The 122,625-nt window shown below is 31.9% G+C and overlaps 4 protein-coding genes across 5 annotated transcripts; 3 read left to right on the top strand and 1 right to left on the bottom strand.

The window, feature by feature from the left end:
* Positions 1 to 16,169: 16,169 nt before the first annotated feature.
* LOC134718795 (calpain-5-like) lies at positions 16,170 to 33,174 on the top strand. Its single transcript, XM_063581524.1, has 12 exons — positions 16,170 to 16,236; positions 17,184 to 17,471; positions 18,328 to 18,539; positions 20,915 to 21,098; positions 22,083 to 22,252; positions 23,689 to 23,763; positions 25,807 to 25,957; positions 26,894 to 27,016; positions 28,944 to 29,140; positions 29,890 to 30,011; positions 30,695 to 30,855; positions 31,609 to 33,174. The coding sequence occupies exons 2-12, from the start codon at positions 17,196 to 17,198 to the stop codon at positions 31,789 to 31,791; spliced, it is 1,854 nt and encodes a 617-aa protein (XP_063437594.1). The 5' UTR covers positions 16,170 to 16,236; positions 17,184 to 17,195; the 3' UTR covers positions 31,792 to 33,174.
* Positions 33,175 to 40,307: 7,133 nt separating this feature from the next.
* LOC134717892 (calpain-5-like) lies at positions 40,308 to 52,604 on the top strand. The gene is made up of 6 exons (XM_063580390.1): positions 40,308 to 40,400; positions 41,814 to 42,116; positions 45,408 to 45,619; positions 47,091 to 47,280; positions 49,063 to 49,247; positions 52,526 to 52,604. The coding sequence occupies exons 2-6, from the start codon at positions 41,829 to 41,831 to the stop codon at positions 52,602 to 52,604; spliced, it is 954 nt and encodes a 317-aa protein (XP_063436460.1). The 5' UTR covers positions 40,308 to 40,400; positions 41,814 to 41,828.
* A 2,446-nt stretch (positions 52,605 to 55,050) lies between these two features.
* Positions 55,051 to 63,959, top strand: LOC134719609 (calpain-5-like). Its single transcript, XM_063582600.1, has 6 exons — positions 55,051 to 55,190; positions 56,672 to 56,794; positions 58,951 to 59,147; positions 59,839 to 59,960; positions 61,652 to 61,812; positions 63,082 to 63,959. The coding sequence occupies exons 2-6, from the start codon at positions 56,789 to 56,791 to the stop codon at positions 63,262 to 63,264; spliced, it is 669 nt and encodes a 222-aa protein (XP_063438670.1). The 5' UTR covers positions 55,051 to 55,190; positions 56,672 to 56,788; the 3' UTR covers positions 63,265 to 63,959.
* Positions 63,960 to 66,599: 2,640 nt separating this feature from the next.
* Positions 66,600 to 94,341, bottom strand: LOC134718796 (calpain-5-like). Of its 2 annotated transcripts, none has more exons than XM_063581527.1 (12): positions 94,091 to 94,341; positions 82,915 to 83,214; positions 80,706 to 80,917; positions 79,520 to 79,709; positions 78,651 to 78,841; positions 78,118 to 78,195; positions 77,525 to 77,705; positions 76,865 to 76,987; positions 76,031 to 76,227; positions 74,462 to 74,583; positions 70,435 to 70,595; positions 66,600 to 69,195 (listed from the first exon to the last, which is right to left on the bottom strand). In XM_063581527.1, exons 2-12 carry the CDS (start codon positions 83,197 to 83,199, stop codon positions 69,013 to 69,015), a joined length of 1,923 nt encoding a protein of 640 aa, XP_063437597.1. In that variant the 5' UTR covers positions 83,200 to 83,214; positions 94,091 to 94,341; the 3' UTR covers positions 66,600 to 69,012. The 2 variants fall into 2 exon arrangements, with proteins under 2 accessions (XP_063437597.1, XP_063437596.1); XM_063581526.1 differs by lacking the exon at positions 94,091 to 94,341 and adding an exon at positions 87,315 to 87,492.
* Between the last annotated feature and the right edge of the window lie 28,284 nt (positions 94,342 to 122,625).

Genomic DNA, 122,625 nt, shown 5'->3' on the forward strand with positions numbered 1-122,625 from the left:
TAAGGTTTATGTTTTGATGAAGACAATATGAAGACCACCAGTTGTTAATATTTACGGCCTTTAGTCTCTTGTTTGTGCATTGTAGTTGTCTTGTAAAAAAGTTCAGCTGTACAGTGTTATTGTTTCTCTTAAATTACTGGAGAATACAGGCTTTTCCCCTGGAGAAAAATTCCAATTTGAAAAAAAATGGCTTAAAATTATTCAAAAGAAGATGCAGTCTCAGTAGTAATTGTGCATGAATATATATACCAACTGCAATACAATCATTTAAACATTTTTCATGCCTAAAATGACTATATGTGCAGATTTGAGGATCCATTTATGTATCATCACTGACATCAGTAAGGGGTCTTATTTCAAATAAGGGTTTACCTCTTGCAAATTGAAGTTCCAGTCAAATTCATGGTTTATTATATATTTCCCAATTTGATAAAAATGATGCATATTTTTCCAATAAAAAAGGGTAGAGGTAGTTTTGAAAAAAGCCAACAATATCACTGCTGGAAATAGGTCAACCTTTTGTACTTTTATTATAGGTCAAACATACATAAACATTTACCCAGTTTCAATTGCAAATATTGACCATTAAGATTACCCAAACAAAATAAATAACAGGAAACGAAAACTATAGACTTTTTTAATCCAGGGCTTGTTTATTATCACAAAACTTTCCAAAACTAATTACCATATCCAAACAAAATAAACTAAGTGGACACAGAATGTGTCACAACCTTTCACCTCTATTTGAAGAAATTCTAAAGTGTTTTAAATTGTTGTTGTTATATCGGAAATAAGACATTTATTTGGATTTTAAATTAAATTTACTACCTTTCCCAGTCATCTTGACTCCTAGTTGAATTAATTGGTGACGGATATTATCATTAAATGTTATTTTTTTCTGAGTCATTTTTTTTGTGGGTACGGTTAGGTACGATCATAAAAACAGAATGTTGGGTACAAGCTACATGTACTTAAGAGAAAAGGCGTCACCGAATTTTACAAGATTTATGATAGTAAAAATGTCATCCGTGTAGTAAGTTTCATATATTCCTTTAGGTTTTTGGGAAGAAAAGGAAAGTGTATTACTAAAAATTTGCAACCGTGCACATGTTTTGTCCGAAGGCAAATCGATCATATACAGTAGATGCATAAATAAATAGTTTGCATATACCATTTTTATTTTTTATATTTTATCTGTTTCAAACTCTGCTCGACATGTTCATGCTGATATACAAAAAGTAAAATCACAAAAATTCTGAACTTAGAGGAAAATCTATTCGGAAAGTCCATAATCATATGGCAAAAACAAATAACAAAAGGCATCAAAAACGAATGGACAAGAACTGTCATATTCCTGACTTGGTACAGGAATTTTCAAATGTACAAAATGATGGATTAAACCTAGTTCTATAGCACTAACCCTCTCACTTTAATAACAGTCTCGTCAAATCCGTTATATTTACATTGATGCGTTAAATAAACAGACACAATAAATATGTCAAATAAGGAGAAGTTATATGATTGTCAAAGAGACAACTAGATATATATCCACACAAGTTTAAACGAGGTGGATTTAAGCAATAATAGGCCACACTACGACCTTCCACAATGAGAAAAAACAAAACCATATAGTAGGTTATAAAAGGCACCGAGATGCACATACTTATGCACATCTCAATTATTCTGTATTGTTATCTATGTATAGGGGCATTGTCAATAAATCAGTCCAATATAAATAAGATATAGATAATATGAAAATTATGCAATGTTATAACAAATATATTTGAATACATTTAAAGTCTCTTTTCTTAAATTCAAAAGCCATCTTGTGCGAAGACTCTTTTTGTTATTGTATACAGAACAGCTCGCAGGTTTAATCGAATCTGTATTATCAGCAAAATTATATTACTCTAAGAGGTTGAATATATTTTAAGAGGTTGAATAAATTGCAAATACCGTGAGAAATAGATATACTACGCAAGTTCTGAATTAGAGTAATGAGGGGAAGACACTAGAAGTTTCTCCTGAGGAAGAATGACGCTTTTAGACAAATCAAAGACAGACAGAAGATTGCTGAACTTCACTCAGTAGAATTTTATTTTTTGAAATATACGAATAGTACCCCGACAGTGACAGTTACAATCACTGAACTATTGTAAAATTAAGATGTTCTTCATTGACACTGAGCCAACTCTTCACAAGAGACCAAAAAACGCAAAAGTTGTTTCACTGAAACATTTTAAAATCATGAACCTTGTCCAGTTCTCTGAAAGTGAACTTCTGCTGTCTTTATTCATAATACATTTCTGCTTTTTAAGTTGGTACCTAACACTACAGGGAGATAACTCTTTAAAATCACCTAAACGTTTTAATGACGTTGTGTTTTAAGGAAATATTAAGCTTCTCAATGATCAAAATTAGTGTGTGTCAAACTGCTATATAACCAAATTTAATGTAATTTTTCTGATAAAATGCTTGGTTCAAATTTTTATATTTTTGTCAAAGGGTCAAAGTAAATACTTTGCCAAAATTTTATGAAAATTAAACGAGCCAAATGCTTTTTAAAAGAACTCACCTTTCGGAATCTATTGTCATCCATTATGACGTCATACAACGTAAAATTACGAACGTATCCATTTACTAAGCCAACAAAAATGAAGCACAGTATTAACTTCATCCTGAACATTCTAGTTCCCAAAGCCTTCAAGAATATAATGTATGAATTAAGTTGTTTTTTTCTGTCACAGTGGTTGCATTAAAGATCCATCCAACCAATGCGATTTAATTGAAGTGTGATAAATGGTTCATATAGATTCTTCACTGATGTACTAAGAACTTATTAGTTGAAGTTTAATGCAGTTTTTTTATAATTTATAACTCGCTTCAATGAATCCTTTAAAAAGTTTCATCAAATCCAATTTTTTTATCATAAATATTATGATTAAACGCTAAAAGTTATCATTACGGAAGCTGTCGATAAAAACTAAATCCTTGTTGAAATCACGATTCCATACTTTTTACTTTATGCACATAATAAATATCCCAAATTAAGATTGCTTTAATTCTGCAGAAACTTCTATATTCCAGCTTGTAGAAGGATCTGAAACTCTATATAGTATGTCTTTTTGGAACGATACTTTTGCATTAAAACTCACTCGGGATTGTCCATGTTGTTGACCGTTATATCAATAATGGACACAGGGACATACCGGCTACTTATTAAAATATATCTCCTGTATTGAAATAGTAATTTCCTTTTAAAGAATACACAAAACGAATGCATTCGTCATTTGCTTGACGCATACCGTTTTCCCTTCCTATAAATGAACACTCAAATATCACATGTAGTTATAAAGTAACTGGTATCATAAAATTCTAATGATCCTTATGTTTGAATTATATGGTAGCTCTCAGCATGTAAAACCGCAAAAGTTCAAGGAAAACAAACAGCAAAACAAACTATACTACATGTATTTTGAAAGGTATAATGTCAGAATACCCTTGAAACTTGTTAAATATAACAAAACCTACCCGAATGAGTAATTCTAGCGAAAGTAATTAGATGAAAATGATCCAATGTCAATGTTTACATATTTAGCTTAGTGGAAACTTCTATGGCTTTAAAATGTAATTCGAACTCTGAATGTACATCCCTGAGGCACCCAAGGGGATAGTTTGTAAATAAAAGGTAACGTAATTATTTAATTATGTAATTATCTAGGATCTAATTGCAGATGAATGTACGTAACTAACCGGTACATGTTTGTTTAAATTTTATATCTGATTGTACTTTTGCGATATCTGGTAATGTATTTTCCGTTTACTTGACAATTGCCTCTTAAGATCTCTTTTTCATTGAATTTGTCGACTTTATTTAAAAATTGAATTATAAGTCTTCTCGTTCACGTTTCAGTAAATTTTGTTTTCATCAAAATCATCGTCGTAATAAATTTAACACCGTATAAGTATATTTTAAAGAGGTTTCTTAGGGATTTAGTATTTAAATGATATACAAGTATTTGATTCGTGGGTTCTTAAATACAATATTAAAGTGTAGAATTATGCTAAAAGGTGTAAAGATTAAATAAAACTACACTTTGGTACAGATTTGTTTATCTTCAAGTTTTGAGTGTTGTTCCTTTTTTAAATGGAGTAGGGATATTGTCTTTTAGGCACACACTTCTTGATACTGGTTAAAAATATCCCAGCATTATTCGAAAACACGCAAAATGTGCAATATTGGTACATATATGTTCAGCACCAGTATCTAATGTTGAGTACCATATTTAAGTTGTTGACATGATTGAAAGTATGGAAAAGTAGCAATAAAGAGGGGGAGGACAGGGGTACCATTCTCCCTTCTCCCACCCCTCTTCTCCTTTCTCCTACCCCTCTTCTCCTTTTTTTTTTTTATTTACCGGAAAAAAGAGTGATTTTTTATTTTTTCATATTTTTTTTTTCTCGAACTTTTTCTCCTTTCTCCTACCCCTTTCTCCCTGTCTCCCTTATCCCTGTCCTCCCCTCAAAAAAGTGTTACGTAATATGGAATAGAAGGGATAGGATCTCTACTCTGGAGAATTACAAAGTACATGATCATTCAGACTCCTAGGACTTTCTGATTTTGATAACGAGCATAAGAACAAATTAATGACAATTTTTTTATCATTTTTTCTATACTGAACTTTCAATGGTACTTTAAACGTGGTGTATGCACAATAGGCCACCTGAAATGGAAACTTTATTGAATTAAAAATATAAATCGCATTTACCCAGGGAAAATGAAACTGTTGTTATGGGTATTGTCAGGCATTCATCTAGAAATTTGTTAATTTTTGAAATAAAAAAAAATAAGTTCAGTGGGAAATATATAAGTTGTATTGATGTCAAAGACATTTCGTTATTATTCAAAGTCCACAAGGATGCGGCAAAAGAGTTTGATATGACTAAATAAAGGATTTGGACTACTGTGTTTTAGTATGAAGCGAACCGAGGACTTTGTTAAGCCTTGTAAGATATTTCCATGCACTGAATTATCAAAATTGTAAGTGTTAGATTTATGAAACTTTTGTAGTTCAGAGCATTGTATTCAGATCTCCAATTCGAAACAAAAGAAGCCACAGACATTGATTTGTAAGAAAAAAAAGTTCCTTAAATTTATATATACTTTCAAATAAAAAACATTCAATAAACAGTTTTTAAAGTCATGCACCACCTGACTTTCTGAATTCATTTTATCACAAAAAAATAACTTTTATAAAAATTGCATTTTCTTGACTCAGTAACACTAAATTTGGAATGCCTATTAATCGTTTTAAAGTACACAACACTAATAAAATGTTTCAAACCATTTGTATATGCTATTATGTAAATGTAAGAACGGTTATATTTTAAAAGTCAACACTGCACCCAACATGTACTTGCAAACACCGTGTTGACTGGTTTTATCTTTTAAATTCCCAATATAATTTAAAAATTTGTAAACAGTTTCCCCCTATTGTACCTCTTTCAATAACATCTAAAGACATATTTAGATTTAAGAAAACGAGAACATAATTTGCCTATCATTTTAACCTTCGGCATTGTTAAAGTCTATTTAAATATCTTCTTTATCATTTAATTGCCTAATTTTACTTTAATATTTGGTTTACTGTGAAAATATTATTATAGTACAAAAACCTGGGTTTTTTTTTGCATTACGTAATGCAAAGTATGTTTGATTGAAAGTAATAAAAGCGAGTAATTTTTAACAAAGAACATCTCAAGATTCATTTTCTGTGAGTGTAATACGTGTTCATTTGATGTGAAAGGCTTTGTGTTAAAAAAAATGAAAGCAACGCTTTTAAAATGTTTGGTACCGATTCCATATATCCGGGAAGCGTGTTTCTAAGTGATATGTATTTTACCATCCATGCTATGCTGTTTACACCGATACTTAAACATGTATAGCTTTCAAAGAGTTATCTTCAAATCAAATATTTAAGTGGCAATTTCTCAACACCAGATATATGATTAAAAGAGAGACGAAAAAGTTACCCAATTATGAAGTTGGAAACAAACTGACAATACCAAAAATGAAAAAAATGATCAACAGACAAGCACAAGCATGTATATATACAATGCTCGAAATAGAAAACTAAAACAAGAGCAACACGAACCCCTTTAAAAAGTGATTGTGACAATACGTGCTTCTAAAGCGTATCTGTTCACGTGTAACACACTCACGTAACGTTCTGTTGTAACTTTCATGGCTACGTATTTATCAATCTCACAAAATGAGCTTCCAAGAATGTTAATCTAAAATTCTTATTTTGGAAAGAAAATCTAGATACATGTCGATATATTAGTATCAATCAGTGTACGGGCGAATATATGGCCTCGCCTAAATATAAAAAGGAAATGTCTACGGAAAGATTAAATACAACAAACGAACTTAAGTTTTAAAAATTTGAAAGTCCACATGGGGTTCGTTGTTTCTTACTTCCTTAATTTTTCAGGTAATTTTCCACAATTCTTTATTTATTTTGACCATTATTATCTATTCTTTATCTTAGCCCTATTTCTCTTTTCCTTCTTTTTTTGATTCCTGTCGTCAGTACTTTTTTCTGCCCACCTAGACCCTCACAATAGTAACAGAGTACGTGCGACAATATACAAAGATACCACCAGCATTTGTTGTATAAAAATTGAGGACGGAAATGGAGAATTTGTTAAGGGGTCTCACGGGTCTCAATCATTTTTTTTAATTTAATATAAGATTTCGCTATATTTTTCTATAAATGAACTTTATCTTATACTTAATAGAAACATGAAATAAAAAATTGGGGTCACCGTTCATTTACGCTCACAATCTGCCTTCGAAAGAAGCATACATTTTTGTAAATGTCCTTTTTTCTGTTGAACTAATACATGTAGGAGAAAAAGCGGTAATATAGAAAGAAAAAAAACTAAATTACAGAAATCGCTTATTTTTTACAATTATTTGATTAATGTACAGCTCATTCGAAAACAACAATAAAAAATAAAGGTCACCGATGAGTTAAAAAAATATTTCAATTTTAATGCCTAAAAATGGCATTTTTGCACCAAAAGGAGATAATTTGGAGCTTTTTATACATTTTGAAAGTCACCTGGGGTTAACACGAATTGATTTTTTGGAATGAGTTTTGTACCATATGATAAAGTCACAACTACTTAAGGTAATTAATAAAATTTGTAATGAAAAATAAATGTTTAATTTTTTTCTGAAAATCTTATACCCGAGAGCCTCTTAAAAAAGAGACAACGATCCGAGCAAAAAGCAAAAAACAACAAATGAAACTTCAAAATGGCATTACTTTTCCTCGAAAAAATATGACGATTCCGCAAAAAAAAGTCTACGTTTCCGGAAATAAATACCTTACTTTTCCGCGAAAATAGTAACGATTCCGGAAAAAATAAATTATTACTTTTTCGAGAAAATAATTAAAGGGTACTTTGAACTTGGTTCTAAATGAAACCTGCAACAACCGTTGATTGTAGTAGCATGAATTTTTTTGTAACAGCAGTATGCATTGCACATTGATAGTCAATATGATCTACCTCGGGTTGGAGATTTAGTTTTCGGGTTGTGCACACATCAATAAGCAGATCCCACATTTTGATATAATTTAAAAGTGGAATTCTCGCTTGAGCCAGTACGGTGAATGTGAGAACAGCAATCGAGTTGAGATGACCAATTCTAATCTGTTTATCGCTATTTTAGCTATAACACAAACAAAAGAGGAATCAAATTGCCATTTTACACCCATATACAAAAGTAGATGTGGTATGATTGCCAATGAGACAACTATCCACAAAAGACCAAAATGACACAGACAATAAACAACTATAGGTCACCGTACGGCCTTCAACAATGAGCAAAGCTAATACCGCATAGTCAGCTATAAAAGGCCTCGATAAGACAATGTAAAACAATTCAAACGAGAAAACTAACGGCCTTATTTACGTAAGAAAAAATGAACGAAAAACAAATATGTAACACATAAACAAACGACAACCACTGAATTACAGGCTCCTGACTTGGGACAGGCACATACATAAATAATGTGGCGGGGTTAAACATGTTAGTGGGAATAATTAACTGTGCCATCTATGAAAATATCAGTTATATCAGACGATCATAGACATTTCAAGTTGGCGAAAAATAAAAATATAACGATTCTGACATCATCATCTTTCACTAAAGTGAAACTTTCTTATTTTTTTTATTACTAGTACATGTATACTGTAGATATAAGATCAGAACCTTTTTTGTATAAAAATAGGAAATAAATAAACGATTGGTCAATGATAAACTAGCCATAAGGATCAAATAACAAAGATGTTAATTGTTACAGTAATATGTCGCAATCAACAATGAGTAAAATATAAACCGTATGCTAGTAGTAAACTATAAAAGGTCCTGTTTTGACACAATATGAACACATATAAAAAGTAGTATCGTTTGTCTTTCTCTTTTTCATAATTTTATCATTCACATTTTTATAACCTCATTCAGATACATTTTAGATATTTATTGCAAATATTTTAATAATCTAAAGGAAAAGAAAAAGAAAATATTGAAACTTTATAAACAGTGTAAACATTATTTAAATATCTGTCTCTGATATTTATTATATCCTACGAAAGACAACCAGTCCTGACGTTCAAAATTTACCGTAAATAAAGGACAGTGGAAACAAATTAAGTATCTATATCCAAAAATTATTCACATCTTACGCAAATAGATTATCAAGACGCAACTAACATTATTCACCGTAAAAGAAAGTGTATTGATTTCAATATAAAGAAACAATTATATTAGCAGTTCAATTATAAGTTGCGAGCATTTGGCATATTTACATTTAAAAGTTACGCAAACGAATATAAACGGATGTCCAATGAGAAGCAAACCCAATTGGTGCGTGGCATCTGTGTACACTATTTTAAAATGTTTCGTTTCGAGAAATGTCGCATTTAAAGTCAAGGTCGCTGAAAGGGGCTAACAGTGAAAATAAATTGAAGGTGAATTTGGTGTGTAATAAAAGCGGGGCGAAAGATACCAGAGGGAAAGTCCATCTCATAGCTAGAAAATAAATTGACATAACTTAAGATCGGCAGAAAGGACCTCTAACGCATGTAGAAGAGGCAAAAACTCATTTTTCGCTCTTAACGGTGTACATGTATGTCTAAAGTCAGCAAATCCATGCGTTTTACTTAAACTGTATAAATCTATTGTGTTACCTACTGTACTGTATGGTTGTGAAATGTGGAATAATTTAAAGTCAAACGATATAGCAGCGTTGAATTGTTTTCAGCACTTTATAGTCAAGCGTATTTTAGACTTGAGAACTTCAACTAGGTCGGATATGTGTCAAAGTATACTTGGATTGCATCCCTTTACTTCAACTATAGAGATAAAGATGTTATATGGCGTATAAAATTATAATCCTGGTACTTTTGATCACTATTTACACCACTGGGTCGATGCCACTGCTGGTGGACGTTTCGTCCCTGAGGGTATCACCAACCCAGTAGTCAGCACTTCGGTGTTGACATGAATATCAATTATATGGTCATTTTTATAAATTTTCTGTTTACAAAACTTTCAATTTTTCGAAAAAACTAAGGATTTTCTTACCCCAGGAGTAGATTACCTTAGCCGTATTTGGCACAACTTTTTGGTATTTTGGGTCCTCAATGCTCCTCAACTTTGTATTTGTTTTGGGTTTTTAACTATTTTGATCTGAGCGTCACTGATGAGTCTTATGTAGACGAAACGCGCGTCTGGCGTATAAAATTATAATCCTGGTACTTTTGATAACTAATTATATTTCTTACAAAAACTTTGTAGCCTTAATGGTAAATTCCTGACGAAAAAACTATTTCTTGTGCGCTTGTACTCTTATTTTATTGACACCGAACGTAAACATTATGGGTTCATTCAAGAAATTATGGATATCTTATATAAATTTTATCTTCATGAATATATGATCATCTTTATGCGAGATGGAGTTTTCCCTTCAAAACAATCTTGGAAAATTATAGTAAATAACACGGTAGACAAAGTACAAACTGATGAATGGACTCGTCGAATACAGAGTGACAATAACTTTTCTCGTTTTAGAAATATTCACCTCTCGGTCAAAGTCCATGATTTCTGGAAATGCCTAGATCATCAAGAGAAATCATAAACGCATACTTCATAACAAAATTACTAACTGACATCCCTAATAACACGGGAAGCACTTGCGAGCTATGCGACAGACCATTTCTAGATGTGTACGTACATGCGTGTTGTAGTTGTTGTGGTACGCAATCAATCAGAGATGCTTGGTGGGATTTCATTATTGAAAGGTTTCCATTGCAATTATTTGTCGAACTGCATTCATACGATAATGAACAGTTATACTGCATTCTTTTGGGCAAGCACATAACAACAGTAAATATCGACACTGACAGTTTCTTTGTGCCACGTACACGTTGCACTCTGTGTTGCTGAATATAGCAGAGTAACGAGAAGGATAATACAGTAGCGTTTTAAGTATATGAGCTGTCGTTAGTGATAGCAATTTTCTAAAAAAAAAAATTTGGTAATATGCTATAGTTATTGTTAATATTGTTAATATTGTAATATTGTATTGTTTTGCCTGTTTTGTAAACTTTTGTAATTTAGTTTGTTAACATATATGTTGTTCATTGAATCTCTTGATAGAGAAAATAAAGAAATGAATGAATGAATGACAACGTCATGGCTAAAAAGGGGGAAAACAGACATACAAAAATAAGTGTGAACAATGCAACATAGAAAACTAAAGAATAAGCAGCAGGAACCCCACTAAAACTGAGGGTGATCTCAGGTGCTCCAGAAGGTTAACAGATCCTGCTCCACATGTTTATTTATAAGATCCAACATCGGAATCACATGTTTGAAATAATGAAATGTTTATGGCCGATTTCAATAGAGTGTAGACAAGTTCATTGATTTAAGCAAACTGATTTGACTTGATAAGTTACATTGTATACGACATGATCAGTTAGGTTCATTAGGTTTATTTGACTGGAATTCAAATGATTATTTTTATTCACAATGAAATATATATATATATTTATATATAATACATTGTATTATTAAATGCACATGTAAGCGTTGTAATTTAAACTAGGACAAAACCTTAAATTGTCTCATCAAAATTACAACAGTGCATGTAGGTGACTTGAAGGTATATAACCTCGTCAAAGATACCAGGTTTATATATAGATTCTTACATTGATGCGAGTGGATTATCGGATTAATCCACTCGAGATAGTTAAATTATCAATTTTAAAGTCCGAGCCTTGGCGAGGACTTTAAAATTGATAATTTAACTATCGTGATTGGATAAATCCGACATTCCACGAGTAACTATGTAAGATTCTGTTTCTCTAATAATTAAAAAACAAACTTTGAAATTCTTTTTTTGTTAAACGAAAATCCCCTTTCACATTCCAGATCACCGGCAACCACACGTGGATTATTTTTTTTTGTACAACGGGTTCGGAAAGGGATACATTTCCATAGAATTAGAGAAACTAAATTACACAAGCGCCGCACGTTTGATTTAAAAAAAAACTTGCTATTATGAATTTTTGCGATGATGGTTACTTAGATATTGTTTGTATAATAATACAATATGCCTTTGAAAAACGATGCTGTTGCCAAAAATAGAGTACAACCTTTTCCAAAATGAAAAAACACAAAGAAATATATACTAAAGTTTAGAGTAACAATTGGATTTATTTTATATTGCGTTTCTTACATTCTTATTATATATGTTTTAAACCTGGAAACATACGTCAAAGGAACAAATGCAATATGATTATTTGCTACAACAGTATTATTTATTTTGCTTTCATATTCAAAAGTTGTAATACAAAATTTACCGCGTTTTACCAATTATAACTAAAAGAGAGACAGTCAAACTCATAGAAGCCATGGCTAAAAATAAAAATACAAACAGACAAATAATAGTACAGGAGACACAACATAGAAAACTAAAGACTAAGTAACACGAACCCCACATAAAACTGGGCGTGACCTTAGGTGCTCTGGAGGGATGGCATTAAATATTTCATGATACTGTTCACACTATATGAACTCGGATTAGACTTCCTTGTATTTTTCTACAGTTGAGTTATTTAAAACTGTGAACTTGCAATATTTGTATCTGCTTACCCTTCCGGAGCACCTGAGATCACGCACAGTTTTTGGTGGGGTTCATGCTGCCTATTCTTTAGTTTTCTATGTTGTGTAATTTGTACTATTATTATATTTTGTCTGTTTTTCTTTTTGAGCCATGGCTTTGTCAGTTTTATTTCGATTTATGAGTTTGACTGTTCCTCTGGTATCTTTCGCCCTTCTTTTACAAATGCAATTGCATCTATTGATATCGCCATCAATCTGTCTTATTTATATCATAGTAACAACAACTGATATACACACATGGGAAGTAATCTTGTATTTTGTTGTTCTTCAGATTTTGTTCCTGTAATTATGCCAATACTTTATATGAGTCGTATTGTACTTTGGAAGGATGAACGTGTTATTTTCTGTTTATAGGATCTCAAGACAAGCAACTAACAAATACCGATTTATTAATTTCAGAGTAATTTTTCGACTCTCCCTTGAACCATATGCGGTTATGGTCATGAGTAACGATGATAGTCCGTTGGAAGGGGACGATAAATAGCTGACCTGTGATAAGAAATGGAAAACAGCACGTTTTATAATTTATTGCGTCCGAAGCGCTTTTCTGGATTTACCTTCATCAGGAACGCTCAAAGCCAAATATTTGAAATCCGAAGATGTACAAGTACCGAAAATCGTTGAAGAGCTATATGTCAAAAATACCTAAAATAAATAGCCAAATTCGTCTAAAGCCAACTTTGCCTGAGGGCGCCTCATCTCTTGCAAGTAAAGGACTCCCTTATAGATTTCGAGAAAGGGCAGACTAATGCCACTACAAGGCAGCACTCGCACCCGCAAAGTGAAAACTTATTAATATAAATTGCAGTAACTTATTTCCTAATCCACCATCAATAAATATGTTTAAGGTAGATCATAGGTATATATTTCTTAAGATAAAATTTTCTTATACTTTGCCAATATAAAGATATTATTAATATGCTTTTTTTTTTAAATATAATAAAAGTATGGGTTGCCGTGGTATTTTTTAATCTATGAATCTATTAAAATCGCCTTAATTTTGCTAGATTGTTAAAAAATATATTTGTGTGCATACAAAACAAATATGAGATAGGGTTTTAAAATACATAGTGAGAAAATAGGTTTATAAAATGTTTTAAGAAAATAAGAATGAAAAATGGTTATTATCGAACTTGTTTATTTTGTAAAAATTATAAATTTCCCTATCAGACCAGTTTATATTTTTCACTAAAATAGTTATCTCCCCTTTCGCGGCCTATTTAAACAAAAAATATTCTAAAAACACAAAATTTGACATTTGTTTAAATATTTTCAGTTAAACAATAAATCGCAAAGTTTTGTTTATATCAATATACAGTTAACCAATAAATTGCAAATCTTTTTCCAATTTAGCAGACTTGGGCAAATTACTAGACCGAGTTTTAAAGGGATTGTACAATCCAAAATGACGGTATACCATGTATCTATCTACCTTAAGGTGGTATGGGAGTCTAAAATAAAAATGATAGATTTTTTTCATACTTTGCCAAAACGTAGTATTTATTGATATATATTCAAAAATATAAATCATATAAATGATAGGTGACCGCGCATTTTCTCAAGTTAAAGGTCGTGACAAAATGACATATTGAGCCAGCATGATGTACGTCGCACGGTTTTTAAAAATCACATTTTAAGGTTTCATTACAATAATAATAATAATCTGTAATTTAATGTGGATTTTTGTAATTTGTCTACTAGTAATTAGGTAAATAATTATTTCTTCAAAGATAGCAAAATCTTAAAAAAAATGTAGTTGAACATATTCAATGTGAAATTTATTGTTTGATTTATTTCCAATGAAATGTCAAGTCTGTGCGATTCTGATATCTCGTGTGTAGTGTTGACGATGTAAATTTTAAAGGCAAAGAAGTAGTGTCGGATGATCGTTACTTGAATGGGAGATAGCATTTTCATAAGTGTTAAAGGTTCTCACGATTTAGAATCCGTAACAGTTAAAGTTTTTATGAAATAAATTGGAGACATATGCTTGTTAATTGCTGAAAGTTGAATAACGTTCAATCCCAAATTCGAAGAGAAAATTAATTAATGAATCTTACCACCATAGCTTTTGAGACATGGATGCATACACAAATTAAGCTTAAACAAAACGGACAATGAAAATTGCCAAAAAAAAATAAAAAAAGAAAACAGTGATTTGTCGTTATAAAACAAATTCAAAATGATCTGCAAAAAATATATAAAAAGAGACAAATGGCAACAATGTGAAAGAATGCAGAATATTAAAAAATCATCAAGAAACTTTAGCTGTCTTTAAAATTAACGCACAGAAGTAGTATTTGACAAAACGTTTAGGAATTTTGGTCCTCAATGCTCTTCAATTTTTTTTTATTTTTTTTAATTTTTTTTTAACTTTTTGGGATTCGAGCGTCACGGATAAGTCTTTTGTAGACGAAACGCCTGTCTGGCGTGATTTCAAAATTAAATCCGGGTAACTATGATGAATTTATTTACAACCACTGGGTCGATGCTACTGCTGGTGGAGTTTTAAATAGCCAAGGGTATCACCAGCCCAGTAGTCAGCACTTCTGTGCTATCATGAATTATCATTGATATAGTCCTATTCATAAATTAACTGTTTACAAAACTTTTAACTTTTTGAAATACTATAAACTTTGGTCCTCAATGCTCCTTAACTTCGAACTTTATTTGGCCTCTTTAACTTTTTTTTATTCGAGCGTCACTGATGAATCTGGCGTGATTACAAAACTTAATTCTGGTATCTATGATGAGTTTAATCTACTATTCTCGTCCAAGTATTCTATTTTTTATAATCCCAGAAGCGATTACTGACAGAGACTATATTCTAAATGTTACACCAAAAGCTTAAACAAATTGATCTGTCAAAAGTACGTAAATAGTAAGTAGTACTAGGCTCATAATTTGATACGCAAGACGCGCGTTTCGTCTACATAAGACTCATCAGCCACGCTCAGATCACAATAAATAGAAAGCCAAATGGACATAAAAGTGAAAAGCATTGAGGATCCAAATTTCTAAAAAGTTGTGCCAAATACGGCTAAGGTAACATATGCCTGGGATAAGAAAATCCTTAGTTTTTTTAAAAAATTCATACTTTTGCAAACCGTGAATTTATATAAATGACCATATAATTAATGATACTTATGGCAACATCGAAATGCTGTCTTCCTGGCTAGGTATATCATTGGCGACGAAACGTTCACAAGCAGTGACATCGACCCAGTGTTAAAAAAGTTATTTAAGATACAAGCCTTAAAATTTGATATGAAGAGATAAATAAAATACTGGACACGATCACTGACAGAACCATTATTCTACATGGTATACCAAAAACGTAAACAAAATGATTGATTCTTGGTTTTTGTTAATATCCTACTTTCAAATCAACCGCATGTAGTCTATCCAGCTAATTTCAATATTACACATTTTGAAACGAATATATTTATATAAGTATAGTGAGAGGTCATTTCTGTAGTAGAATTGTGAAAGCAATGCTAAAATATTTTAGGAAAATGCTTAAATTCAAAATAACATAATTTGAAACTGCTTAATAAAGGAAATGGTAATGTATTTAATTGACATAATAGCTATAATAGGATTCGATATGTATTTGCCCAGATATCAAGCCGCGTTTTTTTTAATTATTATTATGTCAAAGTCAATACACTTTTATTCCCCATGAAGAAGTTTCGAAGTTTTTATGGTATTTTAAAATTTTAAAATAATTTCGTAATCAACGGATGTATTTAACATTTAAATAGGTAATACTAAGTCGTAATTAATGAATCCTTTGTTCTCATTAACATGATTAACAAGAACAACTGGTGATCGTAACATCGTAAATACACTGGTCATATCCGACTATTTAAAGGATTACCTTTTTTTTGCGGATTCAAATCGACTACCACCTCTGGTTCTTATACATACATAGATTTATTTGATGTTTTGGAGATATATGGCCCTTACTTCAGGTAAATTTAATTTGCTGGTGGCTAATTTGATTTCATTATTCTTAAAAGGGAATGATTAGTGATTTCATTGGTTTAGAAGGCAACTTTCTGTAATTTGATTGGTCTAAAAAAGAAGAGTTTTGAGAATGGACATGGAAGGGGTTATGTACTATTCTTAAATATTGTATTACAATTTTTAAACTGTAAAAAAACCAAATATTGATATATTAATACCTCTGCTGGTGTACTATCAGTCACAATAACAATTGGATAGTCAATATTCCGGTACTGGCATAGTTTAAATTGTTACAAATCTTTCTAAGATGTGTTGGCTATAAGATTAGAATTGATAATGAAAGTAATGTTTCAACTCCCAAAACAAAATTTAAATTAATTATGTCTAAAAAACTTATCATAGATACCATGATTACATTTTGACTACTAGGCTGATGATCACTTTCGGGAATTAAAATTCCTCTAGCAGTGGCATCGACCCAATGATTGTAAGTAAACTCATCAAAGATAGGGGCTCCTTTAGAAAAGTTGTGACAGTTTAAGAGAAGTTAGTCATAATCCCAACTACATTCCAAAAAAACAAATATCACCAGTAGCAGTTTCCCGATACTAATAAGGTTTTGTTCTAAATCGTGTGAATCGGGATGAAGAGTTCTTTATTAAATATGTTAATCTTATTTTTTAGACTACTAATATAGCCACTTATTTGTTTGCTTATTTTGGCCTAAATTAGCCTGCTTTGTTTTTTCTTTAAAATTTTACAACCCTTAACCTGTACTCATCTTTTTTTTATATATTGTTGGTCACTTTTATTTATTCAAGTGATTTTTATTTCTATATTTTATAAACATGATAAACTCGTTAAATATTGAATTCATTCATTGTTATAAACCAAAAAATCATATCGAGATAGCTATTTCTGCAAGTTAATTAAGGGTGTTAATATTTTACAGGTATTTAATGTAATGATGGCCAAGAAACAAGATTATGAGTCCATTAAAAAATCTTGTTTAAAGAAAGGAGAAAATTTTAACGATCCTGAATTCCCAGCAAATAATAAATCAATATTTCATAGCAAAGTCGACGATGATATTGAATGGAAGAGGCCAGGCGAAATATGCAGATCTCCACATCTAATAGAGGACTTTAGCCCTTATGATTTACATGAAGGAGAACTAGGAAACATGTGGTTTGTGACAGCTATTGGTACACTGATATCGCACATGGAAAGAATGGAACAGGTGTGATGAAGAATACTTTTAACCAACTTACTTTTTCAAGCTTTTTTTTCCGCGAATTTCGTGATTCGTGATTCGAAAAATATCGCGATTGTAAACCGCCGCAAATATGTTAAACTTTGATCTTCATTTTGTTAACTTCATCAATCAAAGTTGAAAATCATGAAATGTATTCACCGCGAATTTGGCTAGTTTGAGCGAAACGTAAAAATATGTAAAAGCAGAATTACGTTGGTTTACAGTAATCAATAGAAGAAAACAACACAATCTTTATTGACCTCTATCACTTCACTGTTTCTTTAATTACACATACACATTCAAGGATAACCTTAACTGCACTGGTACGTCACAACCACACGTAGCACATTTGTTTTGTTGAAATAAGAGAATACTCCATCTAAAAATCAACAGAAAAAGGTCTTTTACTTTTACCATTTACTTTTCTACATTGACTAGAGGTATAGGGGGAGGGTTGAGATCTCATAAACATGTTTAACCCTGCCGCATTGTTGCGCCTGTCCCAAGTCAGGAGCCTCTGGCCTTTATTAGTCGCTTTTTTTTAATTTTGATTTCTTGTGTACAATTTGGAAATTAGTATGGCGTTCATTATCACTGAACTAGTAAATATTTGTTTAGGGGCCAGTTAAAGGACGCCTCCGGTCGCGGAAATTTCTCGCTTCATTGAAGACCTGCTATTGACCTTCTGATGTTGTTTTTTTCTATGGTCGGGTTATTGTCTCTTTGACACATTCCCCATTTCCATTCTGAATTTTACTTTAATAAAAGTATAAGTATTTATTATACCATGTTGTACATTCATGGTTCTGTATTTTTAATCATTTATATTGATATATCTAAGGTTATTCCAAATATCAAGAAACAAGAATGGAAAGGAGTCATGGAGAAACAAGAGTATGCAGGAGTGTTCCAGTTCCGGTTTTGGAGGTTTGGAGAAATTGTTACTATTATAGTCGACGACAAACTTCCTACGAAAGATGACAAGTCACTGTACTGTCATTCAAGGACTCGTGAAGTATTCTGGTGTGGATTGTTAGAAAAAGCTTATGCTAAGTACGTAACAAGAAAACATTTTAATGGTTAAAATCATATGTTGAAGGATTTTACCATACACACACAAACAAAGTCCGAAAAAACGGACACAATCAATTGCTCTCAATTAACCGAGTTAGTGAATAAAAACCGAATGCCATATCCCTGACTTGGTTCAGGAAGGTGCCAACGAAAACTGCATTAAGCCTGATTTGATAGCTTGCTGTACCATAGTGCAGGATCAGCAATATTGGCGTAATGTGAAATTATGCGTTTGCAATTGGGGACGGTATCAATATGTTTTGCTAATGTGCATGCATATTTATGTCATTTACATTGTGAATGCATATATAATAAGGAAGTATGGTGCGTATGCAAGTAACAGATACAGTTTGGCATGACAGATTTTTATTGGTGCTGCAAACATAACACATAAGTCCGAAGATTTGACTCGTATACACTCTTCATTGCGTGATTAGTGTATCGAATAACAGTAATGTTTCTTTAAGAACAGTGTTCTTTTTTCATATAAATCTTTTGATCAATGCAAAATTAAACAACTCATACTTGAATACATTACTTAAGTTTGTTAAATTATCGCTAAGGAGACCACAGAGTTTCCGATCGATAATATAACTAATTCCCGAGACTAAGAAATAGGTAACAAAGCAACATTCCTTGACAAACACCTTTGAATAATAATGCAATAACCTTAACCCGCCGAAAAGGTACCGTCAGGCAAAATTTGTATGCATGCAGGACTGTAAGTTACATGCATAAATATCCTGTTACAAAAACTTTGAATTTATCGAAAAAACGGAGGATTTGTTTGTCCCAGAAAAAGATTACCTTAGCCGTATTTGGCACAACTTTTTGGTAATTTTGGGTCCTCAATGGTCTTCAACTTTACTTGGCTTTAAACTATTTCATCTGAGCGTCTCTGATGAGTCTTATGCAGACGAATCCCGCATCTGCCGTACTAAATTATATTCCTGGTACCTTTGATAACTATAAAAGTACACGAATGGATTGTCTCTGATATAATTAGATATATAATATTTCTAAATAAAAACAACTTTATTGCACTGTGGTGAGCAATAACAAATGGTTAAATCGTTTATGCATTCAAATCCGGACTTCTTTATAAATGTATTGTCTTTAATTTTTAAAATTGCTCCTGTTGTTTGACGTTGTAATAATTTCTATTCCAAAGAATATTTATTTATAGAATTGGTTATGATAGTGGTCTTTTATCTTTTAAAATTAGTACAGTGTGTTAATTGGTGATTAAATGGGGTATTTAATATATGTGACCTTCACCTAGTACGAGATAATACTGTAGAGGGTTCAAGGCCAATTATACAACGATCCTCACATTATTTAAAACGTGGAATTATGTTTCCACGGCGTAGATTAATTCCGAACGAGTCATCAAGTTTTGCGTTTTATAACCAAAGAGTTATCGATGGATAACTTCTGACCGAGTTGGCATACCTATATATTTTGTTAATTATTAATAGGAAATTTGCTTTAAACATTTAAATCACGACATAACTGTTTTCATTGATAAATAATTGATCATGAACTACTTTCACACTAGTTCAACTTTATCAATTAATACATTGGCTTTTGGTAGAATCCTTCGAGTGCCACTATATCACTAGCCTGTCAACACTGGTGTAGTAAAAACGAATTACGCACGTGGCACTCGCAGTTTTCTCTAATCTTAATCTTCTAGAATTGTCAGCTTTCCTGCTGCCGAAAGTGGCGTTATACACCAATCAATCAATGCATGTATGTATGTGATATATATTATTAATAATGATAGATGAGTGTTTCGGTCAATTTTTATTTTTTTAAAGTATGGCCCGATAGGACGACTCCGAGCCGCCAAATGTATGCTCTCGTCATTTATTGCAATCAATTACATTAAATTAACAAAAGTCGATTTCATTTTAAAGTTTCCAATCCCATCCCTGGTCGTAATTAACATGACAATGTTTAATGTAGACAACCGAGGTGGTAACATTTACAATACTTAAACAGCAGGTAAAAGGAACTACAAATAAAAAACCAACAACTATTGGTTCAACTTGTGACAATATTTTATCAACACTGCAAGCAAAACAATAATCTTGTTTATGCTTTTGGAGACAATACATAAACGTAGCAATAAGCTGAATAAACATTTTGATGATTGATAACACGTATCAACAAATATATTACATTAGCCGATGTTTAGTTTAAAAATAATTTAAGATAAGCAATATGAAAGCATACATCAAAATCGCTGTCGGGTGAGGTTTCTTCTTCGAGGAGTCCAAGTAGTCGTTTCTTGTGTGTTGACATGAAATATTGCTATTATTACAAAATGTATTATCTTAATATATCAACAGACTCTATGGTGACTATGAGTCGTTAACAAACGGAGAGGCAATAGACACACTGGTTGACCTTACAGGTGGGGTAGCTGAGAGAATTAATCTGATCAATAATAAAGACGAAAAGGGACGAAATACATTGTTTGGAAAACTGAAGGAAGACTGCGAGAATGAAGCACTTATAATTTGCTATATTCAGGTAATCATTATGTATATGCATAATTAAAAAGGAAACAGTAGTTTGTCGATTGTTCAATAACTAGTAAAATAATTTTAGACTGCATCGGTCTTAAAGATATAATCATCATCAGTTCAAAATTATTGTTTTAGTTTGAAAACTCATAAATCTAGTAACAAGGTGAAACTCAAGGTAAAAGATTGTGGTCGGTAAGTCGGCCTGGTACATTGTTATCATCTTTGTCAGTTTCTTTTTGTGTCCATATTATTTTTAAACAGCAATTTATATTACAAGAAACTTTCATTATTTACGTTCTATGAATATGGGAGAAATGAAAGATCAGATGAGATTTAAAGATATTTGTACCCAAACTTCGAATAAAGTAAAGGGTTAAAGGTAACTACAAGGAAGTATATCATATTCTAAGATATATAACCTATTCATACGATGCAGTAAAACAAATGTGAACGACTTGTGTGGAGTAGTGACCCACATATTACGTTTTCGAAGAGAATGTCTCAAATAGACACAGTCATTAAATAACTGTTATGTTATTTCCATAAGTATAGCCAATAAGAGGTCTGAGACATCTTTTTAAAATACAATTAATAATTTTTTTATAGACACAGATATGAATCCTGATATGACAATTTCTTTGCCGTTTGCTTCCTTTGATGTTTGTCTCAATTGACAACAATTGTAATCATTTATTGGATCATGTGTCAAAGAAAGATTAAATTTCAAAATTCAATGATATTCGAATTTTATTAGCTCTTTTGCCTTGAGCGTCGCTAATGAGTATTTTGTAAACATCATGCGAGTCTATTGCAGATAATTGTATTCCTGGTTACTATAATGAGCTTACAAATGTAATTGTTTTGTATCATAACCGATGAGTATAAAAAAATCAAAAATGCTTTAAACCCTTAAAAACAGCGACACAATTCCAAGTGAAGAAGTGATTCTTTTTCGGTTTAAAATATAATTTTATTTCTACTTTTTCAGGTCAAACCTGGCGACAAGCGTGGAAAAGAATTACCACAAGGCTTCATTCTCGGGCATGGTTACAGCGTTACTGCAGTGAAAGAACTATTGCAGGGCAATACTAAACTATTGATGATAAGACTGGCTAATCCGTGGGGCAAGATGGAATGGAATGGTCCATGGTCTGAAACGTATGATTTTATATTGTTCATTCTTTCAGTTTTCGGCTGTTGTATGCTCTTTGCTCGGATTGTTGTCTCTTTGACATATTTCCCATTTCGATTCTCAATTATACTATCAATACAACATATACTCATCCCGAGTGAAAATTTTAATTTTTAATGTTCGTTAGGCAAAAACCCTACTTTTATCTCTTAAGTCCTAATCCTTATAATGTTATAGTGATAAATCATAGCTGCTGTGCAATATTGACCACTTTAAATACAAAGAAGTTATTGAATACTTCCTGGTTAGAACTTATACTTATTTACTGCCGAAGTCAGAAATCTGAACGGATGTTCAGCGGTTATCGTTCGTTTATGTGCTTCTTAAATGTTTCTCGTTTCTCGTTTTTTTATATTATAGATAAGACGGTCGGTTTTCATGTTTGAATGTTTTTTCACTAGTGATTTTCAAAGCACTTTATAGCTTATTGAGCCATACTCTTACCTATAATAGTTTACTTTTGCAAAGTATGCCATGAATGGAGAATTGTCTCATGGCCACTCATACCACATCTTATTATCTATCTAAGAATGTAGCAGACCCTGCATGTTTCAGTATTGTCTATTGGATTGTATACTGTAGATATTCAGTATTTGCATATAGTATCGAAAAAAAACTACTGAAAAAGAAAAAAAACATGTAATAACAAAACATAACACAAAATATTGCAATAAGAATACTAGTAGTAAATAACAAAACAATGAAAACACAACTTTTAAGTTCTCTTTTTTATTGTTTGTTGTTCATATAAAGGAAACATGTTCTAGTTACCTAGTTACCATATAAAAACAAAATCTATCAAAGAAAACATTCCGACGAAAAAATCAACTATTGTTTAGTATTTATATAGTATTTGTTTTGTTCCTTTTTAATAACAAATATCACACTATTGTGTTTTTCAATTAATCTGTGTATCTTGTATTTTTTATTAGTAGGAACTTCCTGCTATTGCGTTGCACAAATTATAAAGGGTTGAGCATTCTTGTGTTATAATATGTCATACAATAAAATAAACCTGGCATTATACAATAATGTAATTGTTTGACCTTGTCAATTTCCATTTAAATTCATCTTCCGACTTGCGTATTTACCATGAATTTAAAACAGCAAGTCCAAACCTTCCCTTCTAGTTTCTCCGGATTTTTTTAAATATTTTTTTGTTTCGTTTAGATTTTGCAAAAGTTCTTGTATTTGCCATTTTCTTCACTGTTAATAATGCTGTTGTAAAACAAAATATACAACTGTTCGTGAGTTTGATAATTGGTAAATTTGTAATGGGTCTTTAAACATAGTTAATACAGTAGAACATCTGCAGCATATTGTTATGTTTGGAAAAATAACTACTTTTAGACGACTATATTAAAAGATAAACATATTAGTCTTATTGATTTATTTTTGTTAGATCGAGTGAATGGCAAAAAATGGGTCCATTACAAGAAGCTGAACTGCCCATCTCAAAAGACAAAGGAGAATTTTGGTAAGAATAAAAATAATTGTTATATAAACATCATACTATCTAATTTTCTAAACGAAAATAGCTGAACAAAAACTGAAACAAAATATGATACAAAAACTATATGCTTAAAATGTGATGAAAATATTTGTCAATGATTGGCTTTGTTGACAGTTTGCTTTTACATTTCACTCTAAAATGCCTAAACAGAGGTTATCGACGACCGAAAGCGACACTACATTGGTTTTACTGTCACGAAACTGGTTAATCGACACATGCTATATTAGAAAATGCCTGTACCAAGTCAGGAATATGACAGTTGTTATCCATTCGTTTGATGCGTTTGGACTTTTGATTTTGCCTTTTGATTTTCCTTTTTGAATTTTCCTCGGAGTTCAGTATTTTTGTGTTTTTACTTTTTTTTTTGGTAGCAACATGTATGTCTCCTTTTAAATCTTTGAATACTAGCAAAATTGTAAAACCTGTATGTTTCCATGTTCGTCCTATTCCAGGTTATGACATTTTGATTCAAATGACGGATAATGCAACCATTTCGATGCAACTGGCATTGCTATTTTTGAAATTCCTACAATTTCTACAGTTTATGTAGAAGTCTTTGTTTGTTTCTTAAATCTATCTGCGAGATCTAGACATCGGTTAACGCCTGCAAATAATTAATGTTTGCATTACCCTTATTTAGGACAACGTTTCCTGTATACTCGTAGACATGTATTTTGACTCTTAGTTTTTGACATGTCTTTTGAAACGATCATTTACTGGGATTGAATGTGTAGTAGTGACTGATCGTCCATTGAAAGGGTTGATCATCGGTGCTTAACCTTAACAAAAAGAGATTTAAGGTTCACGTCAATGTAAACGTAAATGTAATCACAAAATTATATGAACGACATCGAGACTGCATCTGTTTGTACAGAAAGATAATTTTGCATAATTGGTGTCAACAACTGTATCGATCAAATGTGAGGTGAAAGATACAAAGGGATACATATACTCATAAGTCGGAAATAAACTGACAATAAGATTACAAACAACAAAAAAAAACACGAAAAGAAATTATTAAGTACTCAAAACACACTATAAACAACTAAGGACTTAACAAACTCGAACTACAAAAAAACTTGAGGTTATATATGATGGTGCATATGGTGTAATAACTAAACAGATATGCTCAGCAAATGGCATCCATAATCTTTCTTATCATATGACTGTTATTTCATTCGTTGTGTCGGTGTGTCGACTCACTGGTGACATCTGTTTACAGTCTTCGATCTTCAGATATCAATATAGCTGTTTGCTTTGTATTAATACCGACCGATTGTGTACTGTCCTCGGTTGTAAAGTTTTGACCGAGTGCGCTTATGCTCCTTTTGAAGTTTATGCAATAATCTCACTCCCAGTCTGTAGTTAGATTTTTCTCTTTCTAATCGATGCACATGAAAAATGAACATCGGCAAACTGCTGTCGTCTCGATAAGTTGAGTTACATTAAGATGTCAATTGTCAGTCATTTGATCTTTTTTGTTGTTATTTGCAGTTATGATTGTTTGTTAAAGTATTTTGTTTTGTGTAAAGCTCAGGGAGAACGGACTGTATGTGTATAAAATATCTGTATTGGAATTACAGTAGCTTGCAACACAATTCCGTGGTTTGTTGATTTATACTGATAAATGGCACACACTTAACAGTGTGAACGTACTAAACATATTTTAATTGATTTCAAGCGAACGGATTTGTTCGAAGTGGATAATTTTAAACATTGATTAAAAGATTGAAATTGACAAAATGATTTAATGTTAAGAATTTTGAATTTTCTATCATCGATGGTACAGTTTGATTGAGTGTTAATTTGTTTGAAGGGTGATGCATAGATAGCAGGAAATCGGTTCACTAGTGTTGGATGAAAAACGACGTTATGGGCCACTATCTTTTAAAACAATGTTATTTATTTTAGTTATAAATTAAATTAATTTCGAGGTATGCTATTTTTATATTCATTTCGAGGTATGCTATTTTTAAATTCATTTAAAATATAGTTATTTGTTAACAGGATGACATTTGATGATTTTTTAAACCATTTAACAAATGTTGACATATGCCATATTGTGAAGCCATCGAACGAATTTATACTGCATTCTGAGTGGACAGGTCGTTCTGGTGGTTGTGACTATAAAACGCAGTCATTCTTGACCAATCGGCAGGTACGTGTACATGTAGCTGAATATAATGTTTTTCATTATCTCATTTGATGAAAAAGACGAGAATGAGCTATTGCTACTATCCCTCGTTTCTGTTGATTCTCTGCTAGAACAAATAGCCTAGAATTGTAAATCACATCCGGGGTGGTCAAGATAAAGTCTTAGAACATTCAAAATCGTTAGAATTATTGATTATGGAACTAACAAAGAGGCTAATATTTTTCACAAAACAAAAGCAAAAGGTTTTTCCGACTACAAGAGAAAACATGATTTAACGTTTATTTCTGTATCTTAATTTTTATCGAAATAAAAAGACGTGTGTAGATTTGATAATCAGAAAAATTTCCATCGAAATCACTCAACATGATGGTAATGACTATATCCTGTTCTACAGTCAATACTAATACTGTATACATACATATAAAAGTCCCGCCATGAAAAAATGTAAACGATTCGAATGTGAAAAAACCGGGTCTGATTAACGATTAATCAATAAACAACATAACAAAAAATCAACAAAACAACAAAACCAATTGCCAATTGACAATTTACATTATAATTCGAATGGAAACATATTCTTCTGCAGTGAATGAAAACCTTATGTTTTTGAAGGAAACAATTGCAATTTTACGGATAACTTTACACACCATATATGGCCGACAATAAGATGACTAGAAAATATTAAAACCATTAAAATAAAATTGATTTCAAATTTATGTCACATGTATACCTAGTCTCTGTTTTTAAAATTCGATATATTTATTTTGAATAACAAAATAGTATCCCTTTGAAAGGCAAGCTTATATTTTTCACACTTTTCAATTGAACGTCTGTATTGTTAAAAGTGTGCTAGATTATCTGCGTGACTTTCTTAAACCATTATTATTTCATGCATGTCTTTTTATTTCAATTTTTCGTCATAACATTCATACTTTGTAGTTTATTATTGAAATACAACAAGACGAAGATGAACTCGTTGTGTCATTGGAGCAGCATGATATAAAACCGAGCAAATCACATACGGGAAGAACTTTAAATACAATTGGATATTCGATTATGAAGGTATATAATATTTGAGTTTATTTTTGTTTGCATTCTTGCTCCTTTCCGAAAATAATTTTAAACTACTACACTTGGGTTTAATTTAGAAAATATCTAGCACAGACAAACTTGTTAGATAATCAGAGAAAATTGAGTTCTCCCCATATTATCTAGTACATACGAATCGTTCTGTTTGATGTGAGAACTTATTTTATTTTTGGTAAACATGGGTAAAATAGGGGTGAATGATACCAGAGGGCCAGTCAAATCCATAGAGAGAAAGGAGCTGTAAACGCCATACCTAAAAAGACAAAGATAAACAGACAACTAATACACAGGACGCAACATGTAAAACTAAAGACTCTGCAAAAACTTGGGGTGATCTCATGTGCTCTGGAAAGGTTAGTATATCATGCTCCACATATGGCACCCGCCGTGATGCTCATATTATTTCAATATCGGTAAATAGTCTAATGCGGTAGGTCATATTCGTAGGAAACGTTTATTAGAACATGGGATGTCCATAGGTCATACATAACATATTTTAGTCATAGAATCAAAGATTGGTCGAAAAATGTATCTTAACTAACTAGAGATATATCTTACTGCTATATATCTTAATTTCTGTTACTCTAAGTGTTTTGCTGTTTGTGTTTAGCACCGCGACGAGTATTATGTAGACGAAACGCGCGTTTGCGGCGTTCGGCGTAATAAATCGTAACATCTTTAATATGTGTTTATAAAAAAAAAATAATGTGCTTTCTGGATTTACCGTCATAAGACACGCTTAAACTTAAATATTTGAAAGTTGAAAGTAAAAAATATGTAGAAGCTATTTGATTTAAAAAGAAGAGTAAAACTAACCAAAGTTGGACAAGAGTTCTGTCTTTAATTTGATCAAATTTTCTAAATACAACCACAGAAAGTTATAAAAAAAAATCAATTATCTATATTCATAAAGAAAATAAGTAAATTGAATTTGAAAAAAGTAAGACTCTATTTACAATTAGTTTTCTATTTTTTTTTCATTTATATATATCACATGAAAAGAAAAATAACAAGAATTCCAAACTCCCAAAAAATTATTTTGGAAATTAAAAACCAAGAACATAAAAACAGTGAACTCCGAGGAAAATTCAAAACGTAACGTCCATAATCAAATGGCAAAATTAAAACAATAAACACATCAAACGAATGAAAAAGCAGCTGTTCCTGAATTGGTACAGACATGTCTTTATGCACATAATTAGGGATTAAACTAGAAGATTTTGAGGATGGATAAAAAAAAAATCAACGTTACAAATTGGGAAACTTTTAGATTTTAAATCACTAGGCAAAAATCACTGTTCCACCTTAATGGTAAGTGAAAGATTTAAAATCAAATTGTTTACTAGGGAAGTAAACAAAATATTGTACAATTACATGTACAGCTAGTTAAATAGCGGCCATTAAATTACGCGGTAATTTATAAAACTATAAAACATAGTAAACTTACTTAAAATTTTGAAATGGTTATTTAATTAGTTTTTAGAAGTTTAACATTTATAAACAAGGATTATGCAATCGTCAATAAGTCTTCTAATTAGTTGAGGATATTATCTGATAAAGAATAGTTATTAAAGGTACCATAATTAGAATTGTATACGCCATACGCGTGTTTCGTCTACATAAGACCCATCAGTGACGCTCAGATCAAAAAAGTTATAAAGCCAAACAAGTACATAGTTGAAGTGCATTGAGGACCAAAAATTCCAAAAAATTGTGCCAAATACGGCAAAGGTAATATATGTCTGGGATAAGAAAATCCTTAGTCCTGGAAAAATTGAAAATATACTTACCGCGAAATTCGTGACAATTACACCAAAACAAATGACATATAAAATATCTAAAATATATATTTTCTATTGATGAAGACATTGAAATTACAAAACCCGTTTTTGTTATCAAGGTTGAAGAGAACAGATTGTACAGATTGCATATACCGGGTAAACTTATTGAACCACCAAACATGATCAAAACGCGGAGCATATTTGGAAAAAGAGTTTTATCTAGTGGCAGATATGTGATCATACCATGTACAAAAGATCAGAAAGAACATGGTCCATATTTGTTGCGATTATATACCAACGGTACAGCTTTTGTAAGGTATTTATCAATATAGTCAATAATTTTGCATTGGATTGTACATTTCTGAGAAAAAAAAATCATCAAGTAATATAAGAGTTTGCAATTTTTATCAGATACCGTGTACATTGTTTAGCACCATAGATACCCGCAAAGCAACATTACAATGATGCTAAAAAGTAACTATTATAACCCCGTTTAGTAAACAACTATTCATTGCTATTCGCCGTACACTGTATCTGTTTTATTGACATGATTTCGCTGTGTAAACAGTAGTTGTGTCCGAAGTACAAAGTTGTTTAAGCTTTAATATAATATATCTTTTTTATTCGAATAGTTAAAAGATCAATGTGTTTTGACAAGTATAAAATCGTCAAATGCTTCGTACAACATGAACATAATAATCTACTGAAGCACCTCTTTTAGAAGTGTCAATGACCGCTTTGAAAGCTAAATTTTAGTCGCAAGCCAATGTGTATTTATTTACCTGTACTTTATCAAGTTTCCGTCCAATCTTCAAAGTCAACTTCCTAATGCAGAATCTACCTATTGTATGAATTGCTATTTTGTTTTCGTCCAGCATGGAAATATCTGACACTGGGCTTCAACCGAACAACAATCAATCACTAAAACAATAAATGTTTTATTTTATACCCAATACAATTGTTGAACACAAATCATGGAAAATGCTCGGCAGAACCTCGCATTTATAAAACTCTATTATAGGTATTATTTGTATAAACTTAGTAATTTTTTTTTTTAAATCAAAGAGAATTAATTGAAGAAGGGCCTTCAACTGTATGGCCTTGTTTAAGTTTGCCATCAATGGTTACGACACTTGCCGTGTTGAGTGTAGAAAAGATTGTAAAACCAGAAGGGTCTACGGACAAAGGTATGAAACATAATTATTAAAGGTTACATGCAATTAGTATACGTTATATTTGGGACCGTTATAAATTACCAATGATTTCAATCGTAATGTTATTTTCCAGTGATACATGGGAAGATTGTGGTTGACACAATAAAATAAACCAGTTGTTGTCATCCAGATATATTTTATAGTGGAGAAAACAAGTTTTTTCTTATTGATTTATAAAAACAAATCTGCTAACTACATTGAATTACTGCTGTTGAAATTACCTATACTAAACTGGACCAATAGACAGACACATACATGCATTATTGATCATTATTCATTTTAATGTCAATAAAGTGAAACATACGTTGCTCGCAATTTTGGATTTGAACGGGCAGAGTATATTAATTGGATGGACCTTATTTAAGATGAAGATGATTTTTTTTGATAAATATACATGCATTTACTAGTCTATGATAATCATAAAACTGTATGCGGCTATACAACTTTACCAATACTTCGGAAGCTTTTAAATATAGGGGAAAAACAATATGAATGATTTATCTTACCAGTTACTCATTTTCATATTACAAACTTTTGAAAACAAAAAATGACAGGTTACCTTTTTTGGTAATCGATTTCACTCTATAAAATAATAAAACGAATTTAATCAAGACATTTACTCTTTCAATAAGATTTGTACCTAAATTTTATTGCAGATTTTACTCCAAAAATTGTGATACAGTGTGAAGGTGAAAAGGTTGTATTAGGAATACCATTAGAGTTGAACAACAAAAATGAATGGGAAACAAAATCAGACTTTGAACATATCAAAGTAACATTTTATCGAAAAAAGCCGAATCAACCTATAATTATAGAGGTATGTTCATTGTAATTGATATATTTGAAATTGAAAATATATTTTCACCAGCGTACATATTACTGTCACTTTGGTATCTTTGGTCCCTTTTTTAAGTCTAATCCGGAAACACGAGTCAAGTTAGTAGTATTAACAATCGGTATACGCCAATATTTTTAACAACATTTCAATGATTGTGTGTAATCTACGTGTATCAAATGTGAGGTGTTAATTTTAAGATGTTATCAAATATATGATATACTGCTCTTCACCTATTTAAGTTGTGTGCTTAATTTAAGTCTGGTGTTAAACATGAATTATTGTCCACAGATTCCTCATTCCGGTTTCACACGTAGTATTTAACGCGACTCAGCTAAAAGTATGTGTGTTGTAAAACAAACTCGCAGTTAGCAATCAATGTGTAAAAAATATATAGCGTTGAATAGAGAATAAAAGTAGAACGCAGGTTCTTATTTATAGGACCACAGTAGCTGTATCAGATTTAAAATCAATATAAAGAGCACATTAAACGTTTTTGAGGTCTTGTGTGATCTGCTTTATCAAACGAATGATGCAAAACTAGAAACCAATCAAAGTAAAACACTATACAAACCAGAATGTACTATAAGAAAGGCTTGTTCAAAAATTCCAATCAACTATGTTTACTAGTTCATTAGTCATAAGAAGATTTAAAAGCAAGATAACAAAAAATATGAAGACGCCATCATCATGATCATCACTGTATGTAACACATATATTCGAATTCTGTTTCAGGTATTCAATAGTAATAAGATAATAGACGATTTTTGTTGTCAAGCAAGAGTTACCGAAACTGGTGGTGAAGAGGGGAAATCAGTCAAGTGTGACGTGTATGGTAGAAAGAAAGAAAAATACACACAGAAACCGGGATACATTCATGTTTTGGTTCAATCAAGTCACGATCTTCATTTTTTGTAAACTTTTGTATAATTCAGTGTTTCAACTTTGTGTTCCACATATACAACATGGAAATCTTTCTCACGACGGATATATAACATGTATAAGCTTTGTTTAAATGTGTATGCATTTAACGCTGTTTTTTACCAGTTTGATAAACCACACGTTGGTTATATTTTGTGTGTTGAGTTATTTTAGGTGATACTGAGTAATATATTTCATGATTTTGAGTCACTATGTGTTAAGCAAATAAAAGGAATGTCTCTAATTTTAATAAATATTCTGTAATTGATAGCAAAATTTAGCAATGGTTAAAGAATAATGTATTAGTACATGTACAAGTAATGCTTTAAGTATTGCTCAGTAAATATATGCACATAACTTTATTTACTATCTGATTCACGCGTTGATAAATAGACCAACCTTTTAAATTAAAAATAGATGATAAACAACATGAAAAACTTTCTTTGTTTTAATCATTTTATTTTCTTTTTTTTTTAATTTTATTTATTAATATAAGCTACCTCTCGACCAACTCTTTAGTGCTTTTAACGAGCTACCTCTCCAACAACCATATTTTTTTCATTGAAAATGCAACAGTAGTCAGAAACATCAATATCAAATACTAGTAACCATGAATTACTGCCATTATTTTTGAAAAGCTGAACAAAGCCAAACGACCACTAAATGCTGATTGGATGATGTTGTGTTTTTCATCTTCAATCAAATACTATCTATTCAAACGGGAATTTATGATATAATATGTTACATTTGGTGAATAACTATTAAATTCATATGAAACCTCAAATAAAAAACAAATGATGCATATGGACTAATGGATACTTTTCATTATAAAACTTATGTACAAGTACTTTTTTCTGAAGAAAATTCGTTAACTTGACCACATTTAGAAGAAGTCCGGTGACCGTTATTCGCATGAATCTGTTGTTGAAATAAACTTTTATTTGATTGTACAGTTAATACACGTGCTCAATATTCACGTTTCTTTGTTGATTGTTTACTATGAGGTGGTAATAGGTAAACTATGGTTTCAAAACACGGCAATTAATTAGCAGTCATATTTTCTCGCCATAACAGACATAGAGAAAAGAAATGACGATTATACGATCTGTTTGCGTAAAAGATCATTAAATCGTGCACAGAAGACTAAGTTTATGATATATGCAAGCATTGGTTGATGAAATGGATAAAAAAAAAATCACCAGTCACACGTTCCATATGACTTTAATTCTAACAAGACCTAGGTAAAACATTAAAATGACATTTTATAGGCACACAAATTTTGTTAAAACATTATTCACAGTATTTGTAACTAGTTTTAAACAATGTTTTAGTATTATTTGTATGTAATATCAAGTTATCAAAGCATATATTAAAATATTATTCAAAGTAACAGGCTTATATAATTACTTTTTATCCAAAGTTTTTTTCCGATCCCGGGCTCTTACATGCAACATACACAGCACATTAGATTAAATGATAGAAAAAGCGCACTTTCAAAAATGAAAAACAAGAATTCGGGTATTATCATACAACATTGTAATGAGAACCAGTTGTCTTCCTTATTCGATATAGATACATTACTTTACAAAAGATGCCTTTGATGCATACATGTACACTACCACTGAGAAAAATTACTAAGTCGGTACCTCTGTTGGTGGACTATTTGAAATTAAGGAAATATATTTCCTCAATGAAAGCTCAGGTTTCTTGTCAGGATTTTGCCATTCTTTGTTTTTTTGGTTTGTTTTTAACTCACCTGTCCCACAGGGCCAAGTGAGCTTTTCTCACCATTTGGTGTCCGTCGTCGTCGTAAACTTTTACAAAAATCTTCTCCTTTAAAACTACTGGGCCAAATTTAACCAAACTTGGCCACAATCACCATTAGGGTACATTGTATCTTGTTTTAAAAATGTGTGCGGTGACCCGGCCAACCAAACAAGATGACCGCCATGGCTCAAAATAGAACATAGGGGTTAAATATAGATTGTGGCTTATAACTCTGATATCACAGCACTTAGAGCAAATCTGACAGGGTAAAAGTGTTTATCAAATGGTGATCTATCTACCCTGACATTTTCAGATGAATCGGACAACCGGTTGTCGGGTTGCTGCCCCTGATTTGGTAGTTTTAAGGAAATTGTGCCGTTTTTAGTTATTATCCTGACTATTATTAATAGTATTCAAAAAGGTATAAACTACAAATAATTCAACATGACCAAAATAATCAGTTAATCCCCAAGAAGTTATTGCCCTTTAAAATCATTTTTTTACAATTTTTTTAAATTCTGAAAATTTTACAAAACATTTTAAATACTTGGATAGATTCATAGGTTCAATATAGATAGAGATAATTGTAAGCAGAAAGATCATTCCGTAAAGTAAAATCTACAAACACATCATCCACATGAATCCATCTGTGTCCTTCTTTTATGATCTGCACAGAAAACAAGGTGAGCCACACAGGCTCTTTAGAGCCTCTAGTTAATTTTATCTGATTTTCAACAATTAGTAACAATTGATAATTCTCCTATATTTTCCTCTAAAATTTTAGTCTGATCTTTTCTTCGACATTCCTACATGTATAAGAAATGGATATTTTGGCTTTTGAGTTTCACTGAAGATACCCGTTTTTGAAAGGTGCATCTTATGTATTTTCACCAATACAAACTATGTCCTTGACGATAATAAAATTGCATTTTAGATTAGAAATTATAATTATTCTTGTTCATTATAAATGACCGAAGGTACGAAACATTGGCTTTTTTGGAGCTGCACTGAAGAGTATAATGAAATGTCCAAATTTCTAGATCTTTCTCTATTTTTGGAGACAACCAGTACACCGACTGTTCCCTCGTTGCACCAGGACCTGATGTGTTCATCACAGCACACCAAATCCTACAGGACTGCGTCTTACTAGAATCATTCTTCGGCAATTGATATACTATCGGCAATATTCTTTGGTTCGTCATTAACTTTAAAATTTCAGGAAACAAACTGGAAACCGAGTATTATAATGTTATGTATATTACTCCGGTAATGTTAATTCTGAAATTGCAATGGCAGGAAGAATTGCACCCTTTGACAGACTTTTCAAACTGAAACTTCCTACAAAAATGATGCTTTTTAGTCAGCTTCCCTGTATCCTTAGTAACATTTTTGACAGTTTTGGATGCGTCGTAAAACTATTTTTTATTCCTTTACTTCGTGCTTATCAAGGACTTTGTCCTTATGGGATGTAGAAGCAGGAGTTTCCAGAAACCCCGCTCGTCACACCCTTGGGCCATATCCTTTAATATTAGTAACAATAGATCTATTGAATTTTCTGAAATAGAAACTTTGAGGTATAACAAATGAGCTGGGAAGCTTTAGTGTTCACGGGTGATCGTTAACATGTGCATTGTAGTAGTCCGTCATGCATGTTCACCCTGTTAGTAAATTGTACAAAACCCCAGGTAAACAAACACAATTGCATATACATAAATATATGATAACACGTGCGAAAACATACCTTTACTCATTTATGATATTCAAATGAAGAAGTGGTCCTGACCTATTTAGAGTTTGTATCTGATTTGACATGATTAGTAAGTTTGAAGATGAGATTAAAGAATTACATTCGTCAGCAATGAACTTGATGACAGTCTAAGTCAGGACACCAATAAACAAATACACACAGAGAATTTTTCAATCATCCGAATGCAACTACGCAGTCGAATTCGTTATCAGATATGGAATTTTTCAATTTTGTTTTTGTTTTTGAAGGATACAAAGACATATACATCAATCCGATTGTGTATGTTGCTGTAAGAATGAAATGTTATATGAACATATTGTAAACGATGCTATTTCATAGCTGCAATCCACTGGCTTCTAAATATATAAAAAAACATCGATATCTTAAAGAAAACAACTTAACAAAAAAAAATAAAAAAATATTGGCGATAAAAAGAAAAAAATGTATTATCAACCAAATAAAAATCAGATGATATGGAATGGGTGCCAATGACACAACTCTCAATCCAGGTCAAAATATGTAAAATTTATCTATTAAAGGTCAAAGTAAAGTCTTGTACACGGAGCCTTGGCTCACACCGAATAAAAAGCTTTAAAGGGCACCAGAAATCATTAGTATAAGTTCGATACCAAATTTAGTGTACTTCGCGGATACAAATGAGCCATTCATTTAAAAATTCCAAAATGTATGTATGCATACTTTGATAACCACGGATTTGAGTATCCATTAAAATTTTCACCAATCCACGAAAATATGTACCTATGAAAATAAATAAATTCATCGTAATTGATAAAAGCACTGCTAAAAATAGTTTCAACCGGTTGAAAAAAAGATAACTAGATAATTATTGCGACCGGGATTAAAGTAGGTACTATAAATCACAATGTTTTCTTACCTTGCTTTACTTAAAGTCATAATAAACGAGTGACCGGTGAAAAATAATGTTATTCCAATTATTGAACAATGCGTATAAACTCAGTCTTCTGTGCACGATTTTATCATTTTTTTTCGCATACATTACGCAAAATCGTCCAATTGTTTTCTATTGGTCAGTGTTGTTGTGGCAGGTAATTAAATTCGTGTTTTGAAGCCGAAGTTTTACGACTGTCACCTGTTTGTCAACAATCAACCAAAAAGCATGCATGCTGATCATGTGTTTAACATGTACAATTATAAAATAGTTTATTTTAAGCAAGTATATGCGTATTGCGATCACCGAATTTTTACGAGATGGGTCACGCTGAGGTCACTTTGCATACGAAAAATATGTCGAGGAATTGCTTCCTGCAAGAAAGCAATTAAAATAAAGTAAACTTCTTCTAAATAGGAACAAACGAAAAAAATTTCTTGAGAAAAAAGTATATGTACATAAGATTCATAATAAAAACTATCCACATATGCATTATTTTTTTTAATTTGAAGTTTCTTATGAGTTTAAGGAGAAACCTCCCATCGTGCGATTAACATTACTGGACTTGTTATTTTAGATTATTAACGGGAATCAGAAAAGAAAAATATCCTTATGAGTTGATTAGATATTTATTTGTATTGACGATGAAACATGAACTACATGTAGATAACCAGCCTTACATTTTGAAACAGACTTGTTCACTGTGCACGTGTTTGTCAGGTACAGTACAGTTGGATGCATACCAAACAGTATATAAAGTAATCGAACATTAACGCCGCGTGCACATATTTCGTTAGTTATATTCACTGTTTACTATAATTACGTTAACGCGGTCTAAATGGAAGTCTATAATTTCTTCTCGAGTAAACGCGCGTTTAATGTGTGTCTGTTGAGTAGTAAACGCGCGTTTAATCTGTGTCTGTTCAGTAGTAAACATGCGTTTACTTCAGGTTTCATAATTTTTGTTTACATGCACATAAAAGTAAACGGGCGTTCACTACATATTTCATAAGTGGTTTTTTTTCGTGCACTTGACGGTAAATGCGCCAATTTTCTCGATAACTGATTGTGAAAATTATAAACTAAACTTCGTTTACATTAATTTTGCACATTTTTGTTTTGTAAAAACGACTTTTCTCACAATATTTTATCTTTATGTGTTAAAAACCGTAACAAATTAAAAACAATGTTAAGTCGAGATATTAACTTTAAGTAATTGCAAAAAACAGTTTGAATAGCTTTAGATCATTTTTATAAATTTTCTGTTACACAACTTTTGTTTTAATTTTTCGAAAAATTAAGGATTATTTTTATCCCAGGAATAGATTACCTTAGCCGAATTCGACACAACGTTTTGGATTTTTTTGGGTCCTCAATGCTCTTCAACTTTGTACCTGTTTGGCTTTATAAATATTTTGATCTCGGATTCACCGACGAGTCTTCGTGTAGACGAAACGCACGTCTGGCTTATTGAATAATTATCTTTGTACCTTTGATAACTATTTAGATAGTGGATTTTCTACATTTTATTTTGAAAAGTAACATGTACAAATATTGACTCGCACACATATTTCCACCCTGACGGAAACGTCGTAGGAAATACACTCATCGTATATACCAGGACTAAATTTTGTATATACGCCAGACGCGCGTTTCGTCTACAAAAGACTCATCAATGACGATCATATCCAAAAAAGTTAAAAATACCAAAAAAAGTACAAAGTTGAAGAGCATTGAGGACCAAAATTTTTTAAAGTTTTGCCAAATACAGCTGAGGTAATCTTTGCCTGAGGTACAATCAAATACTTTCCATAAAGTTTTACATCTGATCGTATCAACTCATCTGTAACTTCAGTAATGATTTGACTGATCATCTTGAACTTATCCTTTCACAAATATAAACGTCTAGTCTTTTAGGTTTTCAAAATGTCAAATGGAAATGGACAGATGGTCATATTGATGATATGTTAGGTCAAGGAATCAAGGATACGACGACAATCTGTTTAAGCGCGTGTTTACTACAAACAGTAAACGTGCGTTTAATGTTAAAGAATATTGCAGACGCGCCTTTTTGTTTACGTTAACGCAGTAGTGAAACACAAAGTAAACGCCCGTGCACTATTATCAAATTAGAGTACACGCCATTTCGCGCTAATGCGGAGGTAAATGCAAACATAAACGCGCGTTTGCTTTTTTTGTCTACTGAAATTTCAGAGTAACGCAAATTTAATGCGGCGTTTACATGAAATGTACGTGTTTAAACGCTGCGTTCACGTTTTCCATCCATCTACATGTAATTCATAGTGTGCATCCCCTGAGATCATTCGGCTGGACATGTTTATTTTGTCCACTTTAATTCTTATGTAACCGACAGAATGACTTTCAGTAATGAATTTTATTTTGTTTTATTTTGGCATTGCACATAATCATGTCTTCCCGGTTTGCTAATGACGTTGCGGTTTAAAATCGTATATGATCTACTGCAATCAACATTTAAAACAAACAATATAGCTACAAAATGATAATACGCATGGAAACATAGAAAAACTCTTAAAAGCAGTTTAGTGGTTGAAAACAAAATTGTGACCTTTTTGTCTGATTTTGTAATCACTTTGTAGTGAATAAGTAAAAACATAGAAAATTGTTCAGCAATTGACAATCAAGTTATGCAAATACTAATATAATTGTTTTGGTAGGTGAGGAACCAATGCTCCGGTAAATCATGTTCATGTTTGCTGTGTTTTACTATATTCAATGAATTATTTTTTTAATGTTACCAATTCCACCAAAGAAAAAGACATAGATTCAAGAATATGGCACATTTACGTATAAAAACACGCAAAATTATATACTAAGTGAAATGTTACTAGAAGTCAATACAGAGTAGGTTACGGTGTAGTTATCACATAAGCAACACGACGGGTGCCGCATGTGGAGCAGGATCTGCTTACCCTTCCGGAGCACCTGAGATCACCCCTAGTTTTTGATGGGGTTCGTGTTGTTTATTCTTTAGTTTTCTATGTTGTGTCATGTGTACTATTGTTTTTCTGTTTGTCTTTTTCATTTTTAGCCATGGCGTTGTCAGTTTGTTTTAGATTTACGAACCCCACCAAAAACTAGGGGTAATCTCAGGTGCCCCGGAAGGGTAAGCAGATCCTAAAAGTGTTAAAATATTGTTGGTAAATTTCATCTGTAATAGGATACACTACCCGAACCGCACGTACGAGATATTGTAAATGCGATGGCAGTTTAAAACGAGGTGTTAAATTGTTCGTTGATTTAAATAAATGAATTAATAACTTGATAAAATACATAACATATAAGAACAATAGGCATTATTTTAATGAAATTACAATTAATATTAACTGAACACGGAAGCGTTTAATTTAAACTCATGGATATAACTTAAATCATATATCATCTCTATAAATACAACTGTGCTTGATTGCATGTAAGTAGTTTGCAATTACATCAAAACCACAAAAGATATAAGACGTATACTTTGTTAAGTCAGACGCGTGTTTTGTCTACAAGACAAGTCATAATTGATTTATGTGATTATTTTCACTAATATATGGTTGATACATGCATACTATTTTATTTAATCGTAAGAATATATATTCGACAAGAACATGAAGAAAGAGGCGGTTTCTATAGTGAAACAAAACAAATGATTAAACAAATTCGAAATATCATGGCAATTTTAGATTATGGAATAAAGACAACAGCAGTGTATTAACTGGACACAATTACTACTAGTATATAAAGAATATACGTATGTAAGCCCAATTTGACACCTCATTTTTATAACGTTATTCTTCATAACGCTATATAATCAAATTGTCTTTATAATCTGATAGAGCTGTTTAAATGTTTTTTTTAATTCAGTGTAAATATATATAACACTTTGTAGATAAATTATACAGTCAACGCTTGAGCAAGTATTAATCAGTTGTAATGAATAGTTTAAGATAACAGAAATATATCCTTTGTACGAATTACGAGACCAAATGGTGATATGAATATATTGCATCTATAAAAACACATAACAGTCGCTTCGTTCGATAACTACCGGCGATTTAAACTATTTTATGAACAAAAACTTCAATTGACAACCGTCTATGATTCTAAAACAATCCATATTTATATGTGTGTCTTTGAGATATATGCTTCTTAATTCAGGTAATTTGAATTTGATGCCAGGTTTTTTGATTTGATTAGTTTAAAAGTGAACTTGCAGTGATTTCATTGGTTTAAATATAATATGTCAGTTATATCATTGCAGGTATTAAACATTTTCAGAATGAACATGAAAGAGGTTATAAAACATTGCAATACCACCGATGCAATGACTTTCAACTTAAATAACGTTATCGTACGATATCTCTGCTGGTGTACAATCAGTTTCTAAGGGTATCATCACTTTTGTAGTCAGTCGATTTAAAACAAACCTTTATATGATTGTTCTTTTATGAAATTCTTATGTTGTACTGTAACACCACTGTCCCACGTACGGGGTTGTAATCGCGCAAACATGTTTAATCCGGCCACATTATGTTTGTATGTATCTGTCCCAAGTCAGGAGCCTGTAATTTAGTGGTTGTCGTTTATTTATGTGTTAAGTATTTGTGTTTTATTAATTTTTTAAAAATAAATAAGACCGTTTATTTTCTCGTATGAATTGTTTTACATTATTATTTCGGGGCCTTTTATGCTAACTATGCGAAATGGGCTTTGTTCATTGTTGAAGGCCATAGGGTGACCTATAATTGATAATCACTGTGTCATTATGGTCTCTTGTGGAGAGTTGTCTCATTGGCAATCATACCACATCTTCTTTTTTATATATAACTTTATTTGGTTAATTGTATGTAGGACCACTCATTCATAAGATTAAGATTATTACTAACTGCTCTACCCCTATGTTGGAAATTTTTACCTATTACGTAAAATGTTAAATCTGTTGTAGGGTTGAACATTTTTAATTGACGTTAATTATATAGGCAATATGTATGCTATTTTAAAACGATAAAACTGTCTAAAACGGTTTTACGGAAAGCACTGCCAGATTGTTCTAAGGTAAAACTTTCATAATGTGTTATATGGTAGACTAGATTCTTCAGTAGGAGTCTATCCAAGTTACAATAGTTATCAAAGGTACCAGGATTATAATTTAAAACGCCAGACTCGCGTTTCGTCTACATAAGACTCATCAGTGACGCGCAGATCAAAACAGTTAAAAAGCCAAACAAATACAAAGTTGAAAAGCATTTACAAACATCATGAGTGTTAGTTAGCCAACGATTTTTTATTGTCTTAATCGTGCGGATGTGGACTAGGAGTTCTTCGTAAAAACTGTCTTTAAAGTTTAAGGCCAATCTAATTTTATGTGTATTATGTAGTCCAAATTGTTTTCTATTATTTATAATTTAACATCCCACTAATTTCCATTCTTAAGTTTTGTTCATTGTTCCCTATTCTTTATTTAGCTGCTCATAATTTCAGTTCTGTTAACTCATTCAGCCTTTATTCATTGAAAACCATAATATCGTATTGACATATTTATGTTTGCAAGCTGATCAATATTTTTTACAGGTGTTTCATTTTACGATGGACCGAAAAGTTACGTACAAGAAACAGGATTATGAATCCATTAAAAAAACATGTTTAAAGAAAGGAGACCTTTTTAGTGATACTGAATTCCGTCCAAATAACAAATCAATATTCTTTAGTAAAATTGACGATGATATTGAATGGAAAAGGCCGATGGATTTATGCAGATCGCCAAAGCTTATAGAAGACTTCAGCCCTTATGATTTACGCGAAGGGCAATTTGGAAATATGTGGTTTGTGACAGCCATTGGTGCACTTATATCGAAAAGGGAAAGAATTAATAAGGTGTGTTAAATAATCGGTAGGATTATTAACAAATTAATTAGACAAAATACCTCAAATTTTATCCTCCAATATCGTGTACAAAAAGTTATAAAAACCATAACACATCATACAAACATTGTTCACATGATGCTATTTGAATAAAACTTGTATTATGGAATGAATTAACGATACAATCCGGTTCTTAATAGTAAAAATAAATGTTGAATAATAAGTGGTATGCAGAAGATCAAATTATACTTAATCATATAAAGTTCAAATATCTGTTTTAACTTTTTTGATAAAACCATATTACAACGAATTACCATTGCAGCATATAAACATAAGTCAATGAGTTTGATGCAGAGCCAAAAGAAAATCATACCTTCTGTACACAACACGATCAGGTGGTCAGTCTAGATAATCCGTATCGGGAATTTCTAGAATTATAATTGTAAAAAAGACAATATGGTGTTTTACATCAGGAAGATTTTTTTAATTTTTGCAGTTTGAAAGGAAAATAATTGGTATTTGCTTTTTAAAAAGAATTCATATTTAAACATTCTCCTCAAGAAATTTCTATATATCAAAAGCAACATTAATTGTTGTACAATCATTTGTTTAATATCTAATCATTTATATTTTGATTTCAACTATACATGTATCTCCAAACAGTTTTTTTACTCCCCTGGCAGCTCCATTTCTAGAATAACATAAAAGAATTTATATTTGGAATTCACTTTCCTCATTGTAACATCTTTTTTATAATTGACGCTATCGTATGATTCTTTTCTTCTGTGGTTTTGGAATATATGTACATTTGTATTTAGAATTAACAAAAACAGATGAAAATTAAATTTCGTATTGTGTGACATTAAATATAATTTAAAAATCAACATATATATATTTCATTAACTCTCTGAGCTCGACTATCAACTGCTCTTAATTTTTACAGACCCTAACCAAAAAGTGGTTTAAATTGGGGTTGTCCTAATTTGTGCAAGCAGAGTGATTTACAGTATTCCCACCTTATAACCACATGGCACAATACAGCTAAACTTACATTAACTTTTGATCCTTTCGGGGTTGTTATACCTCAAATGTATATTATGTACATATTTCAACAATTTAAGCGTAATCTTCTAATTTTTTACTAACCGGGCGCTTAATATGAACATGCTATATATTACAGCATAGGCTGCATTTGATAGTATAGCCTACGCGACATTAATTACAGCATATGGTACATAAATTTTAGCTTAATCTGTAGATTATATATTAGTATTTGCTGTATTAAATGTAGCATACTCAAAACAATTTACCTTTGACCTTTTATGTACGCCACACTTTAGCATTATAGTGTGCGTATTATCTTATTATATATAGAAAATGAATTGTCTTTTATCATTTTCTAGCCAATTTTGCGGACTTTTCCATTTTGAAATATATATTTTACAGTAAATAAAGAGAATATCTTAATTGTCAATCGCAACCGATCGTTTTTCGCGTATTTAAATTTTTAATCTCCTAAGAAAGTTTAGGTTTAACACAAAGTACAAGTTATTTTTAGGCCGTGTTCACACCAAACGCCGTGTACAGTAAACATGTTTACATTTGGTTTAATGTAATGTACACTAGTTTCAAATAAATTTTTTCACATCTATTCACCTAGTTTAGCTACCTGTACATAAGATTTGTTCACACTTGTAAACTATATGTCATTTAAATGTTCATTACGTAAAACCGAATTGAAATTTTCGAACAACTTTTCTAACAGCTAGGGAACGACCATTTGACTTTAAGAAAAAAGAGGATGGATTTTCCCACAATTTGATTAAAAAAATCATCCAAAGCGACTTTCTTAAAGGAGCAAAAAAAAAATTAAAGTCAAATGGTCGTTCCCTCACTGTTAGGTCATTCAGATGGAACATGTGGAAAATAAAGGCAACAGTAGTATACCGGTGTTCAAAACTCATAAATCCATGGACAAAAAACAAAATCGGGGTAACAAACCAAAACCGAGCGAAACGCATTAAATATAAGAGGAGAACAATGACACAACACCGAAACGCAACACACACAGAAACAGACCAATCATCAGACAAAACACCACGAGAATAACAAATGTAACATGAAAACAAATAACAATAATGGAAAGAATGAATAAATATTCTGAATCCAGAGTTTCCTAATACATTATAGTGTTAAATATTGAATTGGTACCATCGAAAAAAAAACTAAATTATAATCTTTCGCGCGAGAAAAAATTCTGACTCAGACCCCCCCCCCCCCTTTTTTTATTTAAAGTAAAGTGGTTGCTCATCAAGAAAGTCGCTTTGGATGATTTGCAGTAGTTTAAAGATGTCTCGATTACCATTAAAAACGAAGCTTCGCCATCAGCGTGCTTACAGACGAAGAAAAAGAACTGCGATGTTAAGGATCACAACCGTGATTTCCATCTGTTGTTTTAAATGTTTTTTTGTATTTTTTTCTCCAAGGAGTATTTGGCAAAGGGAGGGGGTATTTTTTTTAAATTTATATCTAATTATATTTTAACGGATCTGAGATACTCCGCACGCAAATAATTAAATTTACCCTTTTTTAAGTAATGCATTAATGAGTGAATCGTTGTTTGAGTATAAAGACCAGTGGCAAATATTTCTGTGTACGTCCAGTCGAGTCGGGAAGACCTTTTCAAAAATGTTTTATGTGTTTTGCAATGATGATGGATGAGTGTTGATTAGGGGTTAATTAGGCTACGTAAAGTGTTTTTATAACACATAGATATTTCAAGTTTAGACAAATATTTGTATAAAGAACCTTACTAATAAGTGTTATACGTATCAATTTTGTATAAAAATTGTTTCATTCATGCATTCAAGCATGCTCATCTTGAAACGAACTTGTTTATGATTGACATTAATTAAAAAAAAACTTTTTATGCTCAAACTTTAGAAAAACGGTTGAATAGGACTAAAATTCATCTGAAAGTTAAGTAATCTATCTCTTATTACAGCAAGGCAAAGGCATCTTGGAAACTTTTTTGTACACACAATTATACATTTGAATATGATAAAAACCGAACTTTTAAATTAGCGTTATAAAAATAACCATGTTTTTAAAGATAGATTGGTTTTTATATATTTGATTACATAAATTTCTTCCTTAAGTCATTTGCAAATACATGTATAAGGAAAATCACTAGAATCATATCAAATTACATGTACAATGCCAGAAGGACTTGAGAAATACACAATTCGAGTAATGTACGCAGTAGATAATTCTATATGATATAATTATATTCACTTATTGAAGGTTATTCCACATCTGAAGAAACAAGAATGGAAAGGGGTCATGGATAAGCAAGACTATGCAGGAGTGTTTGAGTTTTGTTTTTGGAGGTTTGGAGAAACTATTACCATTGTAGTCGATGACAGGCTTCCAACGAAGAATAACAAGTTATTGTTCTGTCAATCTGAGACTCGTGAAGTATTTTGGTGTGGCTTGTTAGAAAAAGCTTACGCTAAGTACGTAACAATCTTTAAATTTGATGAGAGAAAGTTGTAAGAAACTGGTGAATCAATCCTCTCTAAGCATATGCTTAAATAAAAGCATCGCACTTTAGAACTATTCATCGCGCCGGGGTTATACTTTATCCAGCCTTTTATTTTAAATTGAAGGGTTGAACAATATTTTGTACAATTTTTAAATGTTTAAAATCTATGAATAGCTGGATTCATGTGGTTAAACATACTTTTTTGTTTTGTACATTTTGAATTGCGTTACTTGATTCACAGCCGATGCAAAACAGGCCAGTATTATAGCAAGTTGACTACTTAAAACACTCGACAAAATAGGACCATTGTAAAAACTTCATTAATGCATTTGAACAAGATAATCAGGTACCTGCAACGCTATGAAAAAAGTAAATCACAAAAAAACTGAACTCCATGAACAATTCAAAAACGGAAAGTTTCTCATCAAACGGCAAACACATTAAATGAATGGACAACAATAGTTATATTCCTGACTTGTTATAGACATATAAATATGCAGAAAATGGTGGAATAAACCTTGTTATATAGCTAGTTAAACCTCTCACCTGTATGACAGTCAAAACGAGGTTGAATTCACCATGTAAGAAAATGCTTGCACCAAGTCAAAAATGTAACAGTTGTTTTCCATTCATTTGATGTGTTTGATTTTTTTTAAATTGCCATTTAATAAGGGACTTACTCTTGTGGTTGTTATCTTTATTCTGACATGAATAGAGGCTTATCAAATCACACTGCACGGAGTTCGATAAGAAAAAGTGATAGGAAAATTTGCATTTAATTTGATAGATTATCCAGCATCAAAAGACAATATTAAGGCATTTCCATGGGCTTGGTTAGGTAAATGATCATGTTGATGACGTTGTACAGTTCGTCCATGCTAATTACATATGTAATTTCTCAAAAATATATAAAACACTCGCACTTTTCACCTGACAATCTTATTTTTGTTAAATTTTATTACATTCTGAAGTGTACAAAAAATCTTATAATATCTTAAAATATTTTATGTTAAAGTTTTGACCCTGGACAAGACATGTGACGTCAAACTGGAATGTGGAAAAGACTAGATCGACGATTATTACAATTTTTCATTTACCACAAGTAGAGTGTTGACTATAAGATAAAAAAAGTAGCAACAAATTGTAGGAATTATGAATCAGTTGATATCAACTTTCGATGATTGATTCAATAGTACAAAAGATAGTCGCTGAAATCTCGTTTATTGTTCTATTGATTTTGAATAAACTCGAGTTGATACTAAGAGGTATCCCATTCTGATTCGTTATGAAACCTACAATTCCGTTATGTCTTTTTGATTTGTTGTTATGTTTATTTTAACACGCTAGCGTACGATATTTACATGCAAAGGATATTTTCAATTATAATCAACTTTTTATTTACAATGGGACTATTTGATAAACAATTCATGTTCTATTCACAGAGTGTATGGTGACTATGAGTCGTTAACAAATGTGGATGCAATAGATGCATTGGTAGACTTTACAGGTGGCGTTGCTGAAAGGATAAACCTACGCAATGTGAACCTAAAAGACGAAAAAAGACGAGTAACACTGTTTGGGAAATTAAAAGCCGACTGTGAAAACAAAGCACTTATGATTTGCTATATTCAGGTAAATATGACAAATGTTCTATCAAAGTCTTATTTATTCGCATGTTTGTAATTAAAATGAGGGCAGTTTTTAACATGTTTAAAGCATAAACTGTCGAACAGTGTAAAGGATATTATCGTCCAATTCAATACACGGAATTACATACTGTCCTTATCCGTTTAAGACGGCGATTATTATTTTAAAAATTCTATCACTTTTTTCTAAATTCTGTGAATAATATGTCAAACTAGACCACATGAATTGCATAGAGAAATACAACATAGATTGTCATGCTAAAAGTAAAATGAAGTAAAAGGGTGTTAATAAATTAAAAATTATAAGTATCACCAAATCAATCTATATTTACTTTTTAATTTGTCTTTCACTGGTCTTTGTTTCAAAGCAAGAAAATTAATGTTTTATTAGAGGAAAGTTTGGACTGGACGCAGTCTGTAAAACCACGTCAATTTTACTACAATATGAAAAAAGATAAATACAAGGCTGTTGAAAAAAACCTTAGCGTCACCCTATTTTTGAATATTAATGAACATAAACGTTGTTTAAATGTATGTATATATATATATATAAACAAGAAGATATGGTCTAATTGCCAATGTTCAAACGCTCAACTATACACCAAATTACACAGAAATGAACACATTTAGGCCACCTTTTTAAAAAAATGAGCAAAGCCCATACCACATAGTTGACTATAAAAGGCTCAGAAAATGCAAATGTAAATATATTCAAACGAAAATACTGACGACCTGATTAATAAACGAAAAACAAACATCACAGCATAACATGACAACCACTGAATAACAGCCTCCTGACTTGAGATAGGCAAATACATAATGTGGGGACCTTAAACATGTTAGCGGGCGTCCGATCCCGCCCCTTACACGGTGCATTGGTGTAACAGAACTGCATAAGAACACAGTATATAATCAGTTAAAAAAAGTTAACTCATCAGTTAAAATACAGCTAACAAAACTACAGAGAGTGAACTTGGCAGAGTACATGTCTATCCAAACAACAAAAATACACCAATAACAGATCTGAAAGCGGTTGCAGTTACTGACAGATAGTTCAAAGCCAATAAAAACTTATAAAGTGAGGCATGCACGTTGATATAAATTATCAATTAGTTCACATTCAACTTCCAATTAAGATAAAAAGACGTCATAAACAGTAAGAAAAAAAAATATGACCTTGTATAATGCTAAGATAAAGGTAACGATATAGTGTAGAGCTATGGATTTGCATATGTATATACGTGTTTTGTGAGCAACAATATTGAGTTATCATTTATATTACTGCTAGAAAAATTAACAGAAATACCGATTAAACAATATTCAAAGACAAAACAATGGTGTTGAATTGATAACTTTTTACAATAAATGTGTTTAAAGGATAGAAAGGTTTACCCAGATCGTTTCTAAAATTTCGGGTATGACAAACAACATCTTCATAAGAATGAAAGGGTAAAGTCGAAGATAATTTTGTTTACCCAAGATTTAAAAAAGGCATATAAAAAGACATCGTACACATCTGTCTACGCCTTCATAAATATCAATTTATGACAAATCGCCAAAAAAAAAATTATAAAATATAACAAAGAAACACAATATTTCAATGTTTGTGTTAAACATTAACAAGGAAAATATAACGACTTTATACATGTTGAATATATAATTAACGATACTGAACATAATGTTTGTGTACCTCTAAAAAAACCGGTTTTCCCAATTTGAAAAGTTTTCAAACATGGAATTCATTTGATGACATTATTGTACATTTCAGTGCATACCTGGGGAGCGTGGTAAAGAATTGCCACAAGGCTTTGTTCTCGGGCATGGCTACAGCATAACTCATGTCAAAGAAACAATAAATAACAAAGCACAAGATAAAGGACAAGGAAAATTTCTGATGATTAGACTGGCTAATCCATGGGTAAAGGATGAATGGAATGGTCCATGGTCTGAAAAGTATGATTTTACTCTTTAAATTAAAAAAATATATCAAACGAAAACCAGTTTTCGTTACCTGATAATTGAAGGCGATGTGTTCTTTTGTGGTAACGGTACTCACTGTCCTATTTTAGAGGATGATCAGGTGCACGTCAGGATGTCAAACCCAAACACATTCTGTATGGTTTCTTCTTATGCAGAGGACACTAGTTACTTAGAGGTTGTCTTTATTACTGTTTATATGCCTATATGGAGTTATTTTCTTTCAGAACGACATATCATTCTTTTTCAGAATCAACCCGGACGATACCATGTTTCAATGCAATATGCTCAAAGGCATAAAATAATGACCTGTGTGAGGTCATTATTTTCCTTGATAGAAATAATGTCTATAATTTACTTCAAAATTTTACTCGTCCTATTGTTTTTGGTGCCGATTTGGAAATTTATATTTTAAAGTTCAATCGATGATAGATGTAAAAGAAACCTTCATTGCCCGTATTTTAATTTTAGAAACAAATAACACGTGAAGTTTTGTTAATTTATCGCTACAATAAAGAAACATTTTCATATATGTGAGAAGAATTTTAATATAGACTTTCATAAATAAAAAGCCAGATATAACATATTCGTGTGTTAGATTTTGAAAATCTTATTGAGTCAAACTGAATAGGTTAGTTGATTTTTGGTTGCTTGCTTAACGCACAGTGGCAAATATTTCATGCATATTCAGGACGATATATAACGCTGAGTAGGAAATCATACTGTGACCTACATGTATTTATATTCGTCTTTGTGTCAGTTCTTAACTTTTTTAAATTTATGCTACCTATAACTCTCAAATGATCAAATAATAAGATAGTTTTTTTTTTATTGAATAACATTAACGTAACTAAGAAAAGGGTCGGTTGCGGAGGGTATATAAATATATCCCGATTATCTGTTAATAAAATAAAAAAATAACCACTTTTTTTGCGATAGAAATGACATTAAAAAATAGAAAAAAAAATACCCCCCCCCCCCCCTTTTTCCATAAACTAAGTGGTACAATGAATTACTTACATTTTGTCTTGAATTTGTCATAACCGTTATCGGATGGTAACAATACGTTTATTTCTTACTTCATACAGTTATAGTAATATTTTTATTGTGTATGAATAATATTTTTTAAAAGGTTTACATCTAGATTTATTAGTGAGTTCTATTTCACATTCTAAATGAGCCGTAGGGCGGATTTAAACCTGAACGCATTAGAAAGGAATATCCCACTTTAGTGTTGTCGGTAATATAGGATACTAAATTTTGCAAATCTTTATAAAAAAATACTATTTTTTGACGGTATATAAGTCAGATAATGCATATTTTAAGGTTTTTCTTGTCATAGAACACACCGAGGGGTGTCAAGATTGCTCAAAGAAAGACCGACCGTATGTCGTAGAACACACCGAGGGGTGTCAGGATCAGGGTTTCCCCTGGGTCAATTTTTTTTTCGCCACCTCTTTTGCAAAAACAATATATTTTTCGCCACTTTATTATTTTTTTCGCCAAGTAACATAAATATATTTTTCGTTTAAAAATTACCTGTTTTCTACCCCCCACCCCTTCCCATAAATAACATGTTTTTTTCCATTGTGTCTATGATTATTCTCTCAAACTCAAAAGGTGACACTATTCTTTTATTAATAAAGAAGATTTATATAAGTCCTGGAATATAACAAATTAATGGACATGTTTTATAATATATAACCATATAATACCAGTTAATTCGTAGTGCAAAACTGATGTGCCCTTTTATACTGAGAAGTGTTTTTTACAACAAAACAAAAGCTTTTATCATGTTTCTCACATGAATTCATGTGTTACTCTCATTCGAGGGGTTGTTCCCAACCTTTTTGATAGATTTCTTCGTAACGACAGTTTTCTTTTCTTGACCATCGTAAGTGAAAAGGATGAGACGTAAAAACTATGCTTGAAACACGTGTATCACTCAAACGACTTTAGAGTAGTATTCAAGTTTTAAATCGGAGATTTTTCTTGCTTTTGAACATTTTTCGTCACAACAACAGATTTCTTTTCTAAACTATCTTTAAAAGGAGAGGAGACGTCAAAAATTTGCTTCAAACACGTGCGTCGCAAAGCTGTAAATAAATTCTGTATGTGACAGTTTACGGAAGCCATTTAACCATATCATTTTGTCAAACAATTCAATCAACACCTTTATTAATTAGTCCTTTGTTGTCGATAGCAATAAAATGCAATCAGCTAATTATTGATTTTCTGTCCGTATCTTAATGAGGTCAAGGTGAATTCCGAGTATTGTCTGATCGGGTAAAGTCCGAGAAACTCGAAAAAAGTAAATAAACAAGATGGAGAAAAATTAATCGTTGTATATATTTCTTTCGCCAAATTCTTTCGCAAATGACGAATTTTTATCGCCACAATTATTATTTTTTCGCAAATTGCGAAAATGGCGACCGCCAGCGGAAACCCTGGTCAGGATTGATCAAAGAAAGACCTCCCTACGGTCGGTCTTTCATTTGATCAATCCTGACACCCCTCGGTGTGTTCTACGACAAGAAAAACCTTAAAATATGCATTATCTATAACATATCATATAGATTTTGTTTTTTGGTTTCTCCATAAATCAACTTGTTGGTTTTACAAATTTGTGTTGTGTGACATTACCTTTTTTTCAAGTTTGACCTGTATTTTGCGTTTTTTACTTTTTTGATATGAGCCTTTTGTAGACATCTACGCCTGGCGTACACAATTGTTTTCCTGTAATCGATGATGAAAATGAAAATAAAAATATTGAACTGAATAACCATGAACCCAATGCAAGTATATACTACTAAACTGAACTTTTTTTACAACCTCTGTGTTAACTAAACAACTAACAATATAAAGAGACACATTTTTGTGAAAGCATTCAGACTTAAGAATACCATAAAAATTAAGGTGTGTCACATCCATGTATTGTCAAACCAGCATTTTGTATATATGAATGAAAAAAAAGTTTATCAAATAGGGTTGTGTAGATCTTTGGAATTGTTTTTAAATCAAATTGGCGAATTTTTTGTTGTATTTTTAAAGCTTTAAGTTGATATTGGTTTTGTGAAACTAAATACACAGCAACTATTGTATTTGAGCATTGGAAATAGTGACTGATTAAGAAAAAAACGGTCATTTCATGATTAAGAAAATTGGTATTACACTATTATATCATGTTTTCATTTTAAAAAAACACTGTAGATTTCGAATACAGTGTAAAATGTTTCGGTTCTATTATCTTCCAGCTCAAAAGAATGGCAAAAACTTGAACCACCACTGGACGCTGAACTAGAAGTATCAAAAGACAAAGGAGAATTTTGGTAATAATGACGTTTTTTATTAATCATACCTTTGTTTTATCGACTAAAAAGTATTATAAATTAAATAACACTATCAGACAGAACTTGGTTATGTGGATGTTCTGAAGCAAAACAGATTTATCATCATGACTTTTTTTGGCTGATACCAATAGTCAGTGTCTCAATTTGATGACAAGGTTTGGCGGCCTAAATTTGTATATACTAAGAAAAGTCGTTAGATATACAACTGTATCCGTATGTTAGAAACTAAATATGCAAGTAAATTAACAAATTATACAAACACAAACATATAACCGAGATCTAGCGAGTTTTTACGAATAGACAGGTTTTCACCCGTAGAGTAACGGTGGCAACACTCTTACAAGAAGTTTGATCTGTATTAAAAATCCGGTTACAGCGTTCGTCTAAGATGTCCCTTCAATTACTCTTAATCTAGAAAATATCAGCAATATCACAATAGGAATCAGTATGTCGCCTTTTTGCAGCTAGGTTTTTGTATTCTAAATCACGTACTGAATACTTTGGACAGGTTTTTTTTTCATCTCGGAATAGCGTTTTATTTCGGCCAATTTTGTTTACGGGCTAGGTTTTATACTATCGGGTTGGGAGTACCCGTGCTTACTTGGAACGGTGGAAGTATGGATCAGACATTGTTGATCCCTCTGGAAAACTTATAATTGATAACAGTTATATTCGGGTGCATGTTCAAACAATCTTTTTTTTTTAAATGGGAACATACTGCATTATTATGGATACGTTTGTCTAAAAAAGTGTACCTTTCCTTATTTTATGCTCTCTTGTCTTCTGCAACTTCTTCTACACTTCTGCCAAAATACATCTCTGTCTTAACTTGAAAGTATATTCACCATTCTCAAAACAAGCCGCAAAGTTTCGCTAAACAAATAAACTCATCATAGATACTAGGGTTAACATTTAATATTTACGCCAGACGCCCGTTTCGTCTACAAAAGACCCATCAGTGACGCCCGAATCAAAAAATGTTTAAAAAGCAAAATAGAGCAAGAAGTTGAAGAGCATTGAGGACCAAACATTCCTTACGTTTTGCCAAATTCAACTAAGGTAATCTTTTCCTGAGGAAGAAAAGCCTTAGTTTTCAAAATTTCAAAGTTGTGTTAACAGTTAATTTATAATTATGAACATATCAACGATAACTCAAGACAACACAGAAGTGCTGACTACTGGGCTGGTGATACTCTCGGGGAAATAAATATCCAACACAACAGTGTCATCGACCCAGTGGTTGCAAATAAACTTTTCATAGATTCCAGGGTTAACATTTAATATTTACGCCGGACGCGCGTTTCGTCTACAAATGACTCACCAGTGACGCTCGAATTAAAAAAAATATTTAAAAGGCCAAATAGAGAACGAGTTGAAGAGCATTGAGGACCAAAAATTCCTAAAAGTTTTGCCAAATACAGATAAAGGTAATCTATTCTTGAGGTAGAAAAATCTCAGTAATTCACAAATTCAAAATGTTGTTGATTGTTAATTTCCAATTATGAACATATCAATGATAACTCAAGTCAACACAGAAGTGCTGACTACTGGGATAGTTTTACCCTCGGGGAAATACATCTCCACCAGCAATGGCATCGACCCAGTGGTTGCAAAAAGAACCTTCATCATAGATACCAGGATTAAAATCTTGATATTTACGCCAGACGCGCGATTCGTCTACAAACGACTCACCAGTGACGCTCGAATCAAGAAATGTTTAAAAGGCTAAATAGAGTACGAAGTCGGAGAGCATTGACGACAAAAAGTTCCTAAAAGTGTTGCCAAATACAGCTAAGGTAAATTATGGCTTTAATTTGGTTGGCGCGTTTACTCGTTAACAACAAATTCGAACCTCAACAGAATCAAGAGGAAAAACGGTTGAAATCGACAATGCATTCCTGTACCAGTCACAATCAAGTATGTGTTGGTCTTTACGATTATCCTTGTTTGTACATACTAGCAACATGATTGTATGATCTTAGAACTTTATTGCATACCAGTATAATAGTCTGATCTGTGTTAAACTGTTTATGCCATACCAAGATTAAAATAAAAATAATTGAATAAATGCGAAGTTTTTACGGGAATGATTTTACCACGGTAGAGAAGTCAGAAAATTGATTGAAAGACTAGAATTGACTTAATGACTTATTGGTCATTCTTTATAGCAGTGTTTAGATCAAAATAAATGTTTCAAATCAAAATGTTTTGTTGGAAGTAAAGAAGCAACGCATAAATATAGTTCTAGTATTACAGATAGCATCAATTTAATTGACCAACAGAACAAACGGTGTAACTGACCTCTTTCGAATATTATCATTTATTTTAGAATTTGAATTACGATATCATCTTTCTGTATACATACTGTTCACTTATGCACTTTTCAAAATCATCTATAAAACAGTTATTTTTTAACAGGATGATGTTTGAAGATTTTTTAAACCATTTAACAAATGTTGATATATGCCATATCGTGAAGCCATCCAACGAGTTCATACTGCATTCTGAGTGGACAGGTCGTTCTGGTGGTTGTGACTATACATCACAGTCGTTCCTAAGCAATCGACAGGTACGTTTAGTAGAATTTTTGTCAAAAGGACTAGAATGCGCTATTTCTCAAATCTTTCGTTCAAGATTTCAGGTCATCTGGGAAAATATGCATTTCATTTAAAAGTACATCAGACATTTTCAATCACACGTGAGCGGAAAAAGGTCGCAAAATGCATTACTTACTCTATTTTAGAGTTTTCTTAATGAAAAACTATTCATTAAAACACATTTTACTAAATGATTATTGAAGACGTGGAATTATAAGGAATATAAATTTCATAAAAAATATAGTTGGCATGATTCTATCTCTTAATATATATAAGAAAAGGGGGTGAGTGCAAATAAGACAACTCTCCATCCAAGTCACAACTTTTAAAAGTAAACCATTTAAGGTAAAAAAAAGTCCACAACATGGGGCCTTTGCTCACACCGATCATTATGATGGGTAATTCAGTCTATAAGATTGACAACGATCTTTCAGAGAACACACATCCTTATCATGCTATGTTTGCATCTAAATCACCATACAGCCTTCAACATTGCACAAAACTTATACCGAATAGTAAGTATCGGGAACAACAAAAACGAATTTAAAACTATTGAACGAGACAAACAAAAACGGTCTGATTAACGATAAAATTAGACGCATAACAACACAAATAGCAAATCTAAATTAAATATTTTCTTTATTAATAAAGATAAACATTGTTTAAAACCATAATTCGGTTCATTTGGTTCGATGATAAAACAATAGGTGTCAGAGGTGCTTACGGTTTTGATGCTGATAAGTCAACTGTCGCATTTATTCCAGACATATATATAAAGAAGCAACTAAAGAATTAATTTTTTTATGGTTAAAATTGGGAACATGCTACTATGATAAAGCTAATGTATTGCCATAGAGATAATATCAGATAAACAAACACTACTGTCCATTGTAAAAAAAACGATCCTTAGTTTCTGCTACTCATTTGCCATTTTTATCAAGTATTTAATCAAAATATTAAGAATGAATGATAGTATCATTTTTTTTATTAGCAAGAAAATAAATCGAAATTGTTCATAAAGTACATGATATCGAATATTTGAACTATCACACCCTTCACTTATATTTACTACCTATTTCAATCGTCATGTTTAAGGTGGTATATAACACTATAGGAAGGTAACTCGGTAAAAATTTACTGAACGTTTTAATTACATTCTATTGTTCAAGAAATATTAAGCATATCAATGATCGAAAGTTATGTTAGTCAAACTACTATGTATCCAACAAAAGATTTCCGATCAAGTGTGTGGTTCTATTTTTTTTTTTTTTTTTTTTTTTTTTTATCATGGTCATAGTAAACATTTTGTGAAAATTTTATGAAAATTAAACGAGCCAAATTAACTTAAGTAAAGGTATGTACTACCTTAAGCATTGTCTTGCACTGTAATCGCTTAATGTTCATAGGTCTTTCATTTGAAATTCTTACATTTCATACAACTACTTTTGTTTAGTTTATTATTGAAATACAAAAAGACGAAGATGAACTCCACGTGTCCTTAGAGCAGCATGATATACAACCTATTAAATCGCATACAGGTCGAACGCTTAATACAATTGGATATTCAATTATGAAGGTATAATTAATTTTAGTTTTAGTCTTATGTTGTTTTTTCCGACGTAGTCGGTATAGTTTCGGTTTGTGAGCTTTGAACTTAAGGACGCTTAACTATGGCAACATAATACGCATGCTCGAAAATTCTTTCTGTGATTGGACAAAATGCTGTCATGGTGGGTGATTTGGTTGTGTTTGAAAAAACGTCTCAAAAATTATATCGTGATGGAAAGCAAGTGAAAAACTATATATATTTGAACTAGATGTTACAAAGATTTATATTTTTTAAAATAAATGTTTCTCCAATAGCTCTTTGGATCCATGACAGCTGTTTATTATATAATTATATAATTTTTCCATGACTTTTAGAACGCACCTTCGCATATGAGATTTCCGCGGGGTTTTGGTGAATGGAAACAGAAGATACTACTTATACTACCAATAGTTTCTAGCTTTGTTTACCATGAATTAAGTTTAATGTCAACAGTAGTAAATGTATATTTGTTTCTTGCTATTTGCACTGGATTTTTTGACAAACAAATTTTTTAGGTGTCATCACAATATTCTTATATATTATTGCCTTAATATAATCAGACTTAGTTAAGCATTTCTTGTAGTTACATTCATATGGATTTTATTAAAGCGGTCTTGCATCATTATTTAAGTCATTGTGTTTCTGAAGGTTATCGAAATGATAGGTTTAAACATATACTCAAATTTAAATACGTCGGATATCTTTTTTAAAGATAGTTCTTGTTTTTATTATCTCAAGCTACTTATCCTGTGAATCACAGCTATGTCTCGCAGTGACGCGTCTGTGGAATTTTTTTTGCAAAAAGTAAGAATTGTTAAATCATAAAAATTTCAAAAGTAGTACCCTTCATATTTATCCGCACCTGCAAAAATTATTCTTCCTGTCCGAAGTTATTTATCATGCATGCGCTTTCCTTACAATGATAGTTACAATCATTAGGAAATAAATAAAGGCAACAGTAGTATACCGCTGTTTACAATTCATAAATCGATAGAGAAAAAAAACTCCGGCTTACAAACTAAAATTGAGGGTAACTTATTAAATATAAGAGAATTACGACACAACAAAGACACAACACCGAAATGTAACACACACAAACGTACTATAATGTAACAATGGCCATTTTTCGAACTTAGTACAGGGCATTTTAAGAAAAAATGGTGGGTTGCACCTGGTGTTGTGACATGTCAAACCTCCTGCTTTAATGTCAGTGTTGACTATAACATTAAAAAGACAAAATTACAAGACAGGGTTACAATAAATAAACAGATAAATTGGAGAAAATATAGGACAAAGAAACAAACGAATAACAGCCATCAAAAGATAAAAAACCATTTGTATACGCCAGATGCGTGCTAAGTCCAAACAAAACTATGCTCAGATGTAAAAGTTTGACAGCCATAACAACTACAAAGTCGAAGATCGCCGAGGACCAAAAGTTCACCAGTTATATTTAATTGTAAAATAGCAATCAAGTGACTTATGTAGATAATGTTATTTTAACCTCACTCGTGGAGAAAAAGGGATACGTAGAAATTTAGAAGATTTTGGCCAAAAAGGTACACAGAAAGAAGAGCGAAATGCTTTACTTCAAGGAATTTGATTATCAGTATGTTCCTTATTTTCCTTTATTCATAAACGTTGGCTTTTAGTTCTAAAAGAAAAGTGGATTTGAATTTGGAAAGATTAACTTGTTGTTGTTCTTTAGTTTTCAATTTTCATTTTTTCCCTTTTTTAGTTTGCTCAATAGCCAGTGTAAGAGGTAATCATTTTACTGGTTACTTATAAGAATATTTAAAAAAAAATAGTTGGTACATGAACCATCCAAATATTTGAATACATTAAACCTCTTCTGTCATTTGGGTTCGAATAATGTTTTCATTATGGTGTGTGCGTCCGTTCGTCCGTCTATCCAGCTTCACGTTAAATATTTGGTCGAGGTAGTTTATGATTAAGTTGAAGTCCAATAATCCTGAAACTTATTGCACATGTTTCCTTAGGATATGTTCTTTCTAATTTTAATGCAAAATTAGAGTTCTGAATCCATTTTCACGGTCCACTGAAAATAGAAATTGATAGTGCGGATGGGGCATCCGTGTACTAGGGACACATTCTTGTTTTTTTTTTTTTAAATTTAAATACAGGTTGCAGAAAACAGATTGTACAGATTACACGTACCGGGTAAAATAATTGAAAAACCCGCCATGATCAAAACTCGGAGCGTATTTGGAAAACAAGTGCTGTCCAGAGGCAGATATGTACTCATTCCATGTACAAAAGACCAGACAGAACATGGTCCATTTCTTTTGCGACTATATACCCACGGTAAAGCTAGTGTTAGGTAGGTATATATAAAACATAGATTAATTGTTTTTATTGTTTGTGCATTGAATTTAAAATGGCTTCAACATTTCTGAAAGAAAAATCATAAAGTAATATAACTGATATAAGATTCTAAAGATTTTTTTTTATCCAATACCGATAATATGTGTATTGGGTTTTATGTATATTGTCTTTGTGAGATATATAAAATTGAGCATTGACATTTTCGTGACCTTACGTTTTATATATTGTAAGGTGATGGTAAAAACCTCTACTCGATTTGTTTTTGGCGTTTCAGTAACAAATTAGGCCAGAAAAGGTTTAATTAGAATAAATTATAAAAGATTATAAAATGTTAATCAGAATTTATTTAACCAAAAGCTATACAAGACAGATAATTAAAAACCAACTAAAGTTTCATACAAGAAGAGTAAATTCTCACACGAATAGACGTTTGTCAAGTCTTTTGAGGGATGTACACCTTGAACAGTTTATAAACAAAACAAAATACGATACATATTGTATATAACAAAATTGCAGAAACAAGATAAATGTTTATTATCTAGACTAATTAACGGAACAAAACATGGAAATTTCCCGGTTGAACTTCACATTTTTAAATCCTATTATCGGTATCATGTCTTGTCACGAAGGTACTGTTGTCTATTTAACTTAACTGTACTTATTATGTCATGTTTGCAAATTTATAGGGAACTTACTGAAGAGGGGCCTTCGACAATTTGGCCTTGTTTAAGTTTGCCATCCATGGTTACGACATTAGTCGTGATGAGTGTAGAAAAGATTGAAAAACCACAAGGATCAAAGGACGAAAGTATAAAATATAATGTATTATAGATTATATTAAGGGGGTAGACCTTGGTTCAGGGAGATAACTCTTTAAATCAGTTATGTGTTTGTTAAAGTCCAGTTTCATCAACGTATTTTAAGCATTTACCTGAAACAGATTGAAAATAATCTATGTAACATAGAAGCTTAAAATATATTTATGAAAATGGTTGAAACAAACGAACTGATGATTTTAAGAGTTATTTCCCTTAACCTAGTTCTACCTCCTTAAATAAGTGGAAGTTGTTTTCGGAACGTTATCAATTACAAATAATTCAGTCGTTACGTTTTTTCCAGTGATACGCATAAAGTATGATTGACACAATTTAAAATGTAAAGACCAGGGTTTAAACAAGTATTTTTATCTATATTAAGTTACAATTTAATTTAAAATTAAGGTATCTTAATTTTATTATGGAAACCTTTCCTATTCCCACTTTTTCAATTCTATTATTGCTATAAATTGCCAGTAATTGTCACAAAATCATCCAAAACCATATCATAAAACATTATTATTATGTTATAAAAAATTTGATAATTTTAAAATATTCACAGGCTGCTGTTTGTGCATTTTTGTAGTAATGGTCAAATTCTATCAAGTGAGGCCATTTGATATGTATAGATTATTACATGGCATTTTTCATATCAAACCCTTTATCAGCCCAAGGTTGTGATATCAGCACAAGAGCCGCAGGCTCGAGGGCTGATATCATGAACGAGGGCCGATAAAGGGTCTAATATGAAAAATGACATGTAATTATCTTTTTATCATATACTTCAGCAGAAGATATACAGACAAGAACTATTAGAATTCAATTTTGTTTGTCTTTGCACTTTCAGAAAATATTTCCAGACAACCAAAACAAATTCTTTACTTTAATTGTTTTATTGATATAGCAAGCATTTTATTTGTTTTGTCACAACAATTATCATGTTCTTCAATATGTCACCTCATTTATGTCTTTCAAAACATGTTAAACTTAATTCATTTTTGCTCCTCAAATATTTCGGGAAAAGTCTTATCACTTGCCGTTTCCGCGTTCTGTTGTCGTTTTCAATCAAATTTCCGGAAATGCACGAAGTTGCGTGGGATAAACGTCACGGAAATTAACGGAAAGGCATGTGATAACATTCCGGAACGGTCAATAAAGGGTCCTTTATCAGCCCGATATGGAAATTCTTAAGAATCTGGTCAATAAACCTAGTAATCCTTTCATAGCCTTTTAATATTTTCAAATGTTATTGAACTGTAAAATTTTAGTTATATTTTATACAAGTATATGATAAAAACTGATATAAACTGAAAAAAAAACTTGTTCTATGAAAATACATTTGCTCATCTATGATATTTAAAGTACTTTCTTCAAATGTTGTAAATGTATTCATACTGCAATTGAAAATATGCACGCTGCTGTTCGTGTAATGTGAGTAACATATTTATCACCAATGTTAAAATTATAAAAGGGTGAGAAAGCAGGCGGAAGCATTCAGAGGACGGTATCCAGAAATACAATAAATCTATGTACAAATTTGAACTCAACAGCTAAAATTTGAAACAATTTAAAATGCATGTGCAGTATAAAATATTTATAGTATGTGGATATAACCTTTCTTTATATCAATATATATCGAAAATCACTCTTTTATATAAGATTTTAAACACAAATTTTATTACAGATTTTACTCCAAAAATTGTGATACAATGTGAAGGGGAGAAGGTTGTATCCAGAATTCCATTAGAGCTAAACGAGAAAAATGAATGGGAAACTAAATCCGACTTTGAACAAATTAAAGTCACCTTTTATCGTAAAAAGCCGCATCATCCTATTATTATAGAGGTATGTTCGATATATTTGTTGTATTTGGAATCTAAAATCAAACTTAATGAAAAATAATCGTGTCGTCTATGTGCACTTACAATTGTGTGTTATTCATGAATATCAATTTTGATATGTTGATTTTAAGGTCAAAGTTAATAGACTCACTATCTCTTCTCTCGCGATCGTCATTGATATACTTTGCGTAAAATATAAAATAGAACAATACACAGTGTGCCACGAATTTAAATGTTCAGCGAAGTGTAGATTTTTTATAATATAATGATTATGCAGTCTTTAGTAGTTGTCGTTTGTTTATGTCAAGTGGTCAATAAGTGTTTCACGTATCTCGTTTTTTAATATACTATTAGATTATACCATTTGTTTTCCCGTGTAAATGATTTACACTAGTCAGAATTTTGGTGGCTGTTTATAGCTTGCTGTTTGGTGTCAGTCAAGGCTCCGTGTTGAAAACCGTACCTTGACCTATAATGGTTCATTTTTATAAATTGTGACTTGAATAGAGATTTGGCTCATTGCACTCACATCTTCCTATATCTATTTAGAAAAAAACTGAATTCAGACATTAACGAAAATTCGTTACTACGAAAATAAAACAAAACTAGAAACAAGTCAAAGACATAGGATGTGTATGCATGTGAAGTATAAAGCTATGATGACGCCTATGTCGTGCAAAAGTGAACTCCTAATTCGTGTGAATGAAAATGGAAAATATGACTAAATAAAAACTTCAAAAAATGCTTAATTTTTTTCTCAAAAACAACTCTGTTCAGCCAGACAAAAGAATAAGGACGTTCTTATCATTATATATCGACCTTTTTACGATTATATTTTAAAGCTGATACCTTTTGTAAGCAATTTTTCGTGTGTTTCTCTGTCCTATATGTTCTCTCATTTATTTGTATTGTTGTCTTGTCATGTAATGTTGTTATTTTAATGTTATATTTAACATTGCCTTAAAAGCCAGAGGTTTGTCATGCCACCAAACTAGGTTCAACCCACCATTTTTCTCTAAAAAAAAATCCCGTACACAGTCGGGAAAATGGCCATTGTTATATTATAGTTCGTTTCTTAGTGTGTTACAATTCTTGTTGTTTTTCGGTTATGTCGTAGTTCTCTTATATATGTTTCCTGCAATTTTAGTTTGTAACCCGAATTTTTTACTCTCAATCGACTTATGAATTTCTAACAGCGGTATACTACTGTTAACTTTATTTACAATACGAGGAGCATACGTTTTGTTATTGAAATATATATATCTTCTTTCAGGTATTCAATAGCAATAAGATAATAGATGATTTTTGTTGTCAAGCAAGAGTTACCGATAATGGTGGCGAAGAGGGGAAATCAGTCAAATGCGACGTGTATGGTAGAAAGAAAGAGAAATACACTCAGAAACCGGGATCCATTCATGTTTTTGTCCAATCAAGTCACGATCTTCAATTTTTGTAAACTTTGTATTCATATCGGCATCAAAAAGATTGTCACTGCTGAGATATTTTAAGTTGTACGCAATGTTTTCGGTTAGACCATTACGATAAATCACACGTTGATTGTATTTTTCATGTGTAATTTTCCCGCCAAAATATTTAGTTTATCAGAAATATTGCACTCGACAGTGTCCTGTGTATCATTTAAAAAAAGATTTTTCACCTGCAAAATTCGATCACTCTCGAATGTTTAGATACAAATGTTACTATCATGTGTGGTACACACTTGAACAAAATATATAAGAATTTCCCCAAAACACACAAACCTTAGAAATGAGTATGTAGTACTTGTCATCAAGACCAGTTAATAGTAGTAAAATACTTATCTGTTCATGCAAACTCTAAGTAAGTCGAATAATTTTGAAAATCACCATATTTATACTGATAATTGAAAATGGAAATATTTGAAAGAGATAGAAAACCCTATTAAATACTGTTGGTTTGAACAGGTTTTGTGAGACATCAATTCTCTCCCAATACACCAAACCAATTTGTAATAAATAAACAAACAGCAATGCGTCATTCAAAAGTCATGTAATATGATAATTTCAATTAATTCTTAATCAATTTTTAGTAATATTTTTACCATTCCAATTATTTTTTTATATAAATTCTTAGAAATATTTATAGTTGTCTACTCTTCTTTATTTTTGTAATACCAGGTTACGTTTTAATTATTCTCAGTAATATTTCGAAGTATTCGTAGGCTTTTCTATCTCAGGAATAGATTACTTTAACTGAATTTGGCTAAACTTTTAGGAATGTTTAGTCCTTAATGCTCTTCAACGTCGAACTATATTTGGCCTATTTAACACGCTTTGATTCGAGGGTTACTGATGAGTCTAAAGAAACTAAGGATTTTCTTATCCCATGCATAGATTACCTTAGCCATATTTGGCATAACCTTTAAGAATTTTGGATCCTCAATGGTCTTCAACTTTGTAATTGTTTGGCTTTCTAAATATTTCGATATGAGCCTCACTGATGAGTATTATGTAGACGAAACGCGCGTCTGGCGCACTATAATATAATCCTGGAACCTTTGATAACTAGTCACACCACTCGGTCAATGTCACTGTTGCTGGACGTATTGTCCCCGAGGGTATCATCAGCCCAGAAGTCAACACTTCGGTGTTGACATTAGTATCAATGATGTGGTCATTTTTACAAATTTCCTGTTTATGAAATTTTGTTTTTTTTCAAAAAAATAAGGATGTTCTTCTCCTAGGCATAGATTACCTTAGCCGTATTTGGCCTAATCTTTTGGAATTTGGGATTCGCAATGCTCTTCAACTTTGTACTTGTTTGGTTTTATAAATACTTTGATATGAACGTCACTGATGAGACTTATGTACACGAAACGCACGTCTTGCGTACTAAATTATAATTCTGGTACCTTTGATAACTATTGTAGACGAAATGCGCGTCTGGCGTAAATATGAAATTCCAATCCTGGAAAAAAACAATGCGATTTGATAACAAATGCGGTAACTATTTACATAATAACCAATGATAAAGATGAAAACACAAGTAAGTCAGCACACAACAGTTCACAATATCCATACCATTCGGTTACGCAACCCAAGCGACAACACCCACATCATAATGTATGCTTTTTATACACAATAAACACAACAAAGTGAGGTATACAGCAACCGAACAAAATCAAGTTATAAGATAACGATTGTAGTGAACGTTAATATAGCGACCACATCAATGCGCATGGTACATTTGTGTAAATGGTTTACGTTTTTGATGCGTTTTGTTATTTGATTTTTCCATGTGATTATGGACTTTCCGAATTGATTTTCCTCTAAGTTCAGTATTTTTGTGATTACTTTTTACATACATCCTTGAGCACATTGTTATAAAACCATAAATACTAACCATGCTAAAAAAAAGAAACAATTTAGTAAAGTTCTAAACTGTGTATTAACGATGTATACGGTTCTTCTTTAAAACTACAACACACACAGTATGTATATTAAGCATATAATCATAATCTATATGAATAATAATAGAGTAAAAGATGACAACTCAAAACATTGTTAGCTTTTTGATTTTTTGTATCGATCGTTACCTTGATTATCACTTTTAATTGAATGTCTATACGTAGCTACCACAAATCTGCATTTCTCATATTATATTTATATTTCATCTTACATTCCTACACTTCTGACAACATTCAGTAAAAAGTGTATTGAATGATTTAATGATGTTCAAAATCAAATTTTAAACAAAACAAAACAAATGGTGATACCTAAAACAACCATTTGCAGGTTTCACGTCTCAACATATGTACATGTTTAGATGATTTTGTTAAACTCCTATCCAACTCAATGAAGCAACAATCAACGAATCAATCAAAACCATTACACGTGCGGTCTGGTCCGTAAGGCTGTTGCTATACTTTTTGTCATATTTTAATGAAGTGGTTTTATCAGCTTTTCAATTTTTTTAAGAAAAAAAGATGACTTTCAAATACTTTGGAATCAAGCATAACTGATGAGACATTTCTTTTCAAAATTTGCATATGTTTTATGTCATTCTTTTTGACTGGTTGCGTCATTCACTCTGGTACATGTATTACATGTTTGATGAATGTGCGTCTCTGTGGTTTTTTTGTTTTAGGGTTTCGTGTTGTTGTATCTCATATTGGTATTTCGTTCATAGTTTTCACGTATAATCAGCTGACTGTATGGTATTTTTTGTATTGTATGCGTTCTTACCAATGCATATAATTGCTCGCATCAACTTCAGTTGAATTTCAGTTGGAAAAATGGTTCATTTACAGTCATATCACGTCTTGCCAATTCAATCATTATTCAGTATTGACAAATGTTCACTATTGTTTCAGATAAAAGAGAACGTTTTGTACCATTAAAATTTTTAATCCCGCTGCAATTGTTTGCTACTGTACTAAGTCACGAATTTGATGTTCAGTAATTGTCGTTTAATTGTTTTAGGTCCATAAGTGTTTCTGGTTTCTCATACAGATTATGCCATTAAATGTCTCGTTTGATTGGCTTAACACTTGTAATTTTTTGTGGCCCTTTATAGCTTGTTGTTTGATGTAAGCCAAGACTCCATGTTGAGGACAATACCTCAACCTATAATGATTTACTTTTATAAATTGTGACTTGGATGGAGAGTTGTCTCATTGGCACTTTTATCACATATTCCTTTATCTACACACATGTCATTGTAAAGACAACTAACACATCAACCCTGATATCAGTGTTTTTATCTGCAGGGATATTCAGTTCTGCCCTCTCTCAACATGGTAAAAAATCAGCATTTAATAAGAAAGTTTTATTCAGAAAACAAAATAGAAATGATCAAAGACACAGTATAAAGTATATAGTATTAAACACATGACAAAAACAAATTTATCATTGAAGATTTGCCTCAATCTTTTGACTGCAATACGGAAAATCTCAATAGTTAAATAAGTATAAGAGTGTGGTGATTTATGGGTAATTTTGTTGTTTGCTTATCAAAATAAAATAAACTCTTGCTATTTATCAATTATAAGTTAATTATGACGATGTTTTCATGTTCGCCATTGAAAACAGAATGTATTAGATTTTGAAACAATGAAATGATTGTCGAAAAGCAATTGCAACTTTTGCTTATAGTAAACAAAATTTACTATTTGTTTTTCTATTATTATCAACCAATGAAGTATAATAGTGATATAGACCCCAATATTAATTTAGTCAAATTCTTTCATCAAAATCTGTGTTGATAATGGTAGCAGGAAGCCAAGTGTAGTACATGTTTTCGACAAAAAAAACCCACTTATCACGAATAGACTTACTATTATTCAATAAAGTATGTACAAATAACTATTCTTTTTCAAAGAATTAAAACAAAATAAATAAACTATATATATATTTCAACAAACAATTTCATATACAATAACATTTTTTTAAAAAGATAAAAATCAAAATGGACGGATATGGTTCACAGAGAAAACTAAGGCTTTCATTGCAGTAACCTCGCTCAAGCCACATGAAAAAGTGAAAGACGATAGATATAAAGAAATATAAAGAAATCTATTGTGTCTTTCGATTGTGATAGAAGTTCATGCTTAACAACATGTTATGTTGCGAAACAAAATGACATCCTTTACCCAATTTTAAATTGAATGTTGCATTTGTTTTGGTGAACAATAAGTTCACTACAACATAAACATATGGTAGTGTATAGCCAGCTTAAATGCTGTAGTCGACAACTATTCTCTTGAAAGGATTTCAGCAAGAAACAAAACTTTTTTCTAACAGTTACATTGTTAATATAGTCAAATATCTTTCAATAACTTAAAAATAACTATAAAAAAACTACATGTACATGGAATCACATAATGTATCACAACGTTTTACAATGGTGCATATTGTTTCATTACAAGATCTATATAAAGAAATAACTATGTAACTCCAATCATTTATAAATCATTCTTCTCCTGTATGTTTTCGGCGTACAACTCATACTTAACCATATATACATGTATAAATCTTATTAATAATATCACAAAATCGTGATTGAAACTTAAAGATGAGACAGAATATTTATCACAGATCTGCTTTGTTCAATATATGTTTAGGGTTAAGAAGAAAATGTGAAAATCAATCAACAATTTCTTCAAGTAGTCTGACTGTGTCAACTGAGTATACAGTTTACCCCCACCCCCATAAAAAAAATAATCTGAAAACTTGACCAATGATTATGACTTCTTTTAGCGACGGTTTCTTTTATTGAAATTGACCGATTTAAAGCGTCACCTTCCACATACTTGCTAATAAAGATAGATTAACAAATGTGAAAAATCAAAATAACATACTTCATATATATTTATCACGTGATTAAAATAAAAGAATAAGACATATAACAATTATCACAGATATGCTTTGTTAAAATATTACAGAATAAAGAAATCCATCATAAAATACTTCAAGGCTGTCTCCAAAAGATTTGAAGATGGTCAATTGTGTATGAGTCATTATTATTTCATATTGGGTTGACAAAAATTTGTCTAGATGAAGTGTCGAGTTAAAAGAACAGTATGTTGATATGCACGATAAAGATACGCCTATAATAAAAAAAACAAAAAAAAAAAACAATAAAGTATGTTTATCATAACAAATTTTCAATCGAATGTTGGAGATTCAAATCTTATTAACTTTACAAAGATTGAAAAAAAGGGAAATCAAGTTCATTCAAAAACCTTCACTAAAAATCTTTCATGCAAATGGTACTACTATATAATGTATGTGTATGTAGTTGCTATTTACATTGCATTTAAATATACCATTGCAATGTAATAATCTTATTCTAAATCATCATAAGATTGTTATATACCGCTAAACTGATACTGCATGCACAAACATCTTTTGTCAATAATATAATGCAGCGCATCGTTTTCAAACACAAACAACGACCAATGACTTCTACAAAAAGTACGGCCTAATCTGCGAATAACCAATATATCTTATTTAAGCTAGAAACATGAAATATTAAGTATTCAATCTCTTTCTAGTAAAAATCAATACTAGTGGCGAAGAAGAAAATAACAGCTACATGCATGGATCTTTAAACAAATTATTCACTTTCAATGATATTTTTAAACGCAATGTAAATTGTTTAAATGAAAATGCCTTCGAGGTAAGTACATTTTGATAATACTTGATGTGATAAAGTAAGATAAACTTCACAGAAATTGAAGATCATGACTTGATTTTACAAAGACGTGGACATTTCCTGGTCTTTCCATATCCTTTTCTTTCCCTTTTCCATAAACTGGACATTTTACGTCTTTTCCGTCTTCTCCGCCATGTTCGGCAACTCGTGCTTCAGAACAAAAGTCGTCAACAAAGCTGTTACTATTAATAATCTGAAAAGACAAAAACAACTAACTGATGAAAAGTTAGCTTCAATAAGAAAAAAACCCATTATCAAACAGATCTATAAGTTATGTTATGTTGGTTTTTGTGAATGGGTGGATGGATTTATAGACAGACGGATGGATTGACCAAAGGATTTATAAATTGATATATGCCTGAAATATTTCAGGAGCCTCTGTTCTTTGTTAGTCTTGTATTATTTTAATTTTAGTTCCTTGTGTACAATTTGGAAATTAGTATGGCGTTCATTATCTCTGAACTAGTATGTATTTGTTTAGGGACCAGCTGAAGGACACCTCCGGGTGCGGGAATATCTCGTTACATTGAAGACCTGTTGGTGACCTTCTGCTGTTGTTTTTTCTATGGTCGGGTTGTTGTCTCTTTGATACATTCCCCATTTCCATTCTCAATTTTATCATTGTGATTGATTGGATGGATGAGGGGGGATAGATAATGGCAACTATTGTGTAAATCAATAACACTTTATGAATTTCTTTATCTGTATATAAACCGGATTTAACTTAAAAGAATATTGTTAAAATGAAATTAAAAGGTCGTTCGACCATTACCTTTTTAAAACATTATTAAAAAGCACTCGCACTATACTCAAAGTTACCACTGGTATTCAGTGGCGGATCCAGGAATTTTCATAAGTGGGAGCCCACTGTCTGACCTAAGAGGGGCCCGCTCCAGTCACGTTTCAGTGATTCTCTATATAAGTAACCAATTTTTTTCCAAAAAAAGGGGGGGCGGGTCATCTCCCCCCCCCCTCCCCCTAAATCCGCCTCTTAATAATAGGTTTTGTCATACTGATTCCGGAATCATATGGTAAATATTTTTTTTGGATAAGGGAGATGATTGGCTAATTCAGCTTTAGCAAATGTCAATTCCGGTTTCGTATGACAGCCTTATTCACAATGATTCAAAGACGTTGTGGTTAAAAGTATATTCATTACGAGTTTCATGGAGTATGAAGACAAAAACATAATTCAAAATCATGAACACAATCTTTGACTCAGTATTCTCATTGGTGGATCCAGATCGTAGGTTTTCATCAATTACTGTTCATTAGAAACATTATGAAAACACAAATTAAAGTAGTTGAGAATAATTTAAAAATGAATATTCAAATATAAATGCTAAATTGACTAAACCGCTAGACGCCAACAAAATACAGGTATATGTATTCGGGGAATAAAGTAACCATTCCATTGCAATACTACACCTACCTCAATAATAATCGGCTCATCTGGCTTTTTACGGTAAAATGTAACTTTAAAGTCGAACTCTGCGTCTGCTGTGTTAACACGTTTACCTCCTTGGTCTTCCTTTACCACTCTAGATACTACCTTCTCTCCTTCACAGCGTACCACTACTTTTGGATCGAAGGCTACAAATGAGTGAACCAATTAATCAGTATTGCCTCATCAATAATGGGCTATTTCTGTCTAATTGTATTAATTGTGTTAAATTTTTGACTAATCTATGAGATAACTCTATTGGTTCCTTGCAAATTGCATAATCTAATATTATATTAGAGCGAATGAACCTTATTACTTTATTATTTAATTTTTTAGACAATTTTTTTATATCCTTTATCTATTTTGTACATTTTTCTCTGTTATTTATATTTTGGTACATTATTCATGTTATCACTGTTATTCTCTATTCACGATTTTCTTGTGTCAATCTGTTTCTATTCTTTATTTTTCTTGACTTTTATTCTATAAACACCTACCTGACCATCAAATACCGATATAACTACTAACCTAATCCTACTCTATATTTTTAAATTAATCACATCAGTTCGATATACATAACAAGAGGCTCTCAAGAGCCTGAATCGCTCACCTGAATTTTTTGGGTTTAATCTCTCATCAATGATTATTTTGGCTTTTCAATTTATTTAAATGTTCTTTGAATCGTCCTATTTTCTTCAAAAGCAAAAAAAAAAATTCTCCTATGTTCTATTTTAGCCATAGGAGCTATGTTTCTTGACATACAAGGCAATGAAATATAAAATTTATACTAGATATTCTGAAACTCTGAAACTCATTTAGCCTTAAGTTTGGCTGAAATTGATACAGCAGTTTCAAAGGAGAAGATTTTTTAAAGTAAGTCAACATGATGAACAAATTGTGAAAAAAGTCTTTAAAGGGCAATAACTCCTTAAGAGGTCAATTGACAATTTTGGTCAAATTGACTTATTTGTAGATCTTTCTTTGCTAAACATTTTTGCTATTAACAGTTTATCTGTATCTATAATAATATTCAAGATAATGACCAAAATCTGCAAAATTTCATTAAATTACCAATTAAGTGGCAGCAACCCAACAACGGGTTGTTTGATTCATCTGAAAATTTCAGGGCTGATAGATATTGACCTAATGAACATTTTTACCCATCTCAGATTTGCTCTAAATGCTTTCATTTTTGAGATATAAGCCAAAAACTGCATTGACCCCTATGTTCTATTTTAAGTAACGGCAGCCATGTTTTTTGATGGATCAAAAATCGAAGCACACACTAAGTGCAGGATAATCTAAGGAACAATCATGCTAAGTTTCATCCAAATCCATTCAAAAGTTTCAGAGGAGAAGATTTTTTAAAGTTAGCAAATATGATGAATAAATTGTGAAATATTGTCATCAATGGACAATAACCCCTTAAGGGGTCAATTGACAATTTTCGTCATATTAACTTATTTGTAGATCTTACTGTGCTGATCATTTTTGCTGTTTACAGTTTATCTTTATCTACAATAATATTCAAGATAATGACCAAAAACAGCAAAATTTCCTTAAAATTACCAATTAAGTGGCAGCAACCCAACAATGGTTTGTTTGATTCATCTGAAAATTACAGGGCTGACAGATGTTTGACCTAATGAACATTTTAACCCCATGTCAGATTTGCTCTAAATGCTTTCGTTTTTGAGATATAAGCCAACAACTGCATTTGACCCCTATGTTCTATTTTAAGTAATGGCGGCCATGTTTTTGAACAGATCAAAAATCGAAGCACACACTTTGAGCAGGATAATCTAAGAAACAATCATGCTAAGTTTCATCCAAATCCATTCAGTAGTTTCAGAGGAGAAGATTTTTTAAAGTTAGCAAATATGATGAACAAATTGTGAAAAATTGCCATTAAAGGACAATAATCCTTTAAGGGGTCAATTGACAATTTTGGTCATATTAACTTATTTGTAGATCTTACTTTCTGATCATTTTTGCTGTTTACAGTTTATCTTTATTGATAATAGTATTCAAGATAATGATCAAAAACTGCAAAATTTCCTTAAAATTACCAATTAAGTGGCAGCAACCCAACAATGGGTTGTTTGATTCAGCTGACAATTGTAGGGCTAATAGATATTAACCTAATAAACAGTTTAACCCCATGTCATATTTGCTCTAAATGCTTTCGTTTTTGAGATATAAGCCAAAAACTGCATTTGACCCCTATGTTCTATTTTAAGTAATTATGGCGGCCATGTTTTTTGACGGATCAAAAATCGAAGCACACACTTTGTGCAGGATAATCTAAGAAACAATCATGCTAAGTTTCATCCAAATCCATTCAGTAGTTTCAGAGGAGAAGATTTTTTAAAGTTAGCAAATATGATGAACAAATTGTGAAAAATTGTCATTAAAGGACAATAACCCCTTTAGCAGTCAGGGGCGTTACTTAAACAAGTTATTTTTTTTAATTACTTATATAAGTAATTTTTTATTTTAAAAATAATAAAATTACTTAATAGAGTTATTTTAATTTTCAATAGAAACTTACACTAAATGTAGTTTTCCTGATTTTAAACAACATTTTATATCATAAAATAAAGAATTTATCAGATTTGAGAGGAGTAAAGAGATAAAGGGTTACTTTGAAAATAATGACAAAAATATTACATGAATAAGTTATTTTAAACATTTTTGAAAAAAATAACAATAACACTTATCTAAGGCACATATTTAATTGATTTAGGTTACAAATTATAAATAACTTCAGGTCTTAATTAATTCACAAGTATCTATCTATTTATATCAGTCTACCTTCAAGATTTTAGAGGAAAATGATAATTTGATAGTCCCAAGAGACCAATCTTTGACCCAGAAGCGTCGGTATGAAAGATAAGTGCGTCGGAAAGTTAATTAGTGTTTCAGAAGAATTAGTTTTTATATATCAAGGGAAAAATAGCCAGATAACTGTGAAAAATATTTAAAGCTAGTAAAATCTGTATTCTTGGACACCTATAAAAATAATATTCAGAAAAATAACTTATATAAGTTATATTTAAATTAGCCTCGTTTTCAACATTACTTGTATAGGTAATTTTAATTGTTACTTGTTTAAGTAATGCCCCTGACTGTTTAGGGGTCAATTGACTATTTTCGTCATATTAACTTATTTTTAGATCTTACTTTGCTGATCATTTTTGCTGTTTACAGTTTATCTTTATCTATAATAACATTCAAGATAATGACCAAAAACTGCAAAATTTCCTTAAAAATACCAATTAAGTGGCAGCAACCCAACAATGATTTGTTTGATTCATCTGAAAATTTCAGGGCTGATAGATCATGACCTAATGAACATTTTTACCATTGTCAGATTTGCTCTAAATGCTTTCGTTTTTGAGATATAAGCCAAAAACTGCATTTGACCCCTATGTTCTATTTTAAGTAACGGCGGCCATGTTTTTGACGGATCAAAAATCGAAGCACACACTTTGTGTAGGGTACTCTAAGGAACAATCATGCTAAGTTTCATTCAAATCCATTCAGTAGTTTCAGAGAAGAAGATGTTTGAAAAATTGTTAACGACGACAGACGACGACGACGACGGACGCCAAGTGATGAGAAAAGCTCACATGGCCTTTTAGGCCAGGTGAGCTAAAAAAAGGAGATATCTTATGATTGCCAATGAGACAACTGTCCACAAGAAACCAAAATGACACAAACAGTAACAACTATAGGTCACCGTACGGCCTTCGACAATGAGCAAAGCCCATGCCGCATAGTCGGCTATAAAAGGCCCCGATAAGACAATGTAAAACAATTCAAACGAGAAAACTAACGGCCTTATTTGTATAAAAAAATTAGCGAAAACAATAATGTAACTCATAAATAAACGATAAAATGTATGTTTCATTTACAACATTGTTCTGAGATCTATAAAAGTACCAACTAATACCAACTAATAAAGTTTAAATGATACGTCTATAAAAGTACCAACTAATAAAGTGATACATACTTTTAACCTTTGATCCTGCAGGTTTTGTGACTCCTTCTAATTTGTTGACTGTCAAGGTTGTAACTATCAATGGTAGTTTGGAACAAGGACATGTCTTTGTTGGTCCTTCTTTTGTCAATTCCCTATACGAATGAAAATAAAATAAGAACTATTTTTTAATTAACTTTGTGCAGTATTTTACAACACCAAGAGGGAAGAAATCACCGACAGATACATGTACGAAAATTTCATCGACTGATGAGTCTTGACATGAAAAGAAGACCTTAAAACAAGTTGCATCTAAACAGTATAAAGTATGTCCAAGCCTTTAGACATACCCTTTGTAACTATGCAGTAGAATTGCATATGAAAAGATGTAAAGAGAAGATACATTTTATTATACATGCAAATTTGTTGTAGTATAGACCTTGAAAAGAAACAGAGATTTTGTAACGGTGTATTTCATAATCCTTTACTGTGTTTAATGACTATTCTACATCACAGAAAACAATATTATCAATAAACTTTGGAACGAATAATGCTATTGCAGCCCTTATAGAGATTTGACGGAAACGTTAGTCAAACATAATCCCACGTCTAAGAGAACTTCTTTCTTTCTTATTTCGTAATGATGAGAGCGGGAGAAGAATGTAAGTTGATGACAAATAAAATGTTATACTTACCATCCACTAGAAGCATTAATTAAAATCAAACTTGATATTAGAAAAAAAAACATATCTCATTTTATTACACAATTTAGATACAATGTAGAATACGAATTCAGATAAAAAGATAATTGGTTGATTTATCGAACTTTGTTTGCAAAATGTCGAATGGCACATGTGCCATGCACATTCAAGACGATGGCATTATTAACAGAATGACTATGTTGTGGATAAATTTTATCAGATCATTTAAAGCAAATTGGAACTGTTAAATTTGCGGTCTTTTCATATATCCGCATCATATGAAACCATATTGAAAATATCACTCGCTAGACATGCGCTTAAAAGAAGTGTTAGATATATATAAACACTGATGTTTATATATCAATGTATAGGATTGTTCGATAACAAGTCATATAAAAAAGAAGATGTGGTATGATTGCCAATAAGACAACTATCCACAAAACACCAACATGACACAGACATTAACAACTATAGGTCACCGTACGGCCTTGAACAATGAGCAAAGCCCATACCGCATAGTCAGCTATAAAAGGCCCCGATAAGACAATGTAAAACTAACGGCCTTATTGATGTAAAAAAATGAACAAAAACCAATATGTAATACATAACAAAAGATGCTTATATAAAAATAATGTTGTTACATGTCGACAGATTTGCTCGTTTACAAAATTCGCCGTTTAAGAATCTAATGCATCATGGGTAATATTTTCAAAAGCGTTCACCAAAGCGTTTTGATTGGTTTAAAACGTTATAAACAATGGAAATTCAACCAATGACGTAACGTAATTTTCACTTTGGGGAACGAACAATGAAATTACCCATGATGCTTTAGATTCTGAAACGGCCAATTACGATTATCTCAATGGCCCAGACGTGTTCGAAAAAAACTAATGATATGTACCTTCCACTAGCCTTACTGCTTGTGTACAATCTCAACATAAATGGTCCATGTTCTCCTGTCTTTTCTGTGCATGGGACAATGACATATCTCCCTTTAAATAATTTGCTTGTACCAAAAATACTCCTTCCTTTCACCATGTCAGATGATAAAATGTGTTCACCTGGAATGTGCATTCTGTATAGTCTGTTCTCCTCAACCTAAAATTAAAAGGACAAATATTCATCTGAGTCAAAAGGGCGAGATTGTAAGCAATAAAAATTAACTCTTTAATTTATTATAAAAGAAAGGAGCTATGAGTTTTAAAATAACACAAACGGTACCAAGGTTACTGCACCATATTTGTTATTAGCTAAATGATATGTTTTTTTCTTCGGTGATGCCAGAGTACAATATTTTCAGAATCAAAAAGCTTGTAGTTTTTAAAAGCAAAAAAAATCAGCTTTACAAATCAAACAAAACAAATCCAAATGTTTTATATCTTTTGATACAATTGTGAAGTTTAGATAGCTTCAAAATTAGTCTCAACCACACATTTTCTTTAGAAAATGCATGTACCAAGGCCGGAAATTTACAGTTCTTCACACGTTCAGTTGGTTAAAAATGTAAAAATGGTAAGTGTTTATAAACTTTCCACTTTATGAATGTACCTTTAAGTTCGGTATGTTTGTTATACTTTGTTTTACATTTTGAATAGATAATTCGTCTTTGAGACAGAAAAACAATTACCCTTACAACAAAATTAAAGCAGACAGTTGTTAAAAATAAAACATCAGTTTCAAAGGCCGTTAAGTACAAAATAATGAACGAAAAAATACATTTACAGTAGCAGCTTACCTTCATTATTCTATAACCAATTGTGTTCAGAGTTCGTCCAAAATGTTGTCTCCCAGGTTGAATATCATGTTGTTCCAAGGAAACAAGTACTGTGTCTTCTTCTTGTATTATGTCAAACACGTACTGAAATATGATGAAACACACGTCTGATTATTAGGTAATGTGGTCAAACTACAAAATTAACTGCAATGAGTACACACATGTAAATAAATGGACTTGACGCAATAATTATGTGGACTAGATCAGCAATAGTTTTGGTAAATATTTCTGATTTTAACCTTAACTAAGTTTCATAATTTCGAATGTAAGAACGGACGCATGGTCCTAAGGAAGGATTCATGGTTCTACAGAAGGATGCATGGTCCTACGGAAGGATGCACGTAGTTACTGTGTCGTCATACTGTAGAGGACTTCAGTGGCCAAGTGCAATTCATAGCACGTCTTTCTAGAATTATTTTAAAAAGTATAGAGATTAGTTAGTCTTCCCACTATGATTTCATAGGATGAAAATGTTTCTGAGTAAGTGATCTCAAATGTGAATAAAGCGTAATTTGTGTTTTGAAAAATGTGATAAAATGAGTGGAAAACAAAGCGGACTGTCAACGCGCAGACACAGTTGTATATTGTTTGTAACACATAAGTTATAAACAAAAGACCTACCTGTGGATTGCTAAGGAATGTAGGTGAATCGTAAACACATCCACCATTACGTCCTTGCACCGACCATTCGGAATGCAAAATACTTTCATTCCATGATTTTTTTAGACTTATTATTGCAGTGTTCACAAAATGACAGACATCAACGTTCGTTAGGTAACTTACAAAATCGTCAAAAGCCATCCTGTAAAAATAATGATTCAAATGAATGTCTGAAGTGTTGTCAAATATCACATTTGTTGTACATTGTATTTCTCCAGATAAGTCTATATGACACTTGCAACGAAACAATTTTGAAAAACAATGGGCTAATAAACGCATCGGAAGCATAATTAACTTTCTGGGTCCATAATCATGTTAATCAAAAGACCGAAACTATAACATAACTTGAAAAATTGGAAGGTTAATGTATCAACTTTATAATCGAATAATAGGATGGTGGTTTCCATTTCCTTATTTTAAAAAATAAGGCCATAAAAATATAAACAAATACGTTTCCTTCCTTCCAACAAAACATCTAGCAAGATAATAATGTTTAAGTCGTTGAAAGTAGAGAACAGAAAATATTTTAAGTTTTATTTGGATTTTTTTCTCACCAAAATTCGCCTTCCTGTTGAAATTTTAGTCCCAGTTTTGTCCATTCTGTTTGTCCGATTTTGTTCCACTCAGCTGACCTACAAATTTTTAAAAGTTAAATTTAATTAGTAATACATGAAAAATAAAACTGTTATCCTTCAATTTAATTGTTACACAATTAATGTAAATTGTAGTAATTTTCTTTTCATATTTAATCCTGGTCATTCCTATACATAATATACATGTAGCTGTACAGTTAAATTGCCAATGTTGATGCTTGAATTTCATGTCATTACCATTAAATGTTAATATAATGCAAAAATAGATAAATGTCTACATGAATTAATAATGGAATTTGATTTAAACAACAATAAGAAGATGTTGTATGAGAATCTAGTAAACTATTATGGGTCAAAGCACGGCCTTCAATTAGGAGCCTTGGCTCACACTAAATAGCAAGCTATAGAGCGCACCCCCCCCCCCCCCCCAAAAAAAAAATAATTGAAAAATGTTCAGTACACATTGGCACACTATACTATTAATATGAGCTTACCCATCAGCCCATGGTCCATTCCATTCTTTAACACCCCATGGGTTAGCCATTCTGACCATGAGAAGTTTGGACGCACCTATAGCGCCCTGGTATTTCTTGTCTACATTTATTTCTGCTACTTTTGTAATATTGTAGCCGTGACCAAGTATTAAACCTTGTGGTAGTTCCTTACCAGTTTCTTCGGGTTTACACTGAAATGGTATAACAATCAAACTGACAAACTGTTTAAATCATAACCGAACCTACATTTGTAATATATATTTGAACATGCAAAATGGTTTCATTCTAAACACGAAATAAGATATGATGCTACAATAGACATGTTAGTTATCTTCTCCATCCTTTTGTTTTTTAAACAGCGAACCACAATCCTTGTCCTGAAATTATTTCACACCAGGGCCATTGCAAAACGATTCTGTCGTTTGCATGCATGTGTACATGTAGCTAACACTACAAGGCAGAAAATAATGTTGTACTTCTAACAAAACGTTATATGGTTGCATGCCCGCATACATTGTATTATATGAATGTATCCTTAGATAAATACTTGTTCTAAAAACATTAACAATTCTGTAGGTAAACAAAACAGAAACTGAGTAAAATTGTTTGCATGCTAATACATGTAGATGTGAGTTTTGTAAGAGCACCATTTTGTCATGTTTATGCAAATTATGCAGATATTTGAAAATGATATGATAGAACTAGATATTAATTAACCAAATTATGAGGTTAATATAACAAACATACAAAATCAATTTTTTATTCAAAATACTTTTCTATTAACAACCAGCAATTTCAGCTTCGTAGACCTGTCATAAAGAACTTCAATTAATAATTTAATAGTTGAAATATAAATGTTCTTTTCATACCCGAATATTACAGTTTATAAGTGCCTGGTTCTCGCTAGCGTCTCGCAATTTTCTAAACAATGCCATTTTCATCTGATCATCCTGTAGATTTATATTCATCAGTACTAATTTCTCGGCTACGCCTCCCGTGAAATCTACAAGAGCATCAGCTGTGTCTCCTTCTGTTAATGATTCATAATCTCCATAAAGTCTGAAAAATATCAAAAAGATATAAGATGATGTATGAGAGTCAATGAACCAACTATCTATCCAAGTCACAATTAATAAAAGTAAACCATTATAATACATCAATGTACTGTCTTCAACACAGAGCCTTGGCTCACACAGAACAGCAAGCTATAAAGGGCTCCAAAAAATACTAGTGTAAAACCATTCAAACGCGGAAGACCCCTGGTCTTATCTTTATAAAGGTACATTTATTAAAGTAGGATTAAGTATGCTTAACAAGTACTTCATAAGAACACGACCTTTCGTTTTTTCCATAATAAAGCACCCATGCGCAAATTCGACTACAGTTTTGTAACGTACGTTGTGCAATCTCGTCATGAAAAATGATGTCTTGAACTAATTGCAAATCTTTTTATGAACCATCAGGCTATTTCAATTAATAGAAAATTAAACTAGAATGTGATGCTGCTCATAATATTTTTTAAACACTTCGATCTCATGGATGCATTTTTGAATGAGTATGCATAAATATAATACATAAAACCTATCTTTGTTTCCAACTTAAGTATTTTTTACCCCAAACATTCTGTTTAATGCAGACATCTATATTCTTGCATTCATATGAACACAAAACAAGACATTGCGCATGTATAAAATAGATGCTCAGATATTTCAAACATTCATATTGTATGTGGAAACAAAATGTATGTATAACCTGTCCCAAGTCAGGAGCCTCTGGCCTTTGTTAGTCTTGTATTATTTTAATTTTAGTTTCTTGTGTACAATTTGGAAATTAGTATGGCGTTCATTATCACTGAACTAGTATATATTTGTTTAGGGGCCAGCTGAAGGACGCCTCCGGGTGCGGGAATTTCTCGCTACATTGAAGACCTGTTGGTGACCTTCTGCTGTTGGTTTTTTTATTTTTTGGTCGGGTTGTTGTCTTATTGACACATTCCCCATTTCCATTCTCAATTTTATAACACAAACAATTAGATAATGTATATATCCAACAAACTTTGCATAAGCTTTTTCTAATAAAGCACTCCAGAATTCGTTCCGAGACTTCGAGTGACAGAACACTAATTTGCCGTTCTTTGTGGGTAATCTATCGTCTACCACTATATCAATCCACTGTCCGAATCTCCAAAACGAGAAATGGAACACACCGGCATATTTAGGTTTTTCTGAATACTCGTCCCATTCCTGTTCTTTGAGATTTGGCACAACCTAGAAAGGAAGAGTATGAGTAATGAGTAACATTCCAAGAATATATAGATTGTATAGCTGACCTAGAGTTGTATATATTAAAAAGATGTGGTATGATTGCCAAAGAGACAACTCTCCACAAGAAACCAAATTGACACAGATATTAACAATTATAGGTCACCGTACGGCTTTCAAAAATGAAAAAAAGAACATACCGCATACTCAGCTATAAAAGACCCTTTCCAGCTATTACATGTTTTTTTCATCTGATCTCTAGAGGAGAGTTGTCTCATTGTCTATCATATCATTCCTCATCTTCTTTTTATAGTTTTATAAGATTCGTAAACGTTTTACATTCATACACACTAACCCAATATCGATCGTGTATTGTAATATTCCATTCTAGTTATTTTTATCTACAAATTACTTCAACAGATCGAGGAAGACATCATCTTTTTTAATGTCTAGTTTTTTTTTTATTAAAGACAGTCTATTCTACATGCATTCACGCTTTGAAATTTCGGTGATACTTAGAAAACAACATAGATGCTACTCTAAAATTCGAGGACTCTTCCTGCTTTCTAAATACTCCTTATAAAACTTATACACTTAAAAGTATTAGGTATTTTAGGGGTGCCGAATACATAGTCATAAAATGCATGGTAGCTGGACCCGCTGTACCAATTTAAGTCCAGCTGTCTAGACTATGTCTTTTTTGTGTGTTTCTACTACAGTAGGTGGTTCGCATGTCTCCTGTACCTTTTTTTTTGGTTTTGTTATGATCCCTGTTATCCATTTCACGAACTAAATTTCAATGTTTTTCTTTTTAGTATTTGTAAATTTCAGTAACGCTTTGTTTTGCAAGTAGTTGAATAATTGGAAACCAATATTTCAGGTTCTAAACAAAATACTTGTTTATTGATTTGAAAGGAAATATTTAAAAAATCAAGTATTCTAACCGATAATTGTTCACCTTGTGTTTTCAACATTACACGTACTATGTACTTTAAATGATACAATAATTGTTTTTTTTTGTTAAGCTATGTATTTTAAATACCATGGAGGTAAAATTTCCTATTTTGCTATGTCTTTTCCCATTCAATATTGATAATGATTGTACTTTGCGTTGTTCATCCTGAGCATGCTTGGAATATTTGACACTGGACGATAAGCAACCAACAATCAATCAATACTTTGCGTTGTTATGATAAAGCATTTAATTAATCGGGTTACGTATCATGTTCTTTTGTGTAAGAACTTTTCCAATCATCATAAAACTGTTTTGAGTTTTATGTTTTTTGTTCCATGATTTAAATATCAGCCTGGATTACGATTAACCAAAAAAATTCAGTCGTCAAATTCCACTGCTTTCAATAGCTACATTTGAGAGTCGATCCCAAAGAGAACATGGATTTTTTGGGTTGTCCTATAAGCAATGTGTTCGTATTTCGAATTTGTTAACTCATCATTTGATAATTGGTGAATCATTAATCCATGTATATAAATGCATATGCAAATTTATGATTAGAAAACGAGGCTAAGCGAACCGCTTATTTGCCAAAGCTGTGTCTTTGCAGGACGTCATATAATAAACGACTTTTAAGAAGTCTTGATGGCTTATTTGTCTAAGTTGTTCGTTTACAATGAGTTCGGATAGCAAGGTTGTGAGTTTGAATCCTGTTCGTGGCAATTCAAGGTGCATTTGGTTTCAATCTTAATCAACTTAATTGTCAGTGTGTGTGGGTAATATTTGTGGTTCTCTATGTGGTTTCGTTCACTAATGAAAACTGTGTAACACGGTATCATCTAAGTGTGCTGAAAGTGGCGCTATGAACGAATTATCAATCAATAACCAAATCTAAAAAGCTAAATATTTTGATTAAAATTTAGAAAAAAGTGCGATTTTTTATTTTTGTCTACCTATTTTTACTTCTTCTGGTAGAAGCTATTATAATTTTTAACATATTGTGTGTTTGTTTTTTTTTTAATTTCAAGCTGTAAGTGTTACATGTACACACCTTTTCAAACATTTTCTTCTGTAATACTAAACTTGCACATGCTGTTACAAACCACGTGTTTCCTAATTCTCCTTGAACTAAATCATCACAACTAACTCCTTCTATCACAAGTTTTGGAACTTTGCACAATTCACTCGGTCTTTTCCATTCAATCTCACTGTCTACCTTACTGAAGAATAACGATTTATTATTGGCGGGAAATTCTGGATCTTCCCATAGTTCTCCTTTCTTCAAGCACGCGCTTTTGATAGATCCAAATTTCTGGTTCTTGAACTTGTCTGACATTATGGAACGGACAACCTATTGAAATAAATTAGAATGAAATTAAATAAAGCATTATAAAATCAATGTTCAATGTGAAGAATAAAAAAAAAGTACTACTAAATTCCAAAACAAGAATGATTTTTTATGTAACAATTTTTTTTCACTGTCTATAATTTACCGTCAAATCCGTACAGTTGACATTCTCTAATTAAGGAGTTGGTCACTTAGATGTGATTTTATCGAAATTTGAAGCGTAAAAAAAGTAACTTTAATAACATTCGGCTTGAAAACGTTCATTTGGTGGACGTCACGTTACGCCGTGACGTTAGGCGCAAAAATCATTCATATAGTTTCGCGAAATTTTATCGTATTTCAAATTTACACATGTTTTTCCAGCTCCAACGTCAAACTTGATTTTGTAATTTGTTTAAATCGGACTAGCAGTAGTGTATAGTTGAAAGATTTGGACATTTTGGTCGCAAATATATAAATAAATTAAATGGATCCGTTAAACGTCGCCAGTTAAATCGTATTTGTGACAGTCAAATTATCAATCTCTTCAACTTCAGTAGTGTTATTCCCTGAAATTTGTGTAACTGTTCAAGTACATTATACTTTGGGTATTGGACGATAACCCCTCGAAGAAAAGTTCGTAATCTTATGACTCTGAATTCATTTATATTACATCCTTCCACAGTGAGCAAAACCTGATTGGTGAAAAGGGTTCACGTTATTCCGGATAAATGAATTTGTTTAAATGCTTGGACAATTTTATGCTGCAAAATCATATTTATTGTAAAATAGATGAGATGTTTGTGGTACACAAAGGCATGGGGGAGTGGCTATTTTTTCTATTACTCTCCCCTCTGGATCCGCCACTGTATAATTTTACTGCAGTGAACCTTTACCACGAACTTATATTGTCCGGAAATGACGAATGTTCTTTCATGATATATTATGGTTTACATACAATATATATGGTATAAACATGTTTATTGTTAATCGTTGGATCTTGTTGAAAATGATTTATAAGAGTTTTGATGGGTGTGTTTACAATTCAATGTACTACATATTTATATATACATGTACATGTAGGAAGATGGGGTGTCAGAGTGCCAATGAGACAACTCTCCATCCAAATAACAATTTAAAAAAGTAAACCATTATAGGTCAATGTACATGTATGTATATCAATTAAACATCCGCAGTTAGGTCTAAACTTTCCAAATATAAATTAATATCTGCCAAATTATGGTGGAGATATAATGTAAGTTTAAACATATTTATTTACACTTGATTGGGAAACAAGTTATTGCAAATTATATTAATCCCTTTCCACTTTGCGGGTGCGAGTGATGCCTTGTAGCGGTATTACCCGGTTCTTTTTCGAAATATAGAAGGGCGTATTTTACGTGTAAGAGATGTGGCTCTCTCTAAATACGGTCAATCATTTATCGTCCCCTTCTTAAAGACCATACTCGCAAATGGGGTCAAGGGAGGGCCGAAAATTGAGTCCATATTTTCTCCCCGCAGCGGGGATCGAACCAGAAATCTTTGTGTTAGTAGTCCGATGCACTAACAACTACACCATGGCTCTATTATATTTCGCAACCTGATGAAAGTAATAAGTAACAGATCAATTTGATTCTAACATAACTATTATAAGAAAAAGTCAATTATCAAAATATTATATCAACCCATTTCTACGTTGGAACATAATAGTTTTTCTTCAATAGAGAAAAAGATCTATTCATTTATATATACACGCACACAACGTATGTGCCTATTCAACACTTTAAAGAGTATAATCTAGTTTTACTATCCATAGAAAAGTAATTTATTGTTTAGTATATTGAGTGTAGGGATTTAAATTTGTGTTTGAGAAGTATGGGATCAATGCACGGTTCAAATGAAATATTTATGTATTAGCTATTGTAAGTTTAAATCTTTATTTGAATTTCATAATTCGAAAGCAGTTGAATATGTGTACCTCACTTTATAAATAACCAATACTAATCGATTTTTATTAAATATATTAAACGTTTATTTGAAGTGAATTTAGTTTTCTATTGAAATTGAAAATCTACCTTTACATACAACGTGATAACTTGTTATTGGTTTTTGACTTGATATATTGCAATGGTTTACATGTATACAGTATTACGTATTCACCCATTTAAAAGAAAATTGGAAAATCCAGCAAAAAAAAAGTCGTCATTGTGTAATAACCCATTTTCACAGAGATACAAGATTTAGCTCTATTACAGTATATTTGAAAAGTTTATGTTAGATATACAATGTTAAATGTTCAACTTATTCATTTCTTTCATTGACTCACTACGTGCCTCGGAGGTCAAGTGGTTTATGTATATAAAAGTAATGAGGTGTGATATGATTGCCAATGAAGCAACTACATTTGTACAATGTATTCACCAATGTTCAAATGAAGTGGAAGAACGGCAAATATAGGCAACCGTACGGCCTTCAACAATGCAAAATACTTGAACCCATAAAGTCGGTCTTAGATGCCTCTCAATTGAAAAACATATGAAACTTTTGAAATGGGTATACCAGCGGCCTTATTTATAACAAATCAATTTACAAAAATCAAATATGACAGGCATGAACGAATGACAACCAATAAACAAGAGGCTCCTGATGTTGGTCAGGCATATAAACAATGTGGTGGCGATAAAGCGACAACCCCTTTCAGGACCAATACGAGGCAGTGGTTTAATGGCACATCACAAGAACAAATGACACTCAATTTGGATACAAAACAATAAACAAAATTAATTAAAAAAAAAGAAACAGCAATAAACAATATTCACTAAATTTTAGACTCCTGACTTGGGACAGTCACATATCGAATGTGGTGGGATTAAACATGTTTTCTGATACCAATCTCTCCCTCCTTCTTTCCTTGGACATTAATGTAACAGTAAAACATAAGAACGAACTATCAAGTTGGTTGAAAAGGGCTTAACTCATCATATCGACAAAAAGCAGAAAAAAAATTTCTAACACAAACAGAGTGGACGTGATGGGAAATTTCAAACTCACAATAGAAAAAAGACACAAGCTGCAGATATAAGAGAACTCTTAGTTACTGACAGCTACAAAATGCAATTGTGTTATCCATTTACTGTATAATATCTCTAGCTTTGCAACACTGGAGGTGTAGGTTCGAACCCCGCACGTGGTAGAAAAGTTCGACTTTAAATGGACTAGGGTTGTCTGTTTTCCAATGGATACCTCTCTCTTGAGAATATGGCTTCTTAATTCATTCTTTAAAAAGACTGACCGCCACGATATAGCTCGTAGAACTGAAAGTAGTGTTAAACACCAACACTAAATTATTCATAAACTAAGAACGGTTTAATGAGTGACATACTGTTCCTGTCTATTTGTGTCATCTGGATATGTTTACTTGTATTTTAAAGTTGTTTCTTAGACACAACTTTTTGAAATTTTGGGTCCTCAATGCACTTCAACGTTATACTGGTTTTGCTCTTTAACTATTTAGATTTGAGCGTCACTGATGAGTTTCTTTGTAGACGAAACGTGTCTGGCGTATCAAATAAGACTTGCACCTTTGATAACTATTATCACTGAGTAGTTGTATGATATACGCTAAGTGTCGGGTGAATCTCACACACCTACCATGTTCAAGGACCCGCATAAATCCCCTTTTTGTTTAATAACGAAATGCTTATTTTTAACATATAATAACACAGATTTTTATTAGATTTAAGTTGAACCGTTTAGTAGATTTTTTTATATATATACAGAGTAATCATCATTGTAACCCTCTTTCAAATCCCCCTTTCCACATCCTCAATGTGGGTCTCAATGAAATATTAGCCACTGGACGACAAACAATCACCTCGTTATACATTTTAATTGAATTTGAGTATTTGAAACACAATATTTAATTCTGTGTCGACTTCCTTTATTTACATCCTTTACAAATTGAACAACATTTTGTTTACCATTGATTGAATCATTGACATACATTCTCGTATGTTTATGTAAAAATAAAATGAAATATTGATTACTATTTTGTGAAACGGATCTGCCATTATCCATTTTCCTTATTAAATACAATTCCATTATAGTTATAATAAATTCGTTACCTCCTTCGCTGTATCTGCCATGGTGAAACTTGTTATATTCCCCAAAAATAAATTGAATAACTAAATTGATTTGCTAGTCCGATTGTACTTTTAACTATGAAATTCTAGATTTTAGAACCAGAAATATACGCCATATTGGATTGCTTAGTGAAAAACAAAACATAAATGGTTGATTAAATCTGAACTTTTGCTAATGTCCACGAAAGCCAGATTAGTCGAGGTTTAAACTGACCAACGAATTTAACTAATAGACCGTTCATTCATTGTACATATACATGTTATCTAGTGCACACATTTGGATTTAGAGGGAGGGGACCCCAGCCAGCTTATTTTAAAAGATTTCAACATATGGTTACAGTGCAGAATGAAGACAAATCTTTCTCCAAACGTTGCCTATTTCCCCCTTTTTTGTTTTGCATTTAGTGCAGGCCCGGTCACAACAGATCATACGATTTTTTGTAGTGGAAGATCTATACAATAGTTGTCGTGGCACTGTCGTGCAAAATGACAAACAAATATTTTAAGTGGTCACATCAGCTACGACATGCCCACGATGGTTCCACGACGGGTACAAGACAGAAACAAAATTGTAATTGTATTGGCGTGTGCTTGTTGATAGTTGGTCGTTGGACAGTTGTGCGACAATCGTACGGCAATTGTGAGTTGTTTGGGGCTATTTTTCAGGTTTTCATGTATTTGGATGCGCGTGTGACTGTCGTGTAACTGTCGTGTCGTCTCTGTGATGTACAGAGCGACTCTCAGCAAAATCTCTTAAAACGTGTCAGGCTCTATCCGCATCAATCCAACGAAAACACTGTCAGATTCTCGCTCCAACATTTGCATCAGTGTACTGTACTGGGCAAGCATTGGACGCCGTTCGATCCATTGCCTAAAACACCAACGGCGGGCGATCCTATATTGTTCACGGGCTCGAAACAATGCTAACAGAACCATATTTTGCTCTTGTTGAAGTTCGGCAAGGTTCCTTTTCAGCATGGCCAAGCATAATCGTTTTGGTGGAATAGCCATCCTCTTTAAACAGCAGACGGTATGTTTTTTTCCAAACATTCACTCCCGCCGAATTGTATTTTTCTAAATGATAGTAGTCGAAAATATGTGCACGACGAATTTATAACTGTCGTACGACACACAATCAGTGTTGTGCTAGTATCGTACGAAATTTGGTATTCTTGAGACAATCGTGCGACTGTATCACGAGTGTCTTGCGACAGTTGTGCGACGATTGTTTGATTAAAATGGTCTGTGTTGGTACCCACGACAATGTGTTTATCGCACAACAGTTGGTAAGACACTCTCACGACAGCCACAAAACAGTGACACGACAACAAATCGTAGAGCAAAAAAGGTACATCTCCAATTTTCGTCCTACAACACAAGACAGCGCAACGATGCTTAAAGTTTCGTGCAACTGTCGTGCGGTTGTCGTTCGACGATAACAGATGACACGCGATTTGACCAAATTTCATGTTTTGGCGCTGCATAGATGTGCCGTGGGTTCGTTGTGTCCAGGGCTTAAGCGAAACCGTGCACTAATGTAAACTGTAGCATTTACTGCATTCGGAGCATACTTTTAATCAACAAAAACAAGAAACGGTTCGATTTAAGACTTAGAATTAAGATAGTTAAGATACAGGTATATAAGGGTGGTAAAGGTCATTTTCGTGCAATCTTCATCTGGTGTAGAAGTCAAATTGTGCACAAAAGCAAATTCTAACATTTATTGCATTCGAAGCATGAATTTAATCAATCGACACCTGAAACGGTGCGATCTAATACTAAGACCAAAGAAACAGTAATATAATTATTCAATTAGCGTTATAGTATTGTTCAAAATGTATTGCATTCAAAGCTTGTTTTTATATAAACCATTGTCAGGATCTGTTCGATTTCAGATTAAGAAATTAAGAACTCTAAGATTCATTAATGTTATACTCCAATTAATGTTCTAGCATTCTCTATCTATCTGAAAACTTGAAGAAGGTCATCGACCCATCACTAAAGTACATGTATACTGTATTTACATCAACCAACATGGCTGCATCTTGTAAATAAAAAAAAAAAGAATGATGCATATTTTGAATTTGTATTTCCGTTCAGAGACAAATTAAAACTCAGTTTTAATCATTGATAAAGTCCAAAACAATTTCCTATCGTTGTTTACATTTACGTTCTTTGGACTCTGGTGGATATGGTTGCTTGTTGAAGCATATCTTGCGTTTTTTGTTGGAAGAAAAGAACAAGACCAAACCTTAATGTTTTGTGAACCTGAGGTCGAGATAACATGCGCAGTGGTAAAGTTCAGACAAGAGGATTCTAGCAAAATATCAATTAAATATCACCAGGGATAACCTTTTTATCTGATTATTAAAAAAATAGAAAGAGTTATCAAATATATAAAATACAATATGAACAAAATATAACAATTCAAATAGTAAACAAACAAGAACAAGGAACGAAAAGAATTTTTTTTTTCATTTTATTAAAAATTCTTCTTCCAGTACAGTTTCATTGGATATTGATTACTTTCTGCGATAACAGATTAAATGCTGTCAAAAAGTACGTAAGAAATTGGCTATTTTACGATAGATTAATCCTTCGTTACATCGACCACTTCCTTGTGAGACAAACAAGTTTTGACAGATATTGATACGTTTTTTTCAACTTTGATTCACGTAAGAAAAAAAATTATCAATTTTGCATAAATCTCCCTTGGACATGTAGAAGGGACACATTCTGTTGATCATATATTTTTTTCGTTTAATGATTTGAACATGAATCAGGCTTTAGTTTACTTGTTTAAATTGTTTTCTTTTGTCAATTTTTGCCTTTATAACTAACTTTTTTGTACATTGATTTAGCCTTAGTTTTCTCATTTGCAATTGTGATATTGTAGCTTTTATACATGTAGCTGATTAGGCAGTGTTGGCTTTGCTCATTGTTGAAGGCCGTAGGGTGACCTACAACTGCTAATTTATGTGTAATTTGTTTTTTGATGGAGAGTTGTCTCATCATACCACATCCTCATTTTGATATTCAGTGAGGAGTTGTTCAATTTGCAATCATACCGCTTCTAACTTCTATAAAGAAGATAGCATTCATCTTTCACAAAACGATCGGTAATATATAGCGTGTGCGTGTGCTTTCAACGATATTGATTTTCTTTAGCCCTATGCATTTAAAATACAGAAGCTGAAACAAACTTGTTACTGGGTAAGGGGGGGGGGCTTAAAATTAATACGACTAGGGAACTTCTTTTGTTTGTGAGAAGATTGAACGTACGACCCCCCGCAGTAAGCCATGCAATAGAACATAAGTCTAAGAGAGCACGACAAAACAATGATAAACAAACGAACATTTGACAAAAGGACAAAAAAGCTAAAAATACACTTTAAGATGGTACCTAACACTACAGGGAGATACATGTTACTCTGTAAAGTCAGCTAAACGTTTTTATAACGTTGTGTTGTAAAAGGAATATTAAGCTTCTCAATGATCAAAATTGGTGTTTGTCAAACTGCTATATAACCAGTGTATTTTTTCTAACAAAACGGTTGGTCAAAAATTTATGAAATTTATATATTTTTGTTAAAGGGTCAAATTAGATACTTTCACAAAATTCTATGAAAATTAAACGAGCTAAATTAATGTTAGCGAAAGTGTTGGGTACCTCCTTAAAGTAAACTACGAATCAGTGACGACCCCATCTAAATTATAAATTTCAAAAAACATTTCTTATCCGAAACCCAAAAGAAACACATATTTTGATCATCGAGAATAAACAAAAAAATCCAGTCGTGCAGGGTTTTGCCTTAAATTAAATGTTAAGTTCGACAAAACTCGTACTGTTTTGTTTGGTGCGAGAAAAAAAATAGAATGAAAAAAAACCTACTGCATGTATAGAGTAATTCCCAATTTAAAGTTAAAACATTGTTCCGTAATTACTTTTAAAATGAATTTACTAGACCATATTCTATTTCAATGATTTAATTGTTTATTACAAGAACAACAGTTTCTTTAAAATGGTAATTTGATGATCTATATCATACAATGCATATCCTATTTATAATTATGCGTCAGTTTGTAAATTATTTTTATCTTAAATATTACACATTGAAATTCAAAATTCAGTACATAAAATTGAGAATGGAAATGGGGAATGTGTCAGAGAGACAACAACCCGACCATAGAAAATAAAAATAACAGTAGAAGGTCACCAACAGGTCTTCAATGTAGCGAGAAATTCCCGCACCCGGAGGCGTCCTTCAGCTTGCCCTTAAACAAATATATACTAGTTCCGTGATAATGAACCCATACTAATTTCCAAATTGTACACAAGAAACTAAAATTAAAATAACACAAGACTAACAAAGGCTAACATACATGTTAATATAGTGTAAACCTACTTTCAACTGCTTATAATCGGTAATAAAATATCCCTTGGCGTACTAGCCTCGAGTGTCGGAGATCGTGGTTTCGTTGCCCGAACAGTTTAAACCAAAGACCCAAAAAATGAATGTTGTTTTTAGTTCACAGTTAAAAACGCTACAGTATATAGCAAAAATAACACAGACTGGTCGACTCTTAAGTCAAAATAATGTGCCTAGGCAAGAAATAATTCCTCCCGTTGTGGACTAGCGCAATGAAATCATTTGACACATCGTGCCAGTATTATACACAGCAGGTCTATACGCATGTAATATTAGTCACTGGACATACAACACTTATCTATCATCTACATCGTTTTGAAAATTTGTCTATTGTTTTAGCATGGCAAAACAAAAGAAGACGTTGTAAAAATGTCTTTAATCAATGCCAACATTTGAAAAATTATATTCAACCCATGCCAAGATTCAAAATACAATAGGGGTTGTTATGACAATAAATAAATAATTACACAGTCTGGTAAAATCCGGCGAAATACAGTCAGCTGTTATATTCTATTCATCATTGGCAAACATTTTTCCATACAATTTATCTACACAATTGTATCCTAAATTGTAACATTTTGGAATTGATTGAATTAACTGCTGTAACTTGACAAACTCATAGAGAAAAACAATGATGAAAACATAGAACAAACAAACACATTAGTAAAACATAATCTGAACCAAAGTGGTTTATAACACAGGCGCTTATTGAGCGGCTCACGTGCAAAAAAATAATAGAAAGGCGTAACATGTTAACTCCTGTTGCTGTAATATGATTTGGGTCTAGGCTTTAACGAGAAAATTCTACTGGTCTTGGACGACCGGACCAGCGCCAATTTCGACCCCTGGGTCTAGCGGATCAAGAATACATCAAATAAATGAAAATGTTATAAAAAAATTGCCAAATATAAGTTGAAACACAGAACAAAACAAGTAGAATGCAGGGGAGGGCCCCGCGTTCCTAAATTGTCTACAGTTCCCATAATATAAGATCCTAGAAAAGATAGCGTAGCATACAAAGTACCATTATATCAAACAAATCTGGCGTAAACAAGTAAAGAGTATTTAACAGTTCAACGTATGTCAATTCACGGAAATTATACAGTATACTCGAATACAGTTTGTCCCTTACTTTTTAGTTCCGATTAACCCTTAAAGTAACGATAATTTAATCTTCTACTATTTCAGTCAAGCCTTATTTAGGCTATTGCATAAAATTAGAATCTTAGTGCAGGGACTTTCTTTCCCACATTTTTCATCTAGACAATAAGGTACAATGTAACGAGAGAAACCGTGACGTTAAATAAATAAAACATGTTTGACAGATCTATTGAATTATGATCAATAACCTTACAGTTTTTCGGTAAAGATATGGCGTATATTTAACTTGATATGTGAGTAAAGAATACTACTTATTGGTTTACAAAAGCAAAGGGAATTTACAGATTTTTTTTGGTGCAAATGAATTTTAATAAAGTTCTTGCATAATACATAAAGATGCAATTCTAATAATTCTGGTCGGAAACGCGTAATTAATTCCTCTTCGTACAAATAAAATGCATAACAAAGCAATTTCATTATTTCCGAATTTTGTATTTTTTCTCGATATTCTTGATGAACCAACCGATACACATATACAGTACATTTACACTTAGAAATGTATTAAACATATTCTTTACATCATTTTAAGGTCGTCTTTCATAATTTTTTAAGCAGACTTTATTGACTGAAAACCTTTAAATAACGAAGGTATTTAATAACCGATAAAACTGAATGATGATGTAATTATGTTATGTATTGATTTGTGTATGAATTTAGTTTTAATATAAAATGGAATTCGGGTAAACTTATCGTTATTATTCAAGATCATTCTTTTCCAATTTTTTTTCTTACACATTTTACTATTGTTTGCTATTTATCGACTAGCTTAATAACTATCATCTCTTATGCATCGAACGAGCTAGTTTATTGGCTAGCTTGAGACCTTTCAAAATATCACACAACGTTTATGCATAAAAAAGAACTATATAGTTACATTTCCCTCTGGGATCCAGATTATTTGAAGTGTTCTACACTGAAAAATTATTCAAAATTTAATTCTCTTTCATGCGAATGAATGGACTACTTGTTGAGTTTTAAATGCACACTGCATATAAATCAAACAAGAAAATGAATATTTAATTTACTTTTTGTTAGAGCCCCGTCACATGTAACGCTTAGTACGGTACATTTTAAATCACATAGTACAAGTATAAAAATCATGTCACGGGATAATCTGAACGCCTTGTTTTAAAAATGGATTAAAATTGAATTAAATAAGCTAATTACCTGAACTAAATGTAGTTAAAATCCAGTTAATCCCGCTAATCAGACGACATTAAAAAAAATGTCCAGTTACACTAGAGTTATTTCCCCTTTTCTCATGGCGTGACTTTCCATTCAATACACATCTCTAGTAACAAGCAAAATATTTACAATGTTAAAGTATTACACTTGAAATATCTATTGATTTTCTATAAATTCACCTGTTATTGAATGCTATTGGGAGTCATGAATTGTGACTAAAAAAAGATAGCAAGTTTAAATGATATGAAATTAACTTTTTACTGTTGAACGGTATATATGTATACACCTGAATAAGGAGAAAGATCTTAGGTAAACAATATATGATAAGGAATTTAATTATTGTACTACGGCAAATATTGAATTATTTTTATTCCTTTTGTTGAGATATGAACACTTTATTCATTTAAAATCTGCAGAAATAATATTTATTCGTGCAATTGTCGTGATCTTTTGAATATTAAACATCATGGTATGTTATATTCATATAAGTTCCCTTTATTACAGGGATGCATTGTGTGTAGCTTCAATGGCAACACATTTTATATCAATATCTTCTGAATTTTACTAAGGAGTCCGAGAACATATTCAAAGTTGCCAGCGAGCATTTTACTTTTAACTATTTGTTTCCATTCAAAAACAATGAAAAAAAAACCCCAACAGATTACAAAATATTTTAAGAAATGGAAATTTTTAATGCAGATTTTCTTTTTGCAGTATACATCCTAAATGGTAGGAGATAAGCCGGCATCGTATAGAAATTGGGTTCTTATGGCGAATTACTTTAACGATGATTTATGATCATAGGCTTTTTATTAATACAGTACAGTGGCAAATATTTCATGCACTTTCAGAATGAGATAAAATCAAAATATTATCACTCTATAAGTATCTATAGATTACACAAGGGGTTCAATAGCAGTGAAAGTATTGCATCTTCCAAAATATAAATAAGATTAGAAGAGCGGAAATTGCTCATGTCGCGTGCAGATTTTAAGAATAATAATTGCAATGATTCGTGTCTGCATGCATATGTGTACATACTAACTTCCTAACAGACACATCTCTTCCCCACATTGGAATGATAGATAGCTAGACCACTTTCGAGTTCATCCGTCACCGAAAAAAACCCGTCAATTATGCGCGCCTTTATGGCGTCATTTACCAGATAGAGGGGATCGCCTGTATCCCTGCACTATTAACGTTCATCAGGCGTCTTAGTGATCGTCATTGTGCAGGATAAACTAGAAATGATGGTTGTTCTGTAGGTACTTAATGACAATTCCCTTATGACAGCTTTGACATATTGTCATATTTGAGAATTCAATTTGCCGAATAATTCGTACAATCAATAGAATAAAAGTTTTCCAACCACTCGCTCACTTTAGAATGGAAGTGACGACGCCCCATAACGCACATAAGACGTTCACTAAAACCAGAGTTTTTGACGGAAATGCATCGAACTCGAAAGTTGTCTATTGGTTGCATAAGGTCCAGTGGCAAATGTTTCATGCATGTTCAGAACAAAACCATAAACAAAAATTTAATAGGTACATGTAGATCCTGCAATAAGGACAATTCGAGAAGACAATTTGTACTGTCACTGGAAATTAAGTGTACATTGGACAGGGACAAAAATTTTGCCTTGCAGATGCAAAACACACGACACTCTCTTCATGCGAAGTATCGAATTTTACGTCCCATACCTGGACATACGTAGTTGAGAAGTGGTAAACCCCGTCAGACAATCGGATAGCCTACTTTGACAAGAGTCGTAGAGCCTATCAGAAGATTGCTTGATTGATAATTGTTAGTTGCCTTTAATGTAGAGGCAAATATTTTATGCAAATTTATGACGAAAACAAATTAACAATAAAAAAATCCAGTTGTAGAGGTAGACTAGGTGGCATATTGGGAAAATTGACACTGCCACGGGAAAAGAAGGGTATATTAGATAGGGACAGATATTTTCCTTGCAACACTCCATATACGAACCCTCTCAGAGTTGCGGGAAGGGTTCTGAACGTGTAGGACACTCTTAAAACGGGGCATATGATTTAATATTCACATTCTGATGTATATGATGCATGCATTCCACACAAACAAACGCAAGCCCCACGTTGGCAAGGGATTAACTGCAGGTCGGAAGAAGATCTTAAGTGACCATATTTTTATTTTCAAGTCACCATTGGGACCCGATTAGAAGATGGCATAAGTGAACATATATTTATATTCCAGTTATGCTATGGGAAAAAGGGGGGACTCACATGGGATCTTATTGTCGAACACAGAAATCTAGGTGCCCATAATCTATAATCTTTAGTCGATCTTGTGTGTGGTGCGTGGAAATAAATTGTGTTTTGTCAATATTTTTGTAGGGAGTGAAACATAAATTGTTCTTTGTCAATATTTTTGAAGGGAATGAATAGATAAAGTAAAATAGTATTAAATAATCATTATGCAACACTGTTATTACATTATCAGATTATAGCATACTCTTTATGAACACAAACAAAATGTTTATTTCATCAAAATCATATATGAACGAAACAAAAAAAATTAAAAAAGAATTGCAATAAAATCAAGATACACTTTTTTGTATGTTGGTTATATTATCTAAAATATTTAGTTAATTTAGATCTCCACCAGTATGTTCTATACATGCAGCTTAATTTTGCTGTACATTGTCTGCGTGTTGATATACATTTGTTTCATATTTGCAGTTATTAACTTTAAAACCTTATCATCTCTCAGTCACATGACTTCAAAGTAATACTTTATGAAATACATATAGTTATCTAAGGTACCAGGACTATAATTTAGAAGAAAAAACAACAACTGTTCTACCTGTTAAGTAAAAAACGCAATCCCGAAAGACTAAAAACGTGAGGATAATTAGAGAAAGATCAATATTTGTGACTTTAATATAGAATTTCAATACATTGAAAGGTATAGAACATTGCAATACATTGATTAGTGTTAAAATGTCGCTACAGGTTATTACACATTTCAATTAATACTATCGACGTTAAAACTGTCGTTTGATGAATTAGATGTATAGATTTTGTATAAACGAAATCATGTACTATAAAGGAGGTCAGTTTATTAATGTAAAAAGATAAAAACATAATGTAAAATGTGTACGGAACTCGTAGAAGAAACTGGTGGCACTGTTTTATGTGTTAAGGTATTGTATTTCGTTGGTGTACTCTCTTTCTTATTGTTTTTCTATGGAATGTATGGAGCTAAAACCAATAAGGCATATAAAAACTGTTGCCTGATCAGAAATTGAGGGACGGACCTGCTCATAGTTTGTCATTAGGAAAACAAGTGTTGATTTCGCACCACCAACACACCACCCTGGCCATAGATCCATGTTTTTGGTTTTGAAGGATGTATGAATACAGTAACGATTGATCGGATTTGGGAAATATAAATCCAATATTGAGGTTATTGCAATTTTTGAGCGAAAAAAAAATGTTGATTGCGGCACCACCAACACACCACCCTGGCCAATAGATCCATTTTTGTATGGCTTTGCAGGATGTATGAATACAATAACGATTTATCGGTATAGGGAAATATAAATCCAATATTGAGGTTGTTGCAAATTTTGAGCGGAAAGAGCTAATGCTTTAAAAAAAATCAAAACCTTCAAATTACGTAATTATACGCTTGTTTAACGCCATCATGATATAATTGAAAACACTACCTCTGACTGCCATGGGAGAAACAAAAAGCCAACGGCTGGGAGAATTCCAGCGTTAACTCTTTAGCCACTCCATAAATAGTCTTAATTCGTGTTACATGCATGCTTTTTGTCAATTACACTACTTTATTTGTACTGAACAGATTACTCTTATTAGAACGGAATACTGGCTATCTTTTTCTTCATAGCTCTGTATTTATATACTTAACAGAAGAACTTTTCAGTTTTTCTACGTTATCATTGCTTATTGTACCTGATTGGTACATGTACATGAATATATAGAATTTTTAATGTTCAGAAAATAAAACAAAATTATGTCGACGTGTGATTGTTTTGTTGAAGAATATTATTTTCATTTACATGTGTTTATAGAAAAAAATCATTAATTACTTTACATTTACACCTGTATTAACTGGTTTATTCCCGATTGTCCGTCATTATTTTATTAAGTTAAATGTTCTTTTAAACAATGTAATTATTGATTTGCAATACCATACTAATTTAATTTTTAATTGAGCATATTTGAGGTCAATATAAATTTTATAAATATGAATTGTTGAATAAATCATCAGTTAAAATGTTTTCTTTATTAAACAAATATATTTTGTGTACAAGATGTAAGTTTTTACAAATTATAATTCAAACGGGGTCTACAATATGTATGTACAAGTTACAAGTTTTTTGAGACATCCCTTCGTGCATCAGGTGATAACAATTTGTCTTCTAAAATGTATCAGTTTGATGTTTTAAATTCAAATTTATAAACTCTAAGTGAATTAACCTAACATTTCACGCTATTCTCTTTGTCCTCAAACTTGAAATGAGGACAAAATGAATACCTAAAATTCTTATTTTATTTTTCTCTACACACCAAAATCATAAAAAGTCGTTTTGTGTTTACTTTTTAATGCGCAGTTTTAGACTGAATCAAGTGGTTGTATGGAATTATGACAGAAATATGCAAAACCAAATACTGTGTGCTTGCATCATCTATTAGTGTGCACAAAACACTGATAACTTGTACAAAACATCTGTTATCTTGTAAATTTGGACAACAATTATAAACGATATCTCAATTGTAACTTTATTAGTAAAAGCAATAGCAAGATGAGAAGAGAAGAAAATAATTAATATTTTAAAGTTTATATTTAAACTTTAAACACATTCACGCAATTAATTTCTTCTTTTTCGTGTATTTATGAGAACTCAGACCGAAAAGTTAAGCAACTGATAGTTATAAAATAGACATAGTTGTTCATTTCTGTGTCATTTGGTTTCTTGTGAAGAGTTGTTTCATTGACAATGATACCATATCTTCTATTTTATAACTATCAGTTGCTAACTTGACATAGCCCAAACCGTAGTCTGCTATAAATGGCCACGAAATGACAAGTGCAAAACAATTTCAACGAGAATAGCTAATGACAAAAATGGACCGAAAAACAAATGTATAACACAGCATCTAAACACAACCACTGAATTACAGGCTCTGGGGACAGGCACAGACATACATGTGTAATGAGGCGGGGATAAACATATAAGTGGTATCCCAACGATGGGACAATAGTGTAACTCTACAACATAAGAACGAACTACACAAACCAGTAGAAAAAGGCTCATCATAGGATATAATTAGAAACACATCTAATAAAAACAGTGTTTACGTGGCTGCGTACTTGTACATCCCATCAACAAGAACAAAAACTAAATTCAGAGTACTAATAAATAGTGACAGATAGCCATAAGTCAATAACAATTAATAATAAAAATCATGCATCTGAGACGCAGTTAACAATCAGTACATATCCAATATCCAATGTGGTTTGAGTGAAGTCATCATAAACAGTCAAGAGAAAAAACATGGACACTGTACAATGTCACGATACTGGTAACGGCAGATTGTTGATCCATTAAAGTGCATATAAAAAATAATGTTTAGTTTGATTTTAAGCAATATTAATTCCAATATTACCAGGGGTCAGTTTCACGAAGCTGTCTTAGGAAAAAAACATAAGTGTTTATAGCTTAGGACATCTCTTAGAGTTGGTCATAAAGTCCAAACATAATTAGTAAACAAATATGGCTGGTGTAGTTTTCATGCACTTCAGACGAGTAACAAAAAAAACCACGCAGAAAATAAAATTTGGCTCAAATGATACCCCTGAAAAACAGTAATTGACGCAAAAGAATTGCTACCGTTTGTCATTAGGAAAAAAAATATTGATTGGTGCACCACCAACCCATCACCCTGGCCAATAGATCCATGTTTTTATGGCTCTGCAGGATGTTATAATATAGTAACGATTGATTGGTATTGGGAAATATAAATCCAATATTGAGGTTATTGCTAATTTTGAGCGGAAAATAGCTCATGCTTTAAAATATTTTCGAGTTACGTAATTTAACAGTTTCAATCGATTCATGAGAAAACTGATACACTCCTATGGTTGAATGTCAACAAGTGTAAATACAGCGAAGATTTAGTATTTTCATGATCAATGATGTGTACTTCATTGGTTTCAGTTTAATTTTAAGTCCCTTGTCATCAAAGAAAAGAAAAGTGCACAAAAACATGCTTGCAGAGAAAGCCCAGTATGAGTTTAAATGACCTTGCATATTCATTAACAAGAGATCCAGATGTTACAAATATTTTAAATTTAGATAAATTCAGGTTCTTAACATAATTATTCAGCCGATGCGACTATGTCTCCTTCCTTGTTGGATTTGGAAAAGCGTTTGATACCTTATTTCAATATCCTCATTTCATTTCTTGATTACAGCCAAAATCGGTAAGAATGTTGTGTGACACTAGTCCTAACTCCAAAGACAATGGGTTTTTATATTTTCTTACATTAATTGGTTATTTGTATTTAAAAAAACACATAACTGAATGTTCACCTGCATTTATTACGCCTGGCGACTTACTAAAAGCTGTGTTTACTAAACTCAATTTAACACTCAAAGAAAATAGTCTAGTCAAAATAGCATTTGACCTCAAAAAAATTGCAACAGAATTTGTTTTTGTATTTTTCAATTCCAAATGGCTTTCTTTGTAACATACTAAAAGTCTACCAAGATATCTGAGTGGGAACATGGATTTTTTTGGGTGAAAAATAGCAAAATTTGTCAAAAATAGCTAAAAACAGGGAAAAGCTTGTTAAACATTCATTTTTTATGATAATCATTTCAAATTAAAAGTTTTACAACAGTTTATACAGTGTTAATGAAATAAAATAATAAAAAATAGGTGTTTTTTTAATAAACATGGAATTTTAGGTGAAAACATCCGATTTTTGTTGGAATTTGAGATTCACATAGCGTGAATTGATTACCAAAACAGACAGGAAAAAGATAAAAATGGTAAAAGTAGTTCATTTAATTTTCCAATAAAGACAAACACCATTATTTTAATCATTCCAAAACTTTACAGCAATTCCTTATTGTGAAAATGATGATTTTGGGTAAAATATAGCAAAATCAATCAAAAATCGTAAAAAATTGGAAATACACCAATTTGGAGTTTTAACTGCTTTTGAATCACTCCAAAATAGAAAATGAAAATCTTGATATAATTATAATTAGATCAAACAAAATTCATTGTAAAACAAATAGTAAAAATAACTGATTTTAGGTGAAAACAGCTAAATTTGTCTAAAAATCGTCAAAAACTGGAAAAAACTTCTATTCATATTTTTCAGAAACCATTTTTTCGACAGACTCATGGTTTGGTGTCATAGTTTTGTTTATAGTTGCATCTACTAGTGTAAGAAGCTTATCAGGTCTGTGGAAGTGCCATCAAAATTGGATAAAGTTTTCCAATTTTGATTTCCCAACCATAATCTGTAGGATGTATGTCAACTTCTTCTGATAATACACTCGAAGACTATGAAATTGCCCTGTATCTGATGTTGGTGGTAAACTTTTCACCTGAACCAATGTGTTTCTAGTAATAACTATGGATTTTAATTTTCTCCAGACAAAAATGTCAATTCCTCCATATAAACATGTTAGCGCTTCTTCTCCTGCTTAGATCGTATCTGCTTTAATGAAGCCTTGATCTTGATATTTGTGATTAAGTTTTTTTAATGGAAGTCCTTTGCCTATTCCAAAAAGCCTAGATGATGAGTAACAACCTGTTATAGAATGCAAAAAGAGCAGCAAATTACAAACATCCTCCCAAAGAATCCTTTAATAGACTGTTCTTTGTTCCATATTTTCATTATTTCATATTTAAAAATACCTAACCTGTTTGCACTGTTGATTAACATTGTCCAAGACAGTGTTGACAGTGGTTACTTGCCAAATTTTTATACCCCTTCCAAATTTATTTCCCCATGTTTAATGCCTCATATTGTAAGTAGGTGGTTGAAATTACACAGTCACTGTAAAAAAATTTGGGTCCAGAATTTTCAAGGAAAGTAGTGAATTGGTCTAGCTGAAACAGGTGAAAATTTAGCACTTCAGAAGCTGTCAAAAAAATTTTGACGCCCTAAACATACAATTGTCCATATTTTGAGATGAAGATGAAGATGAAGTTTTCTATAATTTTGATATAGTTTGTCTCAAAAGTAGTACAACACATGTTCTAAAAGAAATGCACTACGAAATAATTGTGGTCTCGGACCATATGATGAATAAGTACAGTAGCACTAATAGATCCTTATCTTCACCATTTACTATGAATTCTAAAGACAATGCTGTTTGCACAATAAGAAGATTTGCATCATCAATTGCAATCTTACATTTAATGTTATTATGCTTTAGCTTGTCACAAAGCACGTTAATAAGAACTTGTTTGTTTTAACTGTTTGACATGAAAAGTTCCTTTGGATAATAGATCATCAATACTACATAGTACACACATTTACAGACTGTTTTCTACAGATCTGACTATAGAACAGATCTTGATGAGAAGTGTCAAATCTTATGGAGGTCTAACCTGAGGCAGAGGAATGGGGAATACCAACCATCACAATGAATACTATCAATGCCAGCTTGTGTAGACTAAAACAGTGCCATGCAAGATCTCACTGGTGTTGCATACTGGACTAGTGATAAGCACGAAGAAGCTAACCGTACAAGGAAAGAACGAGACAGGGTAGAAACTCTTGCAATTCTTGAGTACCTTAGTGAAAAAAATCATTTTTTTCCAATTATGTTTCACTTAGAAATATTGAAACAGTTGTTAAGGCAGAGCCTGCTATTAACGTTGAAAAAAACCAGTAAGTTTTTGAAATAAAACGTTAGAATCGATGAAATTCGAAAAAAATAGAGTTAAAGCTTCAAGAAGTCATACCAATCAACAACATTGGCAGCCAAAGCTAAGTGAAAGTCAGATTCAGACTTTCTAAAAGCATATATAAATATATGGTGAGGGTCTTCACTATGTCCTTGACGGTGGATGCATATTGCAACGACTTCATTGGAAACATGTTATATCATTTTGAGACATTAAACAAACAAAGACCCTGAAATTGTGTTTGAAAGTTATCAAGAACTTCCTTCAATTAAAGATATTACACATTTACGTAGAACAAAAGGCATTATTTTGAAGAACATCAATTTCACCTCATCTATGACTTGCAAAACTAAAACAGAACTTTTCATGTCAAACAGTTTGAACAAACCACATCTTCCTATATCTATCTTATTAAGGTGCTTTGTGACAAGCTACAGGATAATAACATTAAATTTAAGAATATGACTCATGATGCAGATCTTTGGGTTGTGCTTTGTCTAAAGTAGTCATAGTAAATGGTGAAGATACAGATCTATTAGTGTTACTGTACTTATTCCTCGTCAATCAACAGTGCAAACAGGTCTTTTTTTAAATCTGAAAAAATGAAAATATGGAACATAGAACAGTCTAAAGAATTTCTTTGGGAGGATGTTTGTAATTTGTTGCTCTTTTTGCATTCTATAACAGGTTGTCTGGATGGTTAAAAACAAAACTTTACGACAAAAGAGATGATTTCAGCTTTCCAATTGTGAACTTTCCATTTCTAAGTAGCAACATTCCAGTAGCACCTGCATACGGGGTATATATCTCTCAATTGATACGATATTCCCGTGCTTGCATTTCCTATCATGATTTTCTTGATAGAGGGTTGCTGCCCACGAGAAAGCTATTAAACCAAGAGTTGCAAATGGTGAAATTGAAATCATCCCTTCGTAAATTTTACGGACGCCATCATGAGTTGGTTGGCCGTTATGGAATAACCGTTTCACAAATGAAATCAGATATGTTCCTTACGTCGTAACTACAATCCATCCCCTTTCCTTTCATGAATGTGACCTACCGAATTAGACTATTTACCGGATTTGTTATCACATAAGCAACACAACAGGTGCCACATGTGGAGCAGGATTTGCTTACCCTTCCGGAGCACCTGAGATCACCCCTAGTTTTTGGTGGGGTAAGTGTTGTTTATTCTTTAGTTTTCTATGTTGTGTCATGTGTACTATTGTTTGTCTGTTTGTCTTTTTCATTTTTAGCCATGGCGTTGTCAGTTTGTTTTAGATTTATGAGTTTGACTGTCCCTTTGGTATCTTTTGTCCCACTTTTGTAACTCATCATCTAGGCTTTTTGGAATAGGCAAAGGACTTTCATTAAAAAAACTTAACAAACAAGATCAAGTTTTCATGGATAAGGCTTCATTAAAGCAGATACCATCAAAGCAGGAGAAGAGGCATCCGATTCAGGGCAATTTCAGTCTTTGAGTTTGAGTGTATAATCAGTGCCAAAAATGGTTGTAATAAGAAGTTGACTTAGATCCTACAGACCATGCAGACTATGGTTGGGAAATTTGTCGTGGAAAACTTTATCCAATTTTGATGGAACTTCCTCCTGCACCTGATAAAAGTTTTACCATTATAAGATGCAACTGTAGGCAAAACTGCAACACTAAATGATGTGTCTAGACAAAATGGTCTTCAAAAGTGTTCGGTAGGATGCGGTGAATGTTGTGGTTTGAATCGTTCTAATTCTGTTCCCATTGCTGAATCTGACTTAACTGATGAACAGATATTTGTTGTATACAGAAAATTATGGAATAATCTTTAAAAAGAATGTTTCCATGTATCTTGTCATTTACTTTTAAATCATGATCAGTTTTGGTCAATGAGACTGTTTACTTCTCATTATGCATGGTCAATACGTCTCAGTTTCAAAATAAATAGCTTCCAATAACACTAGTATATATTGATAGTGGATTAATTGAGGAATCAAAATAGCAAAAATTAAAATAGGGGTCAATGTGGTTGTTTTTGAGATATTAGCCATTAGAATTTTGTCGGGAAAATGTTCTCTCTTGATTTTTCATAGCTAGTTCAAGTTCTCAAAAACTATTAAAAAATAAAATAGATTTTATAAGACTTTTATAACAAATGGCTTATAATTATGCATGTAAATGATTTATAAAAAGAAAAATGGGGGTTGATGGGCAATTTTTTTTTAAGGCATTCAAATGGATAAAACCAGAGTATTTCGAAATCTGACAAAAATTCCAAAACATGACAAGCAAACATCCTTAAAGTCACTTGTTGGTTAACAATTTAAGCATTGCACTTTTTCATATAAAGAATATAAATTAATTTTCACTAACATCTTAATTGATTCCTGAAAAACTATGAATTTTATCAGTTTTTCCCAGTTTTTGACAATTTTGGGCCCAATTTAGCTTTTTTCACCCAAAATCAGCTATTTTCAAATTTGTTCAACTATGAATTCTGTTTGATCTGATTATTATTCTATTAAGATTTGAATTTTTCTTTTTTTAGAGAGATTTAAAAACAATCAAAATTCCAAAGTTGTGTTTTTCCATTTTTTAACGATTTTTTGATGATTTTGCTATATTTTGCCCAAAATCACCATTTACCAAATTAATTATTGCTCTAAAGTTTTGGAATGGTTAGAATAAAGGTTTTTGTCATTTTTAAACTATCAAATGAACCTCTTTTACAAATATTTATATTTTTGCTGTTCGGTTTGTAATCAATTCACGCTTTGTAAATCTCAAATTCCAACAAAAATCAGATGTTTTCACCTAAAATTTCATGCTTATACAAAAAAAAATAAAAAAATTATAATTTCATTTTATAAACACTGTATAACCTGTTTTAAAACTTTTTATTTGAAATGATTATCATCAATAATGAATGCTAAGCAAGCTTTTCCCAGTTTTTCGCTATTTTTGTCAAATTTTGCTATTTTTCACCCAAAAAATCCATTTTCCCACTCAGATATTTTGGTAGACTTTTAGTATGTTACAAAGAAAGCCTTTTAGAATTGAAAAATACCAAAAATAATTCTGTTGCAATTTTTTTGAGGTTGGCCACATTTTTCATCCATATTGACTAGACTAAAAGCACTACAGACGGCTAGATATTACCCGTTAAAAGGTAAAAGTAAGGGTTTCATATGAAGATCAAATACCACTAGAGGTACATATCTGAAACTTCACTGGTTAAGATCTTGCCTGGTATCCCAATTGTATGATCAAGCAACAGAAAACACTATCTCCCTACTTTACTTCAATATTCACGAATAAAGAATACATACTGAAAAATATCCAGAGCCGTTGTGGGAAAAGTAGTCCCATATGTTGTCATTACAATGCCATGTACACTGGATGCTAAGGAGTTGTAAATGTAAAAACTGCAGATGTTAAAAGGGTAATCAAAACTGGGGACCAGGTTGGTTTTGTACACACTGTCAGGACTGTTATCTATATAAGGACAAATGCAATGATATTGAGGTTGAAAAGAAACATGGTATTTAATTACCAAAATCCCTCAGATCATTTATTAAAAATTTTTTTCTTTAAAAATATTTGCAAAAACAAATCCTAAAATATGTTTTTATTCTATATTTCTTTTATAAATGTTTGTTTAAAATTCTGGAAAATTATTATTTAATATAAATTTTAAGAGCAACTCATACATTGTCATATATTTAAAATGAAACCAGTTTAAAATGGTACATACATGTATGTGCAGCGATACGAGTTGATGTACTACGAGTTTGCAATGATATAAGTGAATTTATTTCCCCTACCCAACCCATTATTTCAAGATATGATGCTTAAACCAACACATTGAGCATGTTTGCTCCTCTAGTTTGTGAATTTTGACCGATTTTTAGATTCTTGTGATTTATCCATGTATTGCTATTAAACAAAATTGCCCACTAGCCCCTTTTTTCTTTGTATAATTTTATTACATAAAGCTTTAAAAGCCATATTTCAAATTCTTATAAAATCTTCGTTATTTTTTCATAGTTTTTGATACAAAAAAGTTACCAATTTTTATAAAGATACGAAAAATCTAGAGAAAATTATTTCCCGCCAAATTTTCAATGACATATCTCGAAAACAAGCTCACGGACCCTCCATTTTTTTCTGCTTTTTTAAGTTTTTTTTAATTTATATACTATCAATTAATAACAGTCTTTCAAAAAGCTTGTTATTTTAACAGAGTAGCGAACATCCTTCAGTTTTTTTGGATTTCAGTATGTCATATTATCTTTTAACTTAAAATTGCACAAATTTAAAAGAAATTATAATATAATTCTTCGATATTCTTTATCATTTGACAAAATACCATGCTTCGTATGTTAGATTCTGATGTCGAATAAAATTGTATGTATGTGGTGGAGTTTGCACCAGGGCAGATAATGCTGAATGGTCATTCTTTGTTTTTCAATCTTAATGGAAAAAAATATCTAAATTCAATAATAATTTATTAATTTTTACGTACAATAACTGACACCCGCTTCACAATAATGGTAGGTATATAGTAATTGGGGAGTTTGTCCGCTTTTCCTCATTTTATAAAAAGAAGTTGTTGTTTAATTGCGAATAAGACAACTCTTTACAAGTTTTCTAATGCAAAACAAGTTATTACTTTGGCAGAATTCTCCAACTAACGACGGAGACGATATTGACAGTGAAAGCGATTTGTCATTTAATTTTGTTAACGGGAAACAACTGCTAACAATAGGAAATTAATGTCCAAAGTCAATCAATATGATTTGCTTTACAATAAGCAATTGAAACACTGAATACATCAGAAGAAGAAGATTCCAATGATGAAAATTTCGGAAAATATGTTGGAACATCCCTCTCGGCCATGATAGAAAACGTTAACAAATTCATTTCAAAGAACAATATTTAAAAATTGGTGTGTGAAACCCAAATTTTAAACCTAAACCAGCTATATCTTCTCACCAACAAGTCATAACAGGTACATCGTCAAACCCATTAAGTACCAAGAGATATGCAATCGTGTCCAATGAGAAATAGCCAGTTCCAAAATCAACGATACATGTATTGTAATAATTGTTAATGTAATGGTGTTTATAATGTTATTGGTATTCTTGTAATATAGCATGTTCTGCTTATTGTTCTTTTCCGTCAGACTCCCGACAGACGAACTACATCTGTGAGAGCTGATGTTGAGTCTTTACATGTTGGGGGAAACTAGCCGTGAACAATGCCTATGATGGTTTATGGCATTGCTGTCGATGTAGAGACAGGCTGGAATCGACAACCGGAAAATCTAGAATACAATAAGTGTTCGAATTTTTTAATGGAGAATAAAGTTAAGACATTACAATATAAGTTATTATTTGTTACATTGTTTTTTTTAAAAGTATTTGTAAAATGAAACATTAATAAAAATGAAACATACATTTGTAATTATTCTTAATATAATAAAACAGTTATAATAAATACAGTACTTATGATCTTAAAACTTTCTTTAATGAAAAATAAATAAATTTAACTTTTAGAAATTATCTAAGGAATAAATAGTTTATTTCAAATTATTTCAAACTTACCTAGAATACAATAAGTGTTCGAATTGAACACAAATTGTAAACCTAGGCTTTTATAGACTTTATTGTAATTACTGTTTATCAATTTATCTTTGATGTCTTGACCACTATTGATAAAATTTCGTAACAAACAGATGCTTACGATTATTGTTTAATTATAGCTAATCTTATGTGTTTCCAATATTTGACCATCGAGTAAACAGAAACTAATGTAGCATCTGCTATTTGTCCCAGAATACTTTATTAGATTTTCATTATGATAGAAATTGTTATAAATTTGTTTATCTATAACTTGTAATGACTAATAAGTTATATAACAGTCTTTGTGGAATTGAGAACCTCAATTTCCATTCTTAATAACAGCATATTGATACCAATAATCTATATAAATATCAGGAATAGTTAGATGAATAGTTTACAACATAGTTTGTCCAAAATTCATGTCAAATCTACTTATATAATTTAGAGCATCAATAATCTATATCATATATTTATAAATTGAACAATAACACTTTAAAGCACAGTTTTACGTCACAATACATGCAATATATCGATGGAAATCAGTATCTCAACCTGTAAAAAACAATGCAAATTCAAAATAGATATATATGTCGTGTATTTTTTTTATATATATTAGGTGGACTTTTTTTTTTATTAATATAAAATTGTAAGCTCTTTATAGTGTGCGACTACATATTTTTTTCGTGCATATAGAATATGAATAATATAACGATAGTTGGGAAATGGTGTATTTATCTATCAAACAGCATTTGCTTGCATTGAAACCGAACATGTAGTACAATAGTACTTTTTAAATTCATCGCGAATTTGTCTCACCTGAAAAGAGTAACGACTTCCTCCAAGAGGAACTCTCAGAAGCCCTGCTCCAATAGCATGTCCACCCTGAGCATACTGGAATGCTTTTTTAGCATTATTGACATCCCAAATCTCGTCGGAGCAATGGCCGGGACACACATTCGGATAAAATTTCCATCCCATTGATAGATAAACATTTATATGTGAACAAAAAAAAAATAACACTCTACTGATGGTCAAGGAGTTTTTGACTAACATGACATTTCTGAGAATTGTAGCTAAATGGCCAGGTGCAACTCATGACGCCTTCATGTTGGCTAATTCTAGATTTAGTTCAATGTTTGAGAACGGAACAATTGACAATGAATAACTGGTAGGAGATAGTGAGTATCCACTTATACCATGGCTCTCCCTCCTGTTCTGAACCTATTAACGAGAAATCAGAAAAGTTATAATACCTCCCATATGAAGACGAGGAGTGTTGTCGAAAGGAGCTTTTAAAATCTTTGTTTTTGCTGTTGCTGTTTTTCATAATATGCGTATAGAAAATCGAATAAACTCATCATAAATTCCAGGATTAAATTTTGTAATTACTCTAGACACGCGTTTCGTCCACAAAAGATGCTTGAACCCCAAACAAGTTAAAATAGTCAAATAAAATACAAAGTTGAAGAGCATTGAGGACTAAAGCTCCTACAAGTTTTGCAAAATAGAGCTAAGGTTATCCAATCCTGAGGTAGAAAAGCCTAAGTATTTCAGAAAATCGAAAGCTCCGATCCCATTGTCTGCAGACATTAGCGGCAATCGCCTAGACCAAGGGCACATACGAAGACGACAGTATGTCGGCCATTTGAATGATTTTGCAAATGTTATAGAAACAGGCTGATAAATGGTAGGTTAGGTCACTGAAAAAATTGTATCATCTTATTACTTTATAATGTTGTATATTTTACCATTCAAACGATCAAGATATTTTTAAATTCTCTACTATGTGTGCTGAAAGTTAATTAAGCATTCAATGCTGAAGTTGACAGCTTTGAAAAAAGAAAAAAAACAAACATTATATACTCAAATACTTGGACCCCCATTTGTGCCAAATACAGTTAGTGTTTTTTTTTTTATGTTTAACGTTTACATCGAATTGAACAGTTTGTTATTTTTTTCAACTGCTTAATGAAAGTAATCAGAAGGGGTATGCCTATTAAATAGTGACTGTATAACAAACGATTTGCAGAGAGCAACATTTTTATTGGACCAGTTTTAGAGACTTTGCTCAACTTTAAGGACCTGATAGTTGTGTTCATAATAGAGGCTGTCATTCATATATGTATGTAATAATGTGGACACCTCTCATTGTTTGGGGGGGGGGGGGGGCTGTTTTGGTTTTCAGGAAGATATGATTATTAGACCATGTCAGACCATGTGTAGGTGTTGTATATCAGATCTAATGTAAAAGAAAAATACATGAAATGCGCGGAGGGGTGCTAAATCAGTTCCTGGTTGTGTAGGGAATAAACGCGAAACTATAACCATCCTTTTCTGTGTATGTCATCCGTGTGTGGTTGGATTCATGTGATTGGGGAAGGGGAAAGGGAGGGGGGGGGGGGTGCTAGCATTCATTGTGGCAAAATGCATAATGCCGCGTCCGCTGATATATGATATAATGCATGAAGGACAAGTAAAAAAAGTTGAGGTGAGAATTCTAAAACACTGTTACCCAAGCGACCACAAGTCCAATTTTAGATTAGCATCACTCTTACGAGACATAAGGGCTAATAAAAGCAGTCTTTTCAACAAAATATTGAGGTACTTGCGCTTCCACCCCATATCATACACCACATATGTCCTTTTGACCGCACAATGTTTGATCCTTTAATGAAAGAATATGGGTACTTCTGTACTAAATACATGTCATCTGACACAAACAATATTGTCAACAAAGAAGCCCCTAAATTAATTTAACAAGCAAATGAGAAATCATTTAAAAGAGTCAACATTGTAGCAGGGTCGAAGATTATCACATGACCACGAGAAAACAAGTGATGATTTATGCAAATAACCATATTCTAACACCTCGTTCATTTACGATGCAAGTTACCTAAATTTCCGATTGTTATCATTGTTGGCACTTAATACCGATCTCCTGTAAAGGAGTTGAAAAATCGTGATTGGTTACTAAATGTTAAATGTCGATCTCCTATAAAAGAGGTGATAAAAGTATAATCATTTGCATATTAGAGTCTCAAAGTCGCGAATTCCCTCGTAACGTGAAGCAATTATCCACTTTTTGATATGGGACCAGAACAGCCGTTGGACGTCAGAGTAAGCTCGGAGTACTCCAGAAGGACATGCTAACTTAATAATAAAAAATTGCATTTTGGATCAACGGTACGGTACTCTCAAATGAGCAAAATAATCTTATATTTAGTTTGGTGCACACATATATTATTTAAAGTAAACGTTTTAACCCTTAAATGTTTTTTAATACTTCACCTAGGAACCCAATCATTTCACACTGTATACGGTGCAGGAAATGCTTACCTTTCCTGAGCACCTGATTTCACTCCCGGTTTTTAGTGGAGTTCGTGTTATTTCTTTATTATTATTTATAACTGTTGATGTAAATGTCCTTTGGTTTTGTGAGTCTTTGTTTACTCCTTGGTTTTGATTGTTATTGTCTTACAATAATTCATATTTATTTCCAGCCTTTTTAACATTGATTGCAACTTATGCAAGTAATTTAAAAACGGTGTTTTTAACCAAATGTCTCCATTCAAACTTCCAGCACTCTCCCCCTTAAACCCGCAACTGTTATCAAACCTCAACTTATCATTTGTATTAAGAAATTCACCGTTTTAAATCCCGTTGTTTATTCTTTTGCCCTCCTTTAAATAGTTTAATTTATAAAAAAGAAGATGTGGTATGATTGCCAATGAGACAACTACCCACAAAAGACCAAAATGACACAAACATTAACTACAGGTCACCGTACGGCCCTCAACAATGAGCAAAGCCCATACCGCATAGTCAGCTATGCAAGGCCCCGATATAAGACAATGTCAAACAATTCAAACAAAAAAAAACTAACGGCCTTATTTAAGAAAACAAATATGTAACACATAAACAAACGACAACCACTGAATTACAAGTTCCTGACTTAGGACAGGCACATACATAAATAATGTGGCGGGGTTAAACATGTTAGCGGGATCTCAACCCTCCCCTAACCTGGAACAGTAGTATAACAGTACAACATAAGAACGAACTATACATATCAGTTGAAAAAAGCTTAACTCATCCGATAGACTAAAAATATACAAGTGGACGTGGCCGGGTACTTATACATCCCGACACAAAAAGAAACAATAAACAGATCTGATAGTACTCGCAGTTATCTGGCAGCTAGTTCAAAGCCAATAACAACTAATAAAAAAATCATGCCTCTAAGACTAAACACTCAATCCGTACACATACAATGGATTTAGTGTAAAGACGTCATTAGTATTTATATTGATGTACTATTTATATACATTACATTCTTTCTTTCCTTATTTTAATTTGGAATTTATCTAATTATGGGACGACAAAATGCAATACGTTTAGAAATTTTTGAAAATGCATCATATATTTTCATGAATTGTCGCTTAAACCAATATTCATATATTTCAAAGAGGCAATTCAAAATCACGAATAGATTATATTTTTTGTACGAAATCCCTTAGCTGCAAAGTGTTAAACACACGTATAATCACATTTCCATTTAGTGATCATGACATAGTTACTTCAAAAATAAAATTAGATTACATTGAAAGAGGACCGGGAATGTGGATCATGAATCTTAATACAATTAAGACTGATGAATTTTCAAATGCATTTAAAACGTTTTGGATATTAAGGAATATTATACTAAAAAAACAGTCTCCGCAAAATTAGATCAAGAACTAAATGGGCAGAAGACGGGGAGAAGTCGACCAACTACTTTTTTTTAATTTAGAACAGAAAAATGGGCAGAAGAAACTATGGCAACGTGTAAAATTAGAAAGTGTGAGTAAAAAATGTGACATTGATTCAATCTTAAATGAGCAAGTAAAATTTTATACTAAACTTTTTGCCACGGAAGGATGGGACAAAAAAGCGGGCGAACAACTTTGTCAATGTATTGGAGACAAGGTAAGTAAGGCAGATCAAGAGATGTTAGATAGAGATAGAAATATCTCTGAAGTAGAAAATTACTTTAACAAAACAAATCACCTGGCGAAGATGGTATATCAGAATTTTATGTTTTATACTGGGATATAATAAAAGACGATTTCTTTAGTTTACTACAAGAAATTTTTAATGATACTATATTGAGTAACTCTCAACATAAGGGGGTCTTGACCTTATTACATAAAGGAGGGGAAAGGGAAAATATAAAAAATTGGAGACTACTAACTTTACTAAATTGTGATTATAAAATTATTGCAAAGATTCTATCTGAAAGACTTAAAATAGTATTGCCTAAAATTATTCATACCAATCATAAGGGGTTTGTTAAAGGTAGAAATATAAGCGAGGCTAACCGAATGATTCAGGACATTATAGAATATATTGACAACGAAAATGAAGAAGGAATTATATTATTTTTGGATCAACAAAAAGCGTTTGATAGGGTTGAATGGGAATGGATAGATTTTGTATTGGAGAAATTTGAATTTGGCGGGAAATTTAGAGCATGGATAAAGATGCTATTATACAATGCTACTACGTATATCAAAACTAATGGGTTTGAATCCATATACTTTTATATTACTCTCTCCGCTAGGCAAGGGTGTCCAATAGCGCCTCTCTAGTATATCATACAAGCTGAACCCATGGCATATGCGATAAGGGGTGACATTAAAATAGAAGGATTAAAATTACCAGGAGGGGAAGGGAACTTTATAGAAACCAAATTATGTATGTTTGCAGATGAAACCCAGATATTTAATAATAAAGGGCTGCGCTTTAGCGCATGATACGCCCGTTGCTCTTTTTAACTTGTCTTTTATGCTTCAAATGAATTTATATGATCAACTAGAAATAGTGTGAGCCCTGTCAAATACGCCCCCCCTAAATAATAAATAAAAATGCATAAAAAAAATTGGCACTATTAAGGTCAATAGATATAAACAATTTATCAAAGTTGCATAAAATTTTGTGAAAGTGTTTTAAATAAAGATGTATCTCCAAAATGTCAAATTAAGTGGGAGGAAATATTTTGAACAAATATGTGGTCGGGATTAAAATATTTGAAAATTGAAAATAAAGTAAAAGAATTCCAATGGAAATCCATGCACAACATTTTACATACTGAAGAAAGATTAAAAAAAACGAAGATATCAAATGGAAAATGCCACATTTGTGAAAATGACAATAATATAGAAACCCTGCAACATTTATTTTTCAGTTGTAGTACATCACAGTTAATTTAAAAAAAAAATCCAAGAAGTACTAATCAAATCAAACATAGGAATAAATAATCCTTTAGGTGAAAAGGAGGTTCTATTGGGAAAATACGATAATAAAATAAAATATGATAATTTTTTAAACATAATTATAATATATTTTAAATGGACACTATGGAAAATTAGGAAGTTAATAAAATTTAACAAAACGCCTAAAACACCACAAGATATTTATAAAATTTGGAAACAAAATTTGAAATATAATCTAAAATTTGTTCTTCTTATGGAAGGCGTTGATATCATTGATAAGACAAAATTGGAGTCTGTAATAATGAAAATTTAGACATTTTATATAGACAATAGTAGTGCATTGACTTGACATATCAACGATATAAGGATGAGGCTTAGAAACGGGGGAATGCGAGGCTGTGCCGAGCATTTTCCCCGTTTCGGGCCGAATCCTTATATCGCTGATGTGTCAAGTCAATGCACTATTATGGTCTTTATACAGTAACTGCAATCTAAAAAACATTGTCAATTGTTGTTTAGTGTGTTAATGTTATTAATTTGATTTAAATATTGGGAAATCTCCCTTTAAAAAGGCCTCATATAACACAGGCGGAGAAATATACAACACGATGAAATGTACATAACCTGTTGAAAACCGCAATCAATGGTGAACGAATTTGTTTGTTTACAGACTAAAATATCAACAATAAACATAAAACAAAATGATGTATAGGTTGCAAACAAAAATATCAATAAGTGAAATATTTTTTCCCAAAACTTGTAAAAGAAACAAGTTTGAGTCATTAAACGCATCGTTGTTTACATTAGAAATATATATTTAATTTCATCAATTCTTATTCAAATATTCATGAGGAAAAGTGATATCAGGTCAGTGACTGTATATGACATAGAAATATACGGTCAACGCATTTTGACTGCTCATATAGAACGAGTGCAGTATAAATAGTATTATACAGCTTGAGTCAAAGTACATTTTTATGGTTTATAGTATTAGAATAATGATTGTATATAAAAAAAAATGTATATAAAAGTTTTAGCCTATCCTGGTTATTGAAGTAAATGCACATCTTTTAAGTGGGTAACTTTTACTTATTTACTTACTATTTTGAAATAAAAGTATAGAACTGCTAGATGCTTTTAACATTATATGGATATATTTTTTACACTAAATGTAAACCCAAGGTTAAAAGTGGACTACTTTTTTTATTGCCTTCTATTTCCCCTGGATAGATGGTTTCACTTTGTAAACAGGGACCCTTAGTCTGATCCTGGACGACTAAGGTAATTGTACAGAGGAAATATTTAGGAATAAAACGTTTATATGTCTTAGAAAAAAAATATTCATATCGTTAATAATTTTAGGGATCCTTATTAATGCTCTTCAACTTTTTACTTGTTTGTAAATATTCGGGAACTGTTAACAACACCTTTGTCAAAATGAGGATGTGCTATCCTGGTAAAACCGTTTAAAATCAAAATGTTACATTATCATGATAAGCATACAGTTTTAACTTATAATAAGACAATTACGTTTTCTTAAAATGTGTTACCTATACATATACGCTGTCAATACTGGATTTATATATACTTTGTTGCCCAGCATAAAACTGGCCAAGCATAAAAGGTAGTTCTTGTCCAAATAAGGTTAACGAATAGGTTTTATGATTATTTCAAAAATATCTATCTATAATACTAAAATTACGAGGTCCAATTTGTCAGCCGTCATCACTTAAAAACGACGAATCAACGAATTCAACTTTATATATAACTAATATAGTACAAAGGTGTAGATTAAAAATTACACCACTCCAGGCCCTTTTGTTTTCCACGTAATTAATATTGCCAATAATTAAGAAGTTCCGTGTCGAGTCCGATATCGATACCAATAGTATATTCACCTGTTACCTATTACCTTATCTGTACGTACCGCATCTGACAGGCACACCACCAAACGGTGTATTCATTATTAATATGCTATTTACACGAGTCATAATCACGGGGTTGACACTACTAAATTGTCAAATTGTAACCTATTGTAGTTTTTTAATCAGTAAGACTTTCTAAGATAACAATGCGAATACTAAAAATCTGGACTAAAAATAAGGCGTATAGGAACAGTTTTCAATTTGTTAGTGGGCACAACAACGAATCAAATAATTCAAATTTATTCATAACTAATACTAGCTAGGACAATGCTGTTTATTAAAGAATACTCCATTCCAGGACCTTTTGTTTTCCAAATAATTAATATTACCAATAATTGATTCGACGTGTTAAAACAGAAAGATTTGAAAGCAGAGAAAACTGTGTATCTTATAATCGGCATGACTTTATCAGATGACAATACTACATGTAATACTAAAATAAGGCTCAGTGGCGGATCCAGAGGGGGGGGGGGGGGGGGTCCGGGGGTTCGCACCTCTCCCTTTATTTTGGCCGATCAATGCATTTGTATCGGGACATATGTTTTGCACCCCCCTTTTGCCCTGGGATAGCACCCCCCCCCCCCTTTTGGAAAATTCCTGCATCCGCCCCTGAGGCTTGCGCATAGTTATATACTCTAATTCAGTCACGGACCCGCGATATCACGGGTGTGTTCTAGTTCATGTATAATTTCATCGTTTACAGTCGAAAATCGTACAGAAAGTATATGATGAAGACAGATACGATAGAAATCATAGCATAAAAACTGTAAAAAAAGTATTCTGTTCTTAGAGGAAACGTATGGTTACTACCAATTATCTCTCTCTCTCTCTCTCTACCCGTTAAAAATTGGCTACAATATAAAGTAACATTTCATGGGTTTTTATGTGAATTTTTCCAAAGTGAATTTTTTTTTCAGGATTTTCACCTGTAACTACAAAAAAGAAAAATATGTTGCTAGCAAAAGAAGTGAACATATCTCTCTTATTCAAAGCATGCATATCATTTCCTACCATTATTTCACTGATTATTACAGATTAATTTGGTGGTAGTTTAGCTAGAGCTAAAACGGATAGCATCAGATAACGTATACGATTTATTTTATGTGGTAGAGTTTTCACCAGGGCAGGTTATACTGAATGGTCAATATGTGTTTTTCAGTAACGGACAACAATCCATTTATTGATTAACCGCCACTAACTATACAGTGTAGGCGATACATTGATATTGGATTTTTGTTTGTCCTCCTTTTTTTTTTATATAATATAGAAAATGTGGTATGATTGCGAATAAATCATCTCTTCACAAGAGACCAAATGACACATAAAATAACAATTTATGTCATCGTACGGTTTCAACAGTTCATACAAGTCAGCTGTAAAAGGCCTCGAAATGAGATATGTAATCGATTCAAACGAGAAAGTCGAAATAAAGTAAATCAATAACGAAAACAAGTATGCAACTTACACAGCAACAAACTACAACCATTGAATTACAGGCTCCTGACATTAGACAGGCACATGCATAATGTAGCGGAAAAAAAACATGTGAACGCGGGCCCAATTTTCCCAATTACATGCGACTGTGGTTTTATTGCAAATTACAAGAACAAACTATAACAATCAATTGAAACCAGCTTACCTCATCAGATATATACAAATAAAAATATATCTAACAAAACGACAGAGTGAACGGGGCTATGTACTTCACCATCCCAACAATAACAACACACATGTACAGATGTATGAGTACTCACATTTACTGACAGCTAGATCACAAGCAAAATGATGCGAAAATTGTCCAAATCACGTCACATCCTACATCCGATAGAATTTGTGTACAGAAAAATGTGACCTTGTGCAATTTAAAGATAGATGTATCGAAAAATGGTATTAGAAGAAACGTTGGTAAGAATGAATGTTACTAATATCGAATAAAGGAAGTATTATTTAAGTTCAAGGATGAGACTAGGGGCACATATGCTTATACAATTGGTTTGTGAGAGCAATAAAAATGCTGTCGAAAACATGAAGGTCAAAGACAATTCAATAAAAAATAGTGAGGAAAACGTTCAACCATATATCTGATGGTAAACTTTGCCCATGTGCAGTATTTGAAACCCAAGTTTTTCGATTATGTTTTACTACTCCTTTAGGAAATGTGTCTATACAACTATACACAAATTTGTTCGAATCACTAGTTAAACCTATTATCATGGATAACTTTGGAACTTGGTATATGGATTTTTGTGAAAAAAAAATAACAGCTGAAAGACGAGCACAAATTAAAGACATAAGTAAATTTCATATTTATTTGACCTTTTTTGAAGGACCTACAATTTGAAAACGGAAAAAGAAAATTGTACCAGTCTCAGAACATAAGTCACAGGCCGGAGGCGTTAACAGAAACCAATACTGATTCTTTAAAGAACATTAACAGAGGAAGGCGTGACAATTTGGTAGAAACGTATAACACAATTTTAAACATCAATTTGGAGGCAGAGCTTCCTCTTGGTAAATTGACCCAATTATTAAAAAAGAAACACAACATAAAATACATTCCGCTTTTGTCTACTTTAAAATGTTGGATTTAGTTAAACACCATTTATAACCAGGTCAGACTTTTGTGATAGCTGGTTGTTCAGATACAAGAAATTGTTATGGTGTTCCTTATACAGGTGAGGCTTTTCAATTTGAAAAGTGTCGATCGAATCATGAGGAAACCGATACACTCCTATGGTTGAATGTCAACAAATGTCAATACAGCAAATATTTAGTATTTTCCCAATCACTAATAATGTGTACATCATTGGGCTCAGTTTAATTTCAGGTCCCATGTCATCAAAGAACACAATAAAGCTCAATTTAAGTTTAAATGACCTTGCACATTCATTAACAAGAGATCCAGATGTTACAATAATTTTGAATTTGGCTAAATCTAGGTTCGTAACATTATTTTTCAGTGGATGCGACTATGTCTCCTTTTTTTTGGGGGGGGGGGGATTTGGAAAAACGTTTAATACCTATTTCAATATGCTCATTTCATTTCTTGATTACAGCCAAAATTGATAGGAATATTGTGTGATACTAGACCTAACTCCTAATACAATGGAATGTTACCCTTTCTTGCATTGTTTTTTACCTTCATGTATTTCTCCCAGTGTCTGACTGAAAGATGTTTTTCACTAATGTTCAATTTCAGGAAAAGCACTACAATTGGCTATGAAGTATCCGTTAAAAGGTAAGGGTTTCATATGAAGATCAAATACCCCTTGAGTGGAAACTTCGCTGGTTAAGATATTGCCTGGTGTCCCAAATGAATGATCAAGCAACAGAAAACACTAGTTTCCTACCGTCCTTCTGCAATTACGAATAATAATAAATATATCCAGAACCAAAAGACGAGAAATTTTTAACAAAGATCTGTATGTGTATTCACAATATTTATTCTATATAATTGTGAAATCAATTATACTATATAGCTACTAATATTATGAATAAGTTATATCTTACCAAATAGTGCTTCTCTAAATTATTTTAGGTAAACTAACATGAACGATACTAAGTTACAAGCTGTAAACTTAGTAAATTGTTACAGCAAATATGAAATAAAGATATTATCTCGTTAAAAACAAGAAATATATCTAGAGCCAGTATGAAAAGAAAGAGCCACAAATGAGGTTAGTACAAAACCATGTCTCTCTCGACCGTGCAATGTACCTCGCAATCAACTTCAATAAGTGTAACAGCAAATATGAAATAAAGATATTATTACGTTAAAAACAAGAAATATATCTAGAGCCAGTATGAAAAGAAAGAGCCACAAATGAGGTTAGTACAAAACCATGTCTCTCTCGACCGTGCAATGTACCTCGCTATCAACTCTAATAAGTGCCCCGTCAAGCCAAACAAGTGCCAAGGGACATGCCAGATAACTTTACCTAGATAAGAATGAATGACATGCACCATATAAAGTGTAGAACAGCATTTTATCAAAACAAATTTCTTTCATCAGAAATTCAATCCGGACGATATCAGATTAAGTCTCACTTTTACAGCGCTAAACCTTTTGCTTGTATGCCAGACGCATCAAATTCAGTTATATATAGAACGATGCGTGAACAAAACAGACATAGAGCAATTACATAATGACGGGATCTTTAAAAGTACAGAATCACGTCATAAGAACTAAGGGAAAAAATTAAGTCGCACATGCAAAACTAAAAGAAAATGCAAACACACTGACGGAATGTATAAGTACCGCGCCACGTCAAATGGATATCACAAGAAAACAGACCAAACAGATAAATTAACAAAAAGAACAAAGACAAATAAAAGAACACTATACCACGTTCTTAGGATGATAAACTACGTCAGTACGCAAATTCTATGCACCAAGGCCTACATGTATTATAAAAGTTAACAAAGATACAAAGATTGTAATTTAGACCGCCAGACGCGCGATTCGTCTACATAAGACTCATCAGTGACGCTCGTATACAAAAAATTATAGAGACAATCAAATACAAAATTGAAGAGCATTGAGGATCCAAAATTCCAAAAAGTTGTGCCAAATACGGGTAAGATATTAAGAGTCATTCTCTGTAAGCATCAAAATCATGTGGAAATGACATGTCACATAATTGGTTCAAAATTTGTAAAAATGTTCTAATCAATGAGATAAACCAAAATATACATCAAGTTCCACATAAAATTTTGTGGTTGCTATGGTAACAGCTTGGACAGTTTTCGGTCCATTTTTGTAAGTCAAAAAGGCTAAAATTATGCAATTACAATTGCATGTGTATGGCCTTTCAAAGAATAGTAAAGAAAAATATGTTTGTTGTTATGACTAAGTATGGTTATGACATAATAAAAAAATGCATTTAGAAAAATATTCTATTTATTAGTTTTGCCAAGAAGTTACCCCCAAAAAGTGGCAAATTCCTTGTGTATTGGGAGTACTATTTTACCCTGTTTTAAAAGCTTTAAAAATTTTCAACCCAGATTTTCCAGATATAGCTGAATATATTTTTAACTAGTTGAACCATTGAAAAAGCAAAATACAAAAAATTGGGAGGGGTATATTTGAAAATTTTGCACAAATCCATTTTTTCGAAACCAAGGCTATTGAAATAACTGTTTCAAATATTAATGCCAATATACTATTTAAATTGATATATCTGCTTTATTTGTCTTGAAAATCTTAACAATGCTTTCTGAAAAAATATAATTTATCAAATCAAGTCAAAAAAGGGTTGATTTTATTAATTGCAATAAAAAAAATCCCTTTAGTTACCTCTGTGTAGCGGGAGTAGCTTCCCCTGAATTACTCTCCAAACTAGATACTATGGAATGTCTGCTGTAAACAAACTATGATATGCTGACAACATATTTTGTAAAGTACTATGAATTGTAACATGAATTGTGATTTATTTAACATAAACAAGACTATTTTTGATAATTCCAATTGCTCATCTGAACTATTTAACTTACAATCATTTCATGAGTCCGATATTGTGATTATTTTGACTGAAGCCGGAATTTTGCCACACAGCTTTAAACAATCAGAACTTTCTGTATGTTCCACTCATTCTAATCAATTGCTAAAACGAAATGAAGTTCGGAAAAGGAGAGCTCTTTGTATGGTGCCAAGGGTTATAAGTACCCACCCAGAGGTAGACCATTCAGAGAAGGCAGGGTCAGGTCGAGCAACTAGTAGTGGAAAAAGAAAAAGCTCCAAATACTTGGCAGAAAAAGACATAGTTGTCATTCAAAAAAAA

Source organism: Mytilus trossulus, chromosome 5, assembly GCF_036588685.1.
Source record: "Mytilus trossulus isolate FHL-02 chromosome 5, PNRI_Mtr1.1.1.hap1, whole genome shotgun sequence".
NCBI lineage: Eukaryota > Metazoa > Mollusca > Bivalvia > Mytilida > Mytilidae > Mytilus > Mytilus trossulus.

Bases quoted from the DNA above. Each gene is read 5' to 3' on its own strand.
- LOC134717892 (XM_063580390.1), top strand. From the start codon at position 41,829: ATGGACCGAAAAGTTACGTACAAGAAACAGGATTATGAATCCATTAAA. The intron at 42,117-45,407 runs GTGTGTTAAATA...CACTTATTGAAG, and splicing joins AAAGGGAAAGAATTAATAAG to GTTATTCCACATCTGAAGAA. The intron at 45,620-47,090 runs GTACGTAACAAT...TTCTATTCACAG, and splicing joins TTAGAAAAAGCTTACGCTAA to AGTGTATGGTGACTATGAGT.
- LOC134719609 (XM_063582600.1), top strand. The intron at 59,961-61,651 runs GTATAAAATATA...ATTTTATTACAG, and splicing joins ACAAGGATCAAAGGACGAAA to ATTTTACTCCAAAAATTGTG. The intron at 61,813-63,081 runs GTATGTTCGATA...ATCTTCTTTCAG, and splicing joins ATCATCCTATTATTATAGAG to GTATTCAATAGCAATAAGAT.
- LOC134718795 (XM_063581524.1), top strand. From the start codon at position 17,196: ATGATGGCCAAGAAACAAGATTATGAGTCCATTAAAAAATCTTGTTTA. The intron at 22,253-23,688 runs GTATGATTTTAT...TATTTTTGTTAG, and splicing joins AATGGTCCATGGTCTGAAAC to ATCGAGTGAATGGCAAAAAA. The intron at 27,017-28,943 runs GTATATAATATT...TTTGTTATCAAG, and splicing joins TTGGATATTCGATTATGAAG to GTTGAAGAGAACAGATTGTA.
- LOC134718796 (XM_063581526.1), bottom strand. From the start codon at position 87,335: ATGGCAGATACAGCGAAGGAG. The intron at 79,710-80,705 runs GTTTGTTGGATA...GATATTTTTCAG, and splicing joins TTAGAAAAAGCTTATGCAAA to ACTTTATGGAGATTATGAAT. The intron at 76,988-77,524 runs GTAGGTCTTTTG...ATCATATTTCAG, and splicing joins CATTCCTTAGCAATCCACAG to TACGTGTTTGACATAATACA.